This window comes from Lepidochelys kempii, chromosome 5 (assembly GCF_965140285.1).
Source record: "Lepidochelys kempii isolate rLepKem1 chromosome 5, rLepKem1.hap1, whole genome shotgun sequence".
In the NCBI taxonomy this organism is placed as follows: Eukaryota; Metazoa; Chordata; order Testudines; family Cheloniidae; genus Lepidochelys; species Lepidochelys kempii.
The window spans coordinates 35,731,664-35,837,018 of record NC_136384.1 but is presented as its reverse complement, the minus strand read 5'-3'; the positions used below and the strand labels follow the sequence as shown (position 1 = coordinate 35,837,018).

Sequence of the window (105,355 nt, the reverse complement as noted above, 5' to 3'; positions counted from 1 at the left end):
CCCCAACTCTGTCCCCTCCCTGCCCCCAGGGGGTGCAGGAGGGGTGCAGGGTGCAGCAGGGGGCTCAGGGCAGGGGGTTGGGGGGCAGGAGGGGTGTGGGGTGCATCAGGGGGCTGAGGGCAGAGGGGGTCAGGGTGCAGCAGGCGGCTCAGGGCAGGAAGTTGGGGTGCAGGAGGGGTGTGGGGTGCATCAGGGTTGGGGTGCAGGAGAGGTGTGGCAGGGCTTAGGGCACGGGGTCGGGGTGCAGGAGGGGTTTGGGGTGGAGCAGGGGGCTCAGGGCAGAGGGTTCAGCTGCAGGAGGGGCTCGGGGGGGGGGACGGGTCTGGCCCGGCGCGCACCGGGGGCAGGGCAGGCTCCTTGCCTGCCTGCCCTGCCCCCGCGCTGCTCCAGGAAGCGGCCGGGACCTGGGGTGGGGGGGCACAGTGGTCTGTGTTTTGCCCTGGCCACTCCTCCAGGTACCTCCCCCAAAGCTTCCATTGGCCGGGAACGGGGCACCGCAGCCACGTGTTTGAGACCCCTGGCCTATCCTGTCTGTCCAGGCCTCCCTTATCTAGAGAGGATGCAGAAGCCTAATTAGCAGCCACTCTGCCCACAGTCCCTTTTTCTTAGGCTATGTCTATACTACACAGCTTTTAGCAACATCGCTGCATTGCTACAGCCATGCTGCTAAAAGTTGTTCAGTGTAGCCACTGTTTGTCCTCTCTCCTGCTGACAAAACACTTCCACCCCCAACGAGCGGCATTTGCATTGTCAGCAGGAGAGCGCTTCTGCAGACAATGTGCTGTTCACACTGCTGCTTGTCACAGCAAAACTTTTGTCTTTCGGGATGTGTGCAGGGGGTTAATACCTCTGAAAGGCAAAAGTTTTGTCGTTCAATTGCCAGCGTAGACATAACCTTAAGTTTGCTATGGGACTTAAGTGTTCCCGAGAGCCCTGTGCCAGCTTTCTAAATGCCAGTGAATTTAACCAGGATGATTAGAACTGCTGATTTGAATTAAATGGCTGATGAAGAGATCTGGGAAAGCAGATTTTTCTGCTACCACAAGAATTTAACCACAAAGATAAGACTAGTGTTACTGTTTTTCTTGCTCATATGCCTTAGGTTCAGTACAGAATTGCTTTACTGTGAATGTACTAACATGGTTGCTAAGAAAACCCATATCTCTGGTCTAATCTCTCTAAGGAAGGGGTTAAATCAGTACTCAAAATGCTTATAGGAGTGCTCCAATTTTTCTTTTCGGCAGCATTGCAGAATAAAGGTGATTTCCTCCCTCCTTTCTCCCCCTCCCCCCACCCAATTTAAAATGCAGAAGAAGAGTGTTAGATTATCTCATTGACAAATTCAAACTTAGCAAGTTACAACCAGCCAAAATTCCTTTGCAGTTTCAACTGGATATCATACGCTTAAAATGCCTGGTTCGAACGGGTGTGTAGAATTGCTATACAAACTTAAAAAGCTGGTGCTTTCCAATCTTGTGGTGGTGGTGATAGTGGTGGTTCATACATTCATACTGTACCAGAGTGTGTGTTGTGGGATTTTCTTAACTAGTATAGGTAAAGGACTTTGAGATGCTATAGAAGTGCAAAGCATACTATTGGTTTCTAATGTTAAATCACTAGAATCTATAGCAAATAGTCTCAGTCATAATGTGCAATTTACCTAAGTCATGTCTACACTAGGAAAAAACTTGGTGTTTTTAAAACATTTTAACTAGCACATCGTTGAACATGAATTTGTCCTTTGTGTAAAAAAAAAAAAAAAAAACATGATTCCTGGTCGTGATTAACATGCTTTTTGCTAATGCAGAAATGGCCATGAGAGGTAGTATAATAGGAATGGGGGTTCTTCTATGCACCAAGTTGCTCCAGGAGGTATTGTGAGTGGCTCTACACCATCTCCAACAGGTGCCTGTGCCTTTAGAGCACATTCTGGCTCAAAAGTGAGCCATAAGAGATGGGTAAGGCAGTAGTTTCTCAACAATAGCATCAAGTCAGAGGCACCCATTGGCTCATCAATACTTGGAACCATCAAAGAAAACTGTTATGAAACATTATTATTTCTGTTACTGCCAGAAATAGACATCAGCATTCTTTGGAAATGTGCTGAATGTGAGGGAAAGGAACATTGGTCCACATTTGCTGAAAATAACAGCCTTATTTATTTTGGGAGTAAGTATGGGGAAGACATACTGGAAATATTTTTTTTAAATACAACAAGAGACACTCACAGAGGAGCCCTTGCTGTCCCACTGGCATAGCAATTAAAAGAAATTATAGTTTGGGAAACTACGTCTACTGATAGCTGCCAAATAGCTAGTCACAATTAGTAGTGAACACAAGCCCCTAGTTTGGTGCTCTGGCTTAGCAAAATAAAAAATGTCCTTAAAATTGAAAATTTAATAGGCTGTAAGAGGCCTAGAGTCAATAATTTGGCTTTATACCCTTGATTTAAAAAGAAAAATAAATCCTGTAGATTTACAAAATTAGCAAACTCAAATTTTTTATTTAAATGTATTTTGCCTCAGTTTAAAATGTCTATTCTTCCTTGCTTCTTTTACTCCTCAAGACCTTCATTATCTAAGGAGGGCAGGATAGGATATATTCTGTTACTAATAATAACACTTATAGCTTTCACTGCACAAGCAAAAATAATAAAATGATCAGATCTCATCCTCCATGGCATAATCTGATCACTGTTGTGGTCAGGAGGATTTCCCCTACCAGCATTAGGTGATAGAATATTAATACTTTCATCTGTAGATCTCAAAGCACTTTACAAAGGCAGATATGTATTATTATCCACTTGTTACTTTATTTGTATTACAGTAGCACCGGTACAAGTGCCCATTGTACTAGGCACTGTACAAACTTCTTATAAAAGATCACCCTGCCTAATCTTAACCCAGGAGAGCACCAGAAGCTCCTTCTCTCCCTGTCTCTTGTGTGGAGTTCTCTATGTTATGTTAAAAACCCTATGTCACATATGTTCATGTGTGTCAGGCTGTGTTGTCCACACTTTGCAGTTCAATGATAGGTTGTTATACTAAGGAGTAGGGATAACACCTTTATTTATCTAAGTAGGCTAAGCAGGAGTTACTCCAAGAAAGCATAGGGTCACCTAATAAAAATAACAGATTTCATTAATAACTGGATAAACAAAGTTGTTTTTCACACAAGAGTGAGTTGGGCCCATGTGTGCCAGTTACTCTATTACTGTAAATGGAAGCTGACCGAGGCCCCAGGTATTTTAAAAGAAGAAACAGAATGGGCTTCAATCTAAGAAACGTTTAGGAAAATAGTCCAGAAAATGTACTAGAGTTTTAAAATAAAGTGACCAGTGATTTTTTTTCTATAGAAATGATCTAAAAGTCCTGCTTCATCCAAAGATTGTTAAGACTGCTAAAACAGAAAGCGCAACGCTAACTATTGCACACCATACAGTAATCTGGTTGTTTGGGGCTTGTTTCTTTTTTAAACATGACAACTGTGGCCCCTTGTAAGAAAATCGCCTTGCTGTTATCAACCTATTCTTTTTTTAGCACCAGCGTAGGAAGTGGATCTGCTGCAAGTGTTTCCTTTCCATTCAAGCCACAGGTAAACAAATGAGGTAGGTAGTGGCATCCTGTCGTTGGACCCCTACACTCTTGTTTTGCTTTACATTCCTTTCACAAAGGAATTGGCACTGACTTATCTTCATTGCTGTTCAAAACTCACACTTTTTAATAGCTGCAAAACCTTATTATATTCAACAGATTTTTGGATTTTCAAGGAACCAAAACCAAAAGTCTGTTGTTAAAGTGAAATTTCTTCATCCTACTTTTGTCAGACTGCAACTACACGTAGCCCTATGTTAAGATGGGGCCACAATTTCACCATTAGTTTTCCATTAAAGTTAATGGCAAACCAGGATTTACCCTAATTCTCCTTTTAAACACTAGGCCTTTCTGAGCTAAATTGTCATAAGGCTTCTATTTGTACATAGTCAACTCTGTGTGTACGATTACTTGGACAAACAATTTTTGTGCACACAATGATCCATCTACATGCAGAAAATCCTTCTTATATGCAGAAATCAAGCTCGAAGTTGTTTTGTGTATATAAATTCTAACATTTATGTGTACAATTAATAATGTGCAAAAATGGCTCAGGGAAATGATGTGTGTGTGCAAACTGGATGCTGGGTTGTAGTCCCTTTGAAAAATGGGCATGCAGTATCAAAGAGTATCAAATATGTTCCATGGCTAAGCTGATCACTGCTGGTGTCAGGAAAGATTTCCCCTACTAGCATTAGATCCTACCTGGCAGAGATCATTTCTCATTTATTACCTTAACACTAACAACATCAAGAACCAGAAGATGCTGTAGCAGGTTTGAAAGAACTGTATGTTTGAATGTAGATATTTTAAAACGTATTTAAATGGCCCAAGACAGCTAGACAATGACCCCTGTAAATCTGCAGATAGCTGTAAAGCTACAATAGAGACACAAAAAGATAAGTATTTACACCATTTAAGGTTGCAGTACTTTATAATACGCCAAAGGGCAGCCTGTCTTAAGGACACAGCTGCATTCTTGTTTAGATATCTTCATGATGCTAAATTTCATCCTGTCAGTTACTTTGATTAAAACAAATGTTTAAAGTAGCCCATTATGGCAGTGTGATATTCTCTGTTGGCTGAGTTTATAAGCCCTCGTCTCTTCCAGGAAATGCTTATATAGATTCATCAGTGCATTTTCCAGCATAGAAAAAACAATCATGTTCAAAATGGTGTGTACATAGAATACTTACTACATGGAAAAACACCTGCATGTTAAGAAAGTTGAGTATGAGACAGATACCAGAAAAGCTTCAGTATAAGGTACACAGTCATTTAACTGACTTTTTGTGCAGAATTGGAAGTTGCAGCTACAGTTGTATCAGATGTCATTCTGATCTCTAACATTCACAGAGTATTTTTATGCTGGTCACATATCATTATGTGTTAAGGGCCCGATCCTGCCAGGTGCTGAGTGACTGTACAGGACTGTATATTGTTAAACAATTGCCACTTTCAGGCCAGAGATGGTGGAAATCGATGGAGTGCAAAATCATAGAATCAGGCTTAATCTTGCTGTCTTCATGTAAGCAAACCTCCCGTTGTGTAAGGCAGCATTCTCGAAGCAGGGAGAACACTTGACTGGTGCAGGAGAGGCATGGAGCACAGGAGAGAACATGTCAGCATGAGAGGTAAACAAGCTGCAAGAACCCAGATATCCGTTCCCCCCTCATCTCATACAAACACTGGAAATGTGCTGATACATCTGCACATAATAAGGGAAATGGCTTGTCGAAAGCCACTAACCTTTCTTCCCTGCTCCTATTCAGGCCCCTAAGGTATCTGGCTGCAGTGACACTTATGTACAGGCCTGCAGGCTCAGGCAGCAGCTCACCCACTGACGTGCTGCTCTTTAGCATTCAGTTCAGCTTTGGATGGAAACAACTGACACCCAGACAGTAGAAGAAAAGTCATCAAAAAATGTAAAAGAGCAGAAAGCAAAGAAGAAATATACAAAGGGGGGGGGGGACTAAAAATGAGAAACAAAAAGAAAAAAGGAGAGGTGGCAGCAACTATGTAAGGACATGGAGAGGAAATGTGAGGGTAGCCATCTGCCAATCCATCCCAAGGGATAGTGAGGGCTCCAAAATAAACAGGTTGGGAACCACTGGGGTATAGACTATGGGGTGAGGGCTATACAGTAGTTTCTGAACGATTTGGAGAACTTTGCAGGAGAAAAGCATGGTTGACTAGATTTTGAAAATGAGACAATCTTCCATTTATACAGGGCTGTTGTTCAAAATTAGAGGTGTGCAACTCTGTGCCTAATGTGTGACTCTAGTTACCACTGTTGTATGTGCTAAGTGGGTAATTCCATGAACATATGCGGAGATGAATAATTGACTATTTAGGAGCTCAACTACTCATTTTGCATGCACAATCACAGTAATTGTGTGCACAGATTGTGTGCATAATTGTGCATGCCAAATTTTGAATTTTGCCAGTATAAGGACATTATCTAATTGTAGATCTAAAAACATTGGTTCAATCTATTCCGTTAACAGCAGCTCATAGATAGGATGACCCATGTTGTGATGGACCAATTTTCAGAGATGAGCATTGGTTATTAGTGAAGAAAATAGAACTGTGAGCATCCGACACCTCTGGAGACTGGAAGTAGATTAACATTTTCCAACCACAGTAGTTAAAAGAAGCCATCCAGTATGTAATAATTGTGACGGGTTCAGTCACAGAGACCCCCTTGGGACTGTCACCTGACGTGCTAGAATTACCTCTGAGCCTGTTTTCCCTGGCAACTTGGGACTTCAGTACGCTGTCTTGTGGAGCCAGACACACTAGCCTGCTGCAACACAGACTGAGGTCTGGTCAGTGCCCCAAAGCTGCAAACTTTAACTAAAAACTTCTCAGCAGGTCTCCTATCTCCAGCACCCAGACACTCAGCTCCCAATGGGATCCAAACGCCAAATAAATCCATTTTACTCTGTATAAATCTTATACAGGGTAAACTCATAAATTGTCCACCTTCTATAACATTGATAGAGAGATATGCACAGATGTTTGCTCCCCCCCAGGTATTAATCTTACTCTGGGTTAATAAACAAAAGTGATTTTATGAAGTATAAAAAGTAGTATTTAAGTGGTTTCAAGTAATAACAGACAGAACAAAGTAAGTTACCAAGCAAAGTAAAACAAAACACGCGAGTCTAAGCCTAATACATTAAGAAAATGTTTACAGGTAAATCTCACCCTCAGAGATGTTCCAATAAGCTTCTTTCATAGACTAGACTCCTTCCTAGTCTGGGCCCAATCCTTTCCCCTGGTACAGTCCTTGTTAGTTCCAGGAGGCATCTTAGGTGAAAAGCAGGGGCTTTCTGATGACTGGGACCCCCTTTGTTCTCTTCCACCCCCTTTTATAGCTTTGGCACAAGGCAGGAATCTTTTGTCTCTCTGGATCCCCACCCCTCCTGCTACATGGAAAACTACCAGGTTTAAGATGGATTCCACCATTCTTCCTGGGCTGGCTTACACAAACACAGGAAGGCTTGCCAGTCAACAGAGCCATTTACAAGCAATTATCCTAGTCAATGGGAGACATCAAGATTCTAAACCACCATCAATGGCCCACACTTTGCATAATTTCAATAGGACCTCAGAGTTATACTTTATATTTCTAGCTTCAGATACAAGAATGATACATTCATACAAATAGGATGAACACACTCAATAGATTATAAGCTTTGTAATGGTACCTTACAAGAGACTTTTTGCATAAAGCATATTCCAGTGACATCATATTTACACTCATAAGCATATTTCCATAAAACATTATGGAGTGCAATGTCACAGTAATTTTATATTTTGAAACACATGCGATATGTAGCATCACCACTCAGTAAACAGGAACTGTATAAGAAATTTTCAGTAAATGCAACATGTTAGTCATAAGGTCTAAACTGCTAAATATTTTATGCTTCAGTCTTAGTGTATGTAATGTATCAAGCAATTAGGAAGTAACAGTAAATCTTTACATATGCCTATTACTGAAACATTTATTCATCTTGCTGAGGACAGCATATAAAAGAACAGTTTAGAGGGAAACTCATGTTTCTTGTTGTACGGACTGGCACTGGTGAATGAATTCCCTTCTAAGTTAGCTTAAAAGTCAAATACAGTTGTATAATATAATTATGATTCAAGCAGTACTTTATTTGATCCATTTAGGGCAAATTCTGGCTGGCAGTTACACATTGGTATATGCCAGAAAATGCAAAAACCAAAGGGTGGCACAGGGCAGAATTTTCTATTCTGAGTCTCACTGCCTTTCAAAGAGCTAGAAAGGCTACTCCACAATCTCTTTCCAGTCAAAAACATGGCTAGGACTGCTCCATGTGTATCAGGACATATCCATCCCGGGAGAAAAAGGCAGCCTGTCTAGCTCTAGCATCACAATACTTGGGGCTACTTTCCCAGAACAGCCTTCATAAGCAGCTAAATTGGAGACTGCAGGGATAACCTGGGACCCTCTGGCCCATTCCCCCTGCCCTCACCCACTAGCCCAAGAAGAAACAACCCAGGCAGTAGGCCCAGCAAGCATCCTTCTATCTTCCCTTGTCACCCCCATCCACACGAAGAACAGTAACAGCCAGGAGGATCTCACAGGGGATGGATTATTCAAATGTCTGAATGCTGAGAGAGTCTTACAGTTAAGATAAGATGAAGGTCTTCCAGCCCCCTTCCACCACATCCAGAGGACCCTGCCCGATGTATGAGACCCACCAACTTCTCTCTCCCATCTTCATGAGGGGAGGTGTAGCCAGGGGGAGCTTTTGTGGCCCCTTGAAACCATGATTCATTCAACTCTGAAACTTAGACTCTGGAATTTTTTCACATCTGTCACACTGCTATGGTTTGGTGTCCATCATCCTCCCCATCTACTACCAAACCAGCCTTTCAGAGGCTCAACCTCACTCTCCCTGTACATGATGCTTCTCCCCACTCTCTTCCTCCTCTCTGGCTTCATCCTCCTCAGTTTCTCACCTCTTTTTCCCCTGCCTCAATCCTGAGTGCCCCCCAAAACAAACAAAAACAAAAGTCTCCAATACAAATAAAAAATATATACATATGAAAAAAGGAAACGGGGCACTAACATGGAGTGTTCGTCTGTGATCACCTGGGATGGGGTGCTCACCCCACACAAGCTGTGAGCAGGTTAATGTGGGCCAGAAGGGGCCAATTAACCTTACATGGTGCAGCTGGAGGGGAGCCAGAAATTGACTAATTGCAAATGGGGTGGAGCTGGGATAGGATTATAAAACCAGGAAGTGAGAGCAGGAGGAGGCCAAGTAATGATGCAAATCAAAGTGCAGTTTTCTGCTAGATTAAAAGACAAGTCTTTCAACAGCAACATGTACTCTTATGTAGGTGGGGGTAAATATGAAAATACTATACTGAGTGAATGGTTTAGTATGCAGGAACTTGAAAAAGCTATTGATAGCAAAAAGAAGACATCCCCAGGTAAAGATAATATATGCAACATAGCCTTTAAATATCTCTCTGAAAACTGTTTCAGGGTTCTTTTAGAATTATGTAATACTATATGGGGAAAAGGGAGTGATACTGGAAGTGTCAGACTATGCAGACCCAGAAAATGACCCACACAAGTGGATGCTTATAGATCTATTGCTCTTTTGTCCTGTCTGGATAAAATTATGGGGAAAATGGTGAATGAAATATTGGTTGTCCATTTGGAAAACAATGGCGGTATCGACAAGGTGAAGAGTGATTTTAGGAGAGGAAGATGAACCATTGATCATTGCTAAAATAGACACTGAACTACAAAAAAAGTATGATGCACCAAGGTTTCATGATAAGCTGTCTTACTAGATATTGAAAAGGCATATGGAGTGCTATGGAGGGAAGGCTTGCTTTACAAAGTAGGTGCATTAGGGATAAGGGGAGGAATGTATGCATTTCAGGACTCTGGCCAAAGGTAGGGGGGACTAGTGGCAGGAGCTTGGTAGGCAGGAGCAACTGCCAGAGTTCAGTCAGTATCAGGGTCAATAGTCAGGCCAAAGGACAGAATCAGAGACAGGTCAGGGATCAGACCGAGATTCAATACCAGATATCAGGATCCATGTGAGCAGTCTGGGATTCAAGCAGGGGTCATTGTCAAGTCGGATCTGAGGTTAATACCAGGAGTTCAGGGAGAGAGAATGCCAGATAGTCATGGCGACTAGCTAGCAATCCACACTGTTCCCTGGATACTTCCCAGAAAGCCCCTTGGGTTTATATAGGGGGGGGAGCCAATCAGGGGCCATGATGCTGCAGTCTGTCAAACCCCTTGAATCAGGACTACATGTGGACTTTGCCCCCAGTGGGTCACGTGTAAGGGAGCACAAGCTGCTACTGTGTGGCAGCGTGAACGTGTTTGTTTCGTGGCAACTCTGCAGGCCCTGGCTGAGAGCTGCTGAGCCTTACAATGGGTGGATTAGATACTTTTTAAGTAACAGGACCATGCATGTCAGGATTGGGAAAATTATGTTGGCTGTATGTAATATTAACACTTCCCGGTGGAGAACTGTTTTTATCAGCCTGATGTTACTTCATTAATATTATGATAAGTGATCTCCCAAAATGAATATGTGCTGGAGTAGATGTCACTCAATTCACACATGATTGTGCTCTGTGGGTTAGAAGCAGGAATACTAAAATGGCAGAAAATAGAACCAGCCAAGTATTATGAGAGGTCTGATTGGGGAAATGGATGGGGTTTCAAGTTTTCCATTGCCAGAACCAAAGAACTGATCTTGACAAAAAGGGATGCTATAAAGGAATGTAAACTGTATCTGTAGGGAAAACAAATAGATATAAAGATTTAAATTCCATGGGGCAATATTTGATAAATGGCTTTGGAAAGATCATATAGACTATGTTAAAGATAAATGTACAGGAAGAATTAATCTGCTTAGAAGTCTTGGTGGGACTAATTAAGGGGCGGATAAACAAACCTTGCTGAAGGTACACAGAGCCTTAATCAGAACAGATTATGGCTGCCAAGCTTTTGGGTCATCATCAAAATCAGAATTTAAAAAGTTGTATTTAGTACAAACCCAGGCACTATGAATTGCATGCAGTATATTTATTACAGCACCTGTATGTGCATTCATTACAAAACCTGCCCCCTGAACCTGCAGGCTCCACACCAGCCCCCAGGGCAGGGGCTTAGCACCCTCTTCGCTGAGGGGATGGAGCAGTCCAGTGCTAAGAGGATGCTAAGCGCCTGCCCCCAGGGACTGCTGTGAAGCCTGCAGGTTCGGGGCGTGAACGGACTGGAAATTGCTTACCCCCACCACTCCAGAGCTTAACTGCGGGGCAAAAAGGCTTCCATGTGCCAGCGTTGTGCAGAGCTTTGGCACGTGCAGGGTTTGGCTCCTTGTGGCCAGCGCCCCCAGCCAGAGCATCTTGGGCTTTCCGGGGGTGATGGTCCAGCCAGAAGCAGTGGGGGCAGGAAGGAGCCTGCCAGCCTGGCTGTTGATGAGCTGAGCATGCTGACCAAGGGCTGGTTCTCTGCACAGCACTAGGAGTGGGACATGCCCTGCTGGGAGTAGAAGGGGGATATGGAGGAGCAGCGGGGCTGGGAGGAGGTGAAGGGGCAAAGCAGGGATAGCAAGAGGGGAAGCACGTAAAGGACTCCACCACCAGCCTTTCACATCCACCCCCATTGTCAGCCATTGGATCCCCCCCACTCACCTCTGGTGGGCAGGCAGCTGGTGAGCAGGGATCTGGCCAGCTGCAGGACCCACCAGTACTGATGGGGGGGAGACAGAAAATATGGGACAATTTGCCCATTTTTAAGAAAAAGTCAGGACACCTGCAGGAGGGCTTAAATACGGGACTGTCCTTTTAAAAACGGGACATCTGGTCACTCTACCCTTTATCCACTTCACTCATCTCGGCCTCTTGCCAGACTCCCTAGCCCAGGGCAGGATCCCAAAGCTTACCCCCCACACACACACTCCCCAAAACCAGACTTCCGCCTTGTCCCTGACAACTCTCTCTCGCTCTAGAGAGTGACTACAGGCTTCTTCCCTGCAGCCCCTTCCCTCTTTTGTTCCCTTCCTTTTTTTTTTTTTAAGTGGTAAAGCAGACTTAACTGAATGGTCTATGGCCACCACCAAATGTCATTCTTTACTACTTAGCAGTTTATAGTGTCACTTGGTCCTGTGCCCTTCAGGTAACGCAACAGTGCCTTTCTAGCACTACCCTATTTCCCTGATACTTTTACTAAATACCATGATGTAACTTGTTCCCTTAAGATGTTTCAATTTCTCAGAAAACTTTTTTCTTTATGAAAGTCCTTAAAACCCATGGAAAGTGACCCATTGTTTCTTTCACTTTCCAGAATACACATAGCTGCAGCTCACGAAAGCTCATGCTCAAATAAATGGGTTAGTCTCTAAGGCGCCACAAGTACTCCTGTTCTTCTTGCGGATACAGACTGACACGACTGCTACTCTGAAAATAGTCTATCTTTGTGTCTATTTATTTGAAAAAGATTTTTGTTTAAGCTGCAATGGCTAGTTAGTACTCTAAACAAAAGCAATTCATTTTTACTATCCAGGTCCTGAAGTATATAATTAGCCTCCATTCTGGGGCACAATTCAAAAAACTCTTCTTCCTCTTTTTTTCCCCTAAGTCCAAATTTTTTGCCATTCCTCTTTTAAATTTTTCTGCAGTAGACTTTTGAATTCCTGTGAACTCGAGTGTTTTTTGCCGCTTTGTCCGCCATTTCATTCCCTGTTACCCTGATATGCATTGGGATCCAAGTTAATGCTGCAAGAATCCCCATCTGTACTCACTCTCATATTAGAAATATAATTTTATTGATTAAATCACTTCTACGTGCTGAGACACCCTTTTTTAAAATTTCCATATGGCCTGAGATTGAATCCAACAAAAGGACCACTGCTGGACACACATCCCAAATTTAATTTAGTGCTAGTGTAATTATTACTAATTTGGCTATCATGATAATTACAAAATTGGATATTTTTTAGATGGACTAATTCCAAATTTTGGTATACAATATGTTGTCCCTACTCTGCCTGGGTTTTCTTTTTTGGGCCCAACTGTATTATTTGACAAAACCTACTCCATTTTTCATCTATATCTTGGTACACTGCCGTTTTAATACCTACTGTCTCTTTTTACCCTTAAGTTTATAAAATAAATCTAAATCCACATTTAGACATTTGATTTTCCATCCATAACTAATTTTCCCATGTCTAAAAGTTTTGACATTGTTCAGTTTTTCCTTGTCTTTTAATTTCTGCCTCTAAACTTCAACTTCAACTCAAATAGCATGTTGAGTTCTAACATCACATTTTATAGTTTACCTATCAAATTCCCACCAATCCTCATACTTGTTTGGTGCTTTCAGTATTACAATTCCCATTAACTTTGGCCCCAAAAGTTAGGTCCAGTAGTTTCATTCGCAGTGTAACTGATATTTTACTAGAAGCTATCTGTAATGGACATCATCATCATCACTCTCACAACTGCGTTGGTCATTGGGGCACCATCACTGATGAGCAATCAACCTATTGTCTCCACCCCTGAAAATTATGTGTCAGTGTTTGAATCTCTGCAAAGTCCATTCCTGTCCACTCTTTTATGCTGTCAATCCATCTCTTCTTCTGTCTATCTCTTCTTCTCTTCCCCGATAATAGGACAGATGATCTTGTTACATGGCCGTATCACTTCAGCTTGTGCTACTTCATGGTTGTCAGGAGGTCTTCATATGACCCAGCACATTGGGTGATGATGTTGCGGACCTCTTCATTAGTGATTTGGTCAAAGTAGGAGATGTCCAGGATTTTACAGAAATATCTCATCTCTACTACCTGTATTTTCCGTTCAAGTTCTACCATAAGGGTCCATGTCTTACACGCATATAGAAAAATGGAGCTGACCAATGCATGCAGCAGTTTCAGTTTGGATTCCATGCATGTGACCCTGCATGCCCCCACTGTGTTGCGTCAGGAAAACATGGTGCCAGGTACCAGAAGAGCCAGGGCCATCCCAGGAGGCCAGCCATGCATGGAGGGTGGAGAGAGCGCCAGGCAGGGAGGGTTGGGTCAGTCGGTCACCCCCTCTGTGTGAGAGATGTACCGGAGTGTGTGTGTCACCCTTCCCTATGTGGACCATAAAACCTTAAAGATGAAAAGGTAAATAAAAAAAAATCCAACTACGCAGTATTTCTTTTTAACAGGGGCTCAGTCAAATTTGAACATTTGTACGATTGATTGCCGTTCAACTTGCTTGAATACGAGTAATTTTACCAGGTGTCCTGTATTCAGCATAGGAAAATATGGTCACCCTACTACAGGGAGCAAAAGAAGCTCTGGTGATAAACCAAGAGGGGTAGGAAAGAGTCCAGGGAAACTGCAACTGAGACTGAGCAGACCTGGATTGCTAGTCCTAGGAACCTCGGACTGGAACTGGGAGTTGCGAGCAAGCCTGATTTCCCTACTAACCACTGGGAAGTTGGAATGGAAGACCATCTGAGGAAGCATCTGGACAGCTTGTCCAGTGAGACTTTGATACCCTAGAAGGGGGGACTGTATAGTGACCTGACCAGAGGGCCTAATCATGAAGAGGGAGCACTTCGAGTCATGAAGAGAGAGAGGGCCACACTGCAAGCAACCAATGACAGAGTGCCACATGGGGCAAAAGCAAATTCCCAGACCTAGCCACAAGGAAGTGCACCTGCTGTGAGTGGAGCCCTTTACATCACCCTAACCACCTGATTTGTATGTTGTATTCCTGTCCCATCCCCTCACCCACCCTTTGTCTTTCATCTTTTTAGACTACAAACTCTGGGACAGGGACTGTGTTCCTATATGTTTGTGCAGCAGTTAGTACAATGGGACCCTGATCCTGACTGAGATAGGCATGCTACAATAAGAACATCACCACTAGGGGTAAGGTTCCCTCAATATACCCAATACAAAACTGAGTCCTTGGGAGATTTTCGTTTGATCACACTTATTCATCCAAGAATGAAACTTATCTGAGAGAGTCTTAAACCAACAGTGACACTTTCAGAAGTGGGTTAGTAGGCAGAAAATTGAAACCTCCTTGCACAGTATGTAATACTAGCATGTCTGAGTCATATCTGTCTACTTTACTGTTAACGTTTTCCCTACTGCTAGCACTGCAGAACCAATTCAGCCGTGAAAGAGTGGGTTGGATTTTATTCTGCCTTATGCATGATCAACACCAATGTTTGTTTGCTAAATTCTGATTGCAGAATGCTTATTACTGCAAATTATGTAAGAGGGAGAAAGAATTTAGCTTGATTCTCAGATTTCAAATTGAGCTTGCAAAACTGGCTGAAAAAACCTATTTGGACAAATAAACTGAGTAAACAGGATCTAAAATAAAATGTTAAATATAGAACCCTATAATGTTATTCTTAAGTCACTTTTCTAACTATAACTACACTTTTTAAAAAATGCTACTATTTAGGATTTGATCTGGTCCACCATGTGAAAATATCTATATAAAAAATGTATTAGCATATGAAGGAAATAAAGAGGAGACATAAAAAGGCAAATAGCAATAGGAGAAGCAGACACAAGAGCCACTAAGGATGAAAGAAAGGAACCATAGAGAACCACAGAGGTTGTCTAAACGAACACTTAGTTCATGATAAGGTAGGATATGAATCTGCCCCATGCTAACTTGCCATGCACTTAGCTGAGGTGTCTTTGTGGAGCCTGTTGCCATGCACTAAAAGTTCCCATGCGCCTTTTGACAAGCAGGGTATATCAAAGTGCATTAGGGAATTTTTAGAGTGTGCTGGCAGGGTCCTATGGACACTTTAGTGTACAATAGGCTAATGAGGGGTACAGTTAGCTCCTGGCAAGCTGGAGTGTAAGTGTTCATTTAGACAAGCCCACTGAATAAGGGAAAAGCAGTGGTGGAGCAGAGGTTAGGAATATAGAAATCAGAGATGGAAAAGACAGATCTCCAAATATGGTGAGGCTTTTGGAGCAAAGATCATGTCTACATCTAGCTTTGTATAGCTCCTGGCACATTAAGGCACCAATCCTGTCTGGAGCCTGTGTGCTGTGACGGGGTCGGGCCAGATGGCTATAGGAGAGTAATTTTTTTTTTTATAGGAGAGTAATTTGTTTATTTGCATAACACTTACAAAGTAAAAACAGCATATGCAATGTGTCACACAGCAACCAATCACAATCGTTTTCTCATTAGCTTCAGGGGAGGGAAGTGTTCAAACTTGCCTGAGCCCAGAGCGGGGGCCTTCCTCGACTCTTGTGGTCTTCCACCCTTCCGAGTTACCTGGTGGCCCAGAGCAAGGGGGCTTCATCGACTCTCATGGTCTTCCACCCCTTCAAGTTACCTGGCGCCACGCCCAAGTGTCACCAACAATTCCCTCCTCTGAAAACACCCAACAAGAGGGGCAGGCTGTGGGGTGGACAATCTGGGACGGGGGCACATGCACCCACGTGTGAAAGGGCCCCTCTAAGGTGGTGGTGTCCACAGCAGCAATGGCTGGGGCCCCTTACTCTCTCCTCCAATCAAAGGGTCAGACAAAGGGACCCAGATGGGGACACCGAGCAGAGAACCTCGGACAGCGCCCACTGCTCCTCAAAAGCTTCAAGGGAGTCGGTGGACACCGCCCAGAGGATCTCCATCCAAATACGTGAACGGACCGAGGAAAATGGCCCCACAGTCACAGGGAACTCCATCGGCCAACCTCCTCTCTCTGGTTTTATAGATGGCCATTTTAGCCAGGGCCAGGAGGAGGTTAACTAGGAGATCCCGCGACTTTGTGAGGCCACGGATGGGGAGTGCATAAATAAAAAGGTGAGGGGAAAAATACAACCAAAAACGTAATAGGAGATTTGTGAGGAGCTGGAACAGGGGCTGCAGCCTGGTGCACTCCAAATGTACGTGCGCCAGGGTTTCCCTCACACCACAAAAGGGACAAGTATCTGGGACGGGGGTGAACCGCGCCAAGTACGCGCCCGTGCTCACAGCTCCATGAAGGAGCCACCAACTGATGTCCCCAACAGGTCTCGGAACCAAGGTGGAATATAGGCTGGCCCACCGGGGCTGCTCACCCTCCAAAGGTGGTAGAAGGTCTCGCCACTTTGTGTCGGGGAGGGACACTAGGGTGAGGGGGTGAAGGGTGTGGAATACGAGCGTGTATAGATGTTTCCTTGGCACGGTTTGGAAGTGTACCGGCTGTAGTTCATGCAGCCGGCTTGCAGTGAAGGGGTCAGGGGGTCCAATTAAAAGGTCCAGCGGGCCTGGGGTAGAGGGGTGGGCGGGGTGTGCCCTCGAGCAGGACCCGGTCGAGATAAGCTTGAGCAGCGGGCGGCAAAGCGGCCTTCATCTCCTGAAGTACGCACCGGGGGTGCGAGGTCTGGAGAGCCCCATGCGCTGGGCGAGCGTCAGGGGATCCAGCCAGTCTCCCCGGTCGTAGTCCAGGAGGTCTCCAACTCTCGTGACTTCTGCCAGGATCAAGCTCTGGCGCATCGAGCGGGACTCTGGCACCTGCACACACAGCTGGGGGTTGTGTAGCAGGGGCTCCATGACGAGATCTACCCCCTCGGTGGCCTCCACAGACCTGGTCGTTAAAAACAGTTTCCAAGTCCGGAGGAGGTCCTGGTAGAAGACCGGCAGCCCAGAGAGGTCTCACAGAAGACCTCCCGGACGGGGATAAAAGAGCTGCCGGTCATATCGGAGCCCTTGGATGCGGCGCAGGGTGGCGTGCGCCAGTGTGCTCCACGCTGAACTGCCTGCACCATAGAGGAGCCTCTGTAGGGCCTGGAGGCGGAAGACACGGACCTGAGTGTGTAGACACTTCAGGCCCTGTCTTCCTTCCTTCAGGGGTAGATGAAGAACCCCTACAGGGGCCCAGTGCGTTCCTGACCAAAAGAACCCCAGAACCGATGTCCGGAGGTTGGTCAGGAAACCCAGGGCCGGGACCAGGTTGTTGAGCCGGTACTAGAGCATGGACAGGACTAGTTGATTAAGCACCAGCTCTCTCCCTCGGAGGGAGAGACATCAGAGTAGTCTCGTCCATTTCCAGAGCCGCTCTATCACCCCGCCCTCTAAATTTTCCCAGTTCTCCAGCGGAGAGGGATGTGTGGCAGAAAGGTAAACATTGAGGTAGAGCAGCGGACCCATGCTCCACCGGATGGTCTGAAGCGTAGGTGGGAGGGAGCTCACCTGCTGCCAGTCTCCTACCACCAAGCCAGAGCACTTGACCCAGTTGACCCGGGCGGAGGAGGCTGCCGAATAGATGGCCTGGCAAGCCTCCACCCGCACCAAGTGGCCGGGGTCCTGGATCACGAGGAGCACGTCATCAGCGTATGCCGACAGGACCAGCTGTAGTTCCGGCTCCCGCAGCACCAACCCTGTCAACCTCCTGTGGAGGAGACAGAGGAAGGGTTCAATCGCCAGAGCGTACAGTTAGCCCGAGAGGGGCCACCCCTGCCGTACTCCTCGCCCGAAGCTGACCAGTTCAGTCAGGGTCCAGTTGAGCTTAACCAGACACTCTGTGGAAGTGTACAGCACCCAGAGAAAACCCACAAACTGGGGTCCGAAGCCAAACGCCTGCAGAGTGCTCAGGAGGTACCCATGGTCCACCCTATCGAATGCCTTCTCCTGATCTAGGGACAGGAGGGAGAACGACAGACCGTCTCTATGCCCGAGTTCCAAAAGGTCCCGAACCATAAATAGGTTATCAAAGATACTGCGGTCCGGGACGGTGTAGGTCTGGTCTGGGCGGATCACGTCCGCCAGAACAGACCCTAGCTGCAGCGAGATTGCTTTCACTACGATTTTGTAGTCCGTGCTGAGGAGCAAGACGGGACACCAATTTCATAAATTGCGGAGGTCCCCCTTCTTCGGCAATAAGGTGAGCACAGCTCGCCTGCACAAAAGAGGGAGGACCCCACTCTGCAGAGACTCAGCCCAGACGGTGACTAGGTCTGGGCCGAGGATGTCCCAAAACACGCAGTAGAACTCCACGGTCAGCCCGTCCATGCCTGGAGACTTATTAGTGGGCATACGACAGAGGGCTTCCGAGAACTCGGCCAGAGTGAGAGGCAATTCTAGCCGGTCTCGGTCGCTCGCGCTGACCATAGGGAGCTCCTCCCAAAGCACTCTGCAAGCGCTAGGGTCGGTCGGATCCGGGGAGAAAAGACTTGCGTAGAAGGCTCGGGCCCTCCCACACATCTCCACTGGTTCCGTGAGGGGGGTGCCGTCTTCTGCCAGGAGGCAGGTGACGTGTTTCTTAGCCCCCCTCGTTTTCTCCAGGGCATAGAAGAAGCAGGAGCCGCGATCCATCTCCCGAAGGAGGTGGATGTGGGATCGAACAAAGGCGCCCCGGGCCCGATGGTCCTCGAGGGCCCGGAGCTCCTCCCACTTCTCCTGGCACGCTCCGCAGAGGAGCGGATCTTTGGGGCTGGCAGCCAAACGCCTCTCCAGCTCTAAGACCTCCCGTTCCAACTGCTCTATCGCCGCATTTCTCCGTCGGCTTGTGCCCCGGGTGTAGTCGTGGCAGAAAATCCGGGCGCTCACCTTCCCCAGGTCCCACCATCGCCGCGCCGAGGGAAAGGCATGCCGCTGCCCTCGCCAGGCCAGCCAGAATTCCCAGAAGGACGTCACGAAGCCCTCATCCTCCAAAGGCTGTTGTTAAAATGCCAATAGGCCGGCCCCAGCCTCTCCGCACAGAGAGAGGCTGTCACGGTGGCGGTCAGAAAATGGGGCCAGCTGAATGCTGGAGGAGTGGGCTCGTGAGAGATGGAAGTGTGATAAATAAATGCAGTCCAACCAGGAGTGGCTCGACTGATGGGCTTCCACTCGGACAAAGGTGAACATGGAAGTGTCATCTGGGTGGTGGTCACGCCAGATGTCCACTAGGGAGTGATATTCAACTATCTCCCGGAGGGTGTCCGCGGCGGCCGGGCACTGCTCGGTCCCCGAGCGGTCTCGCTCCTCGAGAGTGGTATTAAAATCCCCTCCCAGGACCAGGAACTCATGAGAATCTAAGGTGCCGAGGAAGGCAGACGCCTGCTGATAAAATTGCAGCCGCTCCGGGCCCAATGTCGGGGCATAGACGTTAACGAGGTTAACCACGAGCCCCTCTATACAGACCTGGAGATGCAGCAGGCGACCCGGCACGGCCTCGGTGACCCCCTAGCATCTCGGGCCGTAGGTCGGGAGAGAACAGGGTCGCCACTCCAGCCTGCCAAATCGTGGAATGGCTAAAGTAGACCCTGTCCCCCCACTCCAGCCGCCAACTGTCTTCGGCGGTCAGATCCGTATGGGTCTCCTGCAGGAAAATCACAGAGTACCCTCCCTCCCAAAGGAAGGAGAGCACCTGGGACCTGCGGAGAGTCCAGGGGCTCCTCGGAGGTGGTGGCAGAAGCAGCAGTTAGGGGGAGGGAGCATGGGGAAAAGAAGGGTGGAGTGAGGTCACCCAAATCCAGATTTGCTGGCAAAAGGTCATCCTCCCCCTGAGCGACCGGGGTCAGATCTCCTTGAACATGGAGGAGATGACACTTTCTGCCACGACGGTTGCCTCGGGGTTCACGGGGGCTTCAGGTAGTGTCAGGACAGAAGGGGCTTCCTCGAGGGTCTCGGAGGGGAGGGGAGACACTACCTTCCGGTGCTACCACGTCTTTCCCGGCTGACACCAGTGGATGGGACGCACTTGTGGGCAAAGCGGAAGGTTTGGCATCGGTGTCCCACTTCCTGGTCTTCCGGGGGGCCTCTGCCTTGGGTAGATGAGGCAGAGCTCAAGCCTTCCTCTTGCCTTGCTTCCCCTGGACTAAGGCCCAGCCCTCCATGGCATCATCTGGGGGCTGGTTAGCAGGGTTTGTGTCAGGGAGTAAAGGCGATGGCTCGGGGACTTGTGGGGGGAACGGTGGGGCGGCATAAGGGAAGGAGGATTCTCCCTGGGGCAGGCTCTCTCTCATGCCTGGTGGTATCTCTGTCACACCCTCCTCCATAGGCCCCGCCAGATTGTCAGCAGCAAGGGCGGGGCTCTCCCGCTCGTCTGGGCATTGTAGGGAAGGTGCCCCTTGGGCCTGAGTGGGAGAAGTGGTGGTCCGAAGAGGAGGGGGGCAGGTTCGGGTATCGGGCAGCCAGGGGTGTCGGCAATGACGGAGCCGATGTCCTGCCGGGTCTTGGGATCCCAGAAGCCCCTCCTTGCCAGGCTAAGGGGCAGTCCCTCCGGACATGCCCTGACACCCGGCAGAGGTAGCACCGGGCTTCCCCCGTGGAGAATACACCTGGTAACTGGCCCCCTGGTGGGGGACTAGGAAGGACCCCTCAAACGCCTCTCCGTCACACGCCACCGACAGCAGCAGAAGCTGCACTTGCCGGCGGAACAAAAAGATGTGATGGAGGGTGGGGTCCTTGCAGCCCAACGGGAGAGGGCTGATGACAGAAACAGGTTTCCCCAGGGTGGAAAGGGCAGCTAACAGGGCAGCATTGGGGAGAAAAGGAGGGACGGAGGTCAGGACCAGGTGGACGCCCAGGTCCTCTAGTGGCTCTAGGGGGACAAACACCCCCCACCGCCAGGCCCCTTTCCACTGCCTCCTGGGCGGCAGCCTCCGATGCTAAGAAGAAGATGACCTTCCCATACATTTTGGAGGCTGCCACAATGGCCAAGGGCCCCACCACCCTCGCCGACGCCCGCACATAGGTCTCCACATGGGGCGAGGCAGGCACCAGGAGGCATCGAACACCGTGCTCCGTGTCACACCCCCGTGTCCCTACAAACACAGTCATGACACAGTCAATGCCTCCCCCCATACGAGAGCACAGTTCAAAAGTTACTCAGTCTTGGGCCCCCTCCACGGCGATTTGTAAGTTCCCCAGGTGGTTTCTTCTGGTAGACGGCTGTTTCTCTGTCTGTTCTGGGTTTTCTTTTTTGCACTCCAGAAATGCCGGAGCAAGTGATAAGATTCCTCTCAACCAGAGACGGGTCCGCAGACAAACAGCAAGCGGCTGGGTCTGGGGGCTGGGTCCTTCCACTCCCCACTCCGGGGAAGCGGGCCAGCAGGCCCCCCCTCTCTCGGGGGGGGGGGGTTCAGCTGGAGCGGCAGCAGCATCCGAGGGCAGGCAGGTGCTAACAGCCGGCCAGTAGCAGGCCAGCACTCTAGCAACAGCGGAGAAAGAAAAAAACAACACAAGGAAAAGAAAGGGGGGAGAGTGTCTGGCCCGGTCGGGGGGGAAGCTGAAAGCAGGGGCAAAAGCAAGGAAAGCCCAGGCCAGAGGGCAGTAGCAAGAGAGCAGGCTAAGTAGGTCCCTCTTCCCTGGGTAAGGTAACAGGGAAGGTTCCAGAACAGGAACTTTCTGGAGACAATTAAGACAGGCTGATTAGAACACCTGCAGCCAATCAAGAAGCAGCTAGAATCAATTAAGGAAGGCTAATAAGGGCACCTGGGGTGTGCATGTGAGGAGCTGGGAGCAAGAGGCACTCGGAGCTGAGAGTGAGAACGCGGACCGTTGGAGGACTGAGGTGTACAAGCATTATCAGACACCAGGAGGAAGGTCCTATGGTGAGGATAAAGAAGGTGTTGGGAGGAGGCCATGGGGAAGTAGCCCAGGGCATTGTAGCTGTTGCACAGCTGTTCCAGGAGGCACTCTAGACAGCTGCATTCCACAGGGCCCTGGGCTGGAACCTGGAGTAGAGGGCGGGCCCTAGTTCCCCCCAAATCCTCCCAACTCCTGGTCAGACACAGGAGGAGTCAACCTGGACTGTGGGTTCAGAAAAATGGCCAAGCTGAGGGCTGCTGTGAAGCTCCAAGGCGAGCAAATCTGCAAATAAGCGCAAGACCCACCAAGGTAGAGCAGGAACTTTGTCACAATACGTACATACAATAATGTAAATATTAAAAAATCTTCATCAGCTTTTCCATCTCCCAGACAGTACAGAATAATTTCCTGTGTTCGTGAGAATTTTGTCCCTCTAGATGTCAATGACTCAAGCCCTGAAGTTTCCCCCACTTTCAGGAAATTCCTCCCAATATACAGCCTAATTTCTCCTTTGCTCAGTTTCATCTGATTTAGTTATGCCACTATCTATACAATTGCTGTTTGCCATCTGAACAAGTTCTCTCTTGTGTCCTTCAGACACCTGTATACTGCTGTCAGACCAATTTTGGTCATCATGTTGCCAAAGTATACATATTTAATTATCTGAATCTTTCCTCCTAAGTTATTCTCGCCATCCCTTGGCAAATAATGTTGCTTTTTCTGAATTTACTCCCCTTTTTCAATATCTTTCTGGTACACAGAACTGAACACAGAATTTTAAATAGTCTTACCTGCTCTGAACAGCATGGATCAATGTAACCAAAAGCTTAAGAATTCGGGCAATAATGGGCTATGTCTGCTTCTCTCCTCCTGCCTATCTGTTGATGGTAATTAACCAGCTGTGTAGGTGCAAGCAACTTGGTTTCAGTTTTAGGGATGAAGATTCCTCCCCCTTGCTCCCTTGTAAATTCCACAGTCTTTGTAGTGTCAAGAGTGGACCTTCATTTTTTTTTAATGGCTCAGATGCAGCAATCTTATGCAGGCGAAACTTCTATTTTAACCTCTCTCAAAATGAAGTAGGTAATTATATAACAATAGGTACATTGTATAGTGTCTGTCTTCCTGGAAATCATCTGTTGGTTTATGTACACCTACAGTTACTACAAAGAAACATATCATTGGAAGGGTTTGTTGGAAATTTGATGGTAGCAGTTTTTCTCCTCAATATATTTTTAAACCTGTGAACTATGGGCTTCATATACAGTGCTTTTTAAGAAGCCTTGACCACACAGTAGGGAGAAGTCACAAGTTGTGTTATCTGGCAGCCCATGTTTCCTAGTGGAACAAGTTTCTGCTTAATGCAGCCTTGTACAACATAACATGCTGCAATACAACAAATAAGAGATGTCAAAACCATGTGTGAATTTAGAGGAAGTGCTATGTGGTGGTGTGACAGAGTGGACTAGGCCCTTGCTGGAGGCCTCAGTGTCCTGCCATACCTGTCCCAGGAAAGGAGCAGCAGAGGATTCCTCCAAGCAGCCTACAGTGGCTGCAGGGAGCAGCCAGTCAGGGCCCAGGGTGGGCCATATAAAAGGAGCTGCAGAACCAGAGGTAGTCAATTCCTTGCTGGAGCCAGAGGAATGCAGATGGTGCTCTTGGCTGGCCAAAGGGATAGCTTAGTGCTGGCAGGGACTGAGGTGGTGAGGCAGAGCTCCTGGTTGGCTGCTGGGCCTGAACTTAGATGAGCCCTGAGGTAAGAGTGAAACTTTGGCGAAGACTGGGCCCATGGGGAAACTGAACTACTTAGCGGCCCAGCTGGGGACAGAAGGAACCAAGAGGGCAAAACCATTGCCTGCAGGAAGGAAGCCCTGGGGGTACAGCCCAATACCAGGGCGCAGACTATTTAGACTGCAGACACACCTAACCAGAAGGGGTGTTTGTGAGAGGTGGGTGCCATGCTGTTACAGGTTATAAGCAAGTCAAGACTAACTAACATATAATTACAGAAATTAGGGAGGGGGGGGGACTTTGAGTCCATCCTCTCCCCTACCCAGAAACACCAAAAGTTCCTTACAATATATTTTAAAAAACCCAAGCAATGGGGCTTCCATTATTTCTCTTCAGAGACTATTCCACAGTGAACAAGATATCATAAGACTGGATCTTCTGCTCGAGTGGAAAACACTCTCTGAGGGAACTCTGTAGGAGGAAAACTCCTCAAGAATCCTATTGTGGAGTTCCTCCTCTGTCATTCCATTGGGGGCTGGGTTTGCACAACCTGTGCAATAGGCTATGAAGTTCTGGGATCTGCAAGAGGCCAGAGCCATCTTCATGTATGCCCTATGCCTCCAATTGGCTCTGATCTCTCACAGCACCAGCCCTTGCTCTATTTCCTGCCCCACCTCTGAAGGGCTGGGTAGATGGGCATCTCAGCATATTTGATGTTTGTCTTAAAGCCCCAGCTCTTGCATTAATTTGATAAGGTGAGGCTCTTTTCTTTTTTTAAAAAAAAAAAAGATTTCTGAGCTTCCTGGTTGTGGAGAAGACCCTTAAAATGTGAGCCAAGTACTCCCTAAAGCAGAGGTGGGCAAACTACGGTCTGCAGGCCACATCCAACTGGGGAGGCTAGCCCCTGACCCCTCCTCTACTGTTCCCCCTCAGCCTCAGCTCACTGTGCTGTCAGCACTCTGGGCGGCAGGGCTGCGAGCTCCTGCCGGCCAGCGCAGCAGCGTGGCTGGCTCCGGTTGGGTAGCACCGGTGCCAGTCCTGCTGCTCTGAGCAGCATGGTAAGGGGGTGGGGAGTGGGGGGTTGGATAAGGGGCAGGAGGTTGCAGGGGTCAGTCAGGGAGCAGTTGGATGGGGCGGTCAGGGGACGGGGAACAGGACAGGTTTGTTAGGTGTGGGAGTCCTACAGATAGATGTTAGTTGAGGCAACTCTACTGAATTGCACCATTTATACCAACAGAGAATTTGGCCCAGAATCTATAACCATAGGTGTAAGTTTCATTTTCACTAATAAGATTCAAAATGAAGCAATTAAAACTAGGGAAGATCTAGTACAGGACTGGAACTTATACTAACATTTGCAACTGTCCTGACCTACTAAAAAAACATTTCATATGAATGAAAACAAAACTTACTCACGTTGTAGGATGCATCATTATTGCACCAAAGTTATTCAATTTACCTGTAAAAGAATGAATCTCTACCACATTGTTGGGTTGATGTTACTCATTTGAGACAAGCAGCCACATCTTATTTCTTTTACTTTCATTTGCAACATGAATTTCAAATTATGTGTTTCTCCTGAGTATTCAGTATATGTAAAATAAAATAGCAGCCCTCACTCAATATTACTGTCTTGATGGTCACACAGCAGGATTGTACCCCGGCCCTGAGTAGTGAATCGTGAAGACCCTCCATGTACTGATATCCCTGTTTCCGTATGGAAGTGGGGTTCAGCCACTTTCATACCACCACTGCCCACACAGACCCTCCAGATACCTTTCCACATATCCAAGCCCTGCACAAGCGTGGGGGATGAGACTGTGTGAACTGGAAGGGACACATCATCCCTACTCCAGACCCATGGAAAATCTTCAGAAAAGATAGTACAGCCAGTAAGCAGTGCACAGTGATAGGGCAGCTCCGTTACAACCACATGAATGAAAAGTCATGTGAAGACAGAAAAATTAGTCTTAATCATGAAGAATTTGTTCTATTCTTCTGAGTAACTAATACAAGTACATGGTGTGATAGGATGTTCACCCCCAGACTTGCCCTGAAGGGGTTAATGTAAACTAAGAAGGGGGCCAATTAACCAGATAGGAAGTCAGGGTGCTGTAGTGAAGTAGTCTGCAGTCACTCTTTGGAAGAAAGGATGGGGGGGGGTCTGCTTGGGGGCTACAGAGCCAAAGTAGCCTATAGTTACTCTCTGGGAGGAAGATGTTTTGGGCAGGGTGGATTTGATTTAAATCTCTAGTCAGGAAGACTCGATTTAATCATGGATTTCTACATAAAAAGTGCATTCTTGTTGGTTGGTATAACCTTAATACGTATTCTTCACAACTCAGAGATAGATGTAGGTTTCATTTTTAGAAGGTACACGCTGTACATTTTTAAAGTGATTTATTTTGAAAACTTTTCAGATTAGTTTTACAGCTATATCAGAAAAGGAATGATTGTTTGGTTATTTCATTTACCAAAGGTAATTGAAGATATTTATGAAGTCATTGGGAGGTGAACTATCTCCAAATCAACAGGTTAATCATTAATAGTTGAAGGATTTTCTTGCCATGCTGTATTAGGAGGAGAACATCACCAGACAAACATTTACATTGTTTTAGTTAACTAAAACAACAGCATTATATATTCTGGATTTTTTTCTTCAACAGCAAGCATAATATTTTAACAAAACAAGCATACGAATTTTTGAATTTAGTTAAACATTCAGGTTTTTTTAAAATCAGGTTTGGTTTTGTTAAACAATTTTAACTAAAATAGTTAAATGAAATATTTTTTTAAAAAAAAATTAAATTGACTGTCAGCCAGGTCAACATGAGAAACTTAAAATATTGGCTTCTGCAGCTAACTCATCATCTTCACCTTCATTTTCCTGTTTGTTCATAATCTGGAAAAGAAAAGCCAGCTTTCCTGCTTTTTCAGGTCCCAAATGATTTCTCAATTTGGAATGAATTAATCCAAAGGAAGAAAATATTCTTTCTACACTGGCAGAAGCTACTGCTGTTAAAAGTGAGATTGTCACTTCAACAGTCTGAATCCAAGTGCTTAAGTGACTTCCACCAGTTCAAAACATCATCAGCAAACATATATTCCTTGAATGGTTCTTATTTCCAAACTGGGTCATTATAGGTTTTCCCTTCTAATGAGAGAATGGTATGGTAGATCTCAATTCAATGAAGCTTACACTGAGAAAGACCTCAAGACTACTGGAATATGCTGCTCAAACAGTTTCACTTTTGTTTCTACTGCCTGTCCCTCCCTTCTCACCTTTATCTCCAGACTTCTTCTCTTTATCCAGATCTATTCTGCCCCCAACAATTTTCTATTCATAGGCACCAACTTTCCCCAGTGCTGGTGGGTGCTCACGCCCCCCTGCCACTGGCCCTGTCCCGACTCCACCCTTTCCCCGCCCCCATTCCAACCACTTCCCCAAAGTCTCTGCCCCATCCCTGCCCCTATTGAACCCCGTCCCCAAATCCCTGCCCAGGCCCTGCCTCTTCCCTGAGCGTGCCGCATTCCCCCTCCTCCCCAGCGCTTGCCATGTGAAACAGCTGTTTTGCAGCACAAGCGCAGGGAGCTGGGGGAAAAAGCGGGCATGAAGCGCACTCAGGGGAGGAGGCGGAGGTGAGCTGGGGCAGGGCAGGGAGCTGCCGGGGGGTGCCAATTTTTACCTGTGGGTGCTCCGGCCCTGGAACACCCACAGAGTTGGCGTCTATGCTTCTATTCATTGAACTTTTTGAAACTTTGCACTTTTAGAGAGAGGTACAAAGGGATCGACACTCTGTACACAAATAGGGTTGAGGTCTGTTATTTGTCACCTCTATAGATTTTCATTATTTAAAAACATTTTTGCTGTTAACCATCATGTTATCTCTGGAGACACAAATCCATAGTTTGAGAACTGCAAAACTCAGCATCTCTGATGGTATCTTCCAGACTGAGCACTGAATCCCATAGGGTAGATAGAAAGATTAACTTAAATCTATACAGAAGCCCCTGATACCCCATAAGATTGGGTCTCTAATCCATGAACTACTGGAACTCATTTACAAAGCTTTTCTTTACATTATATTACATGAATATATTGTCTCATACTATAGAATTTATAATTCCTATTCCATGATAAGATATCTTTGAGCTATAATGTATCTTTATCTTTAGACAGGTTTTTCCCAAAAAGCATTTTATCAAAAAAATCAGATATAAATTTAAAAAAAACCCATGTATTTATTTAAATCATTGATTTTATCCACCATGGTTTTGCGGCTGGCAAATGCAGAGAAGCAGGGGCCAGGAGATTAGGAAAGGCTCAGGGAGGAAGCAGTAAGGTCCAGAATGGAACAGGCTTTCTCTGCTGATTAGAGGGTCCTTGAACTGGAAGCCAGAGTAGAGGGCAAGCCTGGGTTCCCCTACCAGCCACTGGGCAAGTGGCACCATCTGGGCAGTGAATGGGAAGACTGCCTGAGCCTGTTTGTAAGAAGGGATTTTGGTGCCCCAGAAGGGGAGGGCACATGTAATTTGGTCATAGGGCTAAACCATGAACACAGAGTATCTTGCCAGGCTAAGAGCCAGCAAGAGAAGGCAGGGTGTATAGCGAGAGGCAGAAAGGTGTCAGACCTGCAATCAGCTAATCCCCAGAGCGATCAGGTGAGGCACACTTACAGTGAGCAAACCCAGTGACATGGAAATAATTTACTGTAGAGTCCTTAAACTGCCTGTGAAGTATAACAATTCTTTATCAGGGGAGCCAGGAGCCACCCATGCAACATATGATTGCAGTCTGATGTAGTGCTAGGGTGGAGGAGGACTTTTTGTTCCACCCCACTCTGGAAACATATCAGAAATTGCTTCATAGATTCCAAAGCCATAAGGGACCATTGTGATCACCTAGTCTGACCTCCTGTATGACACAGGCCAGAGTTTTCCCAACATAATTTCTAAAGAATGAATGTTTTTCTAAAAAATCATCTTGATTTTAAAAATTGCCTCTGAGGCAGCTAGGGGCTGTCAGGTTACTGAATGAGAGAGTAAGCAGAGGAGGTTCTCTCTTGCTTCTAAGTAGAAAGAGAGTTGAGTATGTGCTATTTAGGATGTCTTCAGTAGCACATCTAACATTCTTTGTTAGCAGGAAGCAAAAAACATGCTAAAGTGGGACATAAACTACGCAAATTGTTTTTGCTATACCTCCGCTGGAATCTTGCCAAGGTTGGATGACTTTTATGCAGGATCAAGCAGAGTGTAGAAGAGAAGGCAATACTGTAGGAATAGATGGATGCTGTGAGGGACACATAAGGACAATTCCCATAGCGAACCCAAGCACTATAAGAGGTATAGAACAGGAAAGCAAGGGGAAGGAGGGAAGGAAGAAAGGAACAGGGTAGAATAAAGGGAACCAGCAACAATGGAACTCTTAGCATTGAACAAGGGGGGAGTGACAGTTGTGGAAAGGAAGGGAGCACAGAGGACCTGATCCAAAGCCCACTGACATCAATGAGTCTTGTCATTGACTTCAGTGGGTTTTTGATCAAAACCAGAGTTAAGAGATAAGAGGAACAAAGAGGGAAGGGAGACGGAAGGTGCAAAGGAAATTAGGGCACCAGCCTAGAACTCAGAAGACCAGCCTTCAATGCCATGTTCCACCACAAAATTTCCTGTGTGACCTTGGGCAACTCACTCAGCCTTTCTTGGCCTCATTTCCCCATCTGTAGAATGGGGATAATAGTACTTTCCTACATTAGAGATACTATATTGTTGGGCTAACTGCATTAAAGATTGTGAGATGCTCAGATTCAACAGAAATGGGGAGGGCACAATTATATAAGATAGATAGGACATAGACCCACTAGAACAGGGGTCGGCAACCTATGGCACGCATGCCAAAGACGGCACGTGAGCCAATTTTTAATGGCACACTGCTGTCTGCCGGGGACCATGGCAGACAGCAGTGTGCATTAAAAATCCTGCCCGACCCGGTCCACTCTTCTCCACGCCCCGGTCACCGCTCTCTCCTTGCAGGGCAGGCAAGCTTCCCCCTCCCCCGGCCTCTTCCCAGAGCATGCTGGGTTCCTGCTCCTCTTCCTCTCCCTCCCTGAGGGCGATCAGCTTATGGCCCTTGCTACGGAGGGAAAAGTGGAGCCGCAGCGGGCTCTCTGCTCCGGGGACCTTGGGGAAGGGGGTGGAATCGGCATATCCCCTCCAGCCCCCTGTTGTGAGCTATTCAGGGCAGGGAGCTGGGAGCACCCCCATGACCCCAGCACACACCTCCAGCCCTCTCTCCTGACCCCCTGCATACCCTCACACACCCCCTGCCCTGAGCCTTCCCCACACACACCCAGCCCTCTGCCCTGACCTCTCCCCCCCACGATCCCAGCCTTGACTCCAGCACCCCCCACATACCCAGCCCCCTGCCCTGACTCCTGCACCCTCCTTGCACCCCCAGCCCCCCCACACCCCATGCCCTGACTCTTGCACCCCCCCATCCCCACCCTGAGCACCAAACGGGAGCTTCTGCACCCCCCCACACATTCCCACCTGCACCGCTCACACCAAATGGGAGCTGCCCAGGTAAGCACTCTACACCCAAACCTTCTGCCCCAACCCTGAGCCCCCTCCCTCATTCTAGCTCCTGGCCAGACCCTGCACCTCAACCCCCAGCCTGCTCCTTCACCCCCAGCCCTGCTCTCAGCGCACTCCCACCCCTCATCTCAGTGCAGAGAGAGGAAGAGAATGGCTAGAACCAGGGAGAAGATAGGTACCTACTGTATGTGGGCAGGGCTGGGATCCCAGACCGGCAGTGGGCTGAGCGGGGCTGGCAGCCGGGACCCTGGCTGGCAGGAGCCGGCGGATGGAACCCCAGACCGGCAGTGGGCTGAGCTGCTCAGCCCACTGCCGGTCTGGGATCCCAGCTGCCAGCCCCGCTCAGCCCACTGTCAGTCTGGGGTTCTGGCTGCTGGCCCCTTGCCAGCCAGGGTCCCCGCCACAGGCCCCACTCAGCCCACTGCCGGCCTAGGTGAACAGAACCCCAGGCCAGGAGCAGGCCAGCAGTGTAAGCATTTTAATTTAACTTTAAATGAAGCTTCTTAAACATTTTGAAAACCTTGTTTACATATGACAATAGTTTAGTTATATAATATATAGATTTATAGAGAGAGACTTTCTAAAAAATGTTAGTGTATTATTGGCACGCAAAACCTTAAAGTGAATAAATGAAGACTCAGCACACCACTTCTAAAAGGTTGCCGACCCCTGCACTAGAAGAAGTGAGAAACTGGAGAGAGAAGAAGGAAATAAAGATATATTAGAAGAAACCCAAAGGAGAACTAGAGAATACAAGAGAAGTGTATACCAGATCCTTGGTCACCTAGATACTCACAGTTGTCACAATAGTTTGCTCTTTCCATCTCACACATCAGTATTATTAGAGGGCTTACAGGCCAAGTTATAGCCTTGTGCATACTCCCTGCCTCAGATTATGCTTTGTCACCTGTGTAAACAAACCAATGGCTAATGGGGTAACACAAGCTATCTCTCAGGGCATAATCCTAAAACAATGTGGTTGCATAGCTATCACTGAAAGCATCATCTGAACACCAATTAAAAGGTGGCAAATTCAAGACTGATGAAATACTTTTTCGTACAATCCATAGATTGTGGCACTCAGGGCTGCATGAAATAATTGAAGCTAAGAATTTAGCAAGATTCAAAAAGGGTGTGAAGAGATATATATGGATAAGATGAATATCCAGAGTTATTAGTTGATACTAACAAATTTTGGAAGGGATGTTAAACCTCATGCTTCAGGGTTTAAGCCCATCTTTAACTGTTAGAGATCAGGATGAGACCTAACGTGGAATAATCTGCCCTTCATATCTACCCACTGCAGGATTCTTATACTTTCCTCTGATGCAACTGGTGCTGGCCACTGTTGGAGACTGTGATGAAGTATATACCCTATCCTGGTTCTGAAAGGATTAATGTCAACCTGAGAGGCCAGTTAATCCATGTGGCTGCATGTGGAGGTGGACCAGCCCCATTAAAGATGAGTCCCAGCTGGTAAAGCTTGGTGATGACAATAAAGAAAGGACATCAGTAACAGAAAGTTAGTGAGAGTAGGGCTGGAGGTAGCGAAGCCTGGGACCAGACTGATTGTTCTAAGTCAGGAGGAAGCGAAGCCCAGTGATGGTAAAGCCTAAGAGGCATTTGGATTGAAGTTTGAGGCCGCAGGGAGAGAAAAGAACTCCGACGCTCTGGGACTAGAGAGTGGAGAGACTGAGAGAGTTAAGGAGGAAGTCCAGAGGAAGAGCTGGCCCTGGGATCCTCTCCTAGGTAGAGAAGTCAAGCAGGAGGCTAGGAGAGACCCAGAGTAGTCACTAGGGGTGTAGCAGATGCTGGTGGTGAGGAGCCCTGATAAAAAGGCAGGATTTGGACTTCCAGGAAGAGAGCCCTGGCAGGCATTCAGTGGAGGAAGAGAGCAAGGCAAACCTAAAAGGAAAGACAGCTCAAATCTGAGGAGGCCGGAAGTTGGTGTAAGTTTATACCTTCACTTGGGGATTTGTTGGGGGATTCCAGAGGATAACCTGCCCCTGAAACAGGGGTGAATTTAGAGAAACTATGGAAGAAGCCTACTGACCAGCTATGGTAGGAAGGAGTCTTGGAGACAAAAGCAAGGAGTCTTAAGGAGCAGACCTGGGGTGATGGCTATAGGGTCCCTAGACTGGAGCCCAGTGCAACAGGCAGGCCTGGATTCCCTTACCAGCCACAGATAAGATGGCATGAAGCCACTGAGAAAGGGATATGGACGACTGGCAGCCCTGAGAAAAGGGTGTATGGACCACTGGGTCCAGAATTGTGGGTGGCAGACCAGACAGAGGGATGAGTCATTTGTTTTTGTTGGACTTCCTGTTACCACAAAAAGAGCAGTCTAAACATGCCCTGTCAAAGAGCTGAGTCCTGAGAAGCAGCAGACCACCACAGGACTGAAGTAGCCATCAGCAGGAAGCACTAGAAGAAGAAAGCTGAATATGTCACACCAAGCTGTGAGGAGACATGCCAGCTGTGAGTCAACTCTTCCACAGAGACACATTGGAGTAGATAGACCTTAAGTCTGATCCAGTATGTCAATTCTGATGTGGATGCAGAAGTGTAACCAATATAATAATTTGGCCTGCACACCCTCTGTCACAGTTCAGGGCAACTGCACCTGTATTTCCCCTTCCATGGTCCACCGAGGGCAACCACTCTAGCCTCCCAGCTCCTCAGCTGTCACCTCTTGGGTAGAGAACTGTGCCTCTCTCCCTCCTGACCAGGGTTTTTCCAGGCTGCAGTTTTCTGTGATATTCCCAGCAAGCCAGACGGCCTCAGAAAGGGTTGCATGGTAACTTGTAACTGCTGGCAATTAAAGTTGTTCGTGGCCTCTGGAGAAAAAGCAAAGCATCTTAGGCAATGTCTATACTACAGTGGTAAGTTGACCTATGCTATACAACTCTAATTATGTACCTTAGGTTGAGTTATCGCAGGGTCTACACCGTAGGGGGTCGACGGGAGAGTTTCTCCCGTCGATTTACCTTACTCTTCTCTTTGGGGGTAGAGTACAGGGGTCGACTGGAGAGCGATCTGCTGTCAAGTTGGCGGGTCTTCACTAGACCTGCTAAATCGACCACCGGTAGATTGATCTCAGAGCATCAATCCTAGCTGTAATGTAGATATAGCCTAAGCAAAGACATTTATTCTTAAGGTGAAAGCTTTACCGAGAAAACATACACCCAAACTCCAACAAGGGCTCTGGTAGGACTCAGTCCTTTACACCCCACAAACAGGTTTTTTTGTGGTTACACATAGGTGACAGTCTTAGCTCAGAACTGGCACACCCATGAATCTTTCCTTTATACAGCTTTGGGCCTTTGAGCTTGAGACTGCACTAGAGGTAATCATAAGACAATGGTCCTCTCCTCAGGATGTAGTTTCAAAAAGCTGGGTTTTTGCATAACCAATGCAAGAAGGGCTGGATCCAATGGGTCCATCTAGCCCACTATTCTGTCTGACAGTGGCTATTGCCAGATGCTTCAAAGAGCATGAAGAAAATAAGACAATTTCCAATGATCCATCCCCTGTCATCCAGTCCCAGCTTCTGACAGTTAGAGGTTTAGAAACATCTGGAGCATAGGGTTGCATCCCTGACCATCCTGGTTGATAGCTATGGCCCTACCAAATTCACGGGCCATGTCACAGACCATGAAATCAGACCTTCCCCATAAAATCTAGCTATTGGAGGGATAGGGCTAGGGGTGCTCCAGCCAGGGGCTCCTACCATTCACTGGGCTCCAGCTGCTCTCCGCCAGGCTGGGGAGGGACAGGACTTCTGTTAGGTGGCTTATTCCTTCTCCCACTTACATCTTCTCGCATGAACAGAGAGCAACAATACCCAAAGTCCAAAGGTGCAAACAATTTGATGTTTATTGGGGTGAACTTCCAGCAAGCATGATTCCAGTTTCCTTCCTTCCTCCTTTCCAGCTCTGACACCACAGAGCCTTACACCTGTGTCCCTGTTCCCATTCCTGCCCTTCGCCAAACATGATTCCAATTTCCCCACTCCCATTCCCTGTTCCCATCTCCCCCACCCACACACCCACCCCCTCACTGCCTGATTGACTGCAGACTATATAGTAAAACTTGAATTCTGCTTAGCTATACCTTAACCAATCATTTTCCTGAAATTTAACTAACCAATCCTAACATATTGTAACATGATTATGTAACCAATTATATCCCACCACCTTAGTTTACACCCAGCAAAATTAATTATACAGCAGACAGCAACAACCACAGAACCAGACAGAGATTATACAGACAAACAATAGCAAAGTGGGAACTATAATGGCAAAACAATACAGAAGTGAGGATTTCACATCCCAGCTATTGATAAGTGAGTTCTTGCCAGACAGGATGCTAGCAAACTAAATTTTCTTTTACATTTTCTAGGCACTTCCCTTTCTCTGGAGGTGATAGGCACTATCAGGACAGGATTGTATTCCTAACAGCCTAATAGCACCTTATCTCAATGTGACTAGGTTGGAATGTGAGGATGTGACCCTTTGCTTCCCAGCTTATGGCTGCCTCTGCTGCTTAGCCAAAGGCCTTAGCCTAAGAACAGGGCCTCAGACTGTCACAGAAAGAGAAGGCCCTTACACAAGCAGACAGTGATTTGATTTTTTTATCTCTCTATAACTAGCCAAGAGATAAGAATACACCTAAATACTTAAAGTACAGGCCTTTGCAGACAAGCCTGAATATCTATATCCTAACAACTTCCTCTTCCCCTGCACAGCTGCTCTTAGGGGGAGAAACTGCAAAGCTTATAATTCATTTGCAAACTTAACACCCTTAATTTGGGCTTGAATAGGGACTGGGAGTGGCTGGCTCACAACAAAAAGCAGTTTTCCCTCTCTTGGTGTTGACACCTCCTCATCAATTATTGGGAGTGGACTACATCCACCCTGACTGAATTGGCCTTGTCAGCACTGGTTCTCCACTTGTAAGGTAACTCCCTTCTCTTCATGTGCCAGTATATTTACACCTGTATGTGTATTTTCACTCCATGCATCTGAAGAAGTGAGTTTTTTACCTACAAAAGCTTATGCCCTAATAATTTTGTTAATCTTTAAGGTGTCACTGGCCTCCTTGTTTTTGTGGATAAAGACTAACACCTACCCCTCTGATAAATAGCAGTATCCTCCCACAGCAGCCTGGGTGGCAATGGCATGGCCTAGCAGTTCAGGTATGCACCCAGAGTCCTTCATGGGGTTGCTGGTACTCAGGAGTTAGCCTGGGCTAGCTAGGTTAAAGCTAGCTTGCTATGGACGCCAGCTCCAGTCTCACCAGCTGATTGCAAAGTAGACATACCTTGTGTGACAGGTTTCAGAGTAGCAGCCGTGTTAGTCTGTATTCGCAAAAAGAAAAGGAGTACTTGTGGCACCTTAGAGACTAACCAATTTACTTGAGCATAAGCTTTCGTGAGCTACAGCTCACTTCATCGGATGCATAAAGTGGAAAATACAGTGAGGAGATTTATATACACACAGACCATGGAAAAAAATAGATGTTTATCATACACATTGAAAGGATGTGTATGATAAACTTTAGGCATCCGATGAAGTGAGCTGTAGTTCACGAAAGCTTATACTCAAATAAATTGGTTAGTCTCTAAGCCCTGGTCTACACTAGGACTTTAGGTCGAATTTAGCAGCGTTAAATCGACGTAAACCTGCACCCGTCCACACAATGAAGCCCTTTATTTTGACTTAAAGGGCTCTTAAAATCTATTTCCTTACTCCACCCCTGACAAGTGGATTAGCGCTTAAATCGACATTGCCGGCTCGAATTTGGGGTACTGTGGACAGAATTCGATGGTATTGGCCTCCGGGAGCTATCCCAGAGTGCTCCATTATGACCGCTCTGGACAGCACTCTCAACTCAGATGCACTGGCCAGGTAGACAGGAAAAGAACCGCGAACTTTTGAATCTCATTTCCTGTTTGGCCAGCGTGGCAAGCTGCAGGTGACCATGCAGAGCTCATCAGCACAGGTGACCATGATGGAGTCCCAGAATCGCAAAAGAGCTCCAGCATGGACCGAACGGGAGGTACGGGATCTGATCGCTGTTTGGGGAGAGGAATCCGTGCTATCAGAACTCCGTTCCAGTTTTCGAAATGCCAAAACCTTTGTGAAAATCTCCCAGGGCATGAAGGACAGAGGCCATAACAGGGACCCGAAGCAGTGCCGCGTGAAACTGAAGGAGCTGAGGCAAGCCTACCAGAAAACCAGAGAGGCGAACAGCCGCTCTGGGTCAGAGCCCCAAACATGCCGCTTCTATGATGAGCTGCATGCCATTTTAGGGGGTTCAGCCACCTCTCCCCAGCCGTGTTGTTTGACTCCTTCAATGGAGATGGAGGCAATACGGAAGCAGGTTTTGGGGACGAAGAAGATGATAGCTCACAGCAAGCAAGCGGAGAAACTGGTTTTCCCGACAGCCAGGAACTGTTTCTCACCCTAGACCTGGAGCCAGTACCCCCCGAACCCACCCAAGGCTGCCTCCTGGACCCAGCAGGCGGAGAAGGGACCTCTGGTGAGTGTACCTTTTAAAATACTATACATGGTTTAAAAGCAAGCATGTGAAAGGATTTTTTTTGCCCTGGCATTTGCGGTTCTCCTAGATGTAGTCCTAAAGCCTTTGCAAAAGGTTTCTGGGGAGGGCAGCCTTATTGCGTCCTTCATGGTCGCACTTCATGGAGTGGTTACTGACCACTCCAGGCCAGTAACACGTACTCGGGAATCATTGTAGAACAAAGCATTGCAGTGTATGTTTGCTGGCATTCAAACAACATCTGTTCTTTATCTCTCTGTGTTATCCTCAGGAGAGTGAGATATAATTCATGGTCGCCTGGTTGAAATAGAGTGCTTTTCTTCAGGGGACACTCAGAGGAGCCCATTCCTGCTGGGCTGTTTGCCTGTGGCTAAACAGAAATGTTCCCCACTGTTAGCCACAGGGAGGGGGGAAGGTTGAGGGGGTAGTCACGCGGTGGGAGGAGGCAAAATGCGACCTTGTAACGAAAGCACATGTGCTATGTATGTAATGTTAACAGCAAGGTTTACCCTGAAAGAGTGTAGCCACTGTTTATTATAAAATATGTCTTTTTAAATACCGCTGTCCCTTCTTTTTTTTTTCTCCACCAGCTGCATGTGTTTCAATGATCACAGGATCTTCTCCTTCCCAGAGGCTAGTGAAGCTTAGAAAGAAAAAAAAAAAAAACGCACTCGCGATGAAATGTTCTCCGAGCTCATGCTGTCCTCCCACACTGACAGAGCACAGACGAATGCGTGGAGGCAAATAATGTCAGAGTGCAGGAAAGCACAAAATGACCGGGAGGAGAGGTGGCGGGCTGAAGACAGGGCTGAAGCTCAAATGTGGCGGCAGCGTGATGAGAGGAGGCAGGATTCAATGCTGAGGCTGCTGCAGGACCAAACCAGTATGCTCCAGTGTATGGTTGAGCTGCAGCAAAGGCAGCTGGAGCACAGACTGCCACTGCTGCCCCTCTGTAACCAACCGCCCTCCTCCCCAAGTTCCATAGGCTCCACACCCAGACGCCCAAGAACGCGGTGCGGGGGCCTCCGGCCAACCAGCCACTCCACCCCAGAGGATTGCCCGAAACAAAGAAGGCTGTCATTCAATAAATTTTAAAGTTGTAAACTTTTAAAATGCTGTGCTTAAAGTGCTGTGTGGCATTTTCCTTCCCTCCTCCACCACCCCTCCTGGGCTACCTTGGTAGTCATCCCCCTATTTGTGTGATGAATGAATAAAGAATGCATGAATGTGAAGCAACAATGACTTTATTGCCTCTGCAAGCGGTGATTGAAGGGAGGAGGGGCGGGTGGTTAGCTTACAGGGAAGTAGAGTGAACCAAGGGGCGGGGGGTTTCATCAAGGAGAAACAAACAGAACTTTCACACTGTAGCCTGGCCACTCATGAAACTGGTTTTCAAAGCTTCTCTGATGCGTACCGCGTCCTCCTGTGCTCTTCTAACCGCCCTGGTGTCTGGCTGCGCGTAACCAGCAGCCAGGCGATTTGCCTCAACCTCCCACCCCGCCATAAACGTCTCCCCCTTACTCTCACAGATATTGTGGAGCACACAGCAAGCCGTAATAACAGTGGGAATATTGGTTTCGCTGAGGTCTAAGCGAGTCAGTAAACTGCACCAGCGCGCCTTTAAACGTCCAAATACACATTCTACCACCATTCTGCACTTGCTCAGCCTGTAGTTGAACAGCTCCTGACTACTGTCCAGGCTGCCTGTGTACAGCTTCATGAGCCCTGGCATTAAGGGGTAGGCTGGGTCCCCAAGGATACATATAGGCATTTCAACATCCCCAACAGTTATTTTCTGGTCTGGGAATAAAGTCCCTTCCTGCAGCTTTTGAAACAGACCAGAGTTCCTGAAGATGCGAGCGTCATGCACCTTTCCCGGCCATCCCACGTTGATGTTGGTGAAACGTCCCTTGTGATCCACCAGAGCTTGCAGCACTATCGAAGAGTACCCCTTGCGGTTTATGTACTCGGCGGCTTGGTGCTCCGGTGCCAAGATAGGGATATGCGTTCCGTCTATAGCCCCACCACAGTTAGGGAATCCCATTGCAGCAAAGCCATCCACTATGACCTGCACATTTCCCAGGGTCACTACCCTTGATATCAGCAGATCTTTGATTGCGTGGGCTACTTGCATCACAGCAGCCCCCACAGTAGATTTGCCCACTCCAAATTGATTCCCAACTGACCGGTAGCTGTCTATCGCCACTCGCTTCTCAACTGTGAGGGCTGCTCTCATCTTGGTATTCATGCGCCTCAGGGCAGGGGAAAGCAAGTCACAAAGTTCCATGAAAGTGCCCTTATGCATGCGAAAGTTTCGCAGCCACTGGGAATCGTCCCAGACCTGCAACACTATGCGGTCCCACCAGTCTGTGCTTGTTTCCCAAGCCCAGAATCGGCGTTCCACAGCATGAACCTGCCCCATTAGCACCATGATGCATGCATTGGCAGGGCCCATGCTTTCAGAGAAATCTGTGTCCATGTTCTGATCACTCACGTGACCGCGCTGACGTCGCCTCCTCGCCCGGTATCGCTTTGCCAGGTACTGGTGCTGCATATACTGCTGGATAGTGCGTGTGGTGTTTAATGTGCTCCTAATTGCCAAAGTGAGCTGAGCGGCCTCCATGCTTGCCTTGGTATGGCGTCCGCACAGAAAAAAGGCGCGGAACGATTGTCTGCCGTTGCTCTGACGGAGGGAGGGGCGACTGACGACATGGCTTACAGGGTTGGCTTCAGGGAGCTAAAATCAACAAAGGGGGTGGCTGTACATCAAGGAGTATTTCAGGCAGGACTTCACGGAGGGTTCCAATAAGAAATGGTGCACCTAAGTTATCGTTCTTATTGGAACAAGGAGGTTAGCCTGGCCTCTGATTGATACATGGCTAGATTTACCTCGCTGCACCTTCTCTGTGAGTGACTGCAGTGTGACCTAGAGGAATGAGTCCCCTAGACAGGGGAGGGGGGGAAGCAAATGAGTACAAAACAAATCTGGTCTATTTCTTGTTTTGATCCACTCCATCTATCTTTTACATCTTTGGCTGGCAGCAGAAGGACTGCATGCCATCCACATCTCATGGCTGCTCGGCAGAAGATGGTACAGTACGACTGCTAGCCATCCTCATCTCTTGCCTGCTTGGCAGAAGATGGTACAATACGACTACTAGCAATCCTCATCTCTTGCCTGCCTGGCAGAAGATGGTACAGTACGACTGCTAGCAGTCCGTATCGCCTGCCCACTCACCATAAGACGGTTCAATAGGACTGACTGCAGGACTAAAGAGAATGACCTGGTCAAGTCACTCCAAATTTAGTCCCTGCGCCCATGTCTGCCCAGGCGCTCCCAGCCGACGTGGCCAGGAGCACCTCGGACATGACAATGACGGCTACCAGTCGTACTGTACCGTCTGCTGCCACAAGGCAAGGGGTTGCTGCTACTGTGTAGCAATGCCGTACCGTGTCTGCCAGCACCCAGGAGACATAGGGTGACGGTTACCTGAGCGGGCTCTATGCTTGCCGTGGTATGGCGTCTTCACAGGTAACTCAGGAAAAAAGGCACGAAACGATTGTCTGCCCTTGCTTTCACGGAGGGAGGGAGGGAACGGGGGCCTGACGATATGTACCCAGAACCAGCCGCGACAACGTTTTAGCCCCATCAGGCATTGGGATCTCAACCCAGAATTCCAATGGGCAGCGGAGACTGCGGGAACTGTGGGATAGCTACCCACCGTGCAACGCTCCGGAAGTCGACTCTAGTCTCGGTACTGTGGAAGCACTCCGCTGAGTTAATGCACTTAATGCACTTAGAGCATTTTCTGTGGGGACACACACACTCGAATGTATAAAACCGATTTCTAAAAAACCGACTTCTATAAATTCGACCTTATTCCGTAGTGTAGACATACCCTAAGGTGCCATAAGTACTCCTTTTCTTCTTCTGTGTGACAAGACATCCCTGATTTCAAGTGGAATGCTCCAAAGACCCTTTTTCCCACCCCCTCCGGTTGAAAGTGGATTACAAATCTATGAACCCCCCTCCTTAGCTACAGGAGGGTTAGCACAGTCCAACAGCTGCCCCCTCCTCCCCCCCCCCCCGCACACAGAGGTCTGCTGGCAGACTCAGAATAATCCAACCGCCACCCCCGTTAGAACCCGCCACAAACGCCTCTGACCCCGCGGCTACAGGTCCGACAGCACGGTCTGACCCGCAGGGAGAAGGCAGAGGTAGACCCCTAGAACTGCAGGAGGAACAGAACATTCCATACGCATCCCCGCGGATTAGAACGTTCCAAACCCCTCCACCACCCCTCAGGTGCAAGAAGGAATAGAACCTTCCGCTGCCCCCATCATGCGGGGGGGTAAACTCCTACCATTCCCCTCCACCCGCTTAAGGGCCAGGCAGAATATTCCAAACACCCGCGGGGGGAGGGGAGGAGCGCCCTGCAGGCACAATGAAATCGCCCTGGTTCCCTCCTCTCCTGCTAGCAGTGAGCCTGCAACCCTAGAATTCTGGCATCCCGGAAGCTCGTTACGGGAAGCCCCGCCTTCTTCGTGACGTCACCCCCTGGGGGGCTTGGGCCAATGGGTATCCGAGTTGGGTCTGGGAGGACGACAGTGACCGTACTGCCTGTACAGGACGGGATCGGGAATATGGTCCAGGCCTGGGCTGACGCCGCTACTTAGCGAATGGGTGAGCGGGACCCGTACCGTGGCTGGGCTGTGAGGGAGGCGGCGGGGAGGGTGGGGGCTCCCCAGGAGTGTCAAGGAACTGGGTGGGGGGTCGGTCAGGGCCGGACTGGGGCTGCTTGCGGCTCCTCTCGCCCCAGGGCCCCTCCTCGTACACTCTTCACACCCCCCCCCCCCCCGCCCGATAACATGTTGGGGCTGCAGGCCCCACAGACTCCCCCCTTGCCGCCCCGGGTGTTTCTGTGCGGGTCCCCGAGCCGGTTCTGCTGGGCCCGCTCGGGGCGGCGCGCGCGTTGGGTGGGGCGAGCGCGCTGGTGAGGAGCCAGTCGAGCAGACCCTCCGCGGTGGCCGTTGAGACGGTCCGTTAACTGGCCCCGTGACCCCGGCGGAGCCGGGAGCAGAGCGGCAGCCCCGGGCCGGGCCGGGCGGGGGGAGGATAGGAGGTGTCTGGCAAGCGCCCGCTCGGCCGCCGCGCTGTCCCGCCCGCTGATCGTGCCCGGAGCTGGGGAGCGCTGCCCCGGCGGGCGGGTGCCCGGTGAACTGAGCTAACGGCGTTTTTACTAGTGCTCCCGCTTGCTCTGCCGATGTCCTGACTTCCCCAGCGCGCCTGCACGGGGAGCCGGAGCCTGCAGCCCCGTGGCGTGGGTTTAAAAGGCGACATGACTGCACGCTTGCCAGCCCTTTTTTCCTGTCCCCTCAAACTACTTCTTAATTATTCTGGTCTTTCCATCACATTCAGAAAGGCAGACGTGTGATGCCTGGAAAGAGGCGGCCTGTGACGTCCTCTTCTACTCCTATTTATAACCCAATCCCTGACATAAATGAAATGGCAGCCTAGTTTGGCACCAAAATACCCTCTAAGATAACTTAATGCCAGCATTCATACTGCTTTCATAGCAGCCAATAATAAAATGCTACAAGCGACTCGGACACATTGTATGCAAGGTGTAATTAGGTTAGAGGATTTTTTAGTGCTCTGAAAGGGTGATCCTGTAGAGTGGGAAGCTGACCTGGGAGTTGCAAGGCATTGGTTCTGTTCCCAGTTCTGCTGCTTGCCTGCTGTGTGGCCTTGGGTAAATCAGTTTGCTTCTTTGTACCTGTTTTCCCATATATGAAATGGGATTAGCTGTGCTTTGACTTCCTTTATAAAGCTCTCTGACCTTTTCAGAGGAAAAGTGCAAGGATAAGAGACAAGTATGATACTTTTTAATATAGGTAACTGAACTGAAATACACTATATGATGAGGTTGGGGGGAGAGAATGGAAATTTAAATGTTTTAAATCTCTAACCAAATCAAGAGAGCACAGAATTGAAAATGGAGATACTTTCCTTCCAGGAATCTATTAATAAAAAACAAAGCTTCATTATTTAACTACAAATCTGAAAATAAGAGCTTTTTCTCTAAGGTGGTGTACAGTTTTTCCTTCTATATGCTGTATCTACTTAAGGATAACAAATTTGTATGATTCTACTCTGGGTGAAATTGGTACTATTGTAATCAGCTAGCCTTCTGCCTACATCTATTAAGTCATATGTTTACTTGAATAAATTAAGATTATACCACTACCTACTCTTTTTAACATTGGAGAGCTAGTACCACCATATGAAAGGTAACTGATTTTTTTTCTGCCCCCCTTCTTATAAATAAAACTGTTGTTTGCTGATGGATGAGCCCAAAAGAACAAACTTGACTTTCAAATACAAGATTGAATATCTAGGGCTGGTAGTTAGAAAACATTTTTTTATTTGTAAACTGAATAGATTAATCCCTATTGGTGACTTCAAGTTCAAAACGTGTGCTGTTTTTTACATAGTTTAAAGTCTGAAAAGTGACTGCAGTTTACAGAAAGTTATCTGTATAGTACATATGTTATCTCATAAAAAGTGTTGAGATCTGCAGTATAGGGATATAATAGTAGTTTAATTATGTTCCTTAATTTATTGCAAACAAAAATTTAGTGTAATTGACTTCAGTTTGACCAGTTTTTAAGGTATTGGTAATCACTGACTTTTTTCATTATGTCACTACTGAGATACTATAGGAAAACGTTAGATGACTACAGCATGTTCCCTTTAAAGGAGCTGAAGGAGACAAACTAAAGAACAATCTTGTGGTAGAAAAGGCAAAAACACTGCTTGATACACATTTGCCACATGTTGATTTGATACTTACAATGTGAAATGGGTTTAAGATTCCACCATGAGGTGTAAGGCAAGTGTGTGTGTTGCAGGCGGGGGATGTATGTCTGTATTTATCAGTGAACTCAATCTATTTGAATATATATTCTTTATAATAATACCAAGAAAATTTATAGAAAAACAACTTTGCGGTAGCACTTAGGAGATTGTCCAGAAAAGTTGAAATGACATTTATATTCTTATTTGAATTCATGAAAAGTTGTCAGAACGTTTACATTCTTATTTGAGCAAACAAGGAAAATAGACCAGTTGGCTAGTAATGGTAACATTAACAGCTTGATCCCTTGCTTGTTAGGCAGACAGAGCTGTGAAAGCAATTTGTGAGGCCCTTGGAATCATCACTTCTTTGATATCTTTTTCCTTTTCCTTTCTTTTCATTTTGTGGCTGACTGAAATAAGTTAGGAAATCTCTTTTTGTGCAGCAGTTTGGGACAATCTAGTATGTATTGTGGACAAGCAAAATGTAATTGCTTCCTGTCACGCACTGCTGATCTGCACTTAAGACGCCTGTGTTTCTCTGCTGACCAATCAGTTCTGCTCAACACTGAAAATGAAAACTGGCCTTCCCTAGGTTTTGTTCACTGGGCCCTCTACTTGCTAAATTCTCCCTCGAGTTTTCTAGTATCACATTATTTATAGAGTGCACATGTTGGACTTTTGTATGTCCTTGACTTGTGAAGTGCACATTAGGAAGCAACTGCTGTTCAGTGCCATTTATTGTACATGGGGAAACTAAGGTGGAAGGTCAGTCTTTTTCAGATGTACCAGTCAGTCAAAATTGTACCCAAAATTGTAAGTAGAAGTCAGATCAGAAGCTTGTGTGGTTGCTTCTCGTCACCAATCCCAGAAACAACATAGACCAATGTTTCTTTTTGTCCAAATTGAGTTTATGGATAAGAGGCAGCAACAGCAGTGTCTCTGTTCTCCTCATCCCCAGCATAAAGCCTTAAAGCCACAGAGCAGGATGGATTGATTTTAATCAGAGCAAATTAAATCACTGATTTTAACCATGATTTCAATCAGCAAGCAGGAAACCTTGATTTAAATTATTTAAACTTTAATCTTGTTTTGCATTTCTACTTTTTGATTATTCTCTTAGAGAGGTTGACTCTCTGTTGTTAACCATTAAAACACGTTGAACTAATTATAGTCTTTACACTAAATACTTTTTTGTTAACCAGGAGGATACTCTATCTATATAGTTATATATCTTAACATACATCTATTCAGATTCTTGTCTTACTTTTTTATGTTAGATAATGCTGAATGATGCATTTCCTATTTATTAGATTAATTTTTTTGTTCAAGCTCTATTTGTATGGAAATTGGAATTCAATTAAAAATGAGCAAACTTTTTTTATTAAATAAAACTTAAATGCGCTGGATACATATTTTTTCTTATTAAAACGTGATTTGCATTTACAATTGATTTATTAAATGAAAAGTATTATGCATCTTGAATTGAGCTGAAGACCGTTTCCTCCATGAGTTTAGAGCTAATAGATTTTATCTTATACCTAGTTTTTATTCATAGAATGGAAAAAAGAAAACAATCTTTCCTGTGTTTTCAACTCACAGTTGGTTTTATTTGAGCAAACAGGTCGTTGAGCTGTACTAGTGGAATAAGCAGAAATGAAGAAAATAATCTTTTTGTACAGGCAGAAGAGGCTATTGCTGTCAAAAGCTGGTTTAGCTCTTCAACAAACTCTTGTTCCTTGTGCTTAGCCAGTGACTTCCACCAGTTCAGTGCTTTGACTTTCTTTAAAACTTGGCAGCAAACATGTACTACTTAATCTTTTGAAATTATTTTAGTAGTTATAGTTAGGTGAAGCTTTGACATAGATTGTCATAATTTCAAATTTAATATTAAATAGTTTTATTTTAAATTTTTAACGGAAAAAATCTGATGATTTTATTTTTTACCCATCCTGGAGCAGAGGCTCTATCACAAACCCATATTCACTTAAGCATCTTCTCCCTTTCCACCCCAGTCTTTTAACAAGAAAGCATGGTCTCTGAATCAAGAGTGGTGTTTGGTTTTTCAAGTGGTGAGAAAAGTACGTAACAAGTAATAAGTGAACTGAATGACAAAACATAAGTCCAACCATGGAAGATACATACAAGATGTCTAGTGTTCAACACAACTTTATTTTTAAGACTTAATTTTTAATTTAAAAAAAAAGGCAGCCAAATTGCTTTTTGGGCATGTAACTTTAACATTCAGAGGACCATTAATAAATCATTTTTAAAAAATTAAATTAAAAAATTCTAACATGGACTACTATAACAGGTTTGCTGATGCAGAAGCTAGTAATTTCAGCCATTCTCATGAGAGAAGATAGCCTTAACATCTAAGATTGTGGGTAATGAATGGGAGGGAGAATCTTTTTGGGGACATGGAGAAATCCTTGCCAGTTGCCTGGATTCAGGTAAGCACTGAGTCATTATAATTATGAAGCAGTAATCCAGTGGAATCACAAATTGCTTGTTTCACTACTGATTTGAAACTACTAACTTCTGTCTCCATGTTCCTCAAAAATAGTTTGTCACTATTTACGACTTTCCTTAAGGTTAAATGTACCTGAAAATGTGTGTACTAGATATACTTGAAAAAAATAGGTTGTAATTGAAGCAATGTTACTTATTAATTTTGTTAGCTTTGAGGCCTCATCGTACCCCTTTTGAAATCAATGAGGAGGTTGCTGCTCGCTTTAGTGAGAGCAGCACTGATCATGATAGACCTGTTTCTCTACTGCCTTTTTACACTTATGCAAAACAAGTGGGGGGGGTGAGGGGGAGAGACAATACTGTTCTGATTTGGTAGTGTTTTATAGCCCCTTCCAGGGTGGATTTGATTTAAATCACTAGTCAGGAAGAGTCAATTTAATCATGGATTTCTACATAAGAAGTGCATTCTTGTTGGTTGGTATAACCTTAATACGTATTCTTCACAACTCAGAGATAGATGTAGGTTTCATTTTTAGAAGGTACACACTATACATTTTTTAAGTGATTTATTTTGAAAACTTTTCAGATTAGTTTTACAGCTATATCATTCCTTTTCTGATTGTTTGGTTATTTCATTTACCAAAGGTAACTGAAGAAGATATTTATGAAGTCACTGGGAGGTGAACTCTCTCCAAATCAACAGGTTAATCGTTAATAGTTGAAGGATTTTCTTGCCATGCTGTATTAGGAGGAGAACATCACCAGACAAACATTTTACATTGTTTTATTTAACTAAAACAACAACATTATGTATTCTGGATTTTTTTTCTTCAACAGCAAACATAATATTTTAACAAAACAAGCATATGAATTTTTGAGTTTAGTTAAATATTCAGGTTTTTTAAAATCAGGTTAGGGTTTGTTAAAATTGTTTTTAACTAAAATAGTTAAATGAAATATTAAAAAAACCCACAAAAATTAAATAGACTGTGTCAGCCAGGTCAACATGAGAAACTTAACATATTGTCTTCTGTAGCTAACTCAGTCATCTTCACCTTCATTTTCCTGTTTGTTCATAATCTGGAAAAGAAAAACAAGCTTTCCTGCTTTTTCAGGTCCCAAACAGTTTCTCAATTTGGAATGAATTAGTTCAAAGGAAGAAAATATTCTTTCTACACTGGCAGAAGAAGCTATTGCTGACTTTCTTTGAAACATCATCAGCAGACATATTTCTTGAATGGTTCTTATTCCCAAACTGGGTGTCTTTCCACCTGCTGCCATTATAGGTTTTCCCTTCTAGTGAGAGAATGGTATGGTAGATCTCAATTCAACAAAGGCTGCACTGAGAAAGACATCAAGACTTCTGGAATATGCTGCTCAAACAGTTTAACTTTTGTTTCTACTGCCTGCCCCTCCCTTCTCACATTTATCTCCAGACTTCTTTTCCTTGTCCAGCTCTATTCCACCCCCAACAATCTTCTATTCATTGAATTTTTTGAAACTTTGCACTTTTAGAGAGAGGTAAGGGATTGACTCTGTGTACACAAATTTGCAGAGGGACAATACAGTTGAGGTCTGTTATTTCTCACCTCTATATATTTTGTAATTTATTTATTTAAAAACATTTTTGCTATTAACCATCATGTTATCTCTGGAAACACAAATCCACAGTTTGAGAACTGCAAAACTTAGCATCTCTGATGGTATCTTCTAGACTGAGCACTGAATCCCATAGGGTAGATAGAAAGATTAACCTAAATAATCTATACAGAAGCCCCTGGAACCCTACAAAATTGGGTCCCTAATCCATGAACTATTGGAACTCATTTACAAAACTTTTCTTAAACATTACATGAATATATTGTCTCATACTATAGAATTAGAATTTATAATCCCTATTCCATGATGAGATATCTTTGAGCTATAATGTATCTTTATCTTTAGGTTTTTTACTCAAAAAGCATTTTATCAAAAAAATCCAATTTTAAATTTAGATCTGTTTTTTTTTTTATTTTTTTTTTAAAAAATCATTGATTTTTATCCACCCTGGCCACTTCACACTCTGTACAGATAAATCCTCCATTTTGTGCAAATGTGGGCCCACTTCTCCACTATATGTCTACTGGATGGCTATTTGCTCCTTACATTGTAAAGATATGTCTGTTGCCTGTGATCAGCAGAGAATTTTAATAGAGTTCTTTGTTCTTCTCATCTGTAAGACCAGGCTTCAAGTCCCAGCCAGCCTGCTGTCTATTCTGGAGAAGTAGTAGGGTCTCCATAGTTTAAGGCTGTTTTTGAACCCCTTTGTAATTGAAAAAAAGAAGAGAGAAATTCTTATGCTTTCAAATCTTTAGGATTAGATCCCACTTTCAACTAGAATACCTTCTGAAATTTTTGAATATTTATTTAAAAATTAAGACTTTAAAAGTAGCTTTTTCTAATCATGTTTTCAGTCTAATCTTTGTGTCCCTCTATCTGTCCAGCAAAATCAAATTATCTGTTTTAGAGTTTCGTACAGGCCCTCACCACTGTAGCATCTGAGTGCCACTTCTCAAGTGCAAAAAAATGCATATTTCAGAACACCACAGAATTAACTCTGGTCCAGAATAAATACAGTTCTTTCATCGTTAGTCTGAAAATACAAATATGGCCCCAAATCCTTCTAAAAATAAATATAGAAACTGTGGGGACCCCTTAATCTCTGCATATCAAATTGCAGGACTGGGGTCTACCTAAGTTAACGTACTGGTCAATGTCAAATGCAGGTGCACATACTTAACTTTATCGTAAATTGATAACATTCTGTACTTTCCCACCAATTTACATATACAATATTAATCTCAAGAAACAGCAGTTAGTAGTATTTTCTCCCAAAAAATTATACCTGTGTGGTACCATTGTGCTAGGTGCTGTACAGACAAATGACAAAGAAGACAGTCCGTACTCTAGCGCCCTCATAATCTACATGACAACGGGTAGCCAAACAGAGCTTGAGCAGGTTGGGATGATGAGAGACCCATATGCTGAAGAGAATGTAGCAAAAATGGCAGCTCCACTTAGCAGTTGCCTATCCAGTGTCAGATGAGAGCAATCTGCAGGCATTATGACAGAGGCAGGTTTTATGGAGAGGATGTAAAAGAAGACAAGGTGACCAGCTATATGAAGTTTGAGATTTTGCTATGTGTAATTTCTAGGTGACACTTCCTTTCTGATTTATGAAGAATGTGACTATTTATTGTTCTGATGAGTGTGTATAAGAGGTGATATTTTACTAGCTGTTGGAAAACAGTGGACAAAGTAAAAAGCATTTGAGTGCTCAAAACTGAAAATTTAGGAAAAGGAACCAACTTATTCTTTGAACATGTGTTTAATATGTATGGGGTAGTAAGATTTTTTTTTATTGTTTTTTTTTTCCTGGAACATTCTCTATAACTTGTGTAGTTTTTTGTTTCTGCATTGAAAAGATTGCTAACAATACTCAGCAGTTATCTAATGCTTCATCCTCATGGGGTTGTACAAATATTAAGTAAGCTTCCAAATATTTTACCTTGTGAAGTAGCTAAATAAATCCCATTTTTTCCAGGTAGGGAAATTTAGACACATGTCCAGATTTCCAAGTGTACCCAGCATAGGAGTGCTGCTTTAAATTATTCTGAACATTAAAGACCCCCAAGAAGCTATACACCAACTGGGGATTGTTAATATGTAGTTTTGTCTATGATGGGGGACTCTAGAGAGTCCTGTAGAACTTGCCTAACATTAGTTCTGTTCCATCTGCCTACTTCTCACACTGGGAAAATCTCCATTGAGGGTGTTTTGCACTGCTTAAGTAGGGCACTACAGTTGAATCAGCTCATTATCTGGCTCTAGGGTTAAGGGATTTGCTGTGGGCCATGTAGCAAGCCAGTGGCAGAGCCAGACTAGAACTTGTGATGTCTGACTTTTAAAGCCACCCATTATTTTCTCACCCAGAATTCTTTGTGCAATTTTGTCCAATAAAATGTGGGAAGTGAAGTTGGATGAGGCCTTCCCTGAGTAAAGGGAGTGCACTGGGAAATCCAAAAGAGAGAATGTGAGTGGGTTTTTTGTTTTAATAATTATCGTGGAATTTTCTCTCTGAGTGTGAAATGTGGGGAGGGTGATAATGATGTGGTAGCGAAAGTTTACCTATTGCATTGCCAGTCTCCTATTCCTTCCATACCATTTTCTAATTTTGAGTTTACTTTTTTAAGGCTAACATTTCCACTTGTTCCAGAAAACACTGAACATGAGGGGAAAAAATAACTGTAAACAGAGGCTCTGAATGTAGTTCATTGGTCCCTTGCAGAAATAAAATGCACTTTTATAGAATAGCTTGTATTTTCAATCACTGTAAGAATCCTAGTTTGTGGTAAACACTACAGTAAATTAATTGCTGTACACTCCCATACTATGATTGTTTGAATATGCTATTTATAGATTGCAGAGATGAGTGGCCATTGAGTTTAAGCTGCATGGAATTTAAGTACAGCCTGGTTTATAACCAAACGGGACTAAATTCTTCCCTACATTGGTTACTTTCCCATAGGAGAGTAGTTCCCCTTCCTACCCCTCTCCCCCTTCCCAGTGAAATAGTCTAGATCCTATCAGCAGAAGCTTTGTGGCCAAATGTCCCCTGACTGCAGCTGACACTGGAACTGCCCTCAGTAGTGCGCCTCAAACTATGGGGGGAGAAGACTCTCTGTAGTAATTAGGCTGGTTTGCCATTTGCATTACGGAGTGAGAAATCCAGAATAGGCCTGCTAGCTCCACCCCTTAAGAAGGAGAAGGGTCTGCAACCCATCTGTATGAAGGGGAAAGCGTACGATGGAATGCTTCCAGGTCTCCAAATCTAGATCTGGAGCTGCAGGTTGGAAGCAGGGAAGAGCATGAGAGGTTAGAACTTTCAGACTTGGAGGAATGAAATACGAGTCTACTCAAAGGCTATAAAATGATTGTTATATTTTGAGATTATTAAGCAATTTGTAGTGTGTTTCTCTTTTGTGAACACTTAGCAGTGAAAATTAGCAGACTGTTAGTCACTAAATATGAAGTTTGCCCCCGAACATGAAAAGGTAAATTTAAATTCTAATCATGAATGGGAGGTGTTTGGTTTTGCAGTGGAGTCTTCACCTCTGAAAAACAGGTTTTAAATGTCAATTACTTTAAAAGTGAAGTAACTCTGGTAACCTTAGGCCTGGTCTACAATACGAGTTAAATCTGAATTAACTCTGTACCCATCCACACAACGAAGCCATTTTTTCGACATAAAGGGCTCTTAAAACCGATTTCTGTACTCCTCCCCAACAAGGGGATTAGCGCTGAAATTGACATCACTGTTTCGAATTAGGGTTAGTGTGGACGCAATTCAAAGGTATTGCCCTCCGGGAGCTATCCCACAGTGCACCATTGTGACCGCTCTGGACAGCACTCTGAACTCAAATGCACTGGTCAGGTGTACAGGAAAAGCCCTGGAAACTTTTGAATCTCATTTCCTGTTTGGCCAGGTGAGCTCATCAGCACAGGTGACCATGCAGAGTTCATCAGCACAGATAACCATGCAGTCCCAGAATCGCAAAAGGACGCCAGCATGGACCGAACGGGAGATACAGGATCTGATCACTGTGTGGGGAGAGGAATCTGTGCTATCAGAACTACGTTCCAAAAGACTAAATACCAAAACATTTCAAAAATTCTGAGGCCATGAGGGACAGAGGCTACATCAGGGATGCAACACAGTGCCACATGAAACTTAAGGATCTCAGACAAGCGTACTAGAAAACCAAAGAATCAAATGGATGCTCCGGGACAGAGCCCCAGACATGCCGCTTCTACGCTGAGCTGCATGCAATTCTTGGGGGGGCCGCCACCATTACCCCACCCCTGTCCGTGGACTCCGATGATGGGGTACTCTCCACTATACCTGAGGATTTTGCAGATGGGGAAGATGAGGAGGTCAACGAGCTTGGGGAGAGCACACAGCACACCATTCTCCCCGACAGCCAGGATCTTTTTATCACCCTGACTGAAATACCCTCCCAACCCAACGAAGCCGGAGAAGGGACCTCTGGTGAGTGTACCTTCTTAAATATAATATATGTTATAAAAGCAAACATTTTTTAATGATTAAGTAGCCCTGAGGACTTGGAATGCATTTGTGGTCAGTACTGCTACTGGAAAAGTCTGTTAACGTGTCTGGGGATGGAGCAGAAATCCTTCAGTGACATCTCCAGGAGAGCTTCATGGAGGTACTCTAAAAGCCTTTGCAGAAGGTTTCTGGGGAGAGCAGCCTTATTCCATCCTCCATGGTAGGACACTTTACCATGCCATTCTGGTAGCAAGTAATCTGGTATCATTGCATGACAAAGCCTGGCAGCGTATGGTCCCGGTGTTTGCTGGCATTCAAGCAACATCCGTTCTTTATCTCTCTGTGTTATCCTCAGGAGAGTGATATCGTTCATGGTAACCTGGTTGAAATAGGGGAATTTAATTAAGGGCACATTCAGAAGTAACCATTCCTACTGGGTTGTTTGCCTGTGGCTGAAAAAAAATCCTCCCCGCAGTTAGCCACGCGGTGGGGGGGGCAGGGGGGACATGGCATTGGCGCTGAGCTGTTCGCATTTGGCTAGCAGGGATCTTCCCTGATACCAGCCAGGTGGTGGGGGGAGGGGAAAAGCGATCATCCCAGAGAATTGGATGGGGGGAGGGGGTTAGTTTGGTTTCCGCTGCTGCACAGTAACAAAAAAAACGCAGCACTAAATGGCCAACTCAATGGGCTTTGCTTGGTATGGGAAAGGAGGGTACTGCTGTTATGAAGGTTGCAGAAGCCGAAAGACTGTGGCTTACCATGGCCACCTGCAAGCCGAATTCTGTTGCCTGGCACTGCGTGTGTGATCTCTAACACCAAAGCCGCAGGCACTCAATATAAGATGCAAAATGCAACCTTGTACCAAAATCACATGTGCTATGTGGTGTTCACTGTGAAAGAGTATAGCCATTGTTCTGTAATGTATCTTTTTAAATACTTCACTTCCTGTTTTTCCTCCAGCAGCTGAAAATGTTTCAAGCCTTTGGGACGGAGGAAGGAGGCTATCTCAGTTAAGGCGGCAAAAAAAACGCACACGCAATGAAATGTTCTCTGAGCTAATGCAGTCGTCCGGCACTGACAGAGCTGCATGGTGGGACACAATAGCAGAGTACAGGACAGTGGCCAATGAACGTGAGGAGAGGTGGCGGCAAGATCAGAGGAAGCATGAGGCAACACTGGGGCTACTGCGGGATCAAACGGACATGCTCTGGCGTCTGGTGGAGGTTCATGAATGGCAGCAGGATCACAGACTGCCGCTGCAGCCCTTGCTTAACCGCCCTCCCTCCTCCCCAAGTTCCATAGCCTCCTCATCGAGATGCTGAAGAACGTGGGGGGGGAGGGGGGGAGAGGCTCCTGGCACCCAACCACTCCACCCCAGTGGACAGCCCAAGCAACAGAAGGCTGGCATTCAACAAGTATTAAAGTGGCCTTTTCCTTCCCTCCTACCCTCCTCCCACACCCCCACCTGGACTACCTTGTGAGTTATCTCCCAATTAATAAAGAATACATGTTTTTTAAATGATAGTGACTTTATTTCCTTTGCAAGCAAGCTGTGATTGAAGCGGGGAGGGCAGGTGGTTTACAGGGAATTTAGAGGCAACCAAGGGGGTGGGTTTTCATCAAGGAGAAACAAACAGAAGTGTCACACAGTACCCTGGCCAGTCATGAAACTGTTTTTCAAAGCTTCTCTTATGCGCAGCACTTCCTGCTGTGCTCTTCTAACCGCCCTCGTGTCTGGCTGCGTGTATTCAGCAGCCAGGCGATTTGCATCAACCTCCCACCCCGCCATAAATGTCTCCCCCTTACTCTCACAGAGAGTGTGGAGCACACAGCAAGCAGCAGTAACAATGGGAATATTGGTTTTGCTGCGGTCTGAGCGAATCAGTAAACTGCGCCAGCAACCCTTTAAACGTCCAAATGCACACTCTACCACCATTCTGCACTTGCTCAGCCTATAGTTGAACAGCTCCTTACTACTGTCCAGGCTACCTGTGTACGGCTTCATGAGCCAGAGCATTAAGAGGTAGGCTGGGTCCCCAAGGATAACTATAGGCATTTCAACATCCCCAACAGTTATTTTCTGGTCTGGGAAGTAAATCCGTTCCTGAAGCCATTTAAACAGACCAGAGTTCCTGAAGACGCGAGTGTCATGCACCTTTCCCGACCATCCCACGCTGATATTGGTGAAACGTCCCTTGTGATCCACCAGAGCTTGCAGCACTATTGAAAAGTACCCCTTGCGGTTTATGTACTGGCTGCCCTCGTGGTCCGGTCCCAAGATAGGGATATGCGTTCCGTCTATAGCCCCACCACAGTTAGGGAATCCCATTGCAGCAAAGCCATCTAGTATGACCTGCACATTTCCCAGAGTCACTATCTTTGATAGAAGCAGCTCAATGATTGCGTTGACTGCTTGCATCACAGCAACCCCCACAGTAGATCTGCCCACTCCAAATTGATTACCGACTGACCGGTAGCTGTCTGCCGTTGCAAGCTTCCACAGGGCTATTGCCACTCGCTTGTGAACTGTGAGGGCTGCTCTCATCTTGGTATTCTTGCGCTTCAGGGCAGGGGAAAGCAAGTCACAAAGTTCCATGAAAGTTCCCTTACGCATACGAAAGTTTCGGAGCCATTGGGAATCATCCCAGACCCGCAACACTATACGGTCCCACCAGTCTGTGCTTGTTTCCCGAGCCCAGAATCAGCGTTCCATGGCATGAGCCTGCCCCATTAACACCATGATCTCCAAATTGCAGGGGAACACAGTTTTAGAGAAAAGTGTGTTCATGTCCTCATCACTGCGCTTCCGTCGCCTCCTCGCCTGGTTTTTCAGGTGCTGGTTCTGCGTAAAAGGCACACTAATGTGCGAGGTGTTTACAATAGTCATAACTGCTGCTGTGAGCTGAACGGGCTCCGTGCTTGCTGTGCTATGGCGTCTGCTCCTGCTCGGGCAATCCAGGGAAAAGGGCACGAAAGGATTGTTTGCTGTTGCTCTGATGGAGGGGGGGCGACCGACAACATGGCTTACAGGGTTGGCTTACAGGGAATTAAAATCAACGAAAGGGGTGGCTTTGTGAGAAACAGAATGGCCCCCTCAAGGATAGAACTCAAAACCTCAAGGACAGAACTCAAAACTGGGTTTAGCAGGCCATTGATTCACAGAGGGAGGGAGGAGAAAATAAATACAAAACAAATCTGGTCTATTTCTTGTTTTGATCCACTTCATCTATCTTTATACATCTTGCTGGCAGCAGACTGTGCAGTATGGCTGCTGGCCATCGTCATCTCCTGGCTGCTCATTAAAAGACAGTGCAGTAGGACTGCTGGTAGGACTGAATCGCCATGAGATGAAACTTAAAAGGGTAATGACCTGGCTGAGTCACTCCCATGTTTGCCCAGGCGCCCCTGACCTCATCGAGGTCGGTTAAAAGAGCACCCAGGAATTGCTCGACGACGGCTACCAGTCATGCTGCACTGTCTGCTGCCAAAAGGCAATAAGCTGCTGCTGTGTAGCAATGCAATACCACGTCTGCCAACACCCAGGAGACATACGGTGAAGGTTAGCTGAGCAGGCTCCATGCTTGCCATGGTATGGCGTCTGCACAGGTAACCCAGAATAAAAGGCGCGAAACGATTGTCTGCCGTTGCTTTCATGGAGGAAGGGAGGGAGGCAGGTATGGGGGACCTGACGATATGTACCCAGAACCACCCGCGACAATGTTTTAGCCCCATGATTTCTACCCAGAATTCAAATGGGTGGCGGAGATTGCGGGAAATGTGGGATAGCTATCCACAGTGCAACGCTCCGGAAGTCGACGGTTGCCTCAGTACTTAAAGTATTTGTGTGGGGACACACACAATCAACTATATAAAAATGCTTTCTACAAAACCGACTTCTATAAATTCGACCTAATTTCGTAGTGTTGACAAAGCCTTAGTCTAAGCCTTAGTGTTTTGTTTTAATGATCCCAGAATTCCAAGCTCAAAAAAGAAAGACTTGGAGACAGACAGAAGTCTAGAAACCCAACAGCTTTCCTAAAGAATGAAATACTTTGCTTGCATACTTTGCCTCATATGAAATAGAAGTTTGAGTGTACAGACTTGAGTTCAGTGCGTAGACGCACAGTTTTAATTCCATACCCGTCTATTTATATCACGTAGGCTTGCTGGTTTTTCCTGCAGTGATTGGAAAAAAGGGATGTTCTTTTCCTTCTCCCATCCTGACTTTCTGCAGGGTATCAAGGGTTGCAGCAATAAAGGGAAGCTGGTGGTCACACAAATGCAGTAAATGGAAACTACATAACATCTTTGTTTTTTACAGGAACTGTAAGCAAAATGTCTTCTCGATGGAGCTGGGTGATGAATGCTGTATATATTTTCGTGAGCATTTGCTCTCTTGGAGGTAAGACTAAATGAAAATGTTGGACAAGTCATGGACTTATTAGAGCAGCAAGCTGTTGCTACTGATGTTTATGTTGCAGTAGTGCCTAGTGGTCCCAATGAGGAATTAGGGCACCATTGTGCTAGCTATTTGTAGAAACAAATAATCCAAAGAGACAGAGTTCTCGCTCAATTATGGCAACTGGCATTGATGTCCTTTTAGCCAGCTGATCTCAAAAAAAACAAAAACAAATTAAAATTAGTTCCAGGTGCTGCACCTGAAGCTCTGTGGTCACATTTTCTTATGATCTCTCCCTTGTTGCTGTGGGAAGAGCAAAGCAAAAGGCAGAAATTGACTATACAGGGGTAGCACTAGAACAAATTGGGCACAGTGCTGTCAAATGCAGAGTTAACCTGGAAAAATAGATGTTTCTTAAAATTGTCAGTTATAGCAGTCTTCTTTAATATGTAACATTCTAGGTAAAACATTCATACATACAGAATTCCTCACCTTAAATTACACATCTAAGAATGAAATAAAGGAGAGATTGAGAATTAGTTTTTGGAGGTACTTCCTTCTTTGAATTATACCTCTTAAAAGGTGCCGCTGGAAAGCACTTTAATCCCAAAAGATATGGCTTTCTTCTCCTTTTATAATTTTTGTCTTTTTTTTTTCCATTTTCTATCTGATCGATAGCAGATGCTGTTATTGATTAGATTAATTTTTATTTTTTTGTCTCGTACTGTAATTTTCTGTTTCCCTCTCTGCTTGGTGTTTCACCTCTTTTTTTTCTTTCTTTCCTTTGTCCTTCTGTTTTCTCTCTGTCCCTTTCCTACCTTGCAGACACACATGTTGTGTTTTCTTTATCTCCCTAGAATACAGCCTCCAATGCAGGAATGCTGTCCTGCTTAGTTGGCTGCACTACTGCAGCACTTCTGTCAAGGTTCCTCCCCCACTCTGAACTCTAGGGTACAGATGTGGGGACCTGCATGAAAAACCTCCTAAGCTTATCTTTACCAGCTTAGGTCAAAAACTTCCCCAAGGTACAAAATATTACACCCGTTATCCTTGGACTGGCCGCTACCACCACCAAACTAATACTGGTTACTGGGGAAGAGCTGTTTGGACGCGTCCTTCCCCCCAAAATACTTCCCAAAACCTTGCACCCCACTTCCTGGACAAGGTTTGGTAAAAAGCCTCACCAATTTGCCTAGGTGACTACAGACCCAGACCCTTGGATCTTAAGAACAATGAACAATCCTCCCAACACTTGCACCCCCCCCGCTTCCTGGGAAATGTTGGATAAAAAGCCTCACCAATTTGCATAGGTGACCACAGACCCAAACCCTTGGATCTTAAGAACAATGAACAATCCTCCCAACACTTGCACCCCCCCTTTCCTGGGAAATGTTGGATAAAAAGCCTCACCAATTTGCATAGGTGACCACAGACCCAAACCCTTGGATCTGAGAACAATGAAAAAGCATTCAGTGTTTTACAAGAAGACTTTTAATAAAAAATAGAAGTAAATAGAAATAAAGAAATCCCCCCTGTAAAATCAGGATGGTAGATATCTTACAGGGTAATTAGATTCAAAAACATAGAGAACCCCTCTAGGCAAAACCTTAAGTTACAAAAAAGATACACAGACAGAAATAGTTATTCTATTCAGCACAATTCTTTTCTCAGCCATTTAAAGAAATCATAATCTAACACATACCTAGCTAGATTACTTACTAAAAGTTCTAAGGCTCCATTCCTGATCTATCCCTGGCAGAAACCAGCATACAGACAGACACAGACCCTTTGTTTCTCTCCCTCCTCCCAGCTTTTGAAAGTATCTTGTCTCCTCATTGGTCATTTTGGTCAGGTGCCAGCGAGGTTACCTTTAGCTTCTTAACCCTTTACAGGTGAGAGGAACTTTCCCCTGGCCAGGAGGGATTTCAAAGGGGTTTACCCTTCCCTTTATATTTGACAACTTCTGTGTGCTTTGCTCCCTACTTTGCCCATATACTTCCAGCAAAGGAAAGTGAAGCTGCAGACTGGATCACTAGGTGTGACATAGTGGTTCTCATGCAGGCTGGCTCACTCATAACCATCGCTTCCTCTTCAGGAGAATTGAGAGCAATATCTAGTACGTCTCTTCAGTGGGATAATCTGGTGTCATTCATGGATACTAAGGGCTAAGTAGCAACTTTAAATCTGTAATTCTTAGACTAGTGATCTATTAATTTATGCTTAATTTGCATACTGAATAACTGAACAGATTTTTAAAAAGTGGGTTTGTAACTCATTCCCTTTAGTACCTGAGGCCTACGATAGTATATGTAATCAATAAATCCTGTGCCGGTGTGGTAATTCTTACATTGGTTCTGCATTTCAGTACACAGACTGTTTGTACTTTTCTCTCTTCAGTAGAGATTTTAGTTATTTTAGGCTCACAATTGTGAGAGTCATGAAGCGTTCCCTTCAAAAGAAAGGAATTAATGTGAGTCAACCGAAAATGCCACATTGAGCGATTGCACATGTCAATTCCACTGTCATTGTGCTCATTCCAGTGCAGGGTTGTCAGTTTTTCCCTTTAGCAGTACCCACCGGGGTGGCATGAGCGTCGTCTGGTGCCTCACGCACTGCATGCAGGCGTTAAGGGCAGAGCCACCCACAACCTCCCATGATGATTGTTGGAGCTCCCTTTCCTTGAATCTGCAAGTCTTCAGTTGAACTTGTAAATAGTACACATTGTATAGTTAGTGTAGTTTTAGTTAGTTGATTAGTGTTTTAAAAAAAAATGTTGTTTTGGGTACCAGCCCTGTTACCAGAGAGATGCCTCACTCTTTGGGTATCAAGCCCTGCCATCTTGTGGTAAGGTAATGCCTAATAGCGACCTTCACCACAGCTGCTTTAAGTGCTTGGGGGAGCTTCACATGAGTGACCAGTGTGGCATTTGTAAGGACTTTAAGCCCTATTACAAAAAAAAACCAGGGCAGGGCAGTTAGATTGAAATATATGCTTCTAGAATTGACACTACATCCTCTTATCTGAGACATCTACTGAGGGCCGAGTACCGAGCACCTTGGCTTCGGTCTGTAGCACACCTCTGGTGTTACTAGTACCATGGGACAGATTGGCATTGCTGATACCAAAGAAGAGGCATAAGAAACTGGACTCTGTACTGGGATCATTGAAAGAGGTGAAGAGGTCAAGCTGTTCTAAGGAATCATGAGGGGATTCAAAGCGGACACATTTCCCAGAGCACACCTCTAAGCGCTGGAGTTTGATTTTAGAGCCTAGTGCAGGTCTGCAAGACTGGCTCCCAAAACACCCTCATGCCCTGGTATCACAGACTGTTTTCCCAGTACCATCTGCTCCTGAAGCATTTGAGGTGTCAAGAGAGTTGTTAAAGCTCGCGGTGCCACTTTCACCAGCAGTTCAAAAGACTTGCCTGGCATCCAAGATACCAACGTCAGTGGCTTTACCTCTGCACTGCACAGTTCCAGCTGATTCACTTATCAGGGTATTGATTAAAGTGGTACCATCTAGGGGAAAGCCACAGATGATCTCCCCAGTTCCCCTTCATAGTCTGAACCTTCTTCACGAGTATTGACAGGTACGGCACCACCTTGGTTGCAGGAAGTCATTATCTTCACTGGACTCTGCAGAAGTCTGCGTCCCAACCTAGCTGGCTCCACTGTTGGGGTATACCACCTGCCCGTCCTGATTTCAGCATCAGTACGAGTAAGGGGGTTATTGAAAGGACCTTGGGGCCAGGCACCTTTGGGAACCAAGGCCATAACAGTGGCCCTTTTGGAACTGGTGGGAGTTCCCCCCTCAATGAAGAGCATCCCTACAGCTACCTCAGCTGGGTCTATCTACTGGCTGTCTAGTATCGATGCTGCAAGCACCCTAGCGTCAGTGCCAAGCCTGGCACCGAACAGATTTGGGATCCCTCTCGTGAGCAGCCACAAGAGGAGCAGAAACTGGACCAGCCCTTGGTAACATAGGCATCCTCTTCATCATCCCCTGATGAAGCAGTTGTAGTGGAACCTATTTCTCCGTCTCCTGATTTATTTTAAGACTCATCAGGAGTTGTAGAGGAGGATGGCTATGGCCCTAGACATCCACCCGAAGGAGGTCTGGGAAAAATCCCACAGGCTGGTGGACATCTTGGCATCTGTGGCCCCAGCTAAAATAGCTCTTCCTGTTTATGACATTTTAAAACTACCAAGGTCCTCAAGCAGACCCCAGCTTCCCTGCCCTGACTGCAAAAAGAGTGGAGAGGAGGTTTGAGCACCTATATAATCATTCTCCTCTGGGCTCCCTTGTGTTGGCGGCAACCAGTGAGAAAGAAGGACAGGAGCACCAGGCATCAGTCCCCTAAAAACAGAGGGCAAGAAGCTAGACTTATTTGGGAGGAAGTCCTGAGAGCAGCCCCCAGTCTGTGTCCCTGCCCACTAGGGCATGCAGCCCAGGGCAGGTCGAGGGTCCAGGGTTCCCCACAGCAGCCCAGCTTCCGGCGAGGTCAGTAGGTGGGGCTTGGCACGAAGGGAGAAGAAGGGGACAGGGTGCTGTGGCAGGGGGTGGGCAGCTCCAATGTTCTTTGTGCCCATGGCCCCAATAAATCTTAATCCACCTTTGCATGGGGAGAAAAATTTATAGAAGCTCATCCTTGGAAATGTGCAGTACAGACCCGCAGGCTGCTGTTGAAATATGATTCTGTGTATTGGGAGTCTGTAGCAAAATTCAAGGACAAGTTACTGCATCCTCTAGGCCCTGGGGGACCATGAGCAGGTTTCAGGGGGTTTGTGAAGCATAGCTGGCGTTAGACTTGCTAAGGCCCAGAGCAGAATGCCAAAGCCCCGCCACGCAGGACTACATCCCAGGGCCCCATCACCCAGGACTGAAGCCAAAGCCTGAGCAACATAGCTTTGCGGTGCCCCCTGGGGCATGGGGCCCTGGGCAGTTGGCCTGCTTGCTACCCCTTAATGCTGGCCCTGGCTTTTATATTCAGCAAAACAGTTGTGGCACAGCTGGGCCATGGAGTTTTTATAGCATGTTGGGGGGCTCAGAAAGAAAAAAGGTTGAGAATCACTGCTCTAGAGAAGAGTTCAAGGCATTCATTGCAGAAGGCTGTCTGGTTGCCAAGATGGCTTTCCAGTAGGTGCTCGACATAACGGACACTGCTTCCAGAGTTAAGGCATCAGTGTTTGATGATCAGGGCCTTGTGGTTGCAGAACTGCAGCTTAGTTCTGGAGATCCAGCAGAGCACAGAAGACCTACCTTTTGATGGTCCATCTTTGTTCTCTGACAAAATGGATGAGACTTTATTTTTGTTTTAAAAACTTATGAGCGTCTCCATTTATTAGGGTTTTATACCCCTGCCGCAGCAGCAACAGCAATATCAGCCCCAGCAGTATTCTGGCAGGAGCCATATTAGGCAAGACCGTGAGACTACTCCAAGAAGCGGAATAAATAACACAGGAGAAGACCATCTGGGTCTCTAACTTTAATCATTCAGCCCATCCTCCCTCAGCTTCAGACAAGCAGCAGTTTTGATTGTCAGAGTAGCATTCCAGTTGCAAACCTTCTGCCATTTGCAGACAGGTTTTCTCACTTCCACAGTGCTTGGGAAGCTATAAACTTAAACAAATGGGTCCTAAGCACTGTGGGATTAGGTTATGTCATTCAGTCCTCTCCATGCTCCCACCCCATCCCTTTTGAGGGGCCCCTCTGATGAGTCACTGCTCCTTCAGCAGGTCTGAACTATGGGAGCCATAGAGGAAATCCCTCTGTAGCACTGGGGAAAAGGATTCTACTCACAGTATTTCCTGATTGCCAGATGCAAGGTAGAAGTGAGACCTAACAGGTACATGAGGTATATGAGATTCTGCATGGTTACCCTAGCTATTGCTTTGAATCACAACTGGTTTGCTGCCCTCAGTGTTCATGATGCCTGTTTCCAAGTGGCGATTTACCTGAGCCACAGGAAGCTGCTGAAGTTTTGTGGTCGTAGGTCAGCATTATTAATATCAGTGCTCCCCTTTGGCTTCTCTGCTCCTCAAGCTCTTACCAAATGCATAGCAGTAATAGCTGCACTTCTTGGGGAAGAGGAATACAATGTATTTCCCTGCCTGGATGATTGACTGGTGAAGGTCAAGTCCAGAGACCAACTCCTCCACCATGTCCTGTTCTCTCTGTATCTTTCCAATCATTTAGATCTGATAATAAACAAAGCAAAATCAACTTTAGTACCAATGCAAAAAAATGAGTTAATTTGGGCCCTACTACTTCTATGAGTGTGAGGGCATTTCTGCCAAGGAAGCAATTTCAGACAAGTCATCATCTGTCTGTCCCTCCAAGCTCACCCTTCCACCACAGTTGGAGTATGCCTGAAATTGCTAGGTCATATGGCTGTATGTACTTATGCAGTCCAGAATGCGAGACTGCATCTTTGTCCTCTTCAGGCCTGGCTCAAGCTGTATCATCCGAACTGGGTCTATTGCCCAAATTGTCAGACATTGGACTCCCTAGTGCAAGTGTGGTCACCCATTCTGCAGTTCCTTGAGTGGTAGACAGACCATATCAATCTTTGCAGGGGTGTTCCCTTCAGCCATTCTCCACCAGTCATAACAGGAGTGATTGGTGCTCCCACAATAGGTTAGGAAGTACATCTGGGGACTTCGAAAGTTCTGGGACTGTGGCCAGATCTGGAAGCTTCCCTTCATATCAGCGTCCTGCAGCTATGAACTATTTACAGTGCGTGCTGGCCCTTTCAGTTACACGTAGAAGACACAGCCGTTCTCACCAAAAATACTACCATGGTATACTGTGTGAACGAACAGTAGAGAGCTCACGCCAGCCAGCTTTGTCAGGAGGCAGTGACGTTTTGGCAGTTCTGTGTCAAGGAAAATATCATTCCACAGCAGCTTATCTATCAAAGGTGTGGAATTGCTCAGCTGATCACCTTGGCAGTGTCTTTTCTCAGAATCACAAGTGGTCTCTGAACAGTGTGTTAAGGTCCATCTTTGGGAAAGGGGCATTCTGGCTATCGACCTGTTTGCGACAAAAGATAGGGGCCATCTGTTTTGCTCCCAAGCAGACCTGAGTCCAGGCTCCTTGACAGACGCCTTCCACCTGAACTGGGGATCAGTGCTCATGTATGCCTCCCCCCCCTCCCCCAAACCTCTCAGATTCCAGTCATCCCAAAGGTCATTCTCAGACTGAAGTTTGAGACTGATTCTCAGTGCACCAGCTTGGCTGAGGCCATGTTGGTTCTCAGTCTATTGATTTGTCTGCCCATATGTCTACCTCTTTATCCTGACCTACTGACCCACCACCACAGTCGGATTTTGCTTCCAGCACTGAACAGTCTTCATCTCATGGCGTGGATGTGGCATGGCTAGATGAAGAGAAGGAACGACATTCAGAAGCTGTTTGACAAGTGTTGCTTAATAGTAGGAGGCCCTCTACTAGGGCTATGCATTTGGCCAAGTGGAAGTGAATTTCAGTTTGGTCGCTAGCTCAGGGGTATTCAGCCAGTACTGGCCTGTATTCAGGACATTTTGGAATATCTGTTATGTCTTCAATCTTCTGGTCTCTTGATCAGTTCATTGAGGGTTCACTTGCAGTGATCTCAGTGTTTCATCTGCCCATCCAAGGGAAGTCAATTTTCTCAATCTCCATAGTAGTGAGATTTTTGAAAGGAGTCATTCATCTCCACATTCCTGGGAAAGACGGGTTCAGTTTGTGAGACCTTAATCCAGTCTTATTTGCCCTGATGGGGCCTCCATTCAAGCCTCTGGCAACATATTTTCTGTCACTCTGTGCTAGAAGACACCCTTTCTTCTTGCAATAATATCTACAAGGAGAGTAAGCGAGCTTCAGGCTTTATGTTGGAGCCCCTTGTACTCAGTTTTTCAAAGACAAAGTGGCCCTATGGTGACATCCAAACTTTTTCTCAAAAATTGTTTTGCAGTTTCCCTCTAACCAAGTGATTTACTTGCCAGCATTCTTTCCTAAACTGTATTCGAATTCACATGAACAACGACTTCAGGTGTTGGAGGTGAGACGACCCCCCCCCCCGCACATCAGAGTCTTTGCCCTTGATGTTCAGTGCAAAGGAACCAAGAAGAATGCTGCTCTTAAATAGCCTGGGGAGGGGCTAATGTCCACAGGACGCAAGCACTGACCCTATGGATATGGCTAGGCAAAGTTCTTTGGCTTCAATGTACTGGGCATGCTCATTCCTGAGTGGAATACGTGTCTGCATCCACATCTCAAAGACCAACAGTTACAGAATAGGCAAGGTAACTGGCTTTTTTTTTGTGATTAGTTGTATGAAATCCACTGCCTTCCTAGTGAGAAATATGATGACCTGCATATTCCCCATGATTGGGCTTTGCTAGCTGGTCACCAGTTGACTGACTCAGAAAAACCAAAAGTTCTTTTGTTTGGTTCATTACATGTCCGGGGGAATTTAGTAGGGAAAATAACTGTTGAGTGGAAATCTAAACAGATATGGATTGTATTCATTATTTTGATGAATATATATTCCATTCATTTCAATATACTAGATCGTGGTGGGCAATAATTTTCACAGAGGGGCCATTCTGTGAATTTTGGCAAGCTGTCACGGGCAACACATTTCTACTATATTAATGGAGAGGGTCCGGGGTCTGGGAGGGAGTTTGGGTGCAGGAGGGTGCTCCAGGCTGGGGCAGGGGATTGGAGATCAGGAGCGGGTGCAGAATCTGGGAGGGAGTTTGGGTGCAGGAGGGGGTTCTGACCTGGGGCAGGGAGTTGGGGTGCAGGAGGGGTGCGAGGTGCAGACTCTGGCTGGGAGGCGCTTTCCAACAGGTGGCTCCTGGCTGGCAGCGCAGCAGGGGTCAGGCAGGCTGCTTGCCTGCCATAGCCCCATGCTGCTCCCAGAAGTGGCTGTGACTGGCTGCTGCTGGCATGTCTCTGCACATCCCCTGGGGGAGAGGGGCAGCAGGTCTCCGTGTGCTGCCCACGCCCTCAAGCACCGCCCCATAAGGAAACCGGGATTGGGGCAGCATCTGGAGCCGCCTCCCATCCCCCCACCAAGGACGCACAGAGATGTGCCAGCAGCAGCCGGCCACTTCCGGGAGCGACGTGGGGCCACGGTAGGCAGGCAGCCTGCCTGAGCACCCTGCTGCGCCACAGGACTTTTAGCGGCCCAGACTCGGAGATCGCGACCGGGCAGAGGAGGCCGGACAGAAATGTTAGTCATGGCCGTATTTTGCCCACCCCTGTGCTAGATAGAGAGTCTTTAAATGAAAAATTTACTGAATTTCCTAAAGATACAATTGTTGTGATAATTGCTACTCAAGCAACTTTTTGGGGGGACGGGACTGAATAATTTCAGAAGTCTCGTTTTTGATAGAGCACCTTTTAAAATAGCATGTACAGAATTTTTGTAATGGGTATTTTTGTTGTTGTTTACAAAGGTCTTTCCAGCAGTGGGGAGAGGATGAGTGTAGGAGAAAAAAAAAGATACTTAAGCTTCCCATCTTTAACCTCATTTTCTCTGTCTCTGTCATTTCAATTCCAGTTCTTCTGTTGTTACTGGTAACATTCTCTTGCAATACCTGAGGAAGAGTTTGCACATGGACTTCCCCTAAATCTGTGCAGGAGTGATTTGCTCGTGCTAGTGCATTAGACAAGAAATACACTGTATTGTGCAGGGCAAGTGTAGCTGTCTATACACACATACAGCCAGATGCACAAAATAGTCTTCAAAAATATTTTTCCTAATCTTTCAATAGCAGGAATGTTAGATTATTTGTAGCAATAGTAATACAAAGATTTCATATGGAAATGTGATATTTCAAATTGATTTTATCCTTTTTAGTTTCAGGTGGACTTGTGCAGTCATGCGGTTACATCATCCCAGAGTCTCCACTGTTGACCCTTGGCTCCAATTTTACAGCACTGTGCATTCTCAATGAAAGTTGTCTTGACTTTGGCAATATACATGCCAGTCAGATTATTTGGAAAATCAAAAGTTCTGTAGTGCCTAAAGAACAATACCGTGTAATAAACAGAACTGTTTCCAGCGTCACGTTTAGAGACACCTCTACTTTAGCTACTCCTCTGACATGCAATGTTTTAGCAGATGGACAGATTGAACAGAATATCTATGGAATTGCAGTTACACTGGGCTGTAAGTAGCTTTTTATTCCTCTCTCTTTCTTCTTTGAATATTGTAAATTTTCCATTAAATGTTTACGTACACCGAGATACTGTATAAAGTTGTCAAGAATGTTCCATTTTCTTCTCTGCCTTGTAGAAAATGTTTTTCAAGGACATTTTGGCATATCCTCTTAACCCTTCTTCCTCTCGAACAATTGTACAAAAAAAATCCCCCAAATCTAAACACACAGAACAAATGAAAGTACTTTGAAAAAGATGATCCACAAAGCAGAAAATACATTTTTAAGTATTTCATATACATAAAAGGGTACCAAAAGAACTACACATGCATGAAGCTCTGTGAAGAAAATGCGAACATGTCACAATTAAAATGGTACCTCTTAGAGATCATTGAGCTAATGAAGGGCTTGATAGAAAGAATATGGTTCTTGAACAGTCTGATTTTTCTTAAGCATATTTTTAATGATTGTCCCTCATGCTCACAATATCTGTTTGGTTTTTAACTTAGTTTGTTTTTCCTTTTTAATAAAGTTCATAAAACTTCATGTTCAGTTTCTGATGGGGTTATCAAGTGACCTGCTCTTCATCAGGTTCACAGGTGTCAAAATCGCATATTACCATTGGAATGCATTAGTTGAAGAAAGGAAGTATTCTTGGGACATTATATTGCAACACCACAAAAATCGCAATCCTCTGGAAGTTAGTAGTAGGAGACTAGAATATTTCTAACATATAGAAATGAGAAATCCAACTCCAAGGTTAATTAGCTCAGCCATGCCTGGAGTATCGTATTGTCTGTCTTAGTACTTGCAAAAAGGTGAAGAACAAAATGTAGTGCAGAAAACCCATGCTTAGGCCCCAGACAATAAAAATATCTGGGGATTAGGTGTGGGCTCTCTATATTGGGGTGAATTTTACCCATTCTGTACACATGGTATCTTGTGTATGTGAGAGAACCTATCTATAATAATAAGCCATTGTGATCTGTTAACATCTTCATAGCTAAAACTCCTGAAATATTATCAATACTACAGCAATGTGTGGTCTCTTATTTCTTCCTTTTCCTTCACAAACAGATCTGCTGCCATCACTGCTGCCTTCCTTTCCAGTGCATTCTGTGCTAGCCTTCTAGGCCTTACGCTGTCCCAAATTTCATTCCATCCCCAGATCATGTTTTCTGTACAGTGATGACTCCTACCACTACACACTTTTTTTCTCAAGGCATCTATGCATTACACTTCACTAGATGTTCTCTATCTCATAATATTTAGCATTTACTAAATGCAACAGTAAATAAATTTTCTCATTTTAACTAAATTACTCTTGCAACAGTGTATTCATCGCTGCTTTCATTGGAATCAAATGTATGTGCACATAAATTACAGACAGTAACTTTTTTCATACAGTGCCCCCAGAGAAGCCTGAAAATTTGAGTTGCGTTGTGCGTCAAATGTCAAAAAATAAATTTATTATGACTTGTACCTGGAATCCTGGAAGGGATACATTCCTAGCCACTGATTTCTGTTTAAAATCTCAATGGTAAGTATCTTGTTTAAACTTTATAAAAGGCAGATATATCACGTCTTCATCGTTTTTAGGGTTTTGCATGTAGGCTAAATAAAATTTTCCAATATTTTAAGATGGTTAAAAAAAATTTTGAAAGAATATATTTTGAGTTAGACTGTAAATTTAGACTTCTGAAGCTGCTGTAGCCTGTTTGTCAGGGTAAAACATTTGACAACTCAAGTTTGTCCTACAGTTTAAGATTTTAAACTTAAGCAAATAAAATGATTTTTTCCAAGACAGAGAAAATCTAGGGAAGAGAGTCCTGTACAGATCTCATTGGTATTAAGCTATTGTACAGCTTGAACCAGATTCTGTATCAGTTATGGGTATTTCTGTGGCAAGCATCACTGTAACTGATGCTGAACAGGTAAATAAATCTGAATGGTGATAGTCCAGTAGGTTATGTTCTTTACCCTTGAAGACAGCTTTTTTGGTTGGGTGTCTGTCTTTTGTTTGTTTGTTTGTTTTAACCTTGATTCTGGTTATGGTGAGAAAGCTATGAGCTGCTCAGATTGCTTGTACTCTCCCACTAGTGTCACTTCAGTGTTGCTTAGGTTCAGTTTGAACCAGCCAACCGCTTTGCATCCAAAAGTTGTTGTCTCTTTTAATCGTAACTAAACTTCACAAGAAAGGCACTGGTAATATCTGTTCAAAATGAGGTGAAAGCTTGGTGGTAAGGGTGTCATCAATGAATTGTTCACTACAGGGTCCATTACATGTCTCAACCTCTTCAGGAGATTTCATGTAGATTACTGGGGTGGAGATGGACAGGATGCAAGACTCCCCAGCTGATCAGTTTTAGGGAAGAGGAATAGATTCCCATCCCAATTCTGGGTAGCTTTTGAAAAGAATTGAAGCCATTGTGGTGATGTGTTGTCTATTGCAGCTGTAAGCAAGTCAGCAGCACCTTGTTGCTGTGTTGAAAGCTGCAGAGAAGTAAAGCAGTGTCATAAAACTTCAGTGCTTTTAATGAATATACACCATAGGTCATCCTTTAGAGCTGTTAATATTGTCTCCATATCGTGTCCCAGTCTGAAGCCTGGGTCCCTTTCATGTTATACCTATCACTTCACCTGAAGGAAGAGGTCTCTGTAGCTCAAAAGTTTTTCTTTTACCTACAGAAATTGGTTGAATAAAAGATATTATCTCACCCACCTTATCACTTTACAAAAAAGTTATGTATTTTAATTCCATAACTAAGGATGGTTGGGCTTCTTGTTAAGGCATGGGACTTGGATTTGAGAGACCAGGGTTCTAGTACCAACTTTGCTGCACATTTACTGTATGACTAGGGCTAGATTCATTCCTTTTTAAAGCACTTCGAGATCTTTGGATAGAAAGTGCTTTATATAAATGCAAATTACTGCTTTATTTTACCCTTGCTTTTTCTTTAACTCTCAATTTAGGCCACTAGAAACCTTGCCTGACTGCAAACCAAAAGGCGTAAATAACTCTTGTGAGATTTCCAATGTTCAGTTTTTTGTCAACCTGGAGGTCTGGGTGGAAGCTAAGAATGCCCTTGGGAAGGCTGAATCTGAGCACATTAATTTTGATCCTGTGGACATTGGTAACTATATGCTTTAATTAAGATCCTGAAATACTGGAGAATTGCAATAGAACGAATTGCTACCTCTCTGAATATTGTTGAACTAGCGTGCAGATGCTGTTTCTATATTGTAAAATACTTTAAGCTGTTGGCAACAGTAGTTCTGTGCTCCAAAAAGTAGTATACTATGGACTAGATCCTGAGCAGTGCTGGGCAGAAGTCTTGATATGAAAGGTGATGCTGATTTTTCTCTCTCCACCTCACTCCAGATCTTGGGGGGGGGGGGAAGCAGCCTGCTACCCAGCCAATTTCTAATGTAAAGTGTAGCAACCTATTGGACCTACCAATTCTCACCCCAAAAAAGCCTTTCTGGCAGCCAGTTATCACCAGAGTAGTCTCACATCTACACCGGGACTGGAGGGGTGCCATAGGAACCACTATAGTATAGTCACCTAGTCAGGGATAGTACTACTCCAGCCAGGTTTATGCAGCTGTAAGCAGGACTAGAATCTGGCCTTTCATTTCTGAAAGGTGGAAAATTACAGACCTCATTGTTCAGCTTTTCTACAGTACATCATCTCCTCCAAAGAAAGTGCACTCTTCAGGCATCTGGTACTGTCAGTGAGTAGTCTAGAGAATATAAAAGAGAAATGAACTTGTAAACCAATAAAATATGCCAGGTGCATTAAATACCATACTTCATGCTATACATATGAATTAAACAATACAGCACTTGGAAAATTCAGTACTTTCTCATTCTCTTCTAGTGAAACCTCTACCTCCACGCAACTTAACAGTCAGTTCGGGAGAACTACCCACTGTCTTGAAACTGTCATGGGAGAACCAAATCATAGTTGTTGAGATGGAGCTGAAATTTAATATTCGATACAGGATCAGTGACAGCACAGACTGGATGGAGGTAACCTTATTTTAAATGTTTTATTGATTTCTTGTGCACTCTGCCACACTAATCCAGAGTCCCCATTCACCATCATGAGCAACAGAAGCTCATCTGTTGCTTCAATGCCCTTCCTTGGTACTATATAAGCCATACTTTCCTCACTGTATTGCCACCTCCAGAAGTACTGCTTTACTGCACTACATAACTTATTTCTCTTCAATGACGGTTTCTTGGGAGTGTGGGGGGTGTTCCATCCCATTATGTATTGATACCTGTGACTGCTGGTACCCTTCCTCTCATTTAGTTCGCTGCTTTACTGCTCTTGGGAAGGGTGTCTCAGCTCTGAGCCTGAGTAGACATTTGAGGAACAAGAGGCAAGGATAGACAAGGAGGTGACCCCCTTTTACAAACATTTCATTGTCGCCTGACAAGGCAATAATGCCACCACTGCTATCATTGGCTGATGACTTTAGGCTATTCCAGTAACTAATGAAGCAGGTCACTGGCACCTTGCAAATTTCCCTGGAAAAAGTACAGGATTCACCTCGCAAGCTCCTCGACATATTGCACACCTCTGCCTCAGCATGGTGGTACTGCCAATTAATAAAGCCTTCCTAGAGTCAGCCAAGAACAGCTGGAGCCTACCACTACTACCCCCACTACATGAAAGCAGGTTAATAGAAGCCCTGGCTGGGACATAGTATTTTTGAGTTTTTATTCTCTCACGCAGCACCAAATTCTCTAGTTATGGATGCAATCGATGAAAGGGGCAAGCAACATATTCAGAAACCTCCACTTATAAGAAGGACCAGAAACGTCTGGACCTTTTTGGTTGTAGGTGCTACTTGTCAGCAACATTACAGTTCAGGATAGCTACTCACCAAGCGCTGATGTCAAAATATGACTACCTGAACTATGAGTAGTTCAATGCTTTTATTGACCATTTGCCAAAGGAACATCGAGAACAGTACATCGCCATAATAATGGAGGGTCGGTTCTCGGCAAAAACACTGCAGTTTTCAATCAATGCAGCAGACACTGAAGCCTGGTCTGTTTCCACCACAGTAGTGATGAGGTGAACTTCCTGGCTTCAGTTGTCTGGGTTTCCACAAGAGGCACAATCCCTAGTGGAATATTTACCTTTCGATGGCAGAAGCTTTTTGCAGATTCCACAGACTACTCGCTTCATACCTTTGAAGGACTCTGTGACAACACTTCAGTCTTTAGGGTTATACACACCCTACAAAAAAGAGGACGTTTAGCAGGTCTCAGTCGGCACAAAGATTCTGCTCTGCTCAATTATCTACCTACCATACGCCACCAGAAAAACCAGCTAAGAGGTCAAGATTTTCAAAGAAAAAACCTGAAACTGCCTGGACTACTTCATCCTAGTCTCCAGCATTGTTCAAACACCAGTTTTGTTGTTTGGACAGCAAGAATCCAAGTCACCCAATGACCAGATTTTCACAGCTGCATGACACAACTCCCCTTCCTCATTTTGGGCACCTCCTCTCTCTCTTTCATCAAGCATGGGAGGCTTGATGGACAAATAGATATTGGAGGCCATTACTTTGGGTTACATTATCCAATTTACCTTCTTCCTGCCCTTCTAACGTCCTTCCCTGTCCCTCTTCAGGAACCCTTTATATATTTTCTCCTTTATTGTAAATGTTTTTTTTTTCTCACAACAATAGGGAATGAACAACATTTTTAAAGAACAAAATAAAAACTGGCTGGGAGATTTGGCAACTGATCTAGCATCTGAAACTATTTAACTCACTTCTTAAAAATTGACTGGAGTTCAGGTTGTGCAATCCCTTAGGCTATATCTACACTACCACTTCTGTCGATATAACTTATGTTGCTCAGGAGTGTGAAAAAAAACGCACCCCGAACGACGTAAGTCACACTGACAGATGCACCAGTGTGGTCAGTGCTGTGTCGGTGGGAGACCTTCTCCCGCCGACAAAGCGACCGCTGCTTATGCAGCGGGTTTTTTTTTATGTTGACAGGAGAGCTCTCATGAGCGATCTTACAGCAGCGCAGCTGCATCGCTACAGCTGTGCCACTGTAAGATCACTAGTGTAGACATGGCCTCAGATAATGTGAATGAAACAGTCTGTTGTCATTTTCACTTTCAGGTATTCACAGTGCTAGTCTACCTTGCAATATTGTTTCAAATGCTTTCTTTCAGAACTTCTACCTTCATTAGAAATCGTTCCACAGCACTTCTGCGGAGTTTAAATTTTGTGAGAGAGAGAGAGAGAGAGAGAATTTCGTTTGACAGTCTCTAACAACACATTTCTGCTAATTGCTTCCATCTTGTTGGATGATATCCAGTGACAATTGCAACAAGAAAATCTAAAATAGAATGGTTCTTACTTTGCTTTTTTACTTTAACATCAGAGAAGGACAATAACAATTTTTACTATAAAGTTCTTGTCCACAAACATTAAGGACTGATGGAATTTGATTCAGGCTAATTACTTGCGTGCTCTGAATGTAAACCTGGTTATTCATCTTCAGTGTGGAATGTGTCACTCGAGCACCCATCAAAGATACATACATTGTACACAGGATTAATTTGTGACTTTGGTCCTGGTAATGTATGCGTTGTGCTTGATTTTCCAGTATGTCTCATTAGACATGTATGAACTGGTGCTCTTTAAATGTACTTTTGTCTGGAGAATATTTGACTTTTAGATTTAGTTTAGTTTGCAGGTTTATTTCATAATTAAATATTCTGACAATAGACCCTTTGTCTTGTCATCCTCCCCAAGGGTGTTCTCAAAAATCATGGCAGTCATAGCTGCCTACCTCTGTCATCTAGGACTACGTGCCTTTCCCTACCTTAATGACTGGCTTCTCTAGGGTCAGTCATTTCAGATGTGGTCGGCAGTTCAAACAACAACTTCGTTCTGAAGTCTAGGCCTGCAGATAAATGTAGAAATAGATCTTAACCCCCACACAACACATTCTCTTTATAGGAGCATTTCTAGATTTGATAATGGAGGGATTTGATCCCTCTCAACAGTTTCCTTGCTCTAAAGGCCCTTATCCAAAGAGTGCAGCTCAGCCCTCAAGTTGCAGCAAGGACACATCTGCAACACCTGGGACACATGGCATCTTGCATTTTTTATTACACAAAACACCAGATTGCACCTTTGATGTCTCCAGGGGTAGCTCAGAACAGTTTCTGTACCCAGCAAACACAGTCTGAACAAGCAGGTATCTGTAGCCAGTCAAGTCCGACAGTCACTCACCTAGTGGAATAATCTATCCAAGATTTGTGCAGGAATCCCATTCAGACAGAATCCCTCTATGGTCATGTTAACATTAGACACTTCCCTCTTTTGATGGAGAGTACATTTATGTCCTCTCACAGTCCAGGAAAGATGATCCCAAGAAGAACAGCACTTGCACATAAATCTGTTGGAGTTAAGAGTGGTCAGAAATGCTTGCCTTCATTTTCTTCCGTTACTCAAAAACAAGTCCATCAGGATCATGACAGACAATGTAGATTGCATGTATTATCAGTCATCAGGGTACAGCATATTGCCCCTCACTTTGCGCCAAACTGATAAATCTTTTGAAACTGGTACATAGTCATCTTGGCTTCTTACCTCCTGGATATACGACACACTCAGCAGACATTTCTCCTTAAATTATGAATGGGAGCTGGACTCTCAAGTCCTAAATAAAATATTCATAGCTTAGAGATTTCCAGAGGTTAGCCTTCTTTTTGCCATGGTTCTCAACACAAAGTGTAGGAAATTCTCTTCCAGAGAGTGACTGAATTCCCAGTCTCTTCAATATGCTTTTCTCATTAAATGGACAAAAGGTTTTTTTCTTATCCTCCAACTCCATTACTCTTAAAGGTCTTTATGAATATCAGACAGGTCTTTATCAATATCAGACCAAGCCAAGGTCATTTTGATTGCGCCAACATGGCCAAGACAAGTTTGGTTTCCTTACCTCATCAAACTTGACTCTTGTCCATGGCAGCTCCTGATCAAACCTTGACTGCTGTATCAGGATGCAGGTCACATGCTTCACACCAGTCTGAACATTCTGCAAAAGCAAGCATGGTTCATCAGTGGCTCTTTGGACTAAAAGCTGCCTGTTCGTTGGAAGTACAAAATGTACAAAATAGCAGAAAAGAATCTACAAGACATACTTCAGAAACGATGAAGATATAATCTTTGGTGTAACCAGTACCATCTTTCTCATATCCAGTTGTCTCTTTCCACAATCTTGGATTACCCATTGGAATTGAAAACTTCAGGCCTTTGTATGAGTTCCATCAAGGTTCATTTAGCAGCAGTAACAGCATTCCATGTGCCAGAAGAAGGTTTCTCGATTTTTCACTCCTCTGACCACAATGCAATTCCTAACAAGCCTTATGAATCTTTCTCTACAGATTAGGGCCCCTACATTGCTTTGGGATTTCAACCTGGTTCTTAACCATCTCGTGAAACAGCCCTCTGAGCCACTTGCTACGTGCTAGCTGCTACATCTGACTATGAACAAAGCCTTTTTGGTGGCCATCACTTCTGCTGGAAGGGTTGGGAAGGATGAGGGTTCCTGCCTTCTCCAAGGAGAAGGTATCATTACAGTCCCACCCAAAGATTTTGCCTAAGGTTTCTTCTGAATTTCACGTTAACCAAACTGTTCACTTTCCAGGTTTTTTTTTTTTTTTTCTTTAGCCACATCAATTTATGTAGGAGTCTCTTTCATACACTAGATGTTAAGGGGGCGTTAGTCTTTTACTTGGACATTCAGGAAGATCCATAGACTTTGTCTGTTGCAGAGAGGTCTAAGGGAGCATCTGTCTCCACTCAGAAATTTCTAAATGGATCTCTCATTATTGCCTGTTTATGGTTTCATTGAGGCATCACCTCCTCATAGATTTGATTATGCACTCTTCTAGATCAATCTAGTCTGCAGCCCTATTCCAGTTGCTGAAATGTACAAGGCTGCAACGTAGCCCTCAGTGCACACGTTTTCCGACCATTGTGCCTTAGGTCATGCTGCAAGATCAGATGCTGCAGCAGGCAACACAGTTCTTTCTTCAGTGATAGACTGATCCAAAACTCCCACCTCCTTAAGGGGTTACTTCTAGGGAGTCACCTAAAGTGGAGCATCCACAGGGACACTTTTCTCAAAGAAGGAGAGGTTATATGCTTTCTGCAGCAACTGGAATTCTTTGGGATGTATGTCCATGTGGGTGCTCCACAGCCAACCCTCCTCCCTTCTTCTCTGGAGCTGCCTCTGTGGGGCTTTGCAGTAGAGAAAGTGCTGAGGATGGTTCACCCGCGCAGCCTTATGTAGCCTCAGTATAGGGCACAAAGATGGGTAGAGCACATGCAGAAGCTGAATGGGCACTGCTACCAAAAATCTCCAATCAAAGGTGCAGGAGGTCATGCGCACCTAAAGTGGAACACACATCTCAAAGAACTACAGTTACTGCACAGGGTGATTTATTTCATTGTACTCAGGTGGAGGGGTTAATTTCTTTTCCTCTGAGGAATTTCAGCCAGAAGACTAAACCACTGATGAGCACTTTGAGAGGTCTTCTGTCAGGTGTTCTACTGGTCTTACTCTGAACTCTCAGGGTGTTAATACTGTGCATGATAAACTGTTAGCCACTTTTGTTGCCATGTGAGGGATTTGCTATGACAAATGTGACTGAAAGTTATAATAGTAGGATATTATAGTCATAGGGTAGATGTGACTTTTATTTATCTGGAGGTTCTGGGCCTGTTATCTGATAATTCTGAGGATTGTATTTCCAGGATGAAATACAAATTTGTTTAATTTTGTTTGCCACTGCTACAGTATGAATATTAAAATGTGTGTGTGACAATTCTGAGGCACTTTTATAGAAAGGTCTTTACCTACTACAACATTTCTAAATCTTAACTAAAACACGTACACAATATGTAGTGTAAAGTTTGGATTAGTGTGAGTTTTTAGAATGGCCACATTAATCACAGTGGCAAAGCTTATGAGTGAGTTATGAAGAGCCATCTTAAACAAGCATGAATAAAACCTTTATAGCTCTTCACATTGATCTTTCTCTGCATGTATATGACATAAATCTTGTTTTCTGGTAATTTTTTAATATCTCTGCTTGTAAAAACTTGTATACTACCATGAGTCTATTGTGCAGACTTTAGAGGGAGAAAATGTTTAGATTTTTTGTTTGCCAATTTCTGTGTAAAATTCTAAAAATAGCTTTTATGGAAAACTGTGGTGTCATGATTTAAGGTCAAATGTATCCTAAATCAGCATGACTAAACCCTAAATACTTTACATCATTGGGAACAGGGTGATTCCTAGCTCTTAAACTGGATGAATGAGGGGTTCATAACATGGATGGCTTGCAGTATATTGTACAGTAAGGTTGTGAATGGGCCAGAGCAAATATTCCTACCTCTGAAGCTGGGATCAGAATAATCTTAACCAGTGGGAGGGGGAACTGCATGTATGAGAAGGCAGGGGTGGGATTTCTGCAGTAGGTGTTTTTCGAATATTACAACGAAAAATGTGAATTACTTAAACACTACTCAGAAATTTTGGAATAATAAAAATAATCCTGCATGAGATGGATTATAATACAAGTGAAGTGCAAAATACATACACCTGTTCATATGGACATCATGACCCTGTATGTATATATTCTGCACCAAAAAAAATATATTAATTCCACTCTGATTGAGAAATGAAGCTCCTAGAAGTCAAAGAATGCAGAGTTGACTGAAGTTTCAGGGCTTGATTCAGTGCTGTGCTAAATCAATAATCCAAGGCACAGGGCTCCTAGTGTTAAAGTCTACTCAAAAGAGGATTGTAGTGGTACAAGGGTTTAACTGATCTTGCTGGATGGCTAGTAACATTTTTCAAGACCTCTTTTTTACCTTTGCAGGTTCCTCCTGAAGATACAGCTTCACACAGAACTTCATTCACTGTTCAGTCCCTTAAGCCTTATACAAAGTATGTGTTTTCACTTCGTTGTATGAAGAAAGATGGGTTGGGCTACTGGAGTGACTGGAGTAAAGAAAAGAGTGGGGTCACATCTGAAGCTAGTAAGTAGTATTTGATATTAATGTTTATTTTTCTAAGGAGTTAACTATTGTGATACTCCAAAATACATGCAGATGTCTGGCTGTGGTTGCCTGAAATGTTACCCCTTTTAGCAGGTGTTGATCTTGTTGGGAAAGATTTAAGTGTGTTCTGCTGACTTGGGTCACATGACTAATTACCCCTTGTGGCCAGTGACTCTCAAGAATGGTGGGAATAGCTTTATTGAGGGGATCTAGGATGTGGGCTGAGTAGTAGGCGTAAGGTGGTAACCCTAGTGGGAGCCAAGCCAGGGGAAAAGGCTTGAGTTGAACTCTATCTTCGTTTGCTTGTTAATAAAGCCAAACCCTAAGAACCGGGTCAGGTTGGTTTTTTTTTAACAATACAGTATTAAATGCAATGCAGTGCAATACAATGCAGTATAAAGGTGCAGTTAAAGCAGCACTTTGGTGCTATCCTTTTTGTGTTAATAGTCTGGAAGTACCTTAGTTTTGGTAGATGTTACAGTTTGACTTGCGTGGAATTTTTAGCAGAGGGTAATTATCCATGAGCAATCTTCTCTTTGAGAGGGAGTGTAGTGGATGTAAGTTTATAATGCTTAAAGTGCATTCCACCTTCAAGCTAGTTACACTTACCTGATTTTTAAGGGTTAAAAGAAAGCAAATATGTATAATTTGACATACTATTGTCCAGGAATACTGGCAGCAGTCTTGCTAGTTGATGGGAAATAATAGGCTCCTTTTCCACATTCGCTGCTGTAATGGTACAGTGGGGATTGAAAAACTCTCTCTTGCTCACCTCATTCACTTGTCGCTCCTCTGTGCTAATTGGTCTGATACTAGCAGTGACATGAATGCAATATGTGTTGGTGGTTCCCAATGGAACCAAATCTCTGCTTCTTCCATAAGAAGGTTGAATGATCATGGTGGTCCCTTCTGACCTTAAAGTCTATGAATGGCAATATTTGTGTGGTATTTTTTAATGATCAAAGGTCTGTGCTCCACTTTTTCCAGAAACTTTCCAAATTACTAACAGTTGCCCAAATGTTCACTTACAACATAATGTAAGGCACAGAAGAGGAAAAATCTCCTCCTGCCACCCACAAATTGTTTCCTCTTGGTTTTCGTTCCACTCCACAAGAGAGGCGGAAAGTGGCCGTTGTTGAGCCTCTACCTTGATGTTCTTGGAACCTTGGATAAAACCATAAAATGCAGCAAAGCTGCCAAAAGTTGTAAATCATGACTGGTCTGTGGGTCTTTTTATTAATCACTTTGATTTTTATTTTAAAACATTCGTAGGTGAGATTTCAGATTCCAAGGAATACAACTGCCAGGAGAAATAGTAAACAAAGATAATAGTCATATTTCTGTAGCGATAGTAACCCCTGTGTGGAAGGTCTTTTAAAAGATTGAGCGCATTCTCCTGTCTTATACACCAGGAGGATACTGGCTCTACTCTAAGAAAGCTCATGGTATTATTCCAGTTAACAATCTCTTTTTTTCTTTTGGGGGGAGGGGTAAGATGAGTGAACTAATATCTTCTATTAAACCAACTTCTGTTTGCCAGAACTTGGGAATGGGTGACGAGGGGAATCATTTGATGATTATCTGTTCTGTTCATTCCCTCTGAAACACCTGGCATTGGCCACTGTCAGAAAATACTGAGCTACATGGACCATTGGTCTGACCCAGTATGGCCGTTGTTATGTTCTGTGGGTGAGAGAGACAAGCTTTCAAGTTTACACAGAACTCTTCTTCAGGTCACCCACCTTGTGTGTGTCTCATATCCTGGGACCAACATGCCTATAACAACACTATATACAATCTTTTATTTTTAAAGTATTTTTTTTGTATCTGTATGGAAGGGTTCCCAAGGAAATTCTAAAACACAGCATCATCTAGCTTGGATACACTTTTTTTAAAGAGATGCAGGAGACTAATGATATGCTAAAGTATTATGATTTAAAACCAATGAAAAAATAATCTGTATCCCTCTTAAATTTTTTTTTTTCATATCAGAACCATCTAAGGGACCACCTCTGTGGAGGAAGATTGACATATCTCATTCTCCAAACTCCTGGACTGTGCATCTGATATGGAAGGTAAGTAGTAGTACAAATGATTACCTGATTGCACAAGTCTTTAAGGCACAATAGAAAAAGTTTATAGGCACGCTTTAAAATCAGATTTATTTTTTGTGTGTGTGTGGAAGTGAAACAGTTTCTTCATCTCTAACAAAACTTAAATATGTAATCAAAATAGTCCATGTTTTATGATGCTCTATTGCGTTCTCTACACTTACGTTGTGTAACAAAAATAGTTTTTCCATTAATATTTACATGTGCATTGGAGTGTGGATAGAAAAAATAGCTATCATCTGTCTTACTGTATTGGAACTAAGTTAAATGATGTAAATATTAGGTATAACCAGTGAACAGAGTATTCTTTTTAGTTCAGGCATATTCTGACTCCCCGCCCACAGACCATAATTTGCCTGCTTACTGGAGTCAGTTTCTGTAAAATACAAGCTTTCATTAAAAAAGAAAAGTATCACCTTCCCAGTGTTACCCATGTCATAGCCTGAAACAACTGTGAGAGGTGTTATTTGACCTTCTGAATGTAACTGGTACATAAACTAAAGACCATGGTGTCACCTACAATACTCTCATCTGCAAGAGATTATCTTTCTTATTTGGACTAATCAGTCCAAATTTGAGAAACCTGGGGACAAGGTAGACCCAGAGTTCTTCTTTTTAACACTCATCTGTTGCTAGCTCTGTCTGGAAAAAGAAGGTGGGAAAAGCTCTTCGGTTACTCCATTATCTTCTCTATGTCACAACTACCTAACATCTGCAAAGGGGGTGTGTTCACTAGTCTCAACAAGAGGATTTAGAACTGAAATTTGCTGATTCCTTATCTCTATTTAGAGAACATATGTGGTGATGAAGGAGAAGTGGGAGGGTGCTCAGATGCTGAGAAGAGGGAATATTACAAATAATGTAGAGACAGAAGTGTCTTTTTTCCTTCTTTCTGACTAATAATAATACCTAGCTCATATATAGTACATTTAATGAAAACCTATTTAATGTCATTTTGCATTCCAATTAAAGCCTGAGGCCCAATCATGCAAGCCTTTTTCACATGTGTAAGGATTTTTGGTGAGAGAGTGCTTTATGGGATTGGACTCTTGGTTTCTGTTGTCACACTTTTTTCATAATTGAGTAGAAATATCACATGCACACAGCAGAAGAAATCAAACTTTTTAAGACTAAGTAAAGAAATTAATCTTTATTTTTGAAAGGCACGGGTGATAGAGGTCAACATCAATAAAACATGAAATAAAACTAAACCACTTTTTAACAGGAATTGGATCGTTCTGAAGCCAATGGAATAATCTTGAGATATGAAGTGACTGTCAGAGCAAGACCATCTCTGTCACGTCCACCTGAAAAATACAGTGTTAATAGCACAAACCTGACTTTAAATTTAACAAATGGAACATATGATGTGACAGTAACTGCTCATAACAGGATTGGTGGATCTCCCCCATCAGTTTTGCTTATTCCAGCAAGTAACTCAAAAGGTTAGTTTCTTTCTTGATTTTTAAGAAATCAAATGTATTTGTAATTATACAATCAGGAAAGTCTGCCAAATAAGAATTCTCAAAAAAAAAAAAAAAAAAAAAAAAGTAACTCTCTTGAGATATTATTTTTAATGAGTTAACTTAAGTCTCATAATTGCAATAGAAAACTGAGGGTCTTCCAGTATTATTTCTTTGTATTTAAACTACCACTATATTTATAAACTGTGAGAATAAATGTGAACACTCCTTGTTATAGGTCTCTTCCAACTGGGGATCCTCTGTCTCTTTCACAGCATGGCCACATCTTGATTGACCACAAATCAGTCTCCCTTCCCCATAGTGATTGTGCAGACTACTTCCTGCATAACATCCCCTGTGCTAACTGTCATAATATTAAATTATTTGTGTATTTTTAGCCATATGTAATGTGATAAGCTTTTTGTTTTTAGTGGAAAAGTTTAACCCAAGGGTCAGCAACCTTTCAGAAGTAGTGTGCTGAGTCTTCATTTATTCACTCTAATTTAGGGTTTCATGTGCGAGTAATACATTTTAATGTTTTTAGAAGGTCTCTATAAGTCTATAATATATAACTAAACTATTGTTGAACGTAAAGTAAATAAGGTTTTTAAAATGTTTAAGAAACTTCATTTAAATTTAAGTTAAAATGCTTAGCCCCCCGGACCGGTGGCCAGGACCCAAGCAGTGTGAATGCCACTGAAAATCAGCTCGCATGCCGCAGGTTGCCTACCCCTGGTTTAACCCTTCCATTTCATCCTCCACTCCCATCCATGCTGTTACTCTTTCTCTGATCGCCTTTCCACATCATTCTGTGCTACCTGATCACCTTTTCTCTGTGTATGCTACCCAGGCATTTTGTAATCTAATCTCTCTGTGCTTCCCTTATTTCCTTCCATTTACTGGTCACGCCAGTACCTGTTCCCTCTCCTCTTAATGTATCGGAATGCCCCCTAATAAAGGTAGCATGGCTGGTTCCTCCTTTTTCCAACCATTGAGATCTCCAGACTCTTCTTTCTATAGAAGAGCCTGGATGTCACCTGTACAAGCAGCTAGAAATGTGGAGCCAGCATCATGTTACCTGCCAGTTCTCTCCACACCATCAGTAAGGTAAGGTGCAGTCTCTAGACCACTGTTTGAAAACCACTTCTTTAAATTAAAGGTAATGGTTTGAGCAAACTGAAAGGTAATGGTTGGAGCAAAACATCTGCGTTTTCTATTCTTCTGCTGCTGTTGTACAGCATTAGGGAAAAGGATCTGATTATCTTCCTCTGAAAGTCACACGAATATTAGCTCGGGTTCTTAGTGGAGGAGGGACATAAGGAAGAAAAATAATTTTCCCAACCTTGTGATCCTAGCTTTTTAGGAAAAAGACACTGCTGTCTCTGCATTATTTGTAATATTCCCTCTTCTCAACTACCTTATAACATGGGGTTACTTACTAGTTGATATTTGAAAAGTGCTTGTGAATATGGGGAAGTGCAGAATGCTAAATTGTGTTCTTATCCTACCAAGAAATTGCAGATTAATTTTGGTCTCTAATGAATGTTCAGAAAAACATTGATTTCTCAATGTCTTCTCTCATACGTCCATAGAATCGTAGAAATGTAGGACTGGAAGGGACCTTGATAGGTCATCTAGTCCAGTCCCCTGCACTGATGCAGGACTAAGTATTATCTAGATGAGTGGTTCTCAAATTTACTTGATTGGTTCTTTCTTTGTGTCTGTAGTTGTTTAACCTCCCCCTCCCACAAGTACTTGTCCTGCCACCCAGCTCTGAAGGCAGAATGCAGAGCAGTGGCTGCTGACCAGGCGCCCAGCTCAGAAGGCAGCGCCGCACCAGCAGCAGCCCAGAAGTAAGGGTGGGAGTGTGAAAAGTGATATCACTTTTCACAGCAGATTTAGCACCCCGTTGTCACCTTTACTTCTATGCTGCTGCTGCTGCCCTGGGGCTGACAGCCAGAGCCCCGCCACCTCCAGCTTGAGGGATTGGGCAGGAGAAGGAAGGAGAGCCCTCCTGAGCCTGGGTTGCCTCCTTTGAGGGAATGTGGGAGGGAGAAGGAGAGCCCAGCAGGGCTCCAGGTGTGCACAGCCCTTCTGCAGGAGCCCCAGCCACTCGGGCCTAATGGCCAGAGCTCTTTTGAAAAAAAAAAAAAAAAAAAAAAGCCACACACACCTTGACACATTCCCACACCTGCCTTTGGAGGCCTGCCCCATTGTTTGAGAACCTCTGATCTCGATCATCTCAGGCAGCTATTTGTCTAACCTGTTCTTTAAAACCTCCAATGACAGAGATTCCACAACCTCAGTAGGGAATTTGTTCCAGTGCTTAACTACCCTTATAGATAGGCAGTTTTTCTTAATGTTTAATCTAAATCTCCCTTGCTGCAATTTAAGCCCATTACTGCTTGTTCTGGCCTCATTGGATAAGGAAAACAATTTACCACCCTCCTCTTTTCAAATATGTAAAAGGTCATTATAGACTGTTATCGTGTCCCCCTCACACTTCCCTTTCTGACTAAAGAAACACAGTTTTTTCAATCTTTCCTCAAAGCTCATGTTTTCTAGACTTTTAATCACTTTAATCACTCTCCTGTGGACTTTCTCCAATTAGTCTACATTTTTCCCAAAGTGTGGTGTCCAGAATTGGACACAGTACCCCAGTTGAGGGTGTATCTGTGCTGAGCTGAGTGGAAGAACTACTTCTCAAATCTTGCTTACAACACCCCAGCTAATGCATCCCAGAATGATGTTTGCTTTTATTGCAACAGTATTACATTGTTGACTCATATTTAGTTTGTGATCCACTATAACCCTCAGATCCTTTTCCGCAGTACTGATTCCATATGCAGTCATTTCCCATTTTCTGTCTGTACAGTTGATTATTGTTAGGGGGCTTATTCCTTCACCCACTTACTTCCCTGGTCCTTCTCACATGAACAGAGAGCAACAATACCCGAAGTCCAAAGGTGCAAACAATTCGATGTTTATTGGGGTGAACTTCCAGCAAGCATGATTCCAGTTTCCTTCCTTAGTATCCTCCTTCCCAGCTCTGACACCACAGAGCCTTACACCTGTGTCCCTGTTCCGATTCCTGCCCTTAGCCAAGCATGATTCCAACTTCCTTACTCCCATTCCCTGTTCCCATTTCCCCCTTTAGCAAAACATGATTCCAATTTTCTTACCCCCGTTCCCTGTTCCCATCTCCCCCTTTAGCAAAACATGATTCCAATTTTCTTACCCCCATTCCCTGTTCCCATCTCACACACCCACATGCCCACCCCCACCCACACCCCGTCACTTCCTCATTGACTACAGATTATATAGTAAAACTTGAGTTCTGCTTAGCTATACCTTAACCAATCATTTTCCTGAAATTTAACTAACCAATCCTAACATATTGTAACATGATTATGTAACCAATTATATCCCACCACCTCAATTAGTTTACACCCAGCAAAATTAATTATACAGCAGACAGGAACAATCACAGAACCAGACAGAGATTATACAGACAAACAACAGCAAAGTGGGAACTATAATGACAAAACAATACAGAAGTGAGGATTTCACATCCCAGCTATTGATAAGTGAGTTCTTGCCAGACAGGATGCTATCAAACTAAGTTTCCTTTTACATTTTCTAGGCACTTCCCTTTCTCTGGAGGTGATAGGAATACAATCCTGTCCTGATAGTGCCTAACAGCCCAATAGCACCTTATTTCAATGTGACTAGTTTGGAATGTGAGGATGTGACCGTTCGCTTCCCAGCTTATGGCTGCCTCTGCTGCTTAGCCAAAGGCCTTAGCCTAAGAACAGGGCCTCAGACTGTCACAGTAAGAGAAGGCCCTTACACCAGCAGACAGTGATTTTGATTCTTTCTTTTATACCTCTATCACTAGCCAAGTGATAAGAATACACCTAAATTCTTAGAGTATAGGCCTTTACAGACAGGCCTGAATATCTATATCCTAACAATTATGCCTTCCTAAATGTAGTACTTTGCCTTTGTCCTTATTGAATTTCATCTTATTTATTTAGACCATTTCTCCAGTTTGTCAAGATCATTTTAAATTCTAATCTTCTCCTCCAGAGCTCTTGCTACCCCTATCTTGGTATCATCTGCAAACTTTATAACTGTACTCTCTGTGCCATTATCCAAATCATTTATGAAGATATTGAACAGAACTAGACCTAGGAAGATCCCTGTGGGGCCCCATTTGATATGCCCTTCGAGCTTGACTGTGAACCATTGATACTATTCTGTGTATGCTTTTCTAACCAGTTTTGCATTCACCCTATAGAAGGTTCATCTAGGCTATATTTCCCTAGTTTGCTCATGAGAAGGTCTTGTGAGGCGGTATCAAAAGCCTTATCCAAAGTCAAGATACATCACACCTATTGCTTCCCCATATCCACAAGGCTTGTTACCCTGTCAAAGAAAGCTATTTGCTTGATTTGACACAATTTGTTCTTGACCAATCCATGTCGACTGATACTTAATCACGTTATTATCTTCTAGGTACTTACAAATTGTTTGATTATTTGCTCCATTATCTTTCTGAGTACTAAAGTTAAGCAGATAGGTCCATAATTTCCTGGGTTGTCCTTATTCCCCTTTTTATAGATAGGTACTGTATTTGTCCTTTTCCAGTCCTTTAGGATCTCTCCACTCCATGAGTTGTCAAAGATAATTACTAGTGGCTCAAACATCTCTTCAGCCAGTTCCTTAAGATGTATTTAGTATTCCTCTAAGATGTATTTAGTCCAGACCTGCTAACTTGGACATGTAACTTGTCTAAGTAATTCTTAACTTGTTCTTTCCCTGTTTTTTAAGCCTCCGTTTCTACCCTATTTACCCTGATGTTCACTGTGTTAGTCATCTGATCAATTTGGTGAAAACTGAAGCAAAAAAGGCATGTAACACTTTGACCATTGCTGCGTTTTCTGTTATCTTCTCCTCCTCATTGAGTAATTTACCTGGAGTCCTGCATCTTCCTCCTGCTTCTAGTGTATTTGTAAAATGTTTTCTTCTTACCATTTTTGTCCCTAGCTAGTTTAATCTCTTTTTTTTTTGCTTTGGCCTTTCTAATTTTGTTCGTATATGCTTGTTTTTTATTATATTCATCCTTTGTGATTTGATCTAGTTTCCACTTTTTGTACAACTTCTTTGAGTTTCAGGTCATTGAAGATATCCTGGTTAAACCAGGGTGGTCTCTTGCCATACTTCCTAAGCATCAGGATAGCTTGCTCTTGTGCCCTTAATAAAGTCTCTCTGCCCACTCTCCTGAGCCTTTTTTTCCCCCATTTTAGACTTGCTTCCCACGGGATCTTATCTCTCAGTTCTGAGTTCTGCTAAAGTTTGCCTTCTTGAAATACCATTATCTTTATTTCTGCTGTTTTCCCTCCTATCATTCCTTAGAATAACAGATTCTTTCATTTCATGATCATTTTCACTCAAGCTGCCTTCTGCCTTCAAATTCTCAACCAGTTCCTCCCTATTTATCAGAATCAAATCTAGAACAGTCTCTCCTCTGGTTGCTTTCTCCATCTTCTGTAATAAAAAGTTGTCTCCAAAAAGTGTATTCCAAGAACTTGATAATCTGTGCCCTACTGTATTATTTTCCCTACAGATGTCTGGGTAGTTGAAGTCCCCCATCACCACCAAGTCCTGTGCTTTGAATGGTTTTGTTAGTTTAAAAACCACCTCTTCTTTCTGGTTAAGTGGTCTATAGTAGACCTCTACTATGACATCAGCCTTGTTTTTTACCCCTTTTATCCTTAGGTGGAGACTTTCAACAGGTCTGACTCCCACTTCTATCTCAATCTTAGTGCAAGTGTATACATCTTTGATATACAAGGCAACACCTCCTCCCTTCATTCCCTGCCTGTCCTTTCTGAACAAGCTATACCTTTTTATACCAATATTCCAGTCATGTAAATTGACCCACCAAGTCTCTGTGATGCCACTTATGTCATAATTGTGATTATTCACTAGTATTTCTAGTTCTTCCTGCTGATTCTCCATACTACTTGCATTAGTATACAGACGTCTAAGATGTTAATTAGATTTCCTCTCTCTATTCCCTCTTCTCTCTCCCTTGTCCCTGCTGTGATTGCCCATGTTCCTGCCAGATTCCGACCCTACCCCCAAGTGTCCATGTTCTGGACTTACCTGTTGGCTTTTGTCTCCTGCCCCTGTCAAACCTAGTTTAAAGCCCACCTTATTAGGTTAGCCAGTCTGTATCCGAAGATACTCTTCCCTTTCCTTAGCACGTAGAACCCCATCTCTGCTCAGCAGTCCTCCTTAGAACAGCATCCCACGACCAACGAAGCTGAAGCCCTCCTGGCAACACCATCCACACAGCCATGCATTCAACTCCAGGATGTCTTTGCCTGGGTCCCTACCTTTGGCTGGAAGGATCAATGAGAACACCACCTGCACCCCCCAGCTCCCTCACCCTCATTCCCAGAACCCTGTAGTCGTTTCTGATCTTCTCAGGATCATACCTTGCAGTATCATTAGTGCCCACTTGAATGAGCTGGACAGGGTAATGTAGGGCCACATGATCCTCTGCAATCCTTCTGTAATGTTTCAGATATGGGCCCCTGACAGAACATCTCCTGGGATGCCAGGTCAGATGGCTGATGAATGCCTCCATCTCCCTTTGAAAGGGAATCACAGACCCACCACCCTTCATTTCCTCTGGGGAGTGATGGCCACGATCCTTCCAGCCTGGTTCATACATAGCTTCTCCTCCTTCACCTTTTGGGGGAGACTTTGTTGCCAGGGCACCATACCAATTTTTCACTCTATGGATGGTGGGCTGGGAGCAGAAGTGGAGCGCTGCCTGCTGTTAGAAGTAGCCAATAGCCAGGTTCCTCCCTGTGAAGGAGCTGTTTCCTCCTCCCTTGGTGGTGATACTGCAGTCCTCTCCAGCTGGATTGCTTTCTCAACCATGGAGGTCTCCATATGCATATTTTCAATGAATTCCTCATGTGCACAGATGCTCCTCAGCCTAGCCACCATTTCCTGTAGCTCTCCTATCTGCCTCCTAAGAGAGTCTACCAGTAGGCACGTCTCTCACTAGATGGTCTCCTCAGCCTGTGAGGAGACCAGGAAATGCAAGCCACAGTCTCTGCAAATCCATACCAGGACCTGGGTAGAGGAATCCATTGTTGGATTCTTTGTCTGGACAGAGGTGCAGGTGGAGGAGTCAGGAGCAGTGTTGGTATTAGCAATGTGTGCCTTTTCAAACCATGGTGATTTTATTTTTTCTTCCTCTCAAACTCCCCTGTCTGCACCCCCCTGTTCACTAGCTCCCATTGGTCGCTTAGCATCTGGCTTTTAAGCCCATCTCTCCTAGGTCAACCGACCCCTCTCATTAACACACAAGAGAAGGGTGATCAGGGTAACACACAAGGATCAAAGGACAGGAGGCTAGAGCCTTAATAGTGAACAGTCAGCTAGCAGCTTAGTAGGCCTCTCGCTCCTACTCCCACATAGTCTTCCCAAATACAAAATCACCAACAGACTACACTGTAAGCTTTAAGCAAGCCAAAAGAAAAACCAAACAGACAAACAAGCTCACTCACCCCCAAGAGTTAGTGCTTGCTCCTTAGAATCATAGAATCATAGAATATCAGGGTTGGAAGGGACCCCAGAAGGTCATCTAGTCCAACCCCCTGCTCAAAGCAGGACCAATTCCCAGTTAAATCATCCCAGCCAGGGCTTTGTCAAGCCTGACCTTAAAAACCTCTAAGGAAGGAGATTCTACCACCTCCCTAGGTAACGCATTCCAGTGTTTCACCACCCTCTTAGTGAAAAAGTTTTTCCTAATATCCAATCTAAACCTCCCCCACTGCAACTTGAGACCATTACTCCTCGTTCTGTCATCTGCTACCATTGAGAACAGTCTAGAGCCATCCTCTTTGGAACCCCCTTTCAGGTAGTTGAAAGCAGCTATCAAATCCCCCCTCATTCTTCTCTTCTGCAGACTAAACAATCCCAGCTCCCTCAGCCTCTCCTCATAACTCATGTGTTCCAGTCCCCTAATCATTTTTGTTGCCCTTCGCTGGACTCTCTCCAATTTATCCACATCCTTCTTGAAGTGTGGGGCCCAAAACTGGACACAGTACTCCAGATGAGGCCTCACCAATGTCGAATAGAGGGGAACGATCACGTCCCTCGATCTGCTCGCTATGCCCCTCCTTCTTCAGGAGGGGATTTCCTTTTCTCCCTCTCCCCTGTTTGCTGCTCCCTGTTCATATGTTACAGAATTGCATCAAAATGGCTTTCTATACCCACTAAACCTTTCTCATGTTGAAATTTTGATGGTTTAATTTACTTTAGAGCAAGAGTAACTATGATTCCACAGAATAGCAAGTTCAGGTGCGTTTGTGCTAGGAGAGAGCTATCTAATGAAGATGTTCTGTATTAATGGAATCTCATTCCTTTTTTCTCATTCTAGCTTCTGTGAAAGATATTAAAGCATATCCCAAAGATGGCAAGCTTTGGGTAGAGTGGACGGCTCCTGACAATAGTGTTGTTAAATATGTGATTGAATGGTGCATGGTGTCTGACAGCTCGGACTGCACCACAGAATGGCAGCAGGAACTTGGTACTTCTCAAGGCACATTTTTAAAAGGTATATTTAGCAAACAATATCATATTTAAAAATATTGTACCTATTATTATAGACCTTTCAAGACCTTTCAAACCCAATAAGGTTTCTAGAATAGTCAAAACCTATCATCCTTCATACATTTTGGAAGTTTTCAGTGGCTCTTTTGCAACAGACTCACTTTGTGAATAAAAAGGATCTGGAAGAAATGCATACTCTTATAAAACAGAGAGCTAACCAGTAAGAAATAGAAAATGTGCTGAATTGTAAACAGCATGCTGCCGCTGGTGGCTAATGCTCAGTGGGTATCTGCTACAGGACATAAGTGCCAGGTGGATCTTTTGCAGGCATTTAAACTGCTGAAAAACCTCAATTTTTTTTTTAAAACAAGTTAAAAATTACCACATGATAATATGAATGTTGGTATAATCTTGTGTACTGGCAACTCAGAATAAAACTGCGTATAAATCCTTGGGTTTGAAACAATTCAAGAAGGGAACTGTAGCTTTGAAAGGCACACCATCAGATTAAGACTTGACAAAAAAACAATGTTATATTATCTGGTATTATTAAATAACGAAAGAACTTTAAAATCTAATTTGTCCACTGTCTGTTCTCGTTGTTTTACTCTGGCAATTCAGTTCGCTTGGACAGTGAAACTAGACTTGGTATCCAGACTTGGTATCACCTCCAGGTTCTCAGTGATAGCACAATCCTTGTACAGCAGCACAATCCTGTACACAACAATTGCAGGGAAATAGCTTGTGCTTCTTTTTATAAATTCATTGAAATACATTTTGTTTCATTAACTTTAAAATTTTGGACCTGAACTATCTAATTGATCCTCTAACTAGTCTCTTTTTGAATGATTGATGGGCAATACTTCAGAAAAAGAAATTCAACTGTGTTTCCAGGTGTAAGGTACATTGATAAACTGTTTAGCAAAACTGAAGTAAAAGAACTAAATATTTCATTTTAACTGAAATCTTTACTAAAACAATGTTTTTTCTTATAATTTTTGAATTAGGAGATATAAAGCCATTCAAGTGTTATTTGATAACTGTTTATCCATTGTATACTAATGGTCAAGGAAATGGACAATCTACAAAGGCATATCTTCAGCAAAGCAGTAAGTACAAAATACACATCTTATTTCAATTGACCTTTCTTGCTAACATAATATAGTCATAGAAGTGGGAGAGAGACCGACTAGGTCATGTCGCCCATCTCCATGCACATGCAGCAGTTTCCCCTATTGTACACTTCTTATATTAATGGCTTTATCCCGTCTGTAATTTTCAAATGACTTTGCTGCCTTCCTTGGGGAAACAGTTCCCCTGTCTTTAATATCAGGAGGTATTTCCTGATATTCAGCTTAAACTTTCCCTTTCTTAACTTCATTCCAGTGTTTCTTGTAATACCCACACATTGCCCTAAAAGGTTTTCCTCAGCATTTCCACTCTTCATGTTGTACTCCCATTATTCCTTAGGCAAGTTACATTGTCTCATTCATTATACATCATTCTCTCCAGTTTCCTAATAATTTTGGTGATCTGAATCTGAGCTCCCTTCAATTTATCGATATCTTTCTAGTAATAAGGTGTCCAGAACGAAAAGCAGTATTCCCACTAGAGCTGTATAGAGGGGGGCTTTCACGTGCTTGCTGCGTGACATACCTTTGCATATACAACTATCAATTGCATTGATCTTCTTCCTTGGCACACCAGTGGTAAATTCATGTCCAAACTTGTCTATTATTGGTCCTAAACCTATCAGCTTCCCATATTTTTCTCTCCCCCGTTAATCCCTGTATGGATTTTTGGATCACTCTTTCACAGATATTAGTTTGCACTTGTCCACAGTGAATGCTTTCTACCCACATTTCTGTTCTTATCTCTAGATCCTTGTGGTTTCTTTCACCATTTCTCTTTACTTGCAACTAATAGCAATAGTCTTCAAATTTCATTAAAGCATTTACCACCTCCTAGAACTTTAAAGATGATAAATAAAATCTCTCCTAGCAGATCCTTTTGATACTTCACACATTCGTGCATCAGATGAACTCAGATTTGTGTGAAGTGTGGTTAAACAGAAGACATTATACTTTTTCCATGCTTATTTGAATTGAGTGTAAAACTTCATGAGACATTATCAACAAATGTTTTATTACTGAAGTACAAATATCAGCCATTTTCCTTGTACCCATTCCATAACAAAAAAGGTACTAAGTTTCTTTGGCAAGATCTACTTGTGTTTAAATTGTCTCAGAAGTTAAGTGAGACAATTCCCATTCTCCCCTCTTCCACCCCATATTTTTAGTGTGTTGTTTTTTGCAAAGGATAGAAGTTAAAATTATTATGCTGCTATTGCCAAGATCTTTCCTCTTTAATTTTGTTTTAAGATTAGTATTATCCTTGCATCTATCAAACATCTGGTACTTCCCCGATCTTCTAAAGTTCATCAGTTGAACAAAGTTTCTATACCAATCCACTTTGTCTGGATCCACTGATTTGTTTGTGTTTTACATTTTCCAAGTAATCCCTTACTTGCTTTTTATAAGAATTATGTTAAGGTATTACTCATGTCCTAATTGTTCAAAATGTGTTGCTTTATTTTTCATGTAGAAGTCAGATTTTTAGAGGAATTTGCTGTACAAATATTTTTGTATTTTCTGGAAGTGAAATAACTGACTTTGCAGATAACATCTTCAAGATATTATTCCACTAAAATGTTTGAGCATGGTTTTATGTAGAGTTAAAATGTGTTGTGTATTAACATGCTGCTTTTCCTAACAGGACTATAATGTACTCTTAATTGTGGTCTCCTTTTATAGTGCCTGAAAAAGGACCCACTGTTCAGACAAAAAAAGTAGGAAAAGCTGAAGCCGTTTTAGTATGGAAACCTCTTGCAGTGGATGAGCAAAATGGGTTTATCAGATATTACACTATATTATACAGAACTATCAGTGGCAATGAAACAGGTAACAAAGGCCAGATAATACCAGTTTTTAGTATTAAAATGTATTTCTTTGAATATTAACTTTCTGAAATATTGAGTTACTGACTACTGCACAAAGCAAGATAGAGAATTTTTTTTTTTTTTTTTAAAGCGAGAAACCTTTTACAGAGAGAAAGTATACTTGATTCTGCATTGGATCCCCTGTAGCTTAGTTACATTTGAGAGCAGAAGTGTCCCTGATAAGAGTACCAAGTGTCTGGTTCAGAACATGTCATACAATGAGATTTAAGGAGCTCAATTTATTTAGTTTATCAAAGAAGATTGAGTGGTGACTTGATCCTAGTCTTTATTGTCTACATGTGGAAAAGACCTTTGGTACTAGAGAGCTATTTTATCCAGCAGACAAAGGTACAACAAAACTAAACACATTCAACGTGAAAATAAGTGCACACTTAACAGTAAGGATAATTAACCCTTGGAACAAAAGTGGTTTCTCCGTTGCCTTGAAGTCTTTAAATCATAACTGTATGTATTTCTAAAAGAAATGCTCTTGTTCAATCACAGATTATTGGGCTTTATACAGGAATTTCTAGGTAAGATTCGGTGGCATGTATTAAGCAGGAGGTCCCACTAAATGATCAGATAGCCTTAAAATCTATTAAATGGAGAGGGGTCAGTCACTATAGACCTACACTTGTTTAAATGTCTATTGAACCTTATGACATATAGGTAATTAGAAGACTTGTTATCCACAACATCACTACTAACCTCTCCAATTCTGTCTCATGATCTCTTTTATAGCTACTTATTATTAAGGCTGTGATTTAGTCACAGCAGTCACGGATTCCGTGACTTCTTCCGCTTCAGCTGTCAGCAGCTGAAGTCAGGGCTAGTGGCGGGACTGTGCACCCCTGTCCTGCAACTGGGGCTGGATGGCTGGAACCAAGACCCTGCAGGGTTGTGTGCCCCTGTCCAGCAGCTGCAGTCAGCTGCGGAGAGGGAGCTGTGCACTCCCTGTGGCTGCGCCCGCAGCTTCTACAAGGAGCTGCTGCTGGGACAGTGTGCCCCTGTCCTGCAGCTGCAACAGGGGCCGTGTATCCCCCTCGCAGCTTCCAAGGGCCATGCGCTCCTCCCACCCCTGTCCTGCAGCTGCGGCCAGCTCTGGAGCAGGGGCTGTGCTCCCTGCTGCGACTGCTGTATCTGGGACTGTCAGTTCCCCCTCCCCCACATGAAACCCCATTCCTCCCCCCTACTTAGTCCTGCGCCGGTTATTTTTAGTAAAGTCACGGACAGGTCACGGGCTCCGTGAATTTTTGTTTATTGCCCGTGACTTGTCCGTAACTTCTACTAAAAATAACTGTGACAAAATCTTAGCCTTACTTATTACATATTTTAATTTCTTTTCAGTGCCTTTACGGAAGATAAGATTTAATGATGGGAGTTAGGCATTTAGGCATACACACTTTTGCATGTGGAATATAGAAAATAATTTCAGTAATTTTTGTCTTTGAGTCCATTTTCAATACTATGGAAGAGTGTAACTTCCCATTAAATTATGTCTTGAGTACTTTGTTCCCGTACATATATATATAGTAGTGTTTTAGTCTAACATGTTTGTGGATATTAAACAGGTTGTACCAGATAACTGTATAAACCTTTCTCTTCTAGCTGTGAATGTGGACCCTTCCAAAACAGAATATACCCTCTCCTCCTTATCCAGTGACACTTTATACATGGTGAAGATGGAGGCACATACAGACGAAGGAGGCACAAGTGGTCCTGTATTTACATTTACTACACAAAAGTTTGGTAAGAAGTGATCAGATAAAATGTATAGGGACTCATTTTAAAACGGATTAGTCATGCAGTTGCTCTCTTATTTTATGCAAACAATTTTTGTTTCTTCTAGTAATGCCTAAGGCCCCAAACCTATACAGCTTCTTTGTACAATGAGTTCTACAGAAATATAGTAAAGGGCATTCTTCCCTAAATGTTCTGTGTTCGTAATTTAAAATAATATGTAACAAATGGGGTGCTGAGAAGGGGAGAGGATCACATAAGAGTAATGCAGGTATTTTTTTTCATAGACTAGCTGTGTGCACAGTTTTGTAGGTATAGTGTCGTTTTCTATTGCAGGCAGATGGTTGGATCTGTGACTTAAATGTCAAGTACTGCTTTCTTAGGTGCTTTAAATATGTTATGAACTCTTCTAAACTGCAATTGAAGATTCTCCCCAAATATCACAGACTCACTTCACTGCTATATTGCTCTATGTTCCTATAATGAGAAGGTGCTAAAAGTGGGATTTCTTTGTTACCCCTACTCATGTAAGTTCATAGTTCTTGTAAAGTATGCAGGGATGATACAATAAGCAAAATTAGCTAAGAATGTTGGCTATAAAAAGACTCACTGAGACTTTAAAGATAACAAAACAGATCATATTTCAGTTCAATTCTACTAGGGTATAATCTTGTAAGCTTTATGGCTCATGACAAGACAACACTGTATGTACTAGTCTGTTTTTTCCTTTTGGAATGATTGTCAGAGAAAGTTCTGCTGAGCACCTTTTCCAAAAACTAAAGTTGCTTTTTTTCCCTTTTTTAGGAAAAGGAGAAATAGAAGCCATAGTTGTACCTGTGTGTCTGGCATTCCTGTTGTCCATCCTTCTGGGAGTATTGTTCTGCTTTAACAAACGGGACTTGTAAGTACATATAGCATGTATTTCTATCACATTTTACTATATGTGAGCATGACAGTAATATTTCACTGTAATTTACGTATCATGGGCCTGAGTCTCATCTCTCACTGATTTATATCTGTGAGAAACTCCTTTGAAGTAAGTAAAGCTGCACCATATTAAAACAGGTTTGGGAGGAGGGCAGGAATTGGTTCCGTGTTCCTCTTCGAGATATGGAGACTTTTGCTATAACAACGCTGTAACAATACTTCAAAGAGCTCTTTTTAAAACGATTGTTCAAGCCTATTAACTGAATGTGATAGGAAATTCTTGCTTTTCCTTGCTAGTTCTTGATTTTCAGTATAAACTGAAATTTTTGATTGCCTGAGTTTCATATAGTTAATACACCATTAAGGAATTCTTTACATCCCACCAAAAAAACCTATTTTTCACAGTCTGTGTAATAAAATGAGTTAAATAACGTAAGCCAGCTTTTTTTGAATGGGGAGGCAAAGGCACCACACCACTAGAAGATGTCTCCCTCTCTCTTCGTTGTAGCTTTTTCTGTCCTGTCTTTTATCTCTTTCAAAAACTCTGCTCCAAGTAGTAGCTGCTGGGATAGACACTGATTTTCTGAGTTCCCTGGGGGTGCTTGACTCCCCATCCAATTCCAGGCCCCACCCCGCTCCCACCCCACCTCTTCATGCCCTGTTCTGCCCCCTCTCTCAAGCACACCCCGCCCTCATTTCGCCTCTTTCTGCCCCCATTCCTCCCTCTCCCCCCCCCAGCGCCTCCTGCCTGCTGCTGAACAGCTGATCCTTGGTGGGCGGGAGGCGCTGCGGGTAAGGGAGAGGAGCTGATCAGTGGAGCCTGCCAGTGGGTGCTGAGCACCCACTTTTTTTTTTTTCCTGTGGGTGCTCCAGCCCCAGAGCACCCGCAGAGTCAGCGCCTATGGCTGCTGGCACGTTGCCTTTGGCTGGGGAAATATATAAACTGTCTCTATGCCTGGTCACTTGGCTAAAGAGTACCCTGCAGATATCCCCAACAAAATTAAATGTTCATAATGGGGATCTACCAATCTACCTTTACTTGTCCCTCCTAGAGCTGCCTCTCAATGGGCCTTAGCTGAAAGACTATCTGGCAATGCCTGTTAACTAAAACTATTTACTTGTCAGGGCATATTCTCTTCCCTTTCTTTAGCAAAGAGGTTTAAACAGCTAGGAGCAGCCATCACATTGTATTCTATAACTGTTTTAATATTTGATGGTCTTTACAAATTACTGGGTTTTGATAGCTGGTTATGTTTAAGGAGCTTGTCGCTATTTCATCAGGAAAAATGTCATGAACCAGTTTCAGTTGGATTGTCTTTAAATGTGTGTGCATTTTTTCTATATTTTTTTCTATTTATTTATATTTTTAATTGCAAAGTCTGTCTAGACATTTGTGACGCTCCTCACCATGGCATCAGAGCATCTCTGTCCGCATGGTCCATATATGTGTTCTAAAAAAAAGAAAAGAGAAAAAAACAGAGCCAAAGATATTTACTTTTTCCAGTATATTGAGTAATGCTCATCCAGTGAGTTTTAACTGTCACTTTGTGCCTTCAAAAGTGCTATAGATTTATTTTATGACCTCTCCCAAACCCCCTACTATTCTGTTTTGCTTTTATTTCATCTTATTTTATGTGGGTTGGGGAGCCCCGAATAGAAATGTCACAAAACTAGGCTATAAAGCCAATCTTCTCAACTTGCCGTGAAATGAAGTGGCAGTGAGCATGAAGCATTCTAGGTATGACTTTGCAAATGAGCACATCAGACGTCAAATGTGACAGGACAAAATCGGCATCTGTAACACTTCTGTCAAATATTTTAAAAGACCAGTAATTGTACATTAAGAATATAAAGCACAACTGTAACCATGTTTGCAAGTTTTGAGGGTTCAAGAAATGTATTTTCCGTTCTTTTTTTTTTTTCATCCTCTTGTAGAATTAAAAAGCATATCTGGCCTAATGTTCCTGATCCTTCCAAAAGTAACATTGCTCAGTGGTCCCCTCAAACTCCAACTAAGGTAAGAGTGAATCTTTATGATAGTACATAAAAGACCTTAAGAATAAACTGACCAGTAGGAGCCCTCTAAATGGATATTCAAAGAGAACTTGGATTTTCAACCTGTTAATCCTGAGATATAGGAGGAAAATTTTATTTGAGTACCATCAATGTGTTCGGCATTAGGCAGATACGGTCCCTGTCACAAGCAGCTCACAACCTAAATTGGTTTCTGTTAATATGGGGCTAATTTTAAGTTTCGTAGGTTTAAGGTTCAGGGCTTGATTCTTCTCTCACTTCCCCAAATGTGTAAATCATGAGCAACTATGTGGAAATCAATAGAATTGTTAGAGAGTTGAGAATTGGAAATATAATGAAATATAAATACAAAGAGAGGGGTACAGCAGATATTCCCATCTGTATGTGGAGTTGGCAACAAGCTGGCATGCTACACAGTATTTTAGTGTGTAGTGGAGGAGGGGAAGGAGGGGGAATTCTGATCAAGAAACCAGGACAAACTCTAATGAAAATTCCTATGAGATATTTAATATGCAGGTAGAGGAGATAGCATTTCTGTTGTAAGGCGTTAATCTGAAATAATTCTGCAGGATGTAATGCATGGTGCTCAGTTTATTCTCAGTATCACAGAAAATTAAGGGTTTGGGTAGACCCTTCATGAAACTCTGGCTCCAGGGAGTCTGTGTACTTAAGACTTTGATACTTGGAAACGTAAACCACATTTTCCATCTTATGGCAAATACTCAAGAGGAACTGCCAAATTCTGCAGTGAGCAGAGCCTGTGGTAGTCTCAAAGTGCATAAAGAATAGAAAGTGAGACACCGTGACTCTTTTTCCCTCATAGGCAACACCTAACTTCTTTTTTTTCTTTTCTTTCAGCATAATTTTAGTTCCAAAGATCAGATGTATCCAGAAGGCAGCTTTACTGATGTAAGCGTGGTTGAAATAGAAGCAGATGACAAGAAGTCATTTTCAGAGCAAGATCTAAAACCCTTCAACTTGCTTAAAAAGGAAAAAAATACTTCAGAGGGGCATAGCAGTGGTATTGGAGGATCCTCATGCATGTCTTCTCCTAGGCAAAGTGTTTCTGACAGTGATGAGAGTGAATCTGCTCAAAACACTTCAAGCACTGTACAGTATTCAACTGTAGTACTCAATGGCTACAGAGACCAAATTCCTTCTGTTCAAGTCTTTTCAAGGTCGGAATCCACCCAGCCGCTGCTAGATTCAGAAGAGAAGCCAGAAGATAACCCAGGAGGAGGTGAAAGTGCAACTCCAAGGCAGCAGTATTTCAAACAAAATAGTAGTCAGGATGAAACCAGTACAGATGGGTCACATTTTGAAAGAGCAAAGCAAGTTACTCCTCCAATAAACGAGGAGGATCTTGTTGGACTTACACAACTACAGATATCAGATCACAGTTCACAGCCGTGTGGCTCTGGGCAAGAGAAAAATAAACCTGAATCTGCTTTGGCAGATGTATTAAGCCCAAGTACTGAGGGACAGATTCTGAGACTGGAAACGATGGGGATAAACACAGCAACAGTTGATGAGGTACCAAAAAGTTACATGCCACAAACTGTAAGGCAAGGGGGCTATATGCCCCAGTGAAAGGAGAGAGACTGGCTCTGTTAGGCCTTCACTAGTGCCTGATCCATTTCTTTTTCCCCTGTGTTTCTGATGAGTTAAGCTAAGTATTTTTATCTGATTTCAGATAAAAATATTCAGATTCATTTAGTGAAGAGAATTTGATGGAGGGTACATGAGTACTATATTTCATTGGGATATTTCCAGTCCAGAATTACTGGAGGTCCTCCTATAAGCACTACATAGATTCTCTTATTTGTCTGAATAATTGAACAGGCCTTTGTGCTGCCTTGCAGTTTGTTTGTCTTTGTAATGTCACATTTAAACTCGATGGATTGAAAGTAGCAAGTTTTATTTTGTTGCATAGGCGAAGGGGCATCTAAGAGAAAAATACGAGGAGCCTTCTGGCTGTGCATGATATCAAGATGCCTACTTTGGATAAGCTTGATTTAGACCAGAGTTTGTTCCTCCAAAGGGAAAAAATGAAAGTACAGTATTCTATATTTTTAAAAAGTTATCCAGTGACCAAACAATTTCGGCCCACCTTCATCCCTGACTAACTCTGTTGACTTCAGCGGAGATACAGAAGGGGTGAATTTGGCCAATATTTGTAATGCAATAGCATCAGACTAATGTCTCAAAGTATTTTAGGCCTCATATAAAGAACTGTAAAACAAAGGACTGAAGTACTTGTCACAAATTGCAATCAAAATGCTATCACTGTTTAACTCCCTATGAATGCTAGTGTAGTCATCAGTATTCTGCCCCCCCCATATATATATATATATATATATATATATATATATACACACTCATCCGTATATAGAAACTAGACATAAAAACTACCGACCTTGTAATCTGAGCCAAATGCCTGGCAATTAAAGTTTCATATTTAGCATTAAAAACTTTGAAGGAAAATGTAGGTAAGAAAAACTCCCCTGTAGGCGAATTGAAGTGTTTATTTAAAAATGAATATCTGTTTATCTCAAATCACTGACTAACCATACCATATATCTTTGTTTTAGAATTTGCCCATTTACCATACAAGGTTTGGGCAGGGAAAGGCAAGAAGTAATAAAATGTAATATTCTAAAATGAATTAGCATGTGTAGGTTTAGCTTTTACAAATGGTTTAGAAAAAAAGTACTACTTCCTTTTTGCTGTGCTGCCAATACTGGGATTCTACGCTGTCCTTGCTACAGTGTAATGAGCTCACTGAAACCAAAAGTGGCATAAGGAAAACCATACCTTGCTGTCGCAAGTAAGGCTGATACTTCGAGAAAAATCTAGAACCGTGAACTTGGAAGTTAACAGGTAAAAACATCCTTCCATTTTTCATTATGAGCCTGTAAGCAAAATATCTAGATCCTGCTGCTACAATTCTTGACACCTACCTCTTTTCTATTCTTCTCCTTTCCAATTCTCTCATCCTAGAGAGGATACAGTTCCTGAAGACAACAATCCTTGATATCCTTTCTTATAGATCTTGTTACTCTGATAAAGAATTTTTTTTTAATTTTTCCCAGGTGCCATCCGATGAGCTTTACAACATTATCTTCTTGTAACTATATCTGAACCTAGTCCATTTAGTTTTTCAGTCTGGTATTAATAAGTCATGCTCGTCTCTAAATCTTTGATTCTCAGGTAATTCAGAAACACTACAGGCTGTGTTTGGAAAAATAAAACCTCATTTCATATTTAACAAAATAATTATTTTTTCACAAGATCTCTGTACATAAAGATTCATCTTCCTGTAGGTCCTCAAATGCAGTGGTTCCCAACTGTGGCCCGTATACCACTGGTCTGCGGAGTACTTGCTGGTGGGATGTGGAGAGCTATAGTTTTAACTTTGCTCATCTCCATCTGCTAACTCACGTTGAAGGGCAAGTTTAAATTTACCTAACTCTCCATGTAAGTAGTTGCTATCATTGCCACAGAGAAGTTACACAGTAATGTTAATGAGAGTGTTGACATGGTCCCTGAGACTCTCTTTAAGATGCATTCCACACTGTGGAAACTTTAAGAACATCTGTACTAGGATATCTGGAAAACCTTTTGTTTTATTCATTTAGTGCTGCAAAATTCCTTATCCTACTGACATGTTTCTCTCAGTAATAATGTATCATATCTTTGGTACCCAGAAATGTAAGGGTTGCAGTATTGGTGTTGCAGCACACTCTGGTTTTGTTTTTCAGAAACTCCTCCATAGCATTTCAGTTGGGTGGTCTGCCCATCTTGAATTTTTTTTCTGGGGACGAGGACCCAACAGCATCCAACAAGCCTTTAGAGCTCCCCAGATGATGTAAATCTGCAATATGAATCATAGTACTCCAAAGGCCAAACTGTACCCCTTTACTAGAATACATCTTTGTAGCACATAAATTAGAATTTAGGAACTAAATTCTTCTTCATCTGGTATGTGTAGAAGAATTGCCCATTTCAAAGGGTCCTGTGAAGCTTGCAATTGAAGTTGTATATTCTGTTTTGAGGGTTTCCCTAGGTAAAGTACATGTTGGCCAAAAAGATGGATCAGACGAACCCTGAAAGTATGTGTGTTAAGAGCCTCAGCATCCACATTCTCAGCATCCTTTGTGCTCTTGTCCCATTAACTTATACTGAGACTTAACCAATTAGGTTGCTGGTTTCTGACTTTCAACAAACACTAGTGTTTAGGTTTCAGAGTAGCAGCCGTGTTAGTCTGTGTTCGCAAAAGAAAAGGAGGACTTGTGGCACCTTAGAGACTAACAAGCTTTAAGCTTATGCTCAAATAAATTTGTTAGTCTCTAAGGTGCCACAAGTCCTCCTTTTCTTTTTACTAGCGTTTAGAGACCTGAGTGTCTTCAGATACAGTTTTAGGAGCTCTTTCCTCAAGCCAGTGATACAGGCTCTTTATTTCATAGCACATAAAGTGTTTTTGAAGGATGAGAGTGGATGACTATTTACTCTTAACATTGCAATCATGCTCTGATTTATGTAAATGGAAGCCATTTCAGACTCATTGTTTTAAATCCCAGATCACCTCCTGCCAAAATTAAATGTAATCTCAGAAGAAAAGAGAATCCCATTTTTAAGAGGAGCACCCAGCAATGATAGTTCTGAACTAGTACTAGTGGTATCTTATATTCAGCATTACTACAGATTAATAGTAGTTGTCTTGCTATTGTGTGAAAGGCACACACACACCCCGCCTCCAGGAACAAAGCTCTGTGTTTCTCATTACTATATAAATTTCAGTATTTAGACTGATGCAGAAGATAGAAATAAAAGGAAAAGGTAGTAAATCCACATCTATGTAGATGTACTCATAAAATTCACAACAGGTAAAAGTAATGAGCAGTTACAGCCTGTTCATGACATTTTTGTCTGTGCCAAAATTATACACTGTGCAGTGTTCAGCTTTTGACCTGAAATAGTTAACTTTAGTTTTGTACTTTTAAGTCTGGAAAATACCCTTACACTTAATTTTATATTGGACACTGTATCTTGCAAGCAGTTTTTTAAATGTGGATGTGCATTAACAGTCTACCTAGTCTTCTGACTATTACTATACACCACAAAGGCAGACTTTTTTTTTTATTATGGTGCACTTCAAGAAAAAATAAAGGCATTATTAAAATAAAACTACACTTAACACTGACATTGCTGTGTGCCCATTTTGATTAATTGCCTAGACTGGCATGCCTCAGATGGGAAAGTAGAAATCTTGTAAAGTATGTTATTTGTTCAACAGCAGGGAACATGGAGAGTTAAGAATAAGCATCTTTTGTGCACCAGCACACTTCGAATGTCTGCGTGATGCAAATTAGCTAGTTGCTTGTCTCTTTATTCCTACAACTATAAATGTTTTTTTAATACCATACTTAACCATGGCTTGGTAATATTCTGTCCGGCTGCAGCTGGGATCTGTTGGAGATCCTTTATGTCTAAATAGTCAGCCCAGACAAAGCCCCAGTCCTTGGCAGTGGCCAAGGATTGCAAGGCATAGCCTGGGGGCAGCAGAGCAGAAGTGACTTTAAGCCACCTTTGTGTTCCTCAGAATTGGGCTGGCTGTGCACCATGCTAGGTGCCTGGCTTAAGTTACAGCAGCCTGAGGATCACACTAAGGTTGATTGTCAGGGGTGGCTGGGACATTGGAGTGTGTGTCTGGGGATTCCTTATTTTGGCATTTGGGAGAGGGTTGGCACGGGGTGATTATATGAGTTATTCAGCACCAGGGGACCCCACTGCAGCTTGCGTGGAAGTGAGTCTCCTATGGCTGGGTTTAGAATCCTTCTGCACCAGCAGCACAGCTGAGGATTGAAACCTAAATCAGCCTTTTAGTGTGTGAATATCATGTGCCTGCTGCTGCAAGCCCTCTTGTTGACTTCAGTAGTAGCTGTCATGCAGCTCTTTGGGGGTACAGAGCCCTAATCATTGTCTGTGTTCTTATATCATTCACATCATTGCAGTGCTTGAACCCTGTTGACTCAACCGAAAATAGTTTCCCAAGCTGTTTATGGTCCATGGAGACCTGACTGAACATGGGATGCTCTTCCTTGTTTCTAGTTATTTAATTGCATTAAAAAAGGCTAAAGTAAATTTCCTGATATTATTTTTCCATATAATCAGTTGCTACCATTGGGACTGTCTGTCATGTGAACCCCCATTCCTCCCAATCTCTTTGCTAAAATGTGCTCCCTCCTAACGGGCAAACATTTTGACAGCCTTGTCTTAACCATTTACGTCTAACTTTACTACTGCACCAAAAGTAAATTTGACACTAAAAATGCTGCTATTTCAGTTTTCTGTGACTGTCACAGGGATCGGCAGCCTTTGGCCCGCACCCACGCCACTTCCTGCAGCCCCCATCGGCCTGGAGAGGCGAACCGCAGCCAGTGGGAGCCGTGATCAGCCGAACCTGCGGGCGCTGCAGGTAAACAAACCGTCCCAGCCAGCCAGCAGATTTCCCTGACGGGCCGCGTACCAAAGGTTGCCGATCCCTGGGCTATAATAGGCTTGCAATTCATTTTAAATATAACAAAATGCATTGCTGAAGTCTCTATTTTAGGCATCATCCCATTTCAATTAAGGGCCAAGCAGAAACTTAACATTTTCTCATAAACTTGGTTCATGAAACAGAAAACTGCACTTTGTGGAGTGTGGGGGAGGGGTGAGAAGAGTTTTTGAAGCCAGGGACTCATGAGACTCTTGATTCATAAATCTTGGTTATGGACTCAAAAAAATAAAGTAAGGGAAAAGGTGAAGCTATTGTTCTACCAGCCTATTCTCAATATTTGCTTCCTCATTTATCATTGATTTTGCACACTAAACCATTCTTTAAGGGAAAGCAAGGAGTCTCCATTTTCATTGTATTGAATCTAATCTAAAAGTAATTTCAACATGTCTGTTCTTGAGAAGCTGATACTTTGTGAGGGCCCAATCCGAATGGGTGCTGAGCCTCATCTCCTGTTGACTTTAGCGTCCGCAGTTGCCAGCACAGCAGAGAGCTCCTCAGCATGGAGCCCTTAGCAATTTCACATTTGCTTTAAAGAGATCTTTGCAAGTAAGGAATGCAATAAAAGCGTCAATACTTTAGAAACACATTTCTTCTGCAATGGATTTAATATAAGTAGATAACACTAGAGCTGTGATAACGATAATGAGTAGAACAGTTTGACTTCCATCTTGTTTTATGGACTTAGATGTCTTCCAGGCAGTGCATTACCTGTAATGGTTACATTTCTTTGTTGACAATTACAAACTTACTG

The 105,355-nt window shown here is 43.8% G+C and overlaps 2 protein-coding genes across 4 annotated transcripts; both read left to right on the top strand.

Annotated features, from left to right (window-relative positions):
* The first annotated feature begins 41,595 nt into the window (after positions 1 to 41,595).
* IL6ST (interleukin 6 cytokine family signal transducer) lies at positions 41,596 to 102,306 on the top strand. Of its 3 annotated transcripts, XM_073343962.2 has the most exons (16): positions 41,597 to 41,709; positions 56,781 to 56,861; positions 66,709 to 67,020; positions 68,417 to 68,549; positions 69,983 to 70,143; positions 70,890 to 71,041; positions 77,949 to 78,108; positions 80,122 to 80,204; positions 81,466 to 81,685; positions 90,171 to 90,347; positions 91,351 to 91,452; positions 93,157 to 93,303; positions 94,950 to 95,090; positions 95,886 to 95,982; positions 97,944 to 98,025; positions 98,901 to 102,306. In XM_073343962.2, the coding sequence occupies exons 1-16, from the start codon at positions 41,706 to 41,708 to the stop codon at positions 99,630 to 99,632; spliced, it is 2,784 nt and encodes a 927-aa protein (XP_073200063.1). In that variant the 5' UTR covers positions 41,597 to 41,705; the 3' UTR covers positions 99,633 to 102,306. The 3 variants fall into 3 exon arrangements, with proteins under 3 accessions (XP_073200064.1, XP_073200063.1, XP_073200065.1); XM_073343963.2 differs by lacking the exon at positions 93,157 to 93,303 and having other exon boundaries at positions 41,596 to 41,709; XM_073343964.2 differs by lacking the exons at positions 41,597 to 41,709; positions 56,781 to 56,861; positions 66,709 to 67,020; ... (2 more) ...; positions 70,890 to 71,041; positions 80,122 to 80,204 and having other exon boundaries at positions 77,965 to 78,108.
* LOC140911700 (uncharacterized) lies at positions 46,302 to 53,978 on the top strand. Its single transcript, XM_073345243.2, has 3 exons — positions 46,302 to 46,334; positions 52,150 to 52,441; positions 53,420 to 53,978. The coding sequence occupies exons 1-3, from the start codon at positions 46,302 to 46,304 to the stop codon at positions 53,779 to 53,781; spliced, it is 687 nt and encodes a 228-aa protein (XP_073201344.1). The 3' UTR covers positions 53,782 to 53,978.
* Positions 102,307 to 105,355: the final 3,049 nt, after the last annotated feature.

Bases quoted from the DNA above. Each gene is read 5' to 3' on its own strand.
- IL6ST (XM_073343962.2), top strand. The intron at 78,109-80,121 runs GTAAGTAGTATT...TTTTCATATCAG, and splicing joins TGGGGTCACATCTGAAGCTA to AACCATCTAAGGGACCACCT. The intron at 81,686-90,170 runs GTTAGTTTCTTT...TTCTCATTCTAG, and splicing joins TCCAGCAAGTAACTCAAAAG to CTTCTGTGAAAGATATTAAA.
- LOC140911700 (XM_073345243.2), top strand. From the start codon at position 46,302: ATGGAGAAATCCTTGCCAGTTGCCTGGATTCAG. The intron at 46,335-52,149 runs GTAAGCACTGAG...CAAGCGTACTAG, and splicing joins TGCCAGTTGCCTGGATTCAG to AAAACCAAAGAATCAAATGG. The intron at 52,442-53,419 runs GTGAGTGTACCT...TTTTTCCTCCAG, and splicing joins AGCCGGAGAAGGGACCTCTG to CAGCTGAAAATGTTTCAAGC.